Source organism: Choloepus didactylus, chromosome 17 (genome assembly GCF_015220235.1).
Source record: "Choloepus didactylus isolate mChoDid1 chromosome 17, mChoDid1.pri, whole genome shotgun sequence".
NCBI lineage: Eukaryota > Metazoa > Chordata > Mammalia > Pilosa > Megalonychidae > Choloepus > Choloepus didactylus.
In genome coordinates, this window is record NC_051323.1 from 54,001,574 (window position 1) to 54,145,752 (window position 144,179).

The 144,179-nt window shown below is 39.9% G+C and overlaps 1 protein-coding gene and 1 non-coding gene across 3 annotated transcripts; both read left to right on the forward strand.

Moving 5' to 3' along the window:
* The first annotated feature begins 12,455 nt into the window (after window positions 1-12,455).
* On the forward strand, window positions 12,456-70,359 carry ATL2 (atlastin GTPase 2). 2 transcript variants are annotated; one of them, XM_037806800.1, is made up of 14 exons: window positions 12,456-12,585; window positions 41,605-41,849; window positions 54,689-54,823; window positions 55,085-55,189; window positions 58,353-58,403; window positions 58,658-58,714; window positions 60,032-60,124; window positions 62,258-62,396; window positions 63,188-63,315; window positions 64,201-64,257; window positions 65,199-65,270; window positions 65,916-66,347; window positions 67,799-67,813; window positions 67,912-68,387. In XM_037806800.1, exons 1-14 carry the CDS (start codon window positions 12,468-12,470, stop codon window positions 68,017-68,019), a joined length of 1,755 nt encoding a protein of 584 aa, XP_037662728.1. In that variant the 5' UTR covers window positions 12,456-12,467; the 3' UTR covers window positions 68,020-68,387. The 2 variants fall into 2 exon arrangements, with proteins under 2 accessions (XP_037662728.1, XP_037662729.1); XM_037806801.1 differs by lacking the exons at window positions 67,799-67,813; window positions 67,912-68,387 and adding an exon at window positions 68,399-70,359.
* LOC119512991 lies at window positions 57,584-57,687 on the forward strand. Its single transcript, XR_005212501.1, has one exon. It is a non-coding gene; the product is annotated as a U6 spliceosomal RNA (small nuclear RNA).
* Window positions 70,360-144,179: the final 73,820 nt, after the last annotated feature.

Sequence of the window (144,179 nt, forward strand, 5' to 3'; positions counted from 1 at the left end):
GCTCTAGCCTCAGCAAGGCTGCTGGAGGGGCATGCCTGGTTGCCCCCCCGGCTATTGGCTGCTGACCCGTGGTGTGGATATGTGTGAAAGGGCAGGTGCAGGAGTGGTGATGTGGAAGTGACCCTGGCCTGGATATAGGGGTTCTAGTTCCTGTTCTGGAGTTACTGGCTGAATGACCTCTCAGGTTTCTTATCCATAACAGGAGGGAGTTGGCCATAGGGTATCAAAGGTTGCTTCCAACAGGAGCAGCTCTTGTGTTGTGAAACAGTGGTGATTTTGAAAGCTCCACGATTCCCCCACTGCAGAGATATAGAGCTCACTCAGAGACACTCCAGTTAACCCAGGGGAAGGCTGGGAGGCCCCTGCCAGCCCTTGTTCCCCTGCTGAGTCTCGTTGGTAGAAAGTTTATAGGAAAGTGCTTGGAAACTGCTGCTAATCGTAATTCCTTTCTTTAACCTTGAGATAAGTATGCTTTTGTTTGAGTCTCAAGTTATGTAACTCACTTTTATTAAAACTCTCCCTGACTGCTTTATATTCAGCTTTTTAGCTGCCCTGGTTTGCAGCTTTAATTGAATAGGTGGCCTTTTCTTTATGCTAATTTTTCATCTTTCTCTTTCAGAATTGACAGGGTAATCCCTTTGGCTTGTTTAGTAAACACTGATTCCAGCTCCACAGTGGAGCAGACTGACAAATGGCCTGTGACTGTCTGGGAAAGTTTTGCTTTTAGTCCAGGACTTCAGGAAGAGCTTTCACGGGAACAAGCCCCAGCTAACCCTGATCCTCCATACCTGCCTCTTCCCCAAACCCCTACCCCTCTCGAGAGCCAGACGATTTTGTTCTTTGTTGAGCAATTCCCGGGGCAAGACTCATTTACCATTTACTCCTTCTAAGAGAGGTCATCCCTGATGCCCTACCCAAAGTAGCCTCTCTCCCCAACCCAGTCCTTTTAAAATTGCTTGCATAACATTTACTACTATTTGAAAAATCATTTTGTTTGGTTGTTTCTGTTTGTAATAGCTGTCTTGCCCCACCTGGCACTGGAGTGTGAACTCCCCGAGGGCCGTGCTTGCTGCCCGCTCTGTTCACGGCCATCTAGCAGTGCCCACAGCCATGCCTTGGGTGGGCTTTACAGAGCATGAGGGGTTGGTAAGAGTCTGCCAGAAGGAGGAGGGGGGAAGGGCATTCGAGGCACAGGGAACAGCATGTGCAAAAGCATGGAGCCACTGAAGGTTTGTGGTTTGCAGGAATGGGGACGAACTTGTGGCTCTCTGCACAGGTGGGGGAAGGCAGTGGAGGTGGAGGAGGGAGAGGGAGGGAGAGGGCTTCCTGCCTGCTCCCGGGCAGGGTAAGAGAGGTCGTGAGTAGGGGTGACCGTAGGATCGTCAACCTTGGGAGGCATATTTACAAACCTCCAGGTCCTGACTTGCTGCAATTCCGATACCAGACACGTGCAATGGCATTTGGATACATTCAAGGGTGGGGGGCAGGTTTGGGGGGACTTCTTTAGAAAAAAAAAAACAGACTTTGACTACAAGTGTGCTGGGGTGCCTCCCAGGGCCTTGGAAGGTGCTGGTACAAGTGAGGGGCTCTGAAGCGTCACAATGAAGTCACTGCTGGAACCACTGCATGATATTTGTCCAAAATATTGCAAGTCAGAAGTAAGGCCTGGTTTTATGATCTCACGGCTCCTTCCCTGGGAGAAACTCTTTTGCTGCCAGTTCTTCCTCTGCTATAAACAGGTATACCAAACAGGTCTGGTTCCCTAGGGCACCCAGCTCTGCAGCATGATCCGCAATGCCCTTTGCGGTCTAGTTCCTGCCTCCTTTCTGACCTCTCTCACCTCTCACCCGGCTCCAGCCACCCCGGCTTTCTGTCCGGTCCTGGTTCCTGCCAAGCTCCCTCCACCTCAGCGCCTCCGCAGGTGCTGTTCCTTCTGCCTGGAATGCTCTCCCCCCAGAACTTGATTCTCACAGGCAGTCTGCAGCCCGAACGCCACCTCCTGTGAGGGTCCCAGAGAGGCTGTCCCAGATGGCCCCCTCGAAAGAAGCCTCCTAGTCACATGCCAGCACCCTGCTTTATTTCATTTTCTTCACAGCACTTTTCACTAACCCAAATCATCTTCTTTCTTGGTTGCTGTTTTATGATCTGTCTTCTCCCACTAGTTAAGCTGCTTGCGAGCAGGGACATCGTTTGTCTTGTTCAATGTGCTATCCCCAGCACCTGGAAGGGTTCAGAGACACACTCATTTTAAAAAGAATCCGGCCGGGTTTACGGAAAGCATTCTCTCGCAATTATAATACTGCGTATTTGTATAGCACTTTGTAGTTTTCAAAATACTTTTACATACGTGATCTCACTTCTCACTCAGAACAACCCAGTGTGGTAGGTAGGAGAGAAAACTGTTATGTCTCCATTTTAAAGATGAGTAAATTATTAGTCATTAGGGAAATGCAAATCAAAACCAGAATGAGATATCAATTCACTCTCACTAGAATGACTACTATTGAAAAAACAGAAAATAACAAGTGTTGGGGAGGATGTGGAGAAATAATAACACTCATTCATTATTGGTAGGGTACTGGTGCATCTGCTGTGGAAAACAGTTTGGGGTTCCTCAGAAAGTTAAGTATAGAATTACCATATGATTCGGCAATCCCGCTGCTACGTATATACCCAAAAGAATTGAAAGCAGGGACTCAAGCAGATATTTACGTATTGATATTCACAGCAGCATTATTCACAATTGCCAAAAAATGGAAGCTATCTGTGTCCATCAACCAATGAATGGAAAAACAAAATGTGGTATATCATACAATAGAATATTATTCAGCTATGAAAAGGAATGAAGTCCTGAAACATGCGACAACATGGATGAACCTTGGAGACATCATGTTGAGTAAAATATCCCAGGCACAAAAGGACAAATATTGTATGACTTCACTGTTTTGAAACAATCAGAATAAGCAATCTCATAGAATCAGAATCTAGAATGTAGGTTTCCTGGGTAAGGGGTGGGGGGGCATGGGTGTTTAGGGAATGAGAAGTTAAGGCTTAAAATGTACAGGGTTCCTATTTGGAATGATGGAAATGTTTTGGTAATGGAAGGTGGTAATGGTAGCACAACATTGTGAACACAAGTAACAGCACTGAAATATTACCTGAATATGACTAAAAGGGGAAATGTTAGACTGTATCTATGGTAACAGAATAAAAATTAAAAAAAAAAAATCCATGGAACCTACACTATACAGTGAACTGTAAGTTAATCCATGGATTTTAATTAATACAACAATTATAAAAATGTGCCATCATCAATTGTGACAAATAGTCCACTTCAATGCAAGTTGCTGTTGGTGGGGTGGTATACAGGAAGCCTGTATTTTATGCATGATGCATGATTGTTCTGTAAACCCCCAACTTCTCTAATAAATAAATAAATAAATTAATTATTAATTTTTAAGACCAGTCTCCACTGACTTTTCCAAATGTACACAAGCAAGTCCAGTTTATGGATTAGTTGCTCCCACTACTGAACTATTTTGGTGACTACAAGATATCTATGAACTCTGCATCTAGTCATTCATGTAGCTTGTCCCTTTGCATCTCGGTGAGTGTTTGTCATGATGCCCCAGTTCTGGAAGGTAAGTGGTGTATAGCTCCACTCCTGGACATTCAGAAGGTACATTTCCTGCTTCTTTATGGTCTCTAAAAATGGTTCTTATTATAGAGTTTTCAGTGCCTAGCCTCAAGGCCAGAGTGTTGTCAGGAGATATACAGACAGTCCTGGGTTCAAATCTCAGCTCCTTGATTTACAGAGTCCTGTGACCTTGAACAAACTATGTCACCTTCTTACATAATTTACGTCATTTTACAAGGAGCCCCATTTTCTTCCTTCAAAAACGGCTGATGATGAGCATGATGCCAATATTCTTTGCCTCATAGAGGTATTTTGTAGAGTAAATGAATTATGACTAGGCATTGTTAGTTATGTTTCTGTTCTTCTGCCCCTTCTTATACTCGAGAGAGCCGCTTCATTGGAGCGATAATAACGATGGCACTCATTTATTGTCACGTGCTGGCCTCTGGGCTAAATACTTTATATTATCTGTAATCATCATCACAAAAAATGCTTGGAAGAGACCTTTGCTTTACAGCAGAGGAAACTGAGGGCCAGAGAAGTAAATTAACTTTCTCAAGTCATAAAACCAAGTGGCAGAGCTGGTGTCTAAACTCCAACGCTAGTCTTCTTTTCACTAAGCCACCCTGATGCTCAGGAATGCCCATTTAAGCCATTGCCCCTGCAGATGAATGTGGTTGGAGGGGTCAGTATTTACCTCTTACAGTCCTGAGAGACAGCTGTCCCTTACTCTGGAGAAAAATGGACACACAATATTAAGCAGCAAGCCCAGGTGGAAATGCATCTACCCACAGTGTTCCACATGGAACAACTTCTGTTTTCAAGAGGCCCTAACTCAACATGAGACAAACACTGATGTGTTGGAGAGGTGTGCACCCATGTCCAGGCTCCTACACAAGTGTCAGTCCCAAGGAACCCTTGATGTTTAGACTTGACCTCCCTTAGCCCTTAGGGGGTATAACTCATTGATCCTGGCTAACCAGCTTTGGATATAAATGAAGACTTCCTGGCAAACCAGTAACTCTGAGTTCCTAGTTTTGTCCACATCTACTCCAGAAAGAACTCTTATTTCCCTCTCTCCCCTCAAAAAATTTCCTTTCTGATCCTAAAGGGAGCCTCACAAATGTGGGCTCAAAAATGTGGCAAATCAGTTTGCCATTTCTGGGGTTAATCAATGGCCACAACCCCTGGGATCAATGAAAGGAACCTGAGAGTCCATCATGAGAATGCCAGTGATTGGGTCAGGGGCTCCGTTTCCTAGTGCCCCCAACCCTGCTGGTCCCCAAGGCCCACCCCTAGCCATGTTCTGCTTTTTGTCAGCTGGCTCAGAAGCACTCTGCCTGTGCCCAGAACTTCACAGAGTCTCATGGCAACAGCTCATTCATCTTCTGTCAGTCACTCTTGCACAAGAAAGCACACATCTTTACAAGAAGGAGCACCAGTTTGCAAGCATGATGTAGCTTAAACTATACTTCTAGAAAAAAGAAAACATCGTCTACGGAGATGCTGTCTCCTCCCAACAGAGGCAACTATTTTCATTCTCAGAGAGCAATTTATCTCATTTTAGCCACAGCAATGCCCAGCACATTTTCTGTCATAGTGACTGCTTCCTATTTGTCTACCTGTTCCTGCCCCTAACCCTGCCCCTTGCATCTGTGATTTTCCCTAAATCAAGGAGCTGCTTCCACCAATGGGCATAAAAATCTCTACCTTTTACAGGACAGCCATTCCTTCTACCTTACACCATTTCCATGAAGGTTAAACAGATCTTAGGGACAGTTTCAGTCAGTTCTCATACTCTTGGTAACCTAAGCTTTCCTTTCCCATAGAAGACTTGTAAGAAAGAAATGTGTCCCTGAGATACGTCAGTGGAAGTCTTTCTTTAGGGATCACTGCCTTACTTCTTGGCAGCCAACTTTTTTTTTTTTTTTTTTTAAATAGGGGTTTGACTCATCTTGATTCAGGTAGAGGGTCTGTGTCTGGGAGCCAAGATGGGCAGAACACCAAAAAGGGAAAAGGATGGGAAAGGAAAAGAAAAGCAAACCACATGGAGTAGTAAATCAGACTGATAGATTTGGATTCCTTAAAACTGAAGGCAGAGTGAGGAAAACCATAAGGTGTCTCTTTACATATAAACTGTGTGAATCTTCCCAAAGAATACCTACAGTAAACAGCAGAGGCTGAAATGACTTCTTAGATGAACTTTATAGGTTTTAGTAAGGATTTAGGCACTTTTTTTTTTTTTACTATATTAACTTTAAGTTAGCAAATGGACTATGCTGTCCTGTTTGTAAGCTCTCTTATCTTAAAGTGTCTCTGAATGTTTTTGCAGTGATAAAATAACAGTGTATATATCTTTGTGCAATAATTTTTAAGAACTTTTTTTTCTTCATATGATGTTCTTCAGGCCAATAATAAAATAGAAAATATCCTGACAACGTGAGCTCTCCAAGTTCCATGTCACACAGAGATAAGGGGAATGTTACTTAAGTTGATAAACAGTCTGCCAGAAAAAGGGGGTAGGGTGGATGTTCTTGGAATTGAGGTGTGGCTTGGGTCCCAGAGCTAGAACCTTAGTTACCTCAAGAAAATTACCATGAACATGGAAAGGGTTGTTCTTTGAGGTTTATGTGACAGAGCTGGCATGAATTTCTTACTCTGTTTAAATATATTTGGATTGAGTATGTGGCTTTTCTGTAGACCAGCTAAATGCTTCCTCTCTTTTCAGGGAAATTGAGCAATTTCCATAGCTCCTGGGAGGAGAGCTCTGGGATGGTAGAGTATGTTTGAAATCAGAATTGTCTGGGAAATTTGGACTGTACTGAGAGTTTTCCTTCTCTTCAAGAGACACAGAATAGGCTGTGAAGAATATCCCAAAGAAATTAGCTGTATTCTATACATAAGGTACAAACTATATATCAGAAATGGACTCTGAGAGACTCTAGGTCATTAGTCACCCTGTTTAAAAATTTTCTGGAGAGATATCTGAACTGGTATTGCTAATTGTGCCAATGTCTCCCAAGATTTTTTCCAGGCAGGAAGTCATTTATTTTATCACAGAAATCTGTTAAAAGTCTAAATGAACCACTTGCAAAGTAATTTTTTAAAATTATGTAAGCAGTTGAGTAGCACAACAGAAAATTTGGAATATAGAGAATAAATACACACCCCACATATCATCCTGTCACCTTCCTTTAACAAATCTCCTTCCAATTTTTTTCCATGTCAATATATGTTTTTACATGGTTATAAGTGACTTCTTTTCTCCTATTTGACATTGTTAGCATTTACTTCTAATGCTAAAATGTTAATAATAGTCATTTGTAATAATACATGGAATATAAATTTTGATTAATCTTTGATCCAAAGAGATATTTTACCTTTTAAAAGAAAAGAAACATTTTTTAAGTTGTTAAAATAAAAAAAAACTTTTTTGCAAATAATTTCAAATTTTTGGATGTTTCAAGACTAAAAACAATACATGTAACATCTGTATATGCTTTATCCAGATTCAATTATTGCTATTTTGCCCAATTTGCTTTATTTTTGGCTTTCTTTTTCCCTTCTCTTTCTCTCTACACACATAATATATTTTTCTGAAGTATTACAGAGTAATTTGCATATATTATAGACTTTACCCCCAAATACTCGTGTGTATTTTGTAAAAGAAGAATATTCTCTTAAACATAGTGCAATTATCACTTCAGAAAAGTTAACATTGATACATTTTTCTCTAACCTAACATCCATATTCCAGTTTTGTCAATGGACTCAATAGTGCCCTTTACAGCATTTTCTGTCACTAGTACAGCATTCAATCTAGGATCAGGTATTGCAGTTGTTATATCCTTTAATTTCCTTTAATCTAGAACATTTCCACAGCCTTCCTTTGTCTTTTAGGATATTGAAGTTTTTGAAGAATACAGTCCCTAAAAAACAAAACAAAACGAATAAGGATGTTTCTCATGTTAGGTTTGTCTGTGGTTCCCCCATGATTAGACTCAGGTAAGACATTCCAGACCAGAGTTCTATATACGTGATGCTGTGACCCCCTCAAGGCATCACATCTGCCGGCCTACGATATCCATCTGCCTCCTCGTTGGTGATCTAGTCAAGGTGTTACCTACTTTCTACATTATATAGTTTGTATTTTTCCCCTTGCAATTAATAAGCAAACATGGGAAGAAACTTTAAGACATACTGCATTCTGCTTTTCATCATTTCCACCCCCTAGATTTAGCATCCATTGATGACTGTGGTCTGAACCAGCCTTTACTACGATGGTTGAAAATTGGTGACTTTTCACCTCCAGCACTGCCTCTGCGTTAACCAATGGACTTTCAGCATTCCACTGTAAAAAGGGGTCCTCCCTTAGCTCCTATTTATATATTGATTTATTTATCCATTTATTAGCAGTATGGACTCATAGATTCCTATTTTTCTGACAAACTGTAACTCGTTATTGCACTGAATTATTTTGATGCTCTAATTGTCCCAAATTTGGCCAGTGGGAGACCCTAAAAGCTGACTTCTGTGACTTTTTGACATGCCCCCATCATATTTTTGAGTATTTGCTTAATTTCTGCAACACAAAAAAATATGTTCAAGGTCCCTTGTACCCAACCTGCCCCAACCCTGGAATCAGCCGTTTCTTCCGGGGCACCTGCTTTGTGGAAGATGATATTAAAAGACCATGACTGGGCACCAGGTATGCACTTTGCTACTCAGGTGTCTTTGTTTATAGGTCCTTTCTTTGGACAGAGCTAGGAAATATATGCATGTATATGTACATATACCTACACATATATACACCTATACACATACATATGTATTCACACTTATACTTGTGTACACACATACAATTTAGAAATCATGTCTCCATAGCAATACCTCCAATATAATTTATCCTATAGGACTCATCTTGCCTTTCCCCTTTCCTTATTTGTATTATGTCCCTTTTTCCCCATTGAGAACCTTGGCTCTCAACAATATCAACACATTTACTTATATGCTCAATCCTATAATACATCTATAATAGCTTCAGAATTGCTTTGCCCATGGCACTACAAAAAACAAGCCTATTAAAATGAGTTTAGGATTTGTTTCCTGGTCTCCCTTCACCCTGACCAAGACTGAGAAATACAGTCCAGTACTAAGTAAATTACTTGCATTAGTTGGCTCGCGCTCTCTTTTTTTCCCCTCTTTGTTGTGGTTATGTTATTCATTTTAAATACTGTTAGGTTCATTTATTTTAGTTTGTTTTCAGTTTTAGATCCCCGTTCCTCATCCTTGTTTATTCAATTATTTTTTTTTGACCATGTAGAAAGTGTTTCAAAAAGGTACACTAAGAGAAGTGTCACCTGGTCCTGCATTCCTTCTGTCCTATTCCTCCTAACCCCTTGGAGGGAACCAGCTTCATTGCTTATACTTTCTGGATTTTTTTTTTTTTTTTTTTTGATAGATATTCTTATTTCCTCTTTTCACACAAAAGGTCACCTACAACATATGCTCTTTTGCATTTTGCTTTTTTCACTTTTAAGAATATCTCCTCAAAATTACTCCATATTGGTTAATAGAGATCGTCCTCATTTTTTTTTACACCTGCAAAGTGCTCCATCATGAGTATTTACCACAATTTATTTAACCAATGACTTATGCTTGGATATTTAAATAGTTTCCAATATTTTGCAACTGCAAATAAGGCTGCAATGAATAATCATATGTATTGCTGGAGTTGTATCATTAGGGCAAATACCCAAATACAGGATTGGTGGATCCCCTAGTAAATGCAAATGAAGTCTGTTGAATACTGCCAAATTCCCCTCCACAGGAATATTACTTTGCATTTCACCAGCAATGTATGAGAGTGTCTGTTTACCCCACACCCTTGCAGACAGAATGTAAAAGGAAATTTTCGAATTTTTGCTAACCTGATGAATGGGAAAAAGTGTCTCGGTGTTTTAATTTGCATTCCTTTTTTATTATAGGTGAAACTGAACATTTAAAAAATATGCTTAAGGGCCATTTTGTAATTATTTTTGTGAATTGACTGTGTATGCCTTTGATCTTTTTTTTTTCCTGTAAGATTTAAAAGCCTTAAAAATTGTTTATCAGGCAGAAATGGCTTTTAATACAACTTACATAATAGGAGGCTGTAATCCTGAGTACCTGTTGTGGATTGGCTATGGATTCTGCCCTCTGGGAACTCACAGTCTGTAAGCTGAACACTGTCTCAGTGGGTGTGAGCACTCTGGAGCCAGACTGCCTGGGTTCAGATGCCAGTCCTGCTACTTAGGCAAGTCAGTTTACCTCTCAGTGCCTCAGTTTCTCCATCTGTAAGATGAGAGTAGTAATAGCATGTACTTCTCAGGATTGGTGTGAGGATTAAATGAGTCAATGTATGTAAAGTCTTTTGAACAGTTCCTGGAACAGTAAATATTTCCATAAATGCTAGCTATTTCATAGTCAAGAAAATGCTCTCAATACATGATTTGATTTGATCCCAGAGGAATCCTGTTATATACCAATCACCAAAAATGAGGACCTGGAAGTTTGAAAACATTATTATAACCCATTCATTCATGTATGCATTCTTCCATTCCTTGCACAGATATTTATTGAGGCCTTGCTCTGTACCAGACACTGGTCTAAGCACTGGAAATATAACTTGAACAAGATAGATCTTTGAACTCCTGAAGCTCACTCTCTAGTGGTGGAGGGGTGGTTAGGGTAAGGGTGTGAAGAAGGAAGCCCATTTTGTTTGTCTTGTTCATCACTTGTCTCTTCAGCACCTGCAATGAGTCAGGACTCGTTTGTTAAATGAAACAATGAAGGAATGAATGACTAAGTGGTGAAAAACCAGGCTGGATAAGTAGCAGGGTGGCAATCAGGAAAGGCCTTGTCAACAATTCTGAAGAGTTTGGACTTCATCCTGAGCAGAGAAATCACATGATCAGATTTGCATCTAAGAAAACTCTGGCTGGTGGCTGCATGGAGAACCTGCAGGAGAAGGGTACACAGCAGAGAGGTTGTACCAATGTCTAGTGGGAGGTGATGAGGGCCTGAATCAAGGAGGAGGCTGAGGGGAGGGTGAGAGGTGTGCTGGAGAGAGATTTAGAAGTTAGAATTGACTTCATATGGTGACTCACTGGGTGTGGAGGGGAGAGGTGGGAGAAGTCCAGTGTAACACTAAAGTTTTTAACTTGGGGTCAGAAATTCACTGTGATAAGAAATTGGAGAGGGATTGCTGCCTGGGGAAAATGGTAGAAGGTCTTTTAAACATACTGATTTGAGGTGAGACCATGTTTGCATTTGGCTTCTCTCTACTCCCTGGACTCAGGAGCTGTGGCCCTGTCCAGGGCACTGTACAAGTAGCCTCTGAGATGAATTGTGTCTCACAGTGGAAAGAACACCAGCTCTGCAAACCACCTTAACTCCCTGGGGTTCTCTTTCCAGGAAAATGATGGGGTGCACTTAGTGCTAAATTAACTGCTAATTCTAACTGGAAGTTTTTTTGGATTGTTAAATCTTTGAGGGCAAAAATACTCATCTTTGCATCTTCTCTTATTCCCAAGATGATACCCTGCATAAAGCAGACTGTGGACAGTAATAAAAGGATGTAGCATAGGGAGATTATGGAAGGAAATCCATCATCACGCAAAGAACGGGATATGCTGCCTCAGGGGCACTGAACCAGGATGCCGGAGTTATAATCCAGGAGAAGGAGCTCCAAATTCCTTTTCCAAAAACATAGAAAACAAATGAACAAACGCCCCCCAAACAGCCCAACAAAAAACCCCTCTAGAATGGCATCCAGCAGTTACTAGGACTTTGAAGCTCTGTCACAGATTGCACCCAAACTTCAACGTCATCAATGCTTTCATAGAGATTAGGCAGAATGAAAGGCTGTGAAATTTAGACTTGAGCAAGCCAGCGATATGGACACCTGGACAACTCTCTTTATGGGAAAAGGGATAAAAGGAATAGCTAATGCCACTGGTGATATGTTAAAGATCTACGAGAATGGTATCCATGTTTCACAGAACCCTCCACCGGCTGAAATTTCTTTAATAAGGTGACCTGAACTTTGTGCAAGATGGCACTGGATTCCCACAAGGAGGCTCACCACGGTTAAGAAAGGACCTTCTACAATTCACTCTCTGATTAGAGTGCTCTTCTGGCTTGCTTCTGCAGAGAGGGGCGAGAGCAGGAAGGCAAGGGCATGCATAGTCAATAAGAGAGGGGGAAGGTCTCTTAATTAGGTGGGGGGAGGGCTGATGCAAACAAACTATAGGATGGTCGCGGGAGGGGAAGCAACGTTAGGGACTTGTGTGAGGAAAGAAAAGATCAAGAGGAAAAGCAGGGCACAAGCGACAACGGGGAGGGCCGTGGAGGAGGAGAGGGGGATAAAAAGGAGAGAAGGCAAGGGGTGTGAAAGCAACCTCATGTGCAGGGTAAGGATTGTGGGGAAGAGAACTGGGTTACTGTATTGGAAGGAGGTAGTTCTCTGGAGATCCCTTCTGCGTTTACACAGACCAGACCAGTGCTAAGAGGGGGTTATTCCGGGCTCAGGGAGTTGGGAGTGTGAGACGGTGACGGTGGGGACGCCCCCAAATCCTTCCAGGAGCAAAAGGCCAAGAAAACCGAGTGGCAGGCAGGCAGGGCGGAGGTGGAGAGAGGGCACCGGTGGGCGGGGCGGGGGCGGGGCGGAGGAGGGGTGCAGGCTCCGGGAGGCGCTAGGACCCGCCCGCCGCCCGGCCGGCTCCCGGGAGGTTGATAAAGCGGCGGCGGCGTTTGACGTCAGTGGGGAGTTAATTTTAAATCGGTACAAGATGGCGGAGGGGGACGAGGCAGCGCGGAGGCAGGAGCTGCAGCCAGGGCTGCGGCGCCGTCGGCGGACCAGCGACCCAAGCACCCGGGTTAACCACGTCTCGTCCACGACCTCCTTAGGTAGGGGCCGACGGGGCAGAGGCGGCAGGGCCCGGGCGGGGAGAGGGTGCGGGCCGCAGGGGCTCAGCGGACACTGGCCGCAGGCGGCGGGGTCGTCGTCCTCGGCTCGCTCAGTCCTCCTCCCGCCGCCGCGGCTGGCCGCTGGGCCTAGCCACCGGCGTGCCTGTGCTCCCGCCTCGCGCAGCCTAAGAGGCGGGCCGTGGATCCCGCAGCAGCCGGGTGAACTGGCGGCCCGCGGTCTGCGCCCGGCCCCCTGCCCGCCTGCCAGCCGCGTGGCCGCCGCCGTGTCCACCCCGACCTGAGGGGGCGGCCTTGAGCCCCGGCCGCAGGCTCGGGACGCGGGGAGGTCGGCCGCGGGGCCGCTCAGTCCCGGCGAGTCCCAGGCGCCGCGGGGCGGTCGGTCACCCGGCAGGTACTGGTTGTCCTGTTCCCAGCGCGGAGAGGAAGGAAGGAGTGGCCGGAGCGCGCGGGGAGAGCAGACATTTCGCTGCCAGGTGGGAAAGCTCGCCCAACACCCTTCCAGGAGGGAACCGCAGCCTGCAGGCCAGGGCTGTGCTTGGGTGCGCGCGTCCTGGGGCACCTAGGCCCGCGAACCCATTCACGCGGGTTGCGCGTGGCTAGAGTTGCAAGTCCAGATTTAGTTGTCAAACTGAGGGTATGAGCCGTTTAACTAGTCTCTAAGGCCTCAGCAGACTGAAAGTGTCTGTGGTGTGGAGTCACCTGATCCTCGGCTCCTTGGCTTTGCTGAGCGTGAGCTCCTACTGTACGTTTACAGGGAGCGCCCCTGCCCCCTCCAAGACGCATTTGCCTGGGTAGCAGAGTGTTGTGTGTCCCTGTCCCTCACAGTCATAACACCCCTATTTTTAGGAGTTTAGCATTTGATCTTTCACTGTGGTGTGAAATTGAACGCATGAAATCCTGATTGAGAATTTTGATAGTACTTAAAGGCATAAAGTTTTTCAAAGGTTTATAAATAGTAAAAGCTTACGATTAGGTAAGTATGGCCACGACGTAGATAAGTTTTTACTAAACACAATAAATATGATCTTGTGTTTTCAGATCTGTTTCTGTAATCTGTCAGAGGTTTTATGAAATGCAGTTTAAAACATTTTTTTTGATAAAGCCCTAACCATGAGGACTCACTTTAATGGAAAACTTTATGTGACATATACTTCGTCATTGGTAGCTCTTGAGCATGTTGAACATATATCGGAAGTGAAGACCAATGTAGAGTTTTGTAAAGGGAAAAAGAAAAGGAAATGAAGCTTATTCTATTATTGCCTGCCAAGCAAAGAACTTGACAGAACTGTTTACAATTTTAGCAGTCCATAGAAAAAAATACTGCTGGAGAAGAGAAGCTTTTGCCTTAATCAGACCTTTGCTGGTTGGAATGCAAAAGTAATTATTTGCTGCCCTTAGTTAGCTCTTTCGGACCCCAGGGAAGGGTATGTGTGTGCTTTTGATTTTGTTTTTAAAAATTTATTTACGGTAACCATTTTAGATGTGGTTCCAAAATGTTTTAGGAGAGGTGTAATGTGATTCTTTCAAGGTTATGAACATGATTTTTGTGCTGTGATTGACTGAGAGGAGAAGAAACTCGTGCGATTGTTTTTAAGTAGAGCCCTCCATTTATTATCTGTTTGCTACTTGTAGGTTTTTGTTGTTTTACTTTTTGTAGTTCAACTTTTGCTTGTTTGCCATTCCTGTCAAATGGCTGCCTACAACAGTCCGTCCCGTCTTCCCCCCACCCCCCTGCTAATTTGCTCTTGAGTCACCTATTACTGCATTAAAAACCAAATAAACTTGTTAGGATTTTGCTTAAGTAAGAGCATACAGGCTGTAAATGAGTTAAGCCAAAAATAACTCATCCTCGTTTATAGCCTGTGTAGAAACTCTGTCTCTCTGCTTTCTGGAGAAGTAAAGTTGAAGAGCAGAGTTGGGGTGCATCAGGTGCCACTCTAGTAGTGTAGTCTTTGCGGTCCTATGGGAAATGCTTACTCCTTTTAGGAATGTAGGATCCTTATAAAACATTCACATTTTAATGACTTTGTCGCTGATAGGAATCTGAAGATGTGCTTAAATCTATTTGATCAGATGTTTTTGAAATTCTTTATTTGGGGAAGAAGAGGTTGTCTTACATTAAAGAAATGTGTGTTATATAGAAAAATATTGAGTGAAACTAAGATTCTGGCCTCACTGAGTTGAGCACATGTAGGTGCATTTTGGAATTTGTTTTTAGTTTGTGATTGTATTGTAACTTTAGGGTGAAGTTTTTGAATATTCACAAGTGAAAGTATCATCTTGAAATTGTCAACTTTTTCCAAAAAATGCTTTTTCCTCCTGTCTGGTATAAGAAGTTTTAAACTTAGGTAGCTGCCAAGTAACTAGAAGACTGATTTCCAACTAGTCTGATGATGCTGGAGTTCAAAACATACTTTTAAAATCTTAGGACTTGGTAGCAAGATGCACTTAAAATTTTTTTTTTATGCCCAATTAGAAGACCTGTTTGACAGACACAATTGTAAGCAAAGCCATTTGACGGGATCTCAAAGTCAAGAGCCAGAAATGTAAGGGATCAGAGTAGAAGTTAAGCTTTTTTTGTAATGGTGATTTATTGTACAACTTTTCAGAAGTAGGGGTTTTTTCCTTCTAAGGGTAGGTGCAAGGAAACAGCTTTTTCTTTTTAATGTAATGGTATGATTCTGTAGCCATTTTGGGTTTTTAAAGCCCAGGTGTGTTATTTACATTCTAGAGAATTTGGGCATTATTTAACTTTAAGAAGACAGACGTGGATATAGAATAATTGAACTTGATCCCACAATGAATACATTACTCAAGCAGTTTCTTCCTATTCTTTATTCTTCCTCACCAAAAATATTCCAGTTTTTTTCCTCAAATATACAGTTGAGGGCTCTCTTCATAGCCTTAAAAATGGATAGCCAGGAGAAAGCATCAAACTGAAGATATGATAGCAATAATGACAATCCTTGGCACTTTAAAAAAGCATTTTAAACAGGTATTATTTCCATAGTGAAAACAATTATGACTTGACCACAGTCACAGAGCTACTCAGAGGCACTCTTAGTGTTCTCACCACTTAGAATCCTTACTTGTAATTGTAGATGACTGGGGAAAACTTTGTTGAATGAAATCTGAAATCATACCGAGGAAAAGAGAAGATGGGGTGGTTTAAAAGGTAAACATAGGGCAAGTCACTAAATGGAGTAGAAATTTTTTAAAGAGGGGAAGAGGTGGATATTAATTAGTGAAAGAATTAGAATAATTCTGTTTCTCAACTTGGTAAATTATATGGTGTTCACAAGTGCAAGTCAAAATAACTTTTACAAACGATCTTTCACGTTATTGGTAAACATATTTCTGTGTGTGTATACATTTATCACTAAAGTTGGATAATGTTTTGTAAAAAATGTGTGCCTTAAGTAGCCACCTTTACTTCCTAATCTAGGGTAAATAGCTGTTTTATAGGGAGTTGGTTTTATGAGCAGGTGATACATGCTAGAAACAACTTTAAATCATGCAGGATTAAATGCATCCTGTTTTCCTGAGGAGATAAGCACTTCTGATTGACTTTGGGTACTGGTCTTCTGGCCAATACAAGTATAATCGAGGGGATTCCTTTATTAACCTTCCAGCTTAATAAAAAGTATTCAAATAAGTTGTATTTCTTTGATTGGCACCAAAATAATCAGTTATTGACTAGTTGGATATTCTGGCCAGTAACTAATAACTAGGTGAAATATATAACTGATAAAAGATGCTTATCTAGGATATCACATTTGCATAATGCTGAGATTGTGGGGCAGTGTTTGTCTAATCATAGAGAGGCAAGAGAGTGCAGGGAAAAAAGAAAAAAGAATCAGAAGCTGAAAGATCAAGTCATTCTAAGCTCTCTGAACCTGAAGCCTCACATAAAGTAGTCATAATAATCTCATAGCAAGACTGTTGTGGGAAACAAATGAGATGATAAGGTACAAGTGTTTAGTAAATTGTAAAGCTGTTTGTTTGTAAGACCTTGTAACATATTTGTAAGAATATGCCGGTTTGACTACTTGTGCTATTATATGTGTGTATATTTGCCAACAGAAAGTTCCTTCTGATTTTTCCCCCTGTAATATGGACAGGGGTTAGTTTGGGAGAGGTGGTGGGCATGTTTTTAACTTTATCTGTAAAATGCTGATAATATGTTCATGATACGGTTATTGTATTAAATGTGACAAAAACGCTTAACCCAGCATCAAACATTCTATTGGTGGTGTGTTTATAATGTGTGGTTATTTAAGAAGAGACTTTGAACAAAAAATTATTTTTTAAGATAGGCAACTTGAAGGGTCTTTGTTCAGTTTTTAAAATATGATATAAATATGCATTCTTCTCAGCTATCTTCATTTCAGTAAACATGCATTTTAGAGACCCATTTAATCATGTGGCAAAACAGTCTTCTGGTATTGTTTATTTCTAATACAGGATTCAATATAAGTTAATTTCTTAGTTTAAGATCATGGCAGTTTCCAAGAATAGCGCAATGGCTTTTCAAGAGTAAATCTGCAAAATCTAACTTGGGTCTCTTATGCACAGGAATGTCTAAAAAATGATTGACTTGACATCACACTAACAGTAAATCCCCAAAAAACCTTTTTATTTATTTATTTTCTTGCAATCATTTATATAAATGATTAGAACTACATAGTTAACATAGTTCTGTAGATTTCCTATCCTTTGACCCCTAAGTGGATTTGGAATGGAGATTTGGATTCTAATACTAGCTCTGTAACATTTATCAATAACATTTATCCCTTCTTGGTCTTCTATTCCATATGTGCACATGTGGTTAATATCTGTCCTAGCAAACTTACAGGTCTTTTTCTTTGAATATTAAAGAGATAAATATCTATGAAGACGTTTTAGAAACTCTGAGCTTGGCACATTAAGTGAACTGTTCTTTTCATATCGAATGACATAACAAAAGTTGGATTAAGTTCTCTTTTATTGGAACAGTGTGTGTGTGTGTGTGTGTGTGTGTGTGTGTGTGACCCCCCCCCCCTTCCCTAGTCTCACAGATCCTTTATTTGCAAGTGTTTATTTTGAGGTCGAAAGTGTGAGGTAGAACACTTTATTGTCTTGATTTTAAATTTTAAAATTGTGGGCAGCTAAACATTTTCTTAAACAAATTCTTTATTGTTTGTGTTTCTTCCTTTGCATGTTCACTGTGGAGTCCCTCACCAGCTGTTGGTGGAAACAGGGTCCGTGCCATAAATTTGAGAACAAATTCAGCACAATTGTTGGGACTGTTTCCCCCAGTCAGTTGCATTTATTTAATCATAATTTGGGGGATTTTCATTGTCTAGAACTTTTAAATCTAAATAATAGAATCCATTAATTTTTTCACTAATTTATGCCTGAATCTTAAAAAAATCACTTTCTAAGCATCATCGAATTGTGAAAAGAAGTTCAGAATAAACTTAGCCAACTTTTTTTTTTTTTTCTTTTTGAGAAGTTGTAGGCTTACAGAAAAATCTTGCAGAAAGTACGGTGTTCCCATATAGCCTCTTCACACAAACAATTTTTCCTATAAATGCTTTTCATTAGTGTGGTACCTTTGTTACAGTGATGGCACAATATTATTATAATTGTATTATTAACTAGAGTCCATAGTTTACATTAGGTTTCACTGGGTTGTACGGTTTGATGGTTTTTTTAAAAAAAATTGTATTCTGGAAACATAACCTATAATTTCCCATTTTAACCTCTTTCATATACGTTTTCTTTCATAAGTACATTTTTTAAACTGAATAATATTCCATTGTATGTATATACCACATTTTATCTATCCATTCATCTGTTGATGGACACTTGGTCTGCTTTCACCTTTTGGCAATTGGAAATAATGCTGCTATGAATATCGGTGTGGAAATATCTGTTTTAGTCTGTGCTTTCTTGTCTTTCAGGTATATACCTAGAAGGGGGATTACTGCATCCTATGGTGGTTTTATACTTAACTTTCTGAGAAACTGCCGAACTGTTTTCCACCGTGGCTGCAGGGGGAATGGTTTTTGAATGACAAGTTGGAGAGAAATTTTGACAGAAAAATCACTCTTGTTCTTTGATTTTTTTTGAAGACAGTTACTAAAGCTTCAGAAATTGTTTTCTTTCCATAAAGATTTTAATTTTTAAATAGATATGACAATATGAACTGACTTTGTAGCATTTTTGTTTACAGTTGAGATGTTTTTTATTGCAGGGAAACGGTAGTGCACTTAAATGTTTCTCAAAAAAAAATAACTAAATTCTGAAATAAGCTGAAGTTCTTGGGAAGGTTGAGCAAGGTAGCTGAGGCCAAATGTCTTGTTGCAACTGGATATTAAATAGAAGTTTACTGCCTTTAAGTAACAGCTAAACTTGTGATTAGGCTGGGCTTTTTTTTTTTTCCCCCTCAGTTTTACTGAGATACATTCACACATATAGGCTGGGCTTTTTTTTTTTTTCCCCCTCAGTTTTACTGAGATACATTCACACATCACACAAACCATCCAACGTATACAATCACTGGCTCACTGTATCATCATATAGTTGTGCATACATCCCCATGATCAATTTTAGAATGTTTTCATTATCCCAGAACAGAAATAAGAATAAAAAACAAAACGCAAATCCTCTCTACCGCTTATCCTCCACTATTGTTGACCCATAATATTGGTGAGTAAATATGTTACTGTTGATAAAAGAATATTAAAATATTACTGTTAACAGTAGTCCATAGTTTACAATAGCTATATTTTTCCCATATACCCCCCCTTTTTTTTTTTTACGTTTCTAGTAGTACATGCAAGAATGTATTTATATTTGTGTTGTTACTCGGTGACATACATGACTTTAAACAGCCACTTTCAGTCAAATTTACCTACAATATGGCACTATTACTTATAATCCCAATAACAAGCTACCATCTGTCTTTCTCTAGATACCCTATATTCTATTCTACATTTTAAGACTGAGTTTACATGTTCTAATTAGTTCATATTAGTGAAATCATTCAGTATCTGTCCTGTGTCATCCATGTTGTCACATGCTTCAGGACTTCATTCCTTCTTACTGCTGCATGATATTCCATTGTATGTATATACCACATTTTGTTTATCCACTCATCTGTTGATGGACTCTTGGATTGTTTCCATCTTTTGGCAATTGTGAATAATGCTGCTATGAATACATGTGTTTGTGTCCCTGTTTTCAGATCTTCTGGGTATATACTGAGTAGTGGAATTGCTGGGTCATAGGGCAACTCAATATTTAGTTTTCTGAGGAACCACCAAACTGTGTTCCACAGTGGCTGTACCATTTTACTTTCCCACCAGCAGTGGATAGTGTTCCTATTTCTCCACATCCTCTCCCATATTTGTAGTTTGTTTAATAGCTGCCATTCTTATAGCCATTCTTATAGGCCATTCTTATAGGTGTGAGATGATATCTTATTGTGGTTTTAATGTGCATTTCCCTAATGGCTAATGAAGATGAACATATTTTCACGTGCTTTTTAGCCATTTGTATTTCCTCTACAGAAAAATGTCTATTCATATCTTTTGCCCATTTTATAATTGGGTTGTTTATCCTTTTATTGTTGAGTTGTAGGATTTCTTTATATATACTGGATATCAAGCCCTTATCAGGTATATGGTTACCAAACATTTTCTCGCATTGTGTTGGCTGCTGCTTCACCTTTTTGACAAAGTTTTTTGAAGCACAGAAGAGTACAGTCTTGAGGAGTTCCTGTTTATCTATTTTTTCTTTCGTTGCTTGTGCTTTGGGTGTAAGGTCTAAGAAGCTACTCCTATCACCAGATCTTGAAGATGTTTCCTTGTATTTTCTTCTAGGAGTTTTATGGTCATGGCTCCTATATTTAGGTCTTTGATCCACTTTGAGTTAATTTTTGTATAGGGTGTGAGGTAGGGGTCCTCTTTCATTCTTTTGGCTATGGATATCCAGTTCTCCTAGTGCCATTTATTGCAGAGACTGTTCTGTCCCAGTTCAGTGGATTTGGGGGCCTTGTCTAAAATCAGTAGATGGTAGATCTGGGGGTCTGTTTCCGAACTCTTGATTTTTGCTATTCAAGGCACCTTTCCTTTCCAAATAAATTTAATAACTAGCATTTCCAAGTCTGCAAAGTAGGTTGTTGGAATTTTGATTGATATTGCATTGAATCTGTGGATCTATTTTGGTAGAATTGACATCTTAACGATATTTAGCCTTCCTTTCCATGAACACTGAATGTCTTTCCTCCTATTTAGGTCTTCTTTGATTTCCTGTAGCAATGTTTTTTTTTTGTTTGTTTTGTTTTGTTGTTGTTTCTAGAAACTTCTATTTTGGTTTGTGTGTGTGTGTGTGTGAAAATTGGGTCACCATGTTAAGCATATCTCTTATTGTAGGTCTTGGTTAAAAACTTTTTAAACCACCGCGTTTGTTGGTATTCCTTGGTAGGCACAGACTGTAAAAAACGACTGCTCCTGCATGTCTTTGCTTTTTCAGGCTACCTGATTTGCTTAATTGGTGTGATGTCACCTCTGTTTGCTTCATCTTCAATGTAGTAAGGACACCTGAATTCAAAACTGTTCTAGAGGCAGGACTGGAGACCCATGGTCTCCCTGACCCTCTGTTAGGGTCAGTGGTGGCATAGAGGCTGAGGTTCTCCATGTGTAGCAGTGTTTTATAGTTTTCTCTGTACAGGTCCTTTACATCCTTGGTTAAGTTTATTCCTATATGCTTGATTTTTTTAGTTGCTATTGTGAATGGAATTTTTTTCTTAATTGCCTCCTTGGTTAGGTCATTACTAGTGTATAGAAACACTACTGATTGAAACACTACTGATTTTTGCACATTAATATTGTATCCCACCACTTTTAAGCAGGGCTTTTGATCATAGCTCTTAATGTAATATGTGTAATATGATAGTTCATACTTTGTCCTAAATATGTATTTTTTTTTAAATTTCAAAAGCAGAAAGTCTGGGTAGACACTTTGGAAAATACGGTTAAAATAAATGAAGAAGAAAAGAATCATACCAACTGGTGGTAACCACTGCTAACATTTTAGTATATATCCTTGTTTAAATGCATAATTTACTTTTTCCTAAATTGGAATCTTATTGTAATGTTTTAAATCTTCTTTTTCATTTAATATTATAGGCATTTTCCCATGTGATTTAGTAATATCTATAAATTAATTTTTTTAATGGCCGTGTAGTATTTAATCCCCTTTTTTGAATATTGGTTTTTTCTTGTGAATAATGCTGGATAAACATCTTTGTAGATAAATTTTGATGTTTGGGATAAGTTTTAAATGTAGATTGTTGGGTCATATGATATGTACATTTTTAAGACTGAAAACATATTAGAAAATCATTCAAGAAAGGTTGTAACTGTTCTGTCCCTGTTAGGGTAGGTCTGTGCCTGTTTTCAAATATCCTTGTTCACAGTGGGTGGGTGTTGTCAGTTAAAAATGTATTTCAGTTGTAGGTAAAAATGGGCACCTCACAGTTTGCATTTCTTTGATTACAGTCATGTAGAAATTTTAATATGGTAATTAAAAATGTGAGTTCTTTTTATGAATCGCTTTTTTGTGTTCTTTGACCATTTATCAGTTAGTGTTTCTTTTATTGTGTAAAAGCACCTTTGCATGCAGGAAACACTTTCATATTTCCTTTTTAATTTTGTGTCTTTTTTGGGGGAGAATAGTGAATATGTGTTTTTAAAACAGAATGGTTTCATATAAATGTTTTTCTTAAATAAATTAGCAACTTTTCACTTAACTTAGTGATAGTCTCTTCTGGGTCCTTAGGTGAGCTTTTGGAGTATTTTTTTTTTATGTGCATGCACTCTATTTTTATCTCGTATCAAGTGAACATACTATCAGCATGACTTATCATTGAAGATGTTGAGTTTGATCACTTGGCTGGGGTAGTTTTTGGCAGGTGGAGTACAATTTTTTACTGTTTACTTTTTTTGTGTGTGAGAAATCGAGTGCTTATTCTTGTCTTTTTATTGCCAGAGTAGGGAAGGGTGGACATTTGCTTTAGTGCACAATAGTATGGTAGAAGAAAAGCAAGTTTAGGAGTTCAGCAGACCTGGGTTCAAATCTTCACCACCACGAGGCTTCAGTTTCCTTAACTTAAAAAAAAAAGCTCCTTAAAAGTTTAAGATTGAAGATAATGTCTTAAAAGCACTTGGCATATATTAAGTATACAAAGAAAATTACTGTCCCTTCTCTCGAAGGTAAGGGACTGGGACTAGTTTTCTTTTGAGAGTAGAGATAAGAGCAGGCAGACAATACTCAGACAAAGGAACTTACTCCTTTTTTCCTTTGATGTTATCAATTGACATGTTAAGCACCTACCTTATAAAAGGGCTTTTTATTTGCTTGTAATGATTACCTATATAGAAAAGGGTGCAACAGATCCCTATCTAAGCTTTCATGTAGATGCGAGATCGGAGAGACGTTATGCATATTTGTGAGTAAAGTTTATCATTAAGTTTATAAGTTCAGAAGTAGAAATTACTGTGAACTGTTTTGTTGAGGAAGACTTCGTTGAGGAAGGTGGGCTTTGTCAGATCTTAACAAATGGGTGGGTCTTAGCTGAGTATAAGGATATACCACTTGTTTGAAGATAAAAAATAGGCAATGTGTTGGTAAGTTTTACAAAATAATTTGAGTTGTCCCTGCCTTTAGGAATTTCAGTCTTAAAGGGATGTTTAAAAGTATTTAAAAGTAATTAAAGGCAACTGAAAGATCAAATGGTTTTAGAGTATGTCTTTTAAGCAATATGGACTCTTTTTTTGTAGCCAAGTAGAGCAAGGAGTTGAGTTAAAAACTGGATAATTCCTGGAAAAACTGTATGAATAACCTGAAGTGTGACTTCTTAAAAACTGTGATGTGCTCCCCCCACCCCCTATTTTTAAGCATTTGTATGTGTTCACGGCAGGGAATTCTGACGTATACTTGAAAATCGCTAAACCAAAGAAGGGACAAAAGGTATAGTGAGAAGCTTTGGCTTTCTTATTCCCCTTTCCCCCGCAAATTAGTCACATTTTATCTAGTTGGGAGGATGCTTATTTGTCTCTGCTTTTGGCACCATTCTCTTCTTTTTACAGCTGCTCTCCTAGTAGAAATTTTTCCTGTATTGAGTCTGACATTTGAGTGTATAGTTTTTCTTCGTTTCGTTCTTTTTTTTTTTTTAAACTGCTGCCATAAAGAGTCATCTGAGGTAGGGAGATGTGGCAAAATGGAACTTAACATCTTATTTCGAGAGTCTTGGCAGACACCTTTTTGAGATTTGACGTGAAAACTCTTTTCTAAATTTTAGCTTGGGTCTTTGAGTATATTTTATTTTTTTGCTTATGACTCCTTTGAGATCAGTTAACTGGTTATCACAAATTTCATAGCTAGTCTATGGGTTTAATAGCTTTTAACTTCGCACAGAGTTAATTTTTGGGCCAAAAGGGGAATGATTAAACTACTTGCCTGAGTCAAGGAAACCTACTCTGGTTTTGATGGCTTCCTGATTCCGGTGTTAAAAAATCTTGGAGCCACTGTACCAAAAATACTTTTTGCAAAGGAAATGTAGTACATTGTCTCTTTATTAAAACTTATGAGAAGGAAAGAGAAATGACCCTTACAAAAAATAATGAGCAATTTGTGTTATATGTTCCCTACTCCAAAGAAGGGTAGGTTTCAGACTAGCTCACTGATGCATCCCTTTCTAATTTTACTGTCACCTCCTGACTTTGGGCCTTTCACCTTATACCCCTAGGCCTTAGATCTGGTTTCTCTGTTTTTAGACTCTCATTATGGTTCTTACTTTCACTTTGAGTTTATCTTTATAACACAGCTTTGATCCTATCACTCCTTTGCTTAAAAATTATCAGTGGCTCTTCACAGGGTTAATTAATGCCCAGCTATCCTTAGCTAAACATTTAAGGTCAGCCTCAATTGGACCTTCAGGGTCCAGAGAGGTACAGCCTTCTTCATAATGTCTTCATTATAACCCTAGCTTAAATAATCCAGTATAGCCTTTCTTTTGTATTACTCAAATAGCATTTGCTTTACTATCCTTTCATACTTGTTTGTGTAAGAACCTTGGCAGGAAAAACCGTTACTAATGAATTGTATCTCTCTAGTATCTAGCATAGTGCCTTGCTCTTTAATTATCAGCTAAGAGTAGTAAATAGGTTGGGAGCTTTCCTCATTATTCGTGACACATTGTGTAAGTGTACTGAGCATTGTTGGACTCAATACATATGAAACGAATAGCGCATTGATTTATATACATAAATACACATTTTGCCAAGGATGGACAAACATAATTGTATTGCATCTTGTATTTTAAGAAAATGCAGTTTAAAATTTGTCCTTCTAAAAAGTTTATGAAGAAAAAAATTTTTTCCCCAAATGTGATTTGGCATGATCTCATTTACTGACTGTATAAATGATTAAGTTTTGGCAAGGAATTTTTGGAAAAACCAAATGGAAAAATAACTGTATGCAAGATTTTTTATAAACATAGTGTACAAATTGTATTTTTGGTAACTTTTTTCCAGCTTTCTAGAAATCTTTAATTCAGCTCTGCGTTTGTACATCAGACATATTCATTTGGTAATAAAGATGTAGTTTGCTCAGTTGGAAGAGCATGGCTTTTGGAATCACAAAGACCTGGGTGTGCTTACTAACAAATGTGTGTCTTTGCAAATTGTCTAATCTACACTTTGGTGTCCTCCTTTATAAAAATAAGGATACTCATAGCTATCTCACAAAGTCATTTGTGGATTAAAGAGATAATGTATGGCTATTAGCAGATAGTAAGCACTCTAAATAAATGTTTCCTTATTAGAGAAGGCCTCCCTTACATTCCTTTATGAAATGCCAGCTCCTGCTTCTATTTCCTTTAACTGCACTTAACACCTGCTGATGTCAAATATTTTTCTATCTTCCCACCTTTAGAATGTAAACTAGTAAGGAAAGCATTATTTTTTTGTTTGTTCATTTTGTTTACCACTGAATCTGTAGTTCCTACAACCCTATTGAAGGTATCCAGTGTATATTTATTGAAGGAATAAAGGTTTAAGCACCCCCACTTCTAGGAGTGTCTTCTTGAAAGGTAGTGGTTCTTAGAGTGTCGTCCTTTTAGCCCCTTGGTGGCTAAAAAAACAAAGACTCTTAAGCCCCCCTACATTCTCCACTGATCATTTTTACTCAAAAGAGTAAAAGAGCTGAAACCTGGAATTTATTTTAAAGGAAAAGCATATTTTGAAAATATAGACTGATATGAGCCTCCTTAACTTTATGGTTATGCCATAAAGGAAACAAGCATTGGTCTTTAAAAGAAATATGGTATAACATTGAAAGTACTTTGGTATAGTGGAAACTCATGGGCTTAATATAAAGGTGTAAATAGAAATTTTGATGCATTCACTACTTTTTAGCTGTAGGAACTTTAGAATTTTTTTTTTTTTTAACTTCTTTGATCATCCATTTCCTCTCTGTGAAGTAGGAATAATAGGTAAGTCACAGGATTATTGGGAGGATTACTATCAGAGTGCCTGGTATAAAGTCATAGAACCAGTCCATAAATATTCGTTCCCTGTGGAACTAAATTCTGAAACAACTTAAATTGTTTCATTAAAAGCAATTGCAACATATTTCTAACTTACAGAAATGATAGAGAAAAATATAGTAGATGTCCCTGTGCCCATTGCGTAGATTTAATACACAATATTTACTATATTTGTTTTAAATCCCTTTTTTAGAGCAATATGGGGGTTCTCCCAATGTCTTTCTCTTTTTTTCTTCCCTGTCTCCTCAGATATTCATTGTCCTGAAGTTGGTGTATTTATTTCCTGGTTTTTAAATAGTTTTAGAACATATGTGTATATTCATAAGCAATATATAGTGTGCTGTGTTTTAAAAATGTTAATAAGTGAAAAAATGCTAATAAGTGGATCAAACAGTTATTTTTTTGTGGCTTGAATTTTTTTCATTTGACTTTGGATTTGAGATTTATCCATGTATAAACGATTAAATCTTTTTCTTAATTTTAATTCTCTTTGAATATTTCATGATTTATTCATCCATTGTTATTTAGGTTGTTCCGGTTTTTTGTTCTTTTGCTTTTTGCAATTACAAGCCGTACTTCTTGTCTCTGTCTCCCTGTGCATATGTGCGAGAATTCTTCCAGCATGTAACAACTTACCTAAAAACTATTAATTTTTAAAAGTTGTAGTATTGTGTACTCTAATTTTAAAAAAAAATCTGGACCACAGAAATTTTTTGTACATCCCTCCATCCCCCCCCCCCAAAAAAAAAAAAGTTCATAAGAGCGGGTGCAACAAACACCCTTTTTTCTGTTTTGACTTGGGGTTAGATTTTCTGCAAGACTCCCCTTTAGAAGAAAATGGAGAAAGAACCTTAGGTGAGGACTCTTAAGTTGCAAAGCCTAAATAGAATTTGTTTCTGAATTTCTATCTTGTTGCTTAGGGTCCCCTGAGCCGTTATTTATTATAGCATTTCTTAACTAGCCAACAAAGTTGATTTCATAAACTGCAACCTTATTTAAAATATCTAATTGACATTAGCTTCATTATTATTATATTTTCTTATCTCCAAGTACGCTTGCATTCAAGTGTATGCTTTAATAACTGATATATATATATATATAGGTATGTTCTGTTCCAGTCTTTCTATGCCTCTTTTTTTATTTTTTAATACAGTTTTATTGAGCTGTATTCACATACCCTACACTCATCCACAGTGTACAATTATTCACAGTCATCATATAGTTGTACATTCATTACCAGAGTCAATTTTTGAAGATTTTCCTTATTCCAAAAGAAATAAAAATAAAAGTAAAAAAGAACCCCTAAAGCATTCCATCCCTCCCATCCCATGCTGCTTTTCATTTAGTTTTTGTTCCCATTTTTTTGCTCTTCTGTTCATATACTGGCTAAAGGGAGCGTGAGCCAACAAGTTTTCACAATCACAGTCACACCATGTAAGCTATGTAGTTATGCAGTCAACTTCAAGAATCAAGGCTACTGGGTTGCAGTTCAACAGTTTCAGGTATTTCCTTCTAGTTATTCCAATACATGAAAAACTAAAAAGGGATATCTGTATAGCACACAAGAATGCCCTCCAGAGTGACCTTTCGACTCCGTTTGAAATCTCTCAGCCACTGAAACTTTATTTTGTTTCATTTCATTTTCCCCTTTTGGTCAAGAAGATTTTCTCAGTCCCACGATGCCAGGTCCAGGCTCATCCATGGGAATTATGTCCAAGTTGCTAGGGAGATTTCCACCCCTGGGAGTCATGTCCCATGTAGGGGGAAGGACAGTGAGTTCATCTGCTGTGTGGACTTGGGGGGGGGGGGGCACATCTGAGCAACAAAGAGGTTCTCTAGGGGAGACTCTTAGGCACAATTATATGTAGGCTTAGACTCTTCTTTGCAGTAACAGGCTTCATAAGGGCAAGCCCCAAGATTGAGGGCTCACCCTACTAAATTGTTAGTCATCAGTTTGTGAGAATATCAGTAATAACACAGGTGGGGATGTCCAACATGTCTGCATTTTTCCCCAGTTCCTCTGGGGGCCCCTGCAAATATATTTTTATTCTCTGCTGAAATTACTTTGGGATGTATTGGGATTTCACACTAACCTGTACAAACCTACCAGATCTCACTTCCTATTCAAAGAAGAACTGGTTAATAGTTGATGATAAGCTTTGGGAAAAATACTTTGAGTGTATACATTTATAATCTATTTTACCTTTTCATCTTTTTAGATAAACGTGTACAATTATTTTTATGCCTCAGTGTTCTATAAGTGAGAACAGCAAAAATTCTGTGACATCAGTGCTGGTTACTATGGAAACAGGGTAGACTTCAACTAGAAAATATGTGAATCTTTAGGGGAAACAACTGTTTATCTCCTGATTTTATGGTCATGAAGGAAGAAGACCCTGCACATCATACCCTTTAAAAGCATTTCTTACAGATTACTGTGGCTGGAAATCAAAGATCCTAGAACTTCATATCTAGCTTGTGTAATTTACCCCTTCATTTTGCGCTGGAAGAAGGCATGCCAGCCCAACACAATATGCTAATATGTGGCAGAGCTATAAACTTCTGGAAAACCGGGAGCATTCTCCAATTCCGGAAGAGTATTTGAGCGACTTCCTGCTTCTCTCTCAGTACCCAGGAAGGCAGCTCTGGTTTCGGAGGAACTTGGACTTGCCTGGAGCTGTCAGGACCTGCCCCCTGCACAGTTTCTGACTGCCACTTTCTCGCCTCTCATGGTTGCTGGGAAAACACTGACTATGGCAGGACCCTCATCTTGATCCAGGAGGTACTCAGCCTCAGGAATGACCAAGTCAGGAAGGCAGACGAGCACGTTTACAGCCTTCTATACAGGGAATAGTTGAGAAATTACAGTGTTCCTTGCTTCTGCCACACTTATTTTCTTCTGTCCTGAGAATCAGATTTTGGAGATCCAGAGGTTGCCAACCTTGGCTACCTAAGAATCACCTGGACCCCAACCCAGAGTTGTTGACATCAGAATGGAAGGGGGAGGATGGGCATCAAAAAATACCATCACTATCCCTCACCCTAGGTGATTCTACAGCCAGAGGTTACAAACAATCACTGCAATTCTAACCCAACTTTCTCTGTTTTACAGCTGAAGTTTCTAAGAGTTAAGCAGCTCAACCAGGGTTACCCAACTTAAAGTCCAAGCCTGGAATTTATGTATAAGACTGCTTGCTCCTCAGTAATGACAGAGGCTTTTCCCCATTAATGACTGAATCAGTCACCTTTTCTTCTCCTCTCACTTTTCGTTGTTCAATGAAATACTCCTAACAACCTGAAATCCATGTTGCTGTTGCCTATAAGAAATTTAGAAAGAACAAATGCTCTATACTTACTGTGGAATTTTCAGTTTTGCTGCTTAAGTAAATGCTTATGCTCAGTTAAAAATGAGAATCATTCCTCACCCTGATTTATCCCTCATTTATCACTTACGTTTCCAAAGGGATTCACATCTGTCACCATCATAACTGCTCTACAATGACCTGTTTTTGTGAATGAAACAAGCAAGCCCTAGAAAAGTTCAGTGATATATTCAGGGCAAATGGATGGCAGAGGCAAAATGATCATCTAGGCATCCTACTTCCAGCCTGCTGAAACTGTATTTACTCTCACCTTCTTTCCCCTCTTGGCTGTTTAAGGTGCCCTTTGCTTCTTGGTTTTTCCTCTCTGGATGTGACACCCTGAAAAATGAACTCATCCTACTCAGTCAAGGAAGTTGTTGCTGGCTTTCCTCTGTGTTTCTGAAAATAGGTTTGTCTTGAATACTTTGAGGTCTTTGGTGCTTGAAAATTGAAGAAACAACTAATTCATTGGGAATGAGAGAGACCAAGAGCCCAGACATTGTCATGGTGGCCAGATGAAGTTGAAAGAAAGTTGGGCAGGGAGGCAGAGGCAAAGGTCCACTGTATGACCTTGAACAAGTTATTGTACCTCTCTCTCCGCTGGAAAGCCAGAAAGTTGGACATGATCTCTGAGGACTCTCCCAGCTCTGATGTTCCATTAACCAATGAGGCTTTGCAATCTGGGAGCTTCCTACCTTCAGTCAGATGTGAGGGACTTTTCTCCTTTATTTTTACACTTTTCAGCAGTAAGTGGAAGATTCTTCTCTCTCCCTTAGTCACCTTCTCTTGAGACATTTTCCCAGTGGCCTAAGGAGTAGCTCATAATGTTTTAAAGGGGAGGTCTGGAGAGAAGCAGCCACAGAAAGACATTTACTTATTCCCTACCCAGTGCCTGGTAATTTTTAACAAAGGACAATGACTTTATGTCCCTTCTCTAGGAGTCTATCTCTTCTTGAGGAATAGCTTAGGAATCTTGCATCACTAGGATTTGTTTGTCCATTCACCCCTTCTTCCATTTTATAAATATTTACTAAACATCTACTATGTTAAAAATCCAGTACAAGAGCAAAAGTTTAAGATGGACTATTGTAAGGTGGAAGGGGTTGCCAAGATATGGTCATCATGCCCAGGAGCAACCCTTGTAGGTTAAAAGAGACTAAAGAGGCATTTTGGTTAAATGTGATGTGAAAACCTTGACTGGAAAGGGTGGTGGGGGTGGGGATGTCCCATAAAAGACAATTTGGTTAAAAAAAAAAAAAGACAATTTGAGACAATTGGGAGTATTTGAATGTAGACTGTGTAGTGGGATTTTTGATAACTTTTTAGATGTGATAACAGAATTATAGCATATAGGAGGTTGTCCTCATTAGGAGAGGCATGCTGAAGGAATGAGTGTCATGAAGTCTGCGACTTCCCTTCAAATGGTTGGGGAAAACAAAACACAAACAAATGTGCCAGCATGTTAGCAAAATTGTTCAATCAAGATGGGATGTATGGATGTTCACTGACTTTTTTTTTTTAATTTTGAAATAAATTCAAAGTTATAGGAACAGTTGCAAAAACAATACTAACCCCATACACAGAATTCCATCATACCCTGACCCCCCTCCCCCAATAGCTCAATCCACCAACTTTAACATGCTGTCACATGGCTATTTCTTTCCCTCCCTATCATCCATCATCTATTGCTCTGTCTTCTGAACATATGAGAGTTAGCTGCACACATCCTTGAACATACACTGTAATTCACGTATACACTTCCCATGAACAAGAACATTCTTTTATGCAATCCCATTAAGCGCAGCTAAGAAGTACAAGAGATTCAACAATGATACAAAGCTTACATTCTATATTTCCTTTTCCTTATGTCTCAACTGTTTCCCTTTGAGCCACCTGTCCTCCATCCTCCAATCCCATCCAAGTTCATCCTTGGCATTCAATTGTTATCTATTTAGATTGTCTTTTTTTTTTTTTTTTTTTTTTTCAGTTGTAGAAACATATATACAGCCTAAATCTTCCCATTCCACCCCCTCCCTAGCCTTCCATTAGTGGGATTAATCACATTTAGAATGCTGTAATGCTCTTTCCCACCATCCATTACTAGAAATTTCCCTTCACCTCAAACAGCAACCCTGCACTCATTTCTTAACTCCCCATTGCCCCTTCCCCCATTTCTCTTAACCCATACTCTACTTTTCATCTCTATGGTTATATTCTCTGATAATTTATTTGTGTTTACTGTGGGGCTTAAAATTAACCTCTTAAATCCATAACAATATTGTTTTTCTTTGATACCACCTTCACTTCAATAGGACACATAAACTATGTTCCTATACTCCTCCATTCCCCCACCTTTATATAGTTGTCTAAAATTATGTATTTTACATTGAGTTCAAAACCACTGATTTGTCATTAGAGTTTGTGTATTTTATATCATGTAGGAAGTAAATAGTGGAGTTACAGTTCAAAAATTATTGACTACTATTTGTATTCCATTGTGGTTGGAGAATGTGCTTTGAGTATATTAAAATTTTTTTTTTTTTTTAATTTCTTGAGGCTTGTTTTATGTCCCAGCTTACGGTCCCTTCTGGAGAAAGATCCATGATCGCTAGAGAAAAATGAGTGTCCTGGTGATTTGGGATGTAAGGTACTATATATGTCTGTTAAAATTCTCTGTATCTCTTTCTCCTTTCTTTGTTTCTCTGTCGGTAGGGCTCCCTTTAGTATCTGAAGTAGGGCAGGTCTTTTACTGGCAAAGTCTCTCAGCATTTGTTTGTCTGTGAAAAATTTAAGCTCTCCCTCAAATTTGAAGGAGAGTTTTGCTGGATAAAGTATTCTTGGTTGGAAATTTTTCTCTCTCAGGATTATTTGCCACTGCCTTCTCACCTCCATGGTGGCCGCTGAGTAGTCACAACTTAGTCTTATGTTGTTTCCTTTGTCTGTGGTGAATTGCTTTTCTCTTGCTGCTTTCAGAACTTGCTCATTCTCTTCAGTATTTGAGAGTCTGATCAGAATATGTCTCGGAGTGGGTTTATTTGAATTTATTCTATTTGGAGTTCGCTGGGCATTTATGCTTTGTGTATTTACATTGTGTAGAAGGTTGGGGAAGTTTTCCCCGACAATTTTTTTGAATACTCTTTCTAGACCTTTACCCTTCTCTTCCCCTTCTGGGGTACCAGTGAGTCTTAAGTTTGGACATTTTATTTTATCTATTGTATCCCTGAGATTCATTTCGATTTTTTCTATTTTTTTCTCCATTCTTTCTTTTGTTCTTTCATTTTCTGTTCTGTGGACTTCTAGGACATTGAGACGTTGTTCAGCTTCCTCTAGTCTTGTATTGTGAATATCCAGAGTCTTTTTAAATTGGCTAACAGTTTCTTTTATTTCCATGAGATCTATTTTTTTTATTTACTTTTGCAATGTCTTCTTTATGCTCCTCTAGGGTCTTCTTTATGTAGCTTATATCCTGGGCCATGGTCTTCTTGATGTCCTTTAAATCCTTTGCCATGTTTTCGTTCCTCGATTGTAGTTCTTTGATTAATTGTGCCAGGTACTGTGTGTCTTCTGATATCTTGATTTGTGTGATTGGAGTTGGATTCTCCATATTGTCTGGTTTTATCATATGCATTAAGATTTTCTGTTGTTTTTGGCCTCTTGGCATTTGCTTTGCTTGACAGGGTTCTTTCAAGTTGTTAAAAAAAAATACCAATCTAATTTTTCAGAAACACAGTTTGGTGACGTACACTTTCTCTAACTAACCAGCAGATGTCATCTGTGAGTCACCTATACCCCTCAAGTCAGTTCTCCACCTTGTCCCCACGGTATGTGGGGAAATGATTCTTGTGGGGTTCAGCTGGAGAACTCAGTTTGGGTGTGTTGCTGGAGCCGTCCGCCCTGAATGTCGGGCATGTGTACGGATGGCCAGGGAGGAAGGGCAGCTTTAATATTCTAATCCCCTAGGTTCCCAGAGATTCAAGGCCACCGGGCATGTGTACGGATGGCCAGGGAGGAAGGGCAGCTTTAATATTCAAATCCCCCAGGTTCCCGGAGATTCAAGGCTGCCGCAAGAGTCTAAGCCTTCATTTCACTTCAGCCCCAGACCCTCTCTCTTACTGTCCCACAAACCACCGGACTTGGCGTAGTGTCCCTGGGTTGTCTGAGCGGGTCCCCCTGCCCAGCCGCGATCCTCCAGGACCTCTGCCGAGGGAATGCCGTGCTATATCACCAGTGCACGCCGTCCCTCAAGGGAAGCCCTGGGCTGCCGGGCCGTGCGGGGGCGCTTTCAGACTGATGCAAAGATGGCCAAACGGGGCGTCTCAACCCCCTCCTCCTCACACAGTTCCTCCTTGCCAGCTCCGGGACAACTGGTGGGGCTCTGGGCTGTAGGCACGGCCCCGGGCAGGAGTTTATCCAGCCCTCCGGGGAGCCAGCTGCTAGCCGCGGGGTTTCTTTCTGCTTCCAGCTCTCCCCTCCGTTTCCCCGGCCCCGAGGGTATCTGCAGCGGGTTATCTTCCAGGCCAGACACCGAGAGGCCGGCCCAGCCCCCTCTTCCTGTGTTTTACTGCGTGGTTCCCACTGTCACAACTGCAGCCGCTCCTGGGTTTTTCCCTTTTTTTTTTTTTCAAAGATCCCGTCAGTCTCCAAACGCCAAACCCTGGCTTCCCCAGACTGCCGCGCGGCTGTGGGTCTTCCAGCCAGCTTACTCACTCGTTTCAGAATGCAGACTCCCAGTTTCACCAAGTATACGGACCCTGTGGAACTAGCAGACCTCGTCCAGCTGGCGCATTGCTGTAACCAGTATTCTGGGTCACTTTCTGGTTTTTATCTAGTGTTTTTCACGGAGGTGTTTTTTTGCTCTGTCTCACCTAGCTGCCATCTTAGTTTCTCTGTTCATTGACTATTAAGTCAAGTTTTCTGTAGCTGAAAATTTTTCAAAATAAAAATGAAAGACAAAAAAGAAGAAGAAAAGCATTTCTTACAGACTGGATGAGTTAGGATGGTCTTCTGTTGGCTGAAGAGGCAGGGCAAATGAGGGGAAAGAGATTGATAACTTAATAGATTAATAGGTCTTTTTGTTTACAGGTTCTTTTCTGGAGTTTTTAAAATGCACATTTTGCAATTTGCATTGTTGTTCCAGTTTTGTTTGAGAGAAATTTAACTTGATAACGTCATGTTATAGGAGCAAATTGTTGAATTAAAATTTTTTCTTGTAGTATCTGATTCTGATAGCTGCTTTTCTCCTTCACAGAAATGTTTTTTTTGAAGTCCACCTTTGTGTCTGTCAGTATTCTTTTCCCTGGCTGCATCAGTCTTGGGGAGCAAGAGGCAGCACTGGTATAAAAGTGCACCCAGGTGACTGATGATCAGTCACTCCAGACCAATGGTTTTCAATTCCCTTTGTATATCATGTTAACGTTTTAAAGCATTTCTACATCTATTCTTTTTAAATAAAGATTGTCTTATGTACTCTGACTCTTTTGCACTTTATACAGAATCCTCAAAAGTTAATTGAAGTCCCCCTTTCTAGGGAGTGAAGGCTACATGGACTCTATTATGGAGGACTTCACACCTTGCTATTTAAATAGTTTCTGGGTAATAGTCTTAAGTCACTCCATTCCTAAAAGTGCATTAGTACTAATTGGGATTTTGTTCTAGGAAATCTATTATATTCCATAAAATCCATATTTGATCTAAAGATAAAAGAAAATTGGGCATATTTTATAGACATTTATTAACATAAACCAGATACATAAATTTATTTAATAATGATTTGTTTAATATCAGTACAGCATTTTAAGAAATTTTTCTCTGTGATAGATTGGCTGAATTAATTGGTTGAGACTCCTTAGAATAAAAGCAAAATAAAGCTTGGAAATTAAGGATACCCTTTCCCTGGTAGATTTTGCTTTTGCAAGCATAGGAAGTTTACATTATTCCAAAGACTTCATAATTATTTCCAAAATTATCATCTGATTCATATTTTCCTTGTTGTTTCTCTAAGACTTTGATAGTAAATGCTGGAGGAGAAGCATTTTTTTTTTCAACAATTCCTTCTTCCACTTTGAAAGTGCTTTGTTATTGAGCTCATTTGAGATTCTAACACTGTAGTCTAGTTTGCTTGGGAACCAGGTATTATTGCCCTTTGTTTTTTGGCACCATAGCTTTGTGAATGCATTCACATTCCTAAAAAATTAGTTTTATTGATGGTGAACTCAAACAGCAATTCTTTCTTAACTTTAGTTAACTTTACTGACAGTGGCACAAAAAACTTCCCACTGGATTCCAATGCCAGTCCTCTTCCTAAACCTCACAAACTATTGTTTGAGCTAAAAACCTATTCCATCGATATCGCACCTATACAGTTTTTAAGCATTTTGAAGACTAGACACAGTGCCTCTAAGAAAATTGTCACTTTGGTTCAGTTTCCTGGATTTCTTACGTTTGCTGATATATTTCTTCTATCAAGTTTTTCCACATCATAATCAACCTGTCACATTTAGTAAAAATTACTGGTAATTGCACAGACCTGGAGGTCACTTATGTTTCCTCCTCCTTCGTAACTATGCTTTGTTGAATATGATAGTTTGAACCTGGAAGATAACTCATTCTATTTTATTCCTGGTTTCTGTGGGCTTAAAATGCCATACTTTTTTTCCCGATAATTTTTTTCACTTTTCTTATATGTCATTTGGTGAATTGCTTTTTTTTTGATACCATAATTAAAGCAAAAGTTTCAAAATTTGAAGGAAATTTGCATAAAGTCAAGAGCAGAATGCATATTTGTGCTAATAAGCACAATTCCAGATTGTGGTTGTCACCCTCAGCTAATTAGCCAGTAATCCTTAGTTAAAAGTTGGTCATAGTTTTTGGAGAGTCATATATTTGAATTTTGGTCATTATTGTGGGTATCTTAATTATGATAAGTCATAAAAGTAGAGGTGGGGGCTGTTGAAAGTATAGCAATTTCGATTTGAGTCTTTGCCTATTTGTGCTTATAAAGAGGCAAATTTGTTCTCTCTAGTTTGTTTATAACTAGTTCAATTTTTCAACACCATTCAGTTGAGAACCACATTGTTTCTTTGGAAAAAACACAATTTGCTTAATAACGTTAAAATTGAAAGCTATAGTTTTGACTGGGTTTTGTAGGAAGTGAATCATAGATATTAAGTAATTATATAGCAAATTATAAGCTTTTTTGGTTAGTTTTCAGTATTAAATTATGTATTATATACAGGGTACCCCTGTGTACTCTAAAATATGCAGCCAGCACATAACTCTCTGATCTCGGAATCAAGTGGGACTGATGATGAATGGTTGACATGGACCTTTCTTCCTTGGTAGAACTGAATTACTCCTTCTCTCATTTCTACCCATTGAATTCATTTTGTCATATGGCCACTGTGTGTTTCTGTATCATCATCTGTAAACTACGTTTAGGATAGTACCAGACAAACATGATATGGTGTAGAAAACACACACACATAACACATATGCAAATATTTGTAGCATATTGTGACCAAATGGGTTTCCCAGATTAAAAGATTAAAACAAACAAAGAAGCTTTTGATGGAAAATATGTGGGTAGATAGTATATGTCTATGGGTTGGGTCTAATTTGGTTACGGTTTGATTGTGCCTGGTTACATTAGCTGTTCAGATGAGAATATTTTTATCCTTTATAGCAGTGATAACCAGGAGAAGCCATTAAAAGCCACTGGTTATTTTATTTTCCATCAGGCAATTTTTACGGTTTTTATTTGTTCAGTATTTTTTTTTTTTATATACTGGGGTACGTATAAGCAACTTGAATAGGTTACTAACAGTAGCTTAATTATCAGTAGAACAATGCGTATACATTTTCCATTTTATACTCGATTTGAAAAAAAAAGCTTTTTGATTGTGTAAGATTTATATCTATTGTAAACATTGCTTAATTTTTTTGCTCTTGATTTTAAAAAGTTTTGTTGAAAACACTATTGAATATTGCAATCTGTATAGTCTATTGGATGGCTTCTGTTCTAACCAGGTCTCCTATGTTACCGATGTGTGTCATCTCCTTCTCCCTGAAGGAACAGTGATCATCTGTAGCACAGTCTTTCAGCTTTGACCTCGAAAGGCCCATTTAGGGGCTGTAGTAGGGAGAAATGACTTGGAGCAGTGAATTAGGAAAATGTGTCGAAGGGCTGAAATCTACTTGTGTCAGTGATTTTTTTTTTTTTTTGCACTGAAAATGGAAATAAAGTCACTATTCTCTTGTTTTCCATACACAGGATATAATTTCAGTTTAAAATCCTAGGATATTTAAATGCTATATTTAAAGATTTCCAGTTGTATGTGGTTAATCACTGAATATTAATGTTTACAAATACTCTAATGAAATTTACATGTAATTCTCCTTTATTTTAGTGCCTCATCAGTTTTCGGTGATTGAAGTACTTTATCTAGTTGTTGTAGTTTGCTAATGCTGCCGGAATGCAAAACACCAGAAATGGATTGGCTTTTATGAGGGGGTTTATTTGGTTACAAAGTTACAGTCTTAAGGCCATAAAGTGTCCATGGTAACACATCAGCAATCAGGTACCTTCACTGGAGGATGGCCAATGATGTCTGGAAAACCTCTGTTAGCTGGGAAGGCACGTGGCTGGTGTCTGCTCCAAAGTTCTGGCTTCAAAATGGCTTTCTCCCAGGATGTTCCTTTCTAGACTGCAGTTCTTCAAAAATGTCACTCTTAGTTGCACTTAGGGTATTTGTCCTCTCTTAGCTTCTCCGGAGCAAGAGTCTGCTTTCAATGGCCGTCTTCAAACTGTCTCTCATCTGCAGCTCCTATGCTTTCTTCAAAGTGTCCCTCTTGGCTGTAGCTCCTTTTCAAAATGTCACTCTCAGCTGCAGTGAATTCCTTCTGTTTGTCAGCTCATTTACATGGCTCCAGTGATTTAATTTAGACCCACCCTGAATGGGTGGAGTAACAACTCCATGGAAATTCTCCAATCAGAGTCATCACCCAGAGTGGGGTGGGGCACATCTCCACGGAAACACTCAAAGGATTCCAATCTAATCAGCACCAAAACATCTGCCCCACAAGACTGCATCAAAGAATATGGCTTTTTCTGGCAGACATAATACATTCAAACTGGCACACTAGTGCAAATTTGAATAAGAGAAATTATTATGGGGTTTAAATGTAGGTGGCTCATGTGATTGTTGTGCTCCAGTGTTGTCTTTGAAACACATTTATCATACTTTGCTTTAAAAATCTGTAGACTAGAGATGGTAACAAATAGGTAGACACATGTTGCCTGTTTACCTGAGGTGACTGTCTTTATCCATGCCTACGAACAGAAACCTGGCCAGATGATAGCTATAGCCAATTAATCTAGGTGAAATTTCCAGTTAATGGTTTCCTGCCCAGGAGGGCTTTTTTTTTTTTATCCTTCAGGAAACCAACTAATGCTTTTCTACAATTCCTTTACAAAAAGGACAAGACTATTTATTGGTTTTTACAAAAGCACCAGTCTCGAAATTTAGTCATTTTGATATTCAGGCATGTATTAATGTTTTTATTACTTGGTAGAACTTCATGATTTTTGTAGTAACTTTGTGATAAATGTCCTTGAGTTGCTAATGTTTCCTCAAATTGTTTCCCTTTCTTCTAATTATGTCTTTATCAAATTTGCTTGTAAAGTAGGTAAGGGCAGGTAAAAGGCTCCTGAGTAAAATGTTTAAATTTCACTCATTCAACAAAATTTTATTAAGTACCTGCTTAAGCAACAGGATGATTGGGATCCTTATTTTTGTGGAGGACATGTCTTTGGTGGCAGAGATTTAAGGTTCATATGTAAACAAATGAAAAAAGTTATTTCAGATATGAATAAGAGCTATAAAAAAAAACCTGTTTTGGTAGAGTTATGGGGAAGGGATGTGTAATTTTGAATGAGTGGTTGGGGAAGGCCACACCGAGGAGATAACATTTGAGCTGAGTCCTGAGTTGTGGATGATGGAGAAGTAAGCCATGTAAATACCTAGGGGCAGAGCATTCTGGACAGAGGGAACAACAGAGGACAAAGATTCTAGGGTGGGAATTAAGTTTGGCTTGTGCAAGGAACAGCAAGAAGGCCAGAATGCCTGGAGCTTTGGGAATAAAAGGAGAGTGTTTGAGTGAAACCAGAGGGGAGGCAGAGGCCAGGTCATGTAGGACCATGATAAGGATATCATGGAGACCATGATAAGGAACTTAGGGGGTTTGTGTGTGTGTGTGTGTGTGTGTGTGTGTGTGTGTGTGTGTGGTTATTTGTTTTTCTGGTTGGAGTGTGAAATCAATTGAGGGTTTTAACTAGAGGAATGACAAGCTAGGAGGGGAGATATATAATAAATAATTACATAAATATTTAAATGATGAGTGCGCTAAGATGAGGGGAGAGTAGGAGAAATAAACTTGGACAGGAGCCTCAGGAAAGCCTCCTGAGGAAATGACATTTAAGCTCAGACTTGAGGAATAAGTATGAATTAATTAGGGCAACAACATGGGAAAGAGTATTCCAGGCAAAGCATTAGCATGAATGAAGTCTGAGTCTAGAAAGGGCTTACTAGCATAAACAGCCGAAGGAAGGCAAACTTATTATCTTTAGTGTATGGAAGAGGGGGTAGCACCAAACGAGGCAGGAGAAGTTGGCAATGCACGCAGGATCTTATAAGTTACGTGTAAGGTTTTTAATCATTAATCGTCTGTAACAGTGATTTTAAAGAGAGTAGCTCGATCAGATTTGCATGTAATGGTGTATTATTTAGTGGCTACTCTGTGAAGATTGGATTGACGAGGCACGAGTTCTAATGAAGGAAGACCAGTTAGGAGACTAGTGCCACAGTCTAGATGTGAGAGAATAGTGGTGATGGGAACAGGGATGGTATCAAGGGAGACTCTGAAATGAAGACAAATTTAAGGTTATAGAGTAGATATAGGAGATAAGGAAAAAGAGGTAACAAGGATAGCCCCCAGCTTCCGCCTGAGAGAATGGGTGGAGGTGAGGTCAGTAAATACTTGCCCTGGTCAATTGGAATTCTCACTCTAGAGTTTTGGCATTTCAAAATATAAATAAAAGCTTCTGCTGTGGAATTATTTTTAAATTACCATGATCCTAATAGCAAACACCTGTAGTGCTTACTATGTGTCATGCATAGTTCAACTCATTTATGAAATAAAAGGCATCCAAATTGGAAAGGAAGAAGTAAAACTGTCACTATTTGCAGATGACATGATCCTATATTTAGAAAAGTCTGAGAAAATGACAACAAAGCTACTTGAGCTAATAAATGAGTTTAGCAAAGTGGCAGGATACAAGATCAACATGCAAAATTCTTATATACTAGTAGTGAACTATCCAAGGAAGTAACCAAGAAAAAAATTCCATTTACAGTAGCAACTAAAAGAATCAAATATCTAGCAGTAAACTTAACCAATCGTGTAAAAGACTTGTATACAGAAAACTATAAAACATTGCTAAAAGAAATCAAAGAAGACCTGAATAAATGGAAAGGCATTCCATGTTCATGAATAGGAAGGCCAAATGTCATTAAGATGACAGTTCTACCCAAATTGATCTACAGATTCAGTGCAATACCAATCAAAATTCTGACAAACTATTTTGCAGACATGGGAGAGCTAATTGTCAATTTTATTTGGAAGGGTAAGGGACCTTGAATAGCTAAAAACATCTTGAAAAAGAAGAGTGAAGTGGGAGGTATCACGTTTAGCTTTTAGGACTTAATTGAGATAATGGGAATAATAAGTATTGCTCCTTATCTGTGTATGTGGTGTAGGAAATCTTACTGGCATCGTTGTTTCTTTTACTGAGGTGAGGAGTGAGAAATTGAATATGTACTTAAACATCATTTTTTGTTAACTATTTTCCAATGATCTGTAACAGGTGAATTTATTCTTTGAGATTTTGCTTTGGTTGTAGTCTTTCAGGAAAAGTTTGCAATGCAGGAATTAAAGTAACCTTTTTCTCTCTTTTTTTTTTTTTTTTTTTTTTTTTAATTTTAGGTGAGAATTATGAAGATGATGAGCTAGTAAACTCTAATGAGGTTATGAAGAAACCATGTCCAGTACAGATTGTTCTTGCTCATGAAGATGACCATAACTTTGAGCTTGATGAAGAAGCTTTGGAGCAGATATTACTACAGGAGCACATACGAGATCTTAATATAGTAGTGGTATCCGTGGCAGGAGCTTTTCGTAAAGGGAAATCATTTCTACTGGACTTCATGCTTAGATATATGTATAACAAGGTGAAGTGTCTTTTATAAATTGAACCCAGTTAAAAACAAGAAACTGCCAACCAACCTTATTTAAAAAAAAATTGGCCAAAAAAAAAAAAAAAAAAACCCAAAACCAGTAGGGACTTTAATTTTACAGAAATACAGTTCTTTCTAAAACTTCTCAGTTAAAACAGAAATGTAAATTTGTTGTGGTTCTTGATTTTCATTTATCTCCATAATTCCTTTATGCATGTAATACATATTGATGCATCTAATTGAGCATTTGTATTCCAGGCACTGTAGCTCTAGCCCGGAGTATTTTGAGTATACCTTGAAAGTTCTCTGAAGTACTGTTCATTTTCTCTCTTTTTGTTATTTCTTCACACCTACCCTTTCTTGGTCTTCTTTATAATGATGAAGTAGACTGATGGAGACCTTTGTAAAAGCACACATATTGTACTCCAATAAGTCACCTTCAGTGGTTTACTATTACTCTTTGAGATAGAGTCCCATTCCTTAGAGTGGCTCTGAGCCTGTCTCTTGTCTTTGTATTTTAGCTATACTATAATTCTTTCAGTTCCCTGAGTGTGCCAAATTATTTCTCAAAGCAGGGCTTGCTGTACCCCTGGCCATCTCTCATGACACAGGCACTGTGTTTCACTGATGCAGCTTTAGTTGCTTATTTGTCCTGGCTAGTATAAGCTCTGCTGGGACTGGGCCTTATCTTGATTGCCATCTCTTCAGCACCTAGTGCAATAATTGGATCTTAGTAGGCCCTTACTGTCTATTTTGACTCATGACTCTCCATCTGTCTGCATATTTTCACATTTTGATAGTATTAGACAATGAATTGTCATTTTCCTCCTCCTTCCTGCAGTTGGCATTCTCCTCTGAAATGTTGAATGTTGGGCTGAGGGAGTGGAAGTTTTGCTAGGGACAAAGAAGAGGAAATTGGGAATTTTGGAGTGGAGCACTTAAGGCAGGGGGAACAGCTTTAGAGGGGGCTTTTGACATTCAGAAACCACATGAAGACATTGGAAATAACACTTTGGCAGATTATGTAGTTGTCTAAACACCTGTCAGGGTGCTCACCTTTATGAGTTGTGTTTGAGTCTGGAACTGAGGATGCATCTGTCTTGAGATAAGAAATACAGCAAACATTCTCATTTGGCTTTCCAGGAAACTTTTTGCCAAATTTTTCATAATCAAGTACGCCTGAGTATCAAGAATGTAGTTCATCTTAAAGAACAGTTTTTTATGTGTTCGGGAAATTGAGAAAGATATAGTATTTTGAAGGTTTTCAGTTTAGATATAATTATGTCTCAGAGTTTTACAACTGAAAATAGAGAAATGTATAAAATAGTGGCAGCTTCTTAAAAATAGTCTGCACATTAAAAGATGATAAGAATTCCTGTGTTTTGAAGTCCTGTAGCAACTTAAGTTAGCTTGTTTATATTGTATCTATATGTGTCTGAGCTGTTCACTGCAAATGTGTTTGATTCCAAATAGATCACAGACAGGAGAATGTTAGAAGGAGAAGGAAGATTAGATCACTTGTCTAGGATGACAGATAAGTTTTACCTCAGGTGCCATTTCTGATTCCATCTGTCATCAGTTAGTAGTGGCTCTTCATTGGAAGAGTAGCAGCCCACATGTGTCACAGCGTCTGCAGTCTCTGAACTAATAGAACTCTCTTGGGAGAGATACTGAAGCCACTGAAAGATTATGATGGCCTAAGGTTACACAGTTAGTGGCTTCTAGCTTTGAAATGATACCTTTATTAATTTTCATTCATAAGTTTTCCATGTAGAGTTCTTGATATGTCATCTTATTCTGTTAATCAAAAATTGCATTAAATGGTATCTAATTTTTGGGTTAGCATACCTTTCTACTTATAGTGGTTTAATGGTGGGTCATGCTTTTCCTAGGAGATGAAAGTAAGTAGGGAGAAATAACAGTGGGATGTTTTCGATTTATTTCATTAATCCGTAAGGCCTGCAAAGGTGGGATGCTAGTTGAAAGGAGTAGGAGAGAAACAGTATCTTATTTTGACTTTATGTGTCTTTTGTGTTGACTAAAGTCACTCTATTGAAGTATACAGTTCACTCAGGGTAAACTTGTTCACACTTTACTTTATGAATTAAAAATAGATGAGTATTTTTAATTTTAGTAGTTAGTAAAGGAATAATAACTTAGGGCTGAATGTGAGCTCTTTTTCTGTTGGATGAAAACAAAAACTTCAGTAACTTAAAACTAAGAATATTTTAAGGTTCCTACCAAACATTTCCAACTTACAGGAGAAATCTTGATTTTCATGTCTCATTTTCTTTGAAATATGGTTTGTTTTTTGAGCTGATACTTATATTAAGAAAATAGGTTGCTTTTATCTGAGGTGTGGGAAGAAAGATTAGTCCTTTGTAGTAAACTTGAGGTGAACTAAAGATTTTTCTAGAATAAAATTCCCAGCCAGAATTAAGCAGTTTTTATAGTAAGTATTTTTACATGAAATAAGGACCTTAAGAGTGGCACTAGGATTGCTAATTTATTGAATTCATAAAACAGGGAACATTTTATGCTTAGAAGGATATCATTTATGACATTAATCCAGAATGTCATTATGTATAAAGTGTACTGCAGACTTTCAAGTATTGTTGTTTCACCTTTCTCTTCCAAGGCGTCTGAGATGTAAGACCCTTGGAAATTGTGTGAATCCGTGAAGAAAAAACACTTGGTTTGTTTCATGTTCTTTTCAAGAAAGAAGTACATTTGGAGTAAGAACAGTATTTTGTGTTTCTTCTTAGAGTCATTTTATTATTTATTTCTTATGGTATAGCTTACATACAATAAAATGCATAAACCTTAGTGTAGCCAGTGAATTTTTATATATGTACACCTTTTTTACCACTACCACTCAGATCAAGAAATAGAACATTTCCATCACTCCAGAGGGGCTCCCTCATTCCCTCTTCGAGGCATTACTATCTCCACTCTCAGTGGCCACCACTGTTCCCATTTATATCACCAATCACCATAGATTAGTTTTGCCTGCTTTTGAATTGCATATAAATGTAGTATTTTCTCCTGTGTCTGGCTGGCTTCTTTCACTCAGAATTAAGTGAGAGATTTATCTACATTATTGGATGTATCAGGATTTCATTACTTTTTATTGCTTAGTGATATTTCATTGAATAAATATATCATAGTTTCTTTACCTGTACTTATATGGATATGAGTTTTCCAGGTTTCATCTCATTAATACAGCTGATATGAACATTCTTGCACAAATCTTGGTGACATAAGCACTTATTTTGGTTGAGTTTATAACCAGGAGTAGAATTGTTAGGTATACAGGATCAATACTAAATATTTAATTTTAGTAAGGACTGCCAAAATTTTTTCCAAGTGTTTTTATCAGTTTGCACCTCCAACAGCAGTGTAAGAGACTTACATTGCTCTATATCTTGTAAACACTTAAAATTGTCAGTCTTTTTAATTTTAATCTTTCTGCTAGTTGTGCATTTGTTAATTTCGAATCATTATACTCAATTCAGATTCATTTGCTCATAAAACTGTTTGCCAGATTTAATGTAAACTTTAGCTAATTCATTTAATTATTACTTTAACTGAATTTGCTTTTGAATATTTCATTTATTACAAGTGAGACATGTAATTATTATGTAGCAAGTTGCTGAAAATTTAAATTTTGTATTGTTATTATTTTTGCACGTGCTAGAAACAGGCAAAATTCGACCAGGATTTTAAGAGTCAATAAAGAAAATCAAAGTTGGTGGGTTTTCCCATCCCTCCCCTGAACATAAGCTTAAGGAAATTGGATACAGGAATTATGTGAATTATGTAGACTACTTTCTTTCCATTAGCATGTTGGATTTTTTTCCCCTGATATTTTAGTTTCTGGATTGAGACTAACTTTCCCTTCTTCCATATGCAGGTTTAAATTTAGTGTAATTTCGATCACATATTGGCAAAGCTGGAGGAATCAGAAACAGATTAGATGAAGGAGGCTACAATATATTCAAAGTCCTTGTTGCAGTGTTTTAGGAAAGATCTTCTGGGTACACATTCACCTTTTATTCCTGAATCTATTGCCTGAAAATGTTATTTCTAGCCTTTGAAATATTTCTCCCGCTTTAAGTCCAAATGTATGCACTGCCTGTTTTGTAATATCATCAAAAGTTATGGTATCTGTGGTCTTCCTCTATAAAGCCTTAAGTAATAGAATGAAGGTCCATCCTGATTCAGTTGGGCCAGACCTTAACTGCAGAAACCTCATCAAAAGGTCCTATTTACAGTGAGTTCACACCTGTAGGAATGGATTAAGAACATGATTTTATGGGATGCATAGCTCCAAGCCACCACACCATCCTAGGGTGTGCAAAGTGGTATCGTATTCTGCTTTTTTGATTTGATTTTCCTGGTAGCTATGTTGAGCATCTTTTAATGTGCTTATTGGCCATTAATATTTCTTTAGAGATTTATTAGGATAGATTAGATTGTTTGCTCCTTTTTAAATTGGGCTATTTGTCTTTTTATTATTGAGTAGTAAGAGTTCTTTGTATATTCGAGATGCAAGTCCTTTATTAGATATATAATATTACAAATATTTTCTTCCATTCCACGGATTTTTGTCTTTTCACTGTTTTGATAGTAATCTTTTTTTATTTTTATTTTACAATTGAGTATTTATTATACAGCTATAAAAAGAAACAAACTATCAAGCTATGAAAACTCAAAAAGGAACCTTAAATGTATATTGCTAAGTGAAAGAAGCCAATCTTAAAATTAACAAACTGCAGATCCAATTATGTAACATTATAAAGAGGAAAACTATAAATGGAATAAAAGTATAAGTGGTTGTCAGGGACTCATGGTTAAGAGGGATAGGTGAATGGAGGGCACACTGGAAATTTTTACTTCAGTGAAACTATTCTATATGATATCATTATGGTGGATACAAGGTATTTAGCATTTAAGAAAAAAAACATAGAGAGGCAGGGCAAGATGGCAGCATAGGGAGGTGTGGAATTTAGTTAGTCCCCTAGAGCAAGACAGTGATCTTTTGAAGCACAGAAGTTTTTAATTTGGTTTTAAAGTTTTAACTTTTCTTGAGTTGCTTATGCTTTTAATGTCATATCTAAGAATCCAGTGCCATATCCAAGATCATGATTTATCCCTGTTTTCTTGTAGGATTTTTAGTTTTAGCCCTTAATGTTTAGGTCTTTGATCCATTTTGAGTTTATTTTTGTATATGGTTTGAGTCAAGGGTCCCAGCACCATTGGTTGAGAAGGCTTCTTTCCCCAGACTGACCAGGGTACCCTTGTCAAAAATCAGTTGACCATAGACACATGGATGTATTTCTGGACTCTCAGTTTTATTCCTTGAGTCCAAATGTCTATCCTTATCACACTTCCATATTTTAACTTACTACAAAGCAACAGTAATCAAGACAGTGTGGTACTGCTTTGTAGTAAGTTAAAATATGGAAGTGTGAGTCCTATTTTGATGTTCTTTCTCAAGAATTGTTTTGGCTGTTGTGGGTCCCTTGAGTTTCCATATGAATTGTAGAATAGTTTGTCTGCGATTCTAATAGGTACTGCAGTGAATCTGTAGATCACTTTGGGGAGTATTACCATCTTAACAGTATTGTCTTCTGATCCATGAGCATGGGATGTGTTTTCTACTTATTTAGATCTTTAATTTCTTTCAAAAATGTTTTGTAGTTTTCAGAGTAGAGGTTTTGAACTTAATTTGTTAAATTTATTCCTAAGTAGTTTATTTTTTTCTATGCTTATTTCATTTTTGGATTATTCATTGCGAGAGTGTAGAAATACAATTGATTTTTGTATATTGATCTTGTATCCTGCAACTCTGCTGAACTTGTTTATTCTAATAATTGCTTTGTAGGTTCCTTAGGTTTTCTGTAATCATGTCATCTGCAAATAGGGATAGTTTTAATTCTCCCTTCCAATCTTGATGCCTTTTATTTCTTTATGTTGCCCAATTGTCCTTGCCAGAACCTCTAGTACAATTTTGAATAGAAGTGGCAAGGGGACATTTTTGTCTTAGTATCCTTCAGGAGAAAGCATGTCGTTTTTACTATTAAGTGTGCTGTTAGCTGTAGGTTTTTGGTAGGTGCTCTTTATGAGGTTAAGGAAGTTCATCTCTGCCCTAGTTTGCTGGGATTTTTTTTTTTTTTTTTTAAATCATGATTGGGTTTAGAGGTTATCAAAGGCTCTTTCTGCATCCACTGATAGGACTGTACAATTTTTCTTCAACCTCTTTGACATGATGGATTACATTAATTGATTTTCAACTGTCAAACCAGCTTTGCGTATCTGGAATAAATCCCACTTGGTCATGGTGTGTAATTATTTTTATATATTGCTGGATTTGATTTGCTCATATTTTGTTGAGGATTTTTGCATCTATGTTCATGAGAGATACTGGTCTGTAGTTTTCCTTTCTTGTAACATCTTTATCTGGTTTTGATATTAATGTAATGCTGGCCTCATAGAATGAATTATGAAGTGTTCCCTGTGTTGCTGTTTTCTGGAAGCTTGTAGAAAATTGGTATTATTTTTTCCTTGCTGTTTTCTGGAAGCTTGTAGAAAATTGGTATTATTTTTTCCTTAAATTGTTTGGTAGAATTCACTAGTGAAATCATCTGAGCTTGGTGGGGTCTTTTCTGGAAGGTTTTTAATTATTGATTCAGTTTCTTTAATAGATATTGGCCCATTCATGTTATATGTTTTTCCTTGTGTGAGTTTTGATAGCTTGTGTCTTTCAAGGAATTTCAACTAAGCTATCAAATTTATTGGTATACAGTTCATAGTATTCCTTTATTGTCTTTTTAATGTCCACAGAATTAATTACTACTACTCTTTGATTTCTGATATTAATTTATGTCTTCTCTTTTTTCTCAATTTTTGATTGCTAATTTAATTCCATTGTGGTCTCAGGCACAGAATGGTGTCTAGCTTGGTGAATGTTCTGTGTGAGCTTCTGAGGAATATTCTGCTGTTGTTGGATAGCGTATTTTATAAATATCAATTAGATCTAGTTTATTGATGGTGCTATTCAGTTCAACTATATTCATATGGATTTTTTTTTCTTTTCTTTTCTTTTCTTTTCCTTTTTTTTTTTTTTTGCCTGCTGTATCTGTCAACTCAGCAGGAAAAAAGAAAAAAAAATCAATAGAGGACTGTTGAAGTTTCCAACTATAATGTGGATTTATTTATTTATTCTTGCAGTTCTGTCAGTTTTTGCATCTCCTGTTTTGAAACTGTTGTTAGGTACACACACATTTTGGATTGCTATGTTTTCTGGGAGAATTGACTCCTTTTCTGCAATTCCCCTGATAGTTTTCCTTATTGTGAAATCTGCTTTGTCTGAAGTTACTATAGCTACTATTGCTTCTTTTCATTAGTGTTAACATAGTATGTCCTTTTCCATCCCTCTACTTTTAACTTATCTGTATCTTTATATGTAAGTGAACTTCTTATAGACAGTATATAGTTCTTGGATTTTTTTTACCCACTGTGATAGTTTGTGTATTAATTGGTATATTTAGACTGTTCACGTTTAAAGTGATTATAGTTGGGTTACTACATGTTTGTAACTGTTTTGTTTCTTGCACTTGTTCTGTGTTTCTTTTTTTATTTCCCCCTCTTTCTCTGCCTTCGCTGGTATAATTGAGCATTTTGTATGATTCCATTTTCTCTACTTACTTAGCATGTCCATTACACTTCTTTTAAAAAAAAATGGTGGTTGTTCTGGAGTTTGCAGTACACATTACAGCTGATCTAATTCCACTTTCAAATAACACTATATTGCTTCATGGGTATGTAGGTACCTTTATACCCAATTCCTCCCTCCTGTCCCTTATTACATTGTTGTCATTCATTTCACTTACCTATGTGCTATAATCACCCAATATACTGTTGCTCATTTACTTTGAAACAACAGTTATCTATTAGATCAATTAAGAATAAGAATGAAAGATTTTATTTTATCTTCATCTATTCCTTTGCTAATGTTCTTCCTTTTTTTTATGTAGATCTGAGTTTCTGATCCATATCGTTTTCCTTTTCTATTAAGGGCTTTTCTTAATGTTTCTTGCAAGAGAGATCTAATGGTGGGAAATTCCTTCAGTTTTTTTGTCTGAGAAACATTTTTTCTCCTTCATTTTTGAAGCCTAAGTTCACTGGATATTGAATTCTAGATTGGTAGCTTTTTCTTTCAGCGCTTTCAATACTTCACTTTCTTGCTTGTGTGGTTTCTGAGAAGAAGTCTTCTACTTATCCCTCTATATCTAGTTCGTGTTTTTTAAAACTCTGGCTTCTTTCAAGATTTTCTCTTTGCCTTTGGTTTTCTGCAGTTTGAATATGATATGCCTAGGTGGAGATTTTTTATTTACCCTGCTTTGTGTTCTTGAGCTTCCTGAACCTGTGTCTGTTTTTGATTTTGGAAAATTCTCAGCCATTATTACTTGAAGTGTTTCTGCTCCTATCTCTCTCTTCTTTTGATATTCCCTTTACATGTATGTTGCACTTTTTGCAGTTGTTCTATGGTTTTTAGGTATTCTGTTCTATTTTTTGCCCCCATCCTTTTTTCCCCCTTGCATTTCAGTTTGGACAGTTTCTGTTGATGTATCTTCAAGTTCACTGATTGTTTGGCCTCGTTCAGTCTTCTGTTCAGCTCATCACAAGCTTTCTTTATTTCTGTTACAGTGTTTTTGATTTCTAACATCTCCTTTGTATTCTTATAGTTTTCCATCTTTGTGCTTACATTTACTCAACTGTTCTTACTTGTTTGCTCTTCCATTATAGTCTTTAATATAGTCATCATAGATTTTAAAATTCTCTAACTGATTGTTCTAATCTGTTGTCATATCTGGATCTGGTTCTGATGCTTGCTTTGTCTCTTGACTGTGCTTTTTTTTTTAGCATGCCTTATAATTTTGTTTTTGAAAGGCAGACATGAAATTTGAGTAATAGGAATTTAGGTAATTAGTCTTTTAGTGTGTGGTTTTATGTTAATCTACCTAGGAACTGGGCTATACTTGATGTTTTCTTTAGTGATAGATGACAGAGGCTTCATTGTCTTCTAATTTCCTTAATTTTCAAACCCCCCAGCCCCACCCTGTTGTCTTTGGGCTTCCCTAAGAACTCCTTCTTCAATAGAATCTGTCTTCGAGTTGTAATCCACTGTTACTGTACTGGAGTATTGTTGATATGGTAGTAACATGCAAGGAAGGAGAAGCATTCTATAATTTTGTGATTAAATCTCAGGTTTTAGTAGGCCTGAGTCCATGTGCTGTGACCTTCAGAAGTGTTTCTTAGCTTTTTTTCTACTCCCCATAAATGAGACAGGAAGTCTAGAGGCAGTTGTAGTTGGCTAATTGCCTTTCCCCAGGGTCTGCAGAGGGTCTGGTAAAGTAATTTGTCCTGGAGGACTGGTCTTTGTAATGGGGACTGGTCTGGGTGTATTTCAAAATGGTTATTTTTCGCTATCCACTGTGGGACTCATGAGGGAATTTTGCTCAGATTTTCAGCTTGAGGACCTGTTCGAACTTTTGGAGGTAAAACCCATGCAAGTGTGGGAGCCCATTAAGACTAGGTTCTCGGGAGATTTAAACTCTGAAGCTAGTCCACACTTTGTCTCCCCCATTTCATCAAAATTACCATTAAGTTTTACTTGCTTTTTTGGCTTCTGCTCCTGGTAAGCTGATCTTGGGTGTAATTCTCTGAATTTGCCTGTCTCTGCAGATTTTGGGGTGTCAGTTTTGCCCTGTGACCTATTCTCTGATAGTTATAAAAAAATCGTGATTGCTTAAAAATTGGTTTGTTCAACTTTTTTCTTGTTTCAAGGATGAGAGTCATGACTCTAAGCTCTTTATATGTTGGTGCTGAAACTGGAAATCTAACTGAAGACTGTAAAGTCAGATCTCCATGTCAAACCTCAATAACTGGAGCAGTCTTCCCTTTGTATTCTGGTATCCCTAAAGGACACCATTTAAACAGAACCTTTTTTTTTTTTTTTAATTAAATTTCTTCTGCAGCATGTACTTAGAGTTGTCCTTGGTGTGAGTTTGGGTGTGAGTTTGTGACTTTTGTTACTCTTATTGTCATCTACCTGTCCAACTCCAGGAGGGAGGAGTTTGACATGGGGGTGGGCATGGAAGTGGGTAGGATGTTAAACAGTTTTTTAACTATTTTAGAGTCAAACTTTTTAAATTTGTTTCAGTTCTTGCACAGTATTCTCACATATTCAAATGGCAATACTAAATTATAAATGGTGGTCAGAATGTGTACTACTTATTCTGTCTGCCATTTTGGGTCTTGAGTGTTAATGGCCTGTCTCATGAGTAGGTACTAATTTTATTGAGGTTGGAGTGTACAGATGAATAATTTTCACCTGTAGGTGCTTTTGTGGAGAATGTCTGGCAACTGGGGAGGAGCTTCCCTTTTAATGTACTGCTTTGTGGGTTTCAATTGCGTCCTGTGGATCTGTGTTTCTCCTAGCTGTGAAGAGTTGTTATGACTTCTGGATGGGCCTTTATGCCCAAGGCTGACTGCTATTGAAGAAGCAGCCTGCCTGCCAACAGGGAGATGGCATGCTCTGATGCCGGTGGGCCTTGCTGGGCCACTGACTCTTTAAAGTTTGCCTAGCAGTTGTTTCACTTTGTTGCTAGGGAATGTTACCATTCATTTGGTGTAGTATGAATTTTTTCCTTAATATTCAGAGTAGGTAGGGATTCTTAATTGTTGATAATTATATTACATAGGTAATTCATTTTTGGCCACTGCTTATGTTTATTCCGTATAGTATTTTACTACACTTACATTTCTGGTGATTTCAGATTCCATTTGCAATTGAGATTTATTTTTTAATATCTGTATTTCTCTTTTCCTTTTAACTTTATATCAGTAGAGGAATAAGATCACTTTTGAAATTCTGAGGTTTGAAGCTTTTTGGTCTCCACAGTAGTAAGTGGTGCTAGATTAATATTTTTTCAACTTCTTATGTTTGCTTTTAGTAACTTATGACACCTAAATGGGAGAACACCTTTTGCTGTTACCAGTGAGCTGCCTCTGGAGCCTATTAGAATGCTTCTTTGTGAGAATGTTTGCTCTTGTTCAATGCTGTATTCCTGGGACCTAGAACAGTGGCTGGCACATGTTAGGGGTTCGATCAACATTTGTCAAATGAATGCTTGAGTATATTTTATGAGACCATCAGACTGTGTTCAGTATGTTGGAAAAATGACAGACTTCTTAATTTTAAAAAATCAGATTATCTAGGTTCTATGATTTACCTTTCTTTTATCCTTTTATTGATCAATCAATTTAGTGTTTTTCTTTAACATTTCCATTACAGGTAAACTAAGAAGAGATGATATATAGAGACCCCAATTCTTTTTTTAAAGTTTCTTTTGGAGGGAGGATTAACAAACATGTTAGCCTATGATTTCAGTCATCTATGCTTTTTAAAGTTTGTATTTACTGTCTTATTTGTGTAACGTATTGCTTCTAAGAATAATAAAAATGACATTTCTTTGTATCATATCTCTTACCTATGCTCAAAAGGGAATACACTGAAGCTTATAATTAAGTTTTTTAATTTACTCATTCATTGAACAAATATTTTGAGTCCTTAACTGCAAGCTAGGCACTATTCTACATGCTGGGTATATTTATGAGAATAAAGCAGACAAAACTCGTATTTTTATGGAACTTACATTCTCATGAAAGAGAAAAAGAAACGGAAAAAATAAATAAGATGTGGAGTAAAAACAAATTTCTCCAATAGGATAGATTGCCTTAAGTTATTTGGGTAGGCTAGACCTTTTAAAAATAAGCAATTCATTAAATACTAGATTTCTTTGACCTTATTGGAGAATGAGATGTCACATGTGAACGCCTAGAACAGGCAGAGCACTTTGGTAGCAGTGGTTTGGGGTACAAAGATGATTGCGTTTCAGCTCTTGCTCTCAAGATACTCAAACACAAGTACTGCAGTGCAGAGCCATTTAAAAATAACTACTTGCAGTATCAGTAATATCCTTTAAGGGTTCAGAAAATTTGGAGTTTCTTGATTACTGGCTCAGACTAGGCAATGGACATGTAGAACAAAGGTATAGATATGTTAAACAGTATATTGTATTGGGGGATATTTTAAAGCAAATTCCAGGCAGAGTTTCACCATAAACACTTGAGTACAAATAGATAAGGACTCTGTTGCTAGTAACACATCCACAATGCCCTTATCACAGCCAATCATCTTTACCTAGATTTAACACCATCTAAAATAATACCTAGTCTGGATTCAGATTTCCTTGTCGGTTTTAAAAGTCTTTTTTACAGTTGGATTGTTTGAATTAGGTTCCAAAAAAGTCTTGTGATTATTTTTAGAGTTTATATTTTTTAAACAGAAAAATTAAGGCCGCATGAAGATATTTTCAGCTATTCTAAGAGAGCAATGCTGTTTTTGTTTTGTTTTAACGGCCAGTCTATGTGGAACTTAAGTTTTGCTTCTCTGTACAAAGGAGATGTCACAATAGCTGGTATCAACATTTCATGATTTTTAACGTTATAGGGAATCTTTCCATAAAGGGGAGAAAATATGTGTGATCCTACTTACCTGCTTAAGTATCTCTATAAGGCAAAGACCCCTAGATGGGATTTGGGGCTGCTTTTGTTACTACTTTGTATAATGTTACATAGTACATTTTATCTTGCTGGACTTTAGCTTCCTCATCTGTAAAATAAGCAGTGGGTGATTTCTTAAGTTCCTTTTAGTTCATAATTTTGCGTGTGTTTTATTTTACATTTATGCTTGACTTTAACAGGATTCCCAGAGTTGGATTGGTGGAAACAATGAACCATTGACTGGCTTTACATGGCGAGGTGGTTGCGAGAGAGAAACAACTGGCATACAAGTTTGGAGTGAAGTTTTTGTAATTGACAGACCTAACGGAACAAAAGTAAAATTCTGTTCTTTTTTACTGTTCTTTTCTTCCTTTATTCTTTCTTCAGCTATTTTCTGGTTTCAAAAAGCAAAACAACACAGACCTATTAATGTCTGATAATATATGGGATTTTTGTCAAAATATGTGAAATATTTAATTTAGGGTACTTTTCTTGACTCAGTTACTGATAATGACATTGATCATTTTTTATTTTTTTTAATAGTAGTCATTTTTGGTGAATATTTTACTTATTGTTTCAAACTTCTAAATTCCTAGGTGGCTGTGCTGCTAATGGATACCCAGGGTGCCTTTGATAGCCAGTCAACTATCAAAGACTGTGCAACTGTGTTTGCTCTGAGCACTATGACCAGCTCTGTCCAGGTGAGACCTGAAGTTATATGCTACGTTCGGTTCAGATAATCCCAATACCTTTGCCTCTCCCCCAGATGCCTTTTGATTGTGGAAAAAACAATTAAAATCAGAGAGCACTATTTACATTTCCCTTTGGTCATTTACATTTCTGTGCTTGCTGTTCTGGTTTAGGATATGAAACTTAATACTTTGAATAGTTACCAAGGAAACAATAAACCAATAGGTGCAAGCTCTTTGCTTTTTCATCACAGAAGCTATCCTTTTTTTTTCCCTCCTAAAGGAGAAGCTGATATTCCATGTTACCCTCAATTGAATCAGTTGCATAGTTGCCAGCTATAGTAAGGGGGCGCAGAATTGTTTTGCTTTTTGATTAAACCGAGCAAACAAAAGAAGCCAAGTAATTACTCTTGAAATTGTTTTCTACTTGATATCTATGACAGCTAGTGCTTGATTATCTATCTGGTCTAATGGAAGTAGAGGCACAGGAATTAATTCATATTAAAAAACTTAAGTGAGGCTTTTATAATAAACTAAGGGTTTACAGCACATCCTTCATTTAGAAAGTGGGGAAATCACTTCTGTTTTTTGATTATTCTATACCATGTAGTGTTTGGTGTTCTATTAAGTTCTAGTCTCTTCAAGCTAGACCATCTCTCTTCTGTAGGATTTAGACCAAAGTAAACCAACCATGTCTATTTGTATTTCTTTAGTTTCTCTTTTCTGAGATTGTCTGTGGGTAATACTTCTCTGGTTGAAAAAATGAATTATTGAAATATGGTGGTTAGGCCCAGCTGGTAGTGGTGTAAAAAGAAGTATATTTGCAAATATTAAAAAAAAAAAAGTATATGCTATCTTCCTAAGATAAGAAATTTTCCCTGTTGTCTGTATATCATAGATGATACCTTTACAGTGTTTGGGATTTTTATAATGCTTTCCAGTAATCTCTGGGATATGTGATCAATCTTTTATAAACTACCATTTCCAAACCTCCTTTCTCAACCTGAAGTATCTAGCGGTCGATATGGAAAAAAGATTTGAGTATTAATATGAGCTAAAAGAGGACTCCTTTATAGCTTGGGTTCTGTTTATTACAGGGTTGGGGATATCTGTCTGCTCTTACTATTTCTTTCTTTCTTTAAGCCCCAGAACTCTAGTCACTATCCACTAAGTGATAAGTGATGCCATTAGAATCTCTCAAAAGCTTTGGTCTACCTTTCTCTGATCTTGCAAGAGGGCATGACTGCCATTCTCTTGAGGCAAGCAGAAGCCACATCTTTGTGTTTACGTTATCAAATCATAGCCCTTCAGGTTAGCTGTCTATAGGGTTGTTAGGTGTGCATTAAATTATAATGAAAGAATTTTCTGTCTTAAAACTTGTGTTTTTTTGTTGATTCATTCTTGTTTGTTTATTCACCATTTTGATATTAGGAGATAGCCTGGCTTTGGACAATCACCTAAAGCCACTCAGTCACTTTCTTTTCTGTAAAGTAAGAATCTTGCTTATTTCACATGTGGTTGTTGTGTGCAGTCAGAAATGAGATTCTAAATGAGAATGCACAGGAAAGTGCTGTGCAAGCTATAAATAACCAAGATAAAAGATATTATTGCTCTCTTCCTGACCTTTGAGGCTTTGTTTTCTCTCCTTACTTATGATATCTGGCTGATAGATCAGTGACGTATTGATCTTCTTGTCCTTTATTCACTCAACAAATATTAACTAAGCACTTAATTAAATTCAAAGCAATATGCTAAGTACTAATGATCTAAATGAACACATCCTCTTATCTCTTTGCTCTTTGTAACCTGGCCCTGACAATGAAAAGATCTGGACCCCTTTTCTAGAAGCTTAGACCCACATAGGTAACAAAGAAGAGACTGTCATGCTGTTAGGTTTTAAGTTTAAATCTAGACTTTTAATCACTTGGTTCATTAATTACTTTCTAAATATTCAGTGTGGAATTAGTCAGTAGCTGAGAATAATTTTTGGTTTGCTGGTTTATATTGGTGTTTTATATATTCTTGACCTCCAAGTGGTACAGCTAGATTATCACTTATTTGCTGTTAGAACAAATTGTTCTATCTTTGGCATATCCCTGTTTCCTTAGACATAAGTTATTTCCTAGCAGAGGTGACATGTGGATGCCCACGCTTTTCTCCTGTGGCAACCTAGGTCACCTTCTAAAGATCTGACTCAGAAGGACTGGATCTGGTGAATCTTTTCTCCAGTTTCCCTTCCCTGAGGATCCTTAAACCTTCCATTATCAGCTCTGGTCTATGTGCCTTGGAAAGCCTCCCAAAAAAGGGCAAGAGTGCCACCTACTGTTACTCTTTCAGCTACCACAGGCAGACCTAAAATTTTCTGGTAAGTTATTTAGGCTAATGAGTTTACTTAAAGTTGATGTTGTGCTCATGGCAGCACATTTACTAAAATTGGAATGATACAGAGAAGATTAGCATGGCCCCTGCGTAAGGATGACACACAAATTCGTGAAGCAGTCCATATTTTTCTAATTATTGGGGTTTAACATTTTTCATGTATTTTTGTCCATTTGTATTTATTTTGTGGTCTGCTTGTTAAAACCCTTTCCCGTTTTTTATGATGTTTTATGTTTTTTTTTCTTAATAATTTTAAGGCTTAAAATAAATCAAGGATATTAAAAAAAAAGTTGATGTTCCCATTGGATAATAGCCATTATATTCTGCGAGATGATTATCTTTGTACCTCTGAATTTATCTCTGTAGACCTAAATTGCCCCTCATATTCACTGACTTAGAAAGATGATTGTGGAAAAAACTTTCACTTTTTTTTTTTTTGAAAGATCATGTCATAATATTAAAGAAGCTTTGGAAAGGGGAAAAGGAAATTTGCTACATAATATATTTGTTTTTTATGTCTGCCACTTTCTAGGCCTTATGTCCATATATTCACAATTTTTAAGTTGTTTACCACCACTTCTCCCCCCTTAATGCTTTATCCTGAGTATTGTTAGGAAAAGAGAAAATCCCTTTTTATGTGCCACTGGTTAAGGTAGTGGCTAAATGATTTATTTAGGCTGAGGTATAAAATAGCCTTCATTTCTACAAGTGAAATAATATAATTTATATAATTATATACAAGCTGGGAATTCAAAAAGAAACAGTAAGAAAAACAAAATAAATTTTGTTTTAACAGGTATATAATTTGTCTCAGAATATTCAAGAAGATGATCTTCAACACTTGCAAGTATGTATGTCTCGAATATACGTAAATTATTGAAAATTTAATTCCAAGTTTTTTGTGAATTCACACCTAGAACCCTGTAATAGTGTAACACAGTAGAAAGTTATATGGTTTTAAACTGATTTATGACTTCTTAACTAGAAAATAATTTGATTTATACACAGGCTCTGATATCTGATAGTTTGATATAGAACAGTTTTACAAATGTCGTCTTTCAATCTCTTTGGGACATTTGTTTAAGTAACTTGATTTAACAGTTATTTACAGAGTATGGCAGGCTTGCAATGGAAGAGATCTACCAGAAACCGTTTCAGGTAAATAAGTATTTTATCATTTTTTTTACCCTACCTATGAAATATAATCAAGCTACCTTAGCTTGTAACTTTGAAGACTGTCTGATATTACAACAAAATCCCATTTCCAGCCACAAATTTAGTGGAGCTGAAAGTAAGCTACAGTAATGTCATCACTAATTTACTTACCAGTAGTAGGCTAACAATATAAGAAATAGAACAAATGAATCTAGGTTGATTCTTAATGTTTTTACTTGGCTTTCTTAAGAGGGTAATTTTTCCCTTAATTAGGTGCTATTTAATTCCAAGACTTAAGACAGTGGGGAATTTAAGACAATTGTATCAGATTTCTTTTAGACATGCTGAACTATTATGAAATGTATGAGTTTCTTTTTTGTAGTTAGTGAGTCCTGTTATTTATTTTGGTTTCATATGGAAAATTCCCAGCATTTATCATCTCTCACTCCATCCCTCCCCATCCCCATGTAGTTTTTTTGGATGAGTTAACACCAATACTGTTTTGTCTCAGTGTCTGAAGTCCTTCCTGTGGCATTGCTGGTGATTTTTAGGGTTAATGGGTTTACATTGTTTGTCTCACTTTTGTCTGGCTGGTCTGGCTCAAACAATCAATTTTATGAAATTCTTGGTCAGGTTAGGGCTTCATTTTTGTGGATAAAGATAAAATATACTTCATTTGACGTATATCAGAGTTTCTCAGCTGGTGATAATTTTGGTCATCCCCAGGGGACATTAGGCACGTCTGGAGATTTGATTGTCACAACTTGGGGGAGAGGTTGCTACTGGCTTCTGGTGCATGGAGGTCAGGAATGCTGTGAGGCCTACAATGCACAGGGTAGCCACACACAACCAAGAATTATCTGGCCTCAGATGTCAGTAGTGCTGAGGTCGAGAAACCTGATCCTGTGCATTAAAACATTCTGTGAAAATGGCCTCATTAATGCTAAATCTATAATTAGCTTAGAATCAGCCATCTAGAATTGATTGGTCTTCTGATTATTCAATTTTAACCATTGAAATTATAGTGTATATACACTGATATGCCTCTTTCTCATTTAAAAAAAAAATCCTCTGCTGTTGTCTGTGGTGTCTCCTTATGCAGAGTGGAGTTCTCAGATGGGGGCTGATGCTTGGGATAGGCTGGAATGTTGCTGGTGTAGGTGGGCCCTTGATGTGGAAGACTCTGAGCAGTACTAACCATTTATTTGGTCTATTGTAAGTTTGGATAAGGATTGTTTAGGGGAGTAAGAGTGGCTTTAATCATTAAAATAGTGATTTTTCATTTATGTAAGACATGATTTTTACCTTTTTTGTGTGTAGACATTAATGTTTTTGATTCGAGATTGGAGTTATCCTTATGAACATTCATATGGTTTGGAAGGTGGAAAACAATTCCTTGAAAAGAGATTGCAGGTAAGTCCACACTTCCTAGAGAAGAGCATAGGCACTGAGCAGGTGCAGGGATGGGCTCCCGGGACTGCTGCTGAGACCGTCCGTCTCCAGGTATCGCTGAAGTAAGTTAGGAATCCCAAGTTACTACAGGTGACTCGATACGTGATTGGTGAAAAGTAAATTGGTTCCACTTCTGCCAAAAAAGGACAGTGCCCTCGAATCAAAATTAAGGTATAAGTATTTCTCTCCAGTGCAAATTAATTGCCCCCTCAATAAATAAATATGAATAAATATTCAAAGGAAAAAGTTTGAAGGAGACTAATTTTTGTGTGTGTGTGTGTGAATATGGCAAATATTCAAAATGCAAGCTGTTACAGTAGACTAGTTTTTTAACTTACCAGGATTGTTGACATATGTCCTTCTTGCCTAACTGAGCTCCTGAATATTTGGGACAGATTGGAAAATGTGTAGGCAGTGAGCATAGGTGATATGAAACCTTCTCCCAAGGGGATGCTGTCTCTCCTGGAATGATAGCATATAGAGTAGAAAGGGACCTTCATCATCACCTAGTCCAGCCTTCTTCTCTTCTTCATAAAGAAATGGGAGCCCAGAAAAGTGACTTGCCTGTGATCACTAAACTAAGTACTAATGACTGGGCCTGGGACCCAGATAGCCAGACTCCTGACCCATGCAGTATGCCACATCAAGGCATTCCTGAAAAATAACCTCACTTACGTGATCCTTCATCCATGGAGATACTCAAGAAACCCGCAGCTTAGATATTTATAGATTGCCATCTATTCATATACACAAACATACTTTATTCATAAGAGGGTTCTCTCTTTTGATTAATAAGATATTTTGTTTGCCTATGGTATGACATGTTACATGAATTGTCATACCATAGGCATGAGTTTAAAGACTTGGGTTACAATATAATTTTCTTATTCCTAAAAAACCAATTCCTTGTTTCTTGGATTATTTGAAAGGCATTTCTAATTTCCAGACCCTACTCTCAGAAGTAATTTCATCCATCAGGGTTTTCTCTGGTGGGTTCTGAATAAATTAACACAAATAATGTAGCCAAGTTTACATTCTAAATTGTGTACTTCAGAGACAAGGGTTTTTAACTTCTTATTGAAGTGATACATGTATACAGAAAAGTGCTTAAATCATAGGTATACAGCTTGATGGATTTGTACAAACTGCACATACCCATATAAGCAGCTCCGAGAAGAACCCACTTCCATATTCTAACTTCCCCCATCTCCTTTCCATGGTTCTGGCTTATGACAGGCTTTATTCATTGTAGTACTTTGTATGAATGGAATCACATTTTGTATGTAAATTCTTTTGCCCATTATTGTGTTTCTGAGATTAATACATATTGTGACATGTATTATCTATTTCTGTACTAGGAATAGATAATAGTTTTTCCATTCTGCTGTTGAGGGAGATTGGGGTAGTTTCCAGGTTTTTAAAAATTATGAGTGATGCTTCTGTGAACATTTAGATACATATCTTTTTAGAATGATTTTTGAGAAGATAGAGTTTTTGGGAGAGAATGTGTGTTATATAGGGTTAAGTGAGTGATTATTCACAATGTTTATAAGTTTAGGAAAACACATAGGAATTGTTCTTCCCCAAATTATAAAACTAGTGTAAATCATAAGTAATCATGTGGAGGGTGCCCTGAAATCCTCACAAATTTCTCAGCTTCTTTGGACTGTGCTGGAGCTTTTCAACTTAGCTGTAATTTTTTCCTCAGGAGCTAACCCTTTTATTTGTATGCGAGTTAGGATTTTGTTTTGTTTTCTCTTCACAGTTGTAAGTACTTGAAATGCATACATTTTATGCATTTACTAATTTGTATATCAAACCACAAAAACTTATTTAGATATTATATATTATGGTTAATTATTACTTGTATTATTTGGTATTCCATGTAGCTTAGTTAGGAAAAACATCTTTTCTTGTTTAAGAAAAGGTAGGGTCTTCATTATGGTTGGGAGTAATTTATACTGTTAAGAAAACACCCATCTGGAGTACCTGCTGAGTTAAGCATGCACTTACGAGAGAGATAGCGTGTGTGTTTTTTCTTTCTTTACGTTTTTCTTCTGTTCATATCCTCACCCCATCCTCTTCTGTCCTCAGGTGAAACAAAATCAACATGAAGAGCTACAGAATGTAAGGAAGCACATTCACAATTGTTTCTCAAATCTTGGTTGCTTCCTTTTGCCACATCCTGGTCTTAAAGTTGCAACTAATCCTAGTTTTGATGGGAGATTGAAAGGTGGGAATTCCCATTCTTGCTAAAATCAGAACTTATTTTTTAGAGGCTGAAACTTTTTTTTCCTAATATATGGTTACTTACATTTTCTGTCTTATCCTGGAAGGCATTTCGAAGCATTGTTAATGATGTGTTTGTAATGCTTTGTGTTGTCTTTCTAGCTTTCCACTGATTTTTGTTTGCAGCTGCCTAGCTTTTTGTGTTAACCTGTTTTATAATGTGCCCTGTTGCTCCCCACTGCTAACCTGAAAATTATTTCAAAGGCTGAGAAAGGTTTTTTCAATTTATGTCTGATTGCAGTCTACTAAAAGGCTTTACCGTTTAATGTATTGATGCAGTGAGATTTATGTCTTTCTGTTTCAAGGGGGATATTATAATTTTTTTATGTAGGATTATTTTGAAATGTGACTGCAAAAGGCTTGAGGATTTGTAAAACTTTTACAGTATAACTGGAAAAAAAATCTAGTATTAGAATTCATTTGCAATCTCATGAATTGTTTGCCTGTTTCGAAAAGGATATTTTAATTAGTACTTACTGTGGAATTCATTTTGGTAATTCAAAATTTGTTTTATGAATTATTGGAATTTGGAGGGAGGTTGTCTAGTAGATTATGGAGCAGGCTTTTATTTTTTCCTTGGAGATATGGTATTTTTGTTTTTTAATTTAAATGAACTACTTAAGTAACAGATACTGTTTACTCTTATTTCATGAAATAGAATTTTATGAACTCTTATCAATGGGGGATTCTTTCTTTATTTTTGACTAATATGTTGACTGATTTCATGTCCATTAGATATTGATGAAGACTTTAAACGAGAGCTTCGAAATCTGGTTCCATTGCTGCTTGCCCCTGAAAATTTGGTAGAAAAAGAAATAAGTGGCTCTAAAGTTACTTGTAGAGATCTTGTAGAATACTTTAAGGTAGGCAAATTCTTAAAAGGCTTTGTCTAAATTAGAATTGTAGCTAACTTATGACTGTCCCATCTGAATGTACAAGAAATTTCTTATCTGTATTATAAAGCAAAAATAATAAAATTTACAAGTTTTTTGCTTTGAATCAGGTGCATCAGTATTTAAGGATCTTTAAAAGATTGCAGCATACTATTCTATCTTCTAGACGGTGATTTTATTTGTTTGCATATTTCTACTTTTTCTCCAGTCCTGATGTAGAGAAGAGGAGCCATTCATCATGTTGTAGTATCACTCTAGCATTTGTGAATGATAATAGGAATTGGGGGCAGAATTCTGCATCCTGAGTACTCACAGAAGCTTCTCTCAGAGTTCTGAGGACTTGATAAGGGCAGTGAAAGTATCATTATTGGTTATAGAATTGTAGTAAGTTAAACATAGAGTTACCATATGACCTGGCAATTCCACTTCTGGTATGTACTGCAAAGATTTGAAAATAGGGACTCAAACAGATATTTATGTACCAATGCTCATAGTGGACTATTCACAATTGCCAAAAGATAGGAAGCAACCCAAGTGTCCATCAGCAGATGAATGGATAAACAAAATGTGTTAAATACCTCAATGGAATGTTATTCAGCCATAAAAAGGAATGAAGTTCTGATAAGTGAGACAACACTGATAAACCTTGAAGAAATCATGTTGAGTGAGATAAGCAAGATGCAAAAGGACAGATAGCATATGCTCTCACTGATTTGAAACAATTAGAATAAGTGAACTCAGTCAGAATCTAGAATTTCATTTTAATGTTGTAAATTCTATATTTAGTGGTTTTCTTTGGTCACGTAGGGTCCACTTGCATAACCCACCTATATAATGAAACTTCTGTCTTTTTAGGCTTACATTAAAATTTATCAAGGAGAGGAACTTCCACATCCAAAGTCCATGCTTCAGGTAGGTGTGTGTGTGTGTGTGTGTGTGTGTGTGTGTGTGTGTGTTTTATATGTACTTATTTATGGTGGAGAAAGAATCTTTGCTTTTTGAGATAAGTGGTTGGAAATGGAGGGGGATGGAATTTTTCTTTCTAGAGACATTTAAAGTAATACATGTTATGGGTTCTGGAGTTTTTATATGATTTTTTTAACTGCAGATTGCAGACTCTGCTTATGTATAGGCCATTAGAAAAAGAGTCCTTGGTACCTTCTCTTCAGTTGCTCCAAGTATACGAAAATTTCTGTTGCATAACGTGTCTTAATGTGGGCATCTCTGAACTAAGCTTCTTCCATTCCTGGAATCTTTGATAATGAATGTTGTTTATTTTATTTTCTCATGGTATTAATGATTTAGAATGGTTACTGTTGTTGTTTTTAATGGTATTCTTTTGGGACAATATATTGATACTTTAAAAAATGTGCTAGTTTGTACAACTTTCCAGTTTTATAGTGAATTGAACAAGTTTTTTTTTTTTTTGTTTTTCCCCTAATAAAACTCTCTCATAAGAAGTTTGGGGGTTTTGGGAAATGCCTGTTGTGTAATATTGATTATGAGGGAGAGAATTGTAGAGTAATTCTTGATTCTTTGTACCTGGAAACACAACACATTTTTGGGCTGTATCTATTTAATTCTTTATTTCCTGAGCAAATGTGATATTTTTTACAAACCCATTTTAACATGAACCTAATCAAAACAAAATTAGGTGGGCAGTCTCATTAGAAGTAATTGTGTCATTTATACTGGTGTTCCCTTCTGTAGAAAAGGAAAACTGGGAGTTGATAATATTTTTTCTTTAGTCCATTTTCAGACTTGTTAATTGTACATAATTTATTGTGTTAATCAGAATTTATAGACTCACCAGGTATTTTTTGCATTGGTGCATTTTATTTTATTTTATTTAGGCAACAGCTGAAGCTAATAATCTTGCTGCAGTTGCAGGAGCAAGAGATACCTATTGCAAAAGTATGGAACAGGTTTGTGACTTAAATTTAAATTTGACACTAGAGTGGGATAGAAGATTTTTATATTTCAAGTAACTGAGCTAATTTGTGCTCCTTATGTATTGTCATGTTACATCATGCCCTAATAACCCAGTATTGTCTTTGCTGGAACTAAAAACTTTATTACAAAGATAATTCACATGGGTCAAGTGCAGAGTACTGGTGGCAAGTTATTATATAAACTGTACTGAAATATTTTCTGACATGGTTTAGAGAACTGTTAATAGTAGCCTCTGATGTAAGTAACATTAGCTTAAGGCCAATAGCATGTTCTGTGTTATGCTTTCTAATGCCTTAAACATTCAGATAACCTTTTTAGTGTGTTTTTACCCACTGTATTGCCAGCAGTCTTGTACCATTATGGTGTATTCATTGGTCACATGAAGTAAGTACAGAGGGCAGTATAAATATTTTATCTTCAGTTTTTCTGGTTATCAGTCATTTTTAGAAAGTTGTATTTTACCTGATTCAGTTAAACATCTAAGAAATAAAGAGGTTAAAGCTTAAACTGGACCATTGTAGGTTTGACTTTGAGACTAAACACTATGAGCTGGGGCTTCTTTCAAGTGTAATTATTTCTAGTGTGTAATCTGTCCTACTGTAATTCTGTCTCTCCAGGTATGTGGTGGGGACAAGCCTTACATTGCACCTTCGGATCTGGAGCGAAAACACCTGGATCTCAAGGAAGTGGCGATTAAACAGTTTCGTTCTGTAAAAAAAATGGGTGGAGATGAGTTCTGCCGTCGTTATCAGGACCAGCTTGAGGCTGAAATTGAAGAAACCTATGCAAATTTTATAAAGCACAATGATGGCAAAAATATCTTCTATGCTGCTCGTACTCCTGCCACACTGTTTGCAGTCATGTTTGCTATGTATATAATCTCAGGACTGACTGGCTTCATTGGGCTAAACTCTATAGCCGTACTGTGTAACCTTGTCATGGGGTTAGCACTGACATCTCTTTGTACTTGGGCATATGTTAAATACTCTGGGGAATTCAGAGAAATTGGAACAATGATTGATCAGATTGCTGAAACACTGTGGGAACAGGTTGGTATCTATCTTGGTTTTTCAATGACTAATTTCATTATCCTTGTGATTTCCACCCCTCCCTCAGTATTTGCATACCTACTTTTCCTTAATATGAGGAATATCTTAAGAATGTTTTCTGTTTTGTTTGGATGTATAATCTGATAATCTGAATGTAAAGTATGAATTGAAGGGGTTTTTTTCTTTAAAGTCATAACTGTAATGTACTTTGGTTAGCCTGATCTATAATATATTCTGGATAGATTCCTAGTCACAGGCCTGATTATACTAGACAGTGGGCAGGACCAGGATCTCTAAAAAATGTTTTTCTTAGAGGAAAAAAATATAATCAGGAAAATATTTATGAAGACAAGGAAAATAAATTTTGGAAGTATAATGCTTTAGGAAAGCAAAAGAAGTTTCTTACTAATATCGGCAAGAAGCAACACGCACTTACATTCCAGGAAAAATATTGAATGGTAAAAAGATGTGTTGCATTCCATGAAGACTGTGGTGATATACTGCCAAGAAGCCTCCTATAGGGATTTCTTAAACCCAAGAGAAACTTTGTTACCTCTGTACTGTGGAAATTGCTAATGAAGAAGCACAACTCCAGAGGCGAAGAATCAACTTCAATCCTAGTCTTTTACCTCAGAGCAGAATTCAAAGTCAGGCTGTGAATTATTCCCCAACAAGTATCTACTGAGGAAAGCCATTCTGCCATTGTGTGCTGGAATTACCCATGTGCAGAAATTTTCCGTTTAAGGATGTTGTCATTAAAATGGTTGTTGTAAAATATTTGAGCATCATATCAAGAGCCAGAATAAAAGGTGTACTTATTACTATTGATAGTATAATAGGCATTTTCAGATAACATTTCTGGCTGATGAAGTTCCATGTTTGTTTTGCCTTTAAATTCAAAGACTGAAGAAGCAAATCATCTTTGGAAGAAAGTTGATTGGATGTTGACTGTGTGTAATAATGTGACCCACTCTATTAATTTGGGTTTTATATTTACTCTTTAGAGAAATGCTCTGTATACTCGGATCTGATTTGGAAGTTCACTTGTGTGGGCTTGTGTTTGGATATTTGTTAAATTTAAATTTTGACCTCTTAAAAAATGTCACTTCATGTATCTCTGGTATCTTCAAATAGAAGATGGATTAAAAATAGTAACAACCTCACTATTCTTAAAAATATTACCTAAAACTTTTGGACCATCAATAATTTTCTACAACATGAATTTCACTAATTATACAATGTGTTCTTCTAAAAAATATTCATCTCCTCTACAGCATTGACCCTAGGGTTTTACAAGTGCCATTATTTTAAAAACCAGTTAAATGGAAGAATCTGAAGTGTGTAACACTATTTTAATATGGTTGAGGTAGGGTGATGACTAGTCAGAGATCTGTGCTGTTTCAACAAAACTTATCTAAATTTCTTTGCATTTTTCTTTTCTTTTGCTTCAGAGGAGTCCCAGGAAGGTGAGAGACCTACGAAGTTTCAAATTCTTGTAGTCTTAAACTCTTTAACTTCAAGGCACTCTTAAGTCATTCTCCTAACGAATCACTCCATGTTTTAGGTGTTTTCCAAACTGTTTGAAGTTACTAGACGTCGAATGGTTCATCGTGCTCTTTCATCAGCACAGCGACAGAGACTGTCATCCAACAATAACAAGAAGAAAAATTAGACAGTATTTTTAGCTTTTTTCTCTATCTGAAGTGTTCACACTTATACATGTAGGACAATAAGCAGGACCGTCTGGGCCGGTCTGCATAAATGCTGTATACATACCAGATTTGATGCTGCATATAGGGTATGGAATTGCACATCCATCTCATAGGAATTGTAAATGGTTTGAATAGGAGGAAAGTGATTTTTGTTGCATTATATGATGTCTAACTGTGTTATTGTAGCCTCATAACTTTTTGTAGAGAAGCATCTTTTTATTTCCCACATTCCTGGTTATTTTCTTCATTGCTTTGAATTGAATTTTTATATCTATTTTTATATGTAACTCTTTTTTTACCTCATGTTTTTGTTTGTTTTGCACATTTCTCATTCCACAGGTATTGAAGCCCCTGGGTGATAATTTGATGGAGGAAAACATAAGGCAGTCTGTAACAAACTCTATCAAAGCAGGCCTGACTGACCAGGTGTCTCATCATGCCAGATTAAAGACAGACTGACAGTTCATCTCCTCCTGGACTCCACTCTCCCTTTTTTTCATGCTTGCTGTACAAATGAGAACTCAAATAAAAATAAACCAAAGTTTACAATCAACTGTAGAAGTAGTTTAGTATAACTGGCTTCACAGATGGCTGCCACAGAGTGTGAAAATTGTTTGTTGGTTTTAAGCATTCTTTTCATTGGCTCCTAAGCTGTGGAGATTGGCTGAGGAGCATTATTAGTTTATCATGCACATTTGTGCCATGTTTAATTCTTTTTTTCTTCTTTTTACTTAATCTAATGTTAGTGAAATTTGTCCTATGTAAAAGGATATTCCAGGGAAATATTTTAAGAAATCTATTTAGAGTTTCTAAGAGTGTCCCACTGAAATTTTAATTTTTAGAGAAGTTATGAATCACTGTACCAAGAATCAGATTGGAATGACAATGAAGCCTTTATTGAGCCACTACATTAAAAGTATATATTGCTTTATTGCCTTCAATATCAGTATTACATAAATGCATGTATCAGAAACTTCACAGAAATTACATGACAACTAAGAAAGTGATTCTGGGGTGTACATTTGTCTTGCCTTTTAAAATTTATAAACCTGCCCTAAAAAGAGATGCATATCTGGGAAACTGAACTGTCTTTTTTTGCAGTTTAGCCTTCATGTACATAAAATATGCCATTAATTTTATTGGGGGATGAATTCCATCCTAACAATGTTGCCTACAGCTATGAGTTACGAGTGTCTGTACAGTGTGTAGCTTTTATTTTCTAAAATCACAGATAGGGCATGTATATGAATTATAAATATATAAATACGATTTTGTATGAAAAGTTTTGTAGTTTATGGCAAAATCTGGTTCAGTGGTAGGCTAATAAGTACAGTCCCTGTGAAGGAATGTTTGTGGCTCATGTCAGTGTGTGAATGCATAGACAATTTGAAGTTTTTGATAAATTTGTGATATTTATCTTCCTTGAGCACTGCAGTCTCACCCACCCCCTCCCTCACTCCCCATCCCTCTGCCAAGGGAGTTCATTGGGAATGTTTGTTGTGAAACTTTGTCCTCTGTTGCATTTTAAAGTTATTTCCTGTAATTTATTTTCAGTACATAATTAAAATTTGTTGTATATATAAAGTGAAACTTGTGATTCTTTTTTAAGGATTCTTCAAGTGTGTATTCTACTACATAAACCATATTTGTTTACACTGAAAAGAGCATGAGCAGGAAAACACCCAAGTGAGAGCTCTAAGGTACTGTGCCTCAAAGCTAAGCTTGTGAAAAGATATTTTTCTGTGTCTGTCTTTGTTAGGAAAAACTTGTGAATAGCCTAGGTGTATCTGGGGATTTGTTAATTTCGTTTCTCTCTCTCTCTCTCAATTCGGTATAGTAAGGCTAACATTTTTGCAGTATTTTTGTAGCTTTCTTTATGAACATCCAGTTTGGTTTTTAAGTGAAGAAACTTCAGATGTTGAGTTGCATGCATGAAAGCTCTAAATTTACTTTGGTTGATAGCTCTTTTTCCCTTCTTCAAATCCTGTTTTTATATGGATTGTATTGTTTCATCTGTATTAAATTGCTACCAAACTCATCTGTTTTTAAACATAAAGAATCCACCTGAAAATTGTCTCTTTTTATTTTTCCTGCCACCTTGTTTTATGAATGTTATGGACTGTTTATGAATGAAAAAATAAAAAGTTTAAGTATAATAGTACTTTTGAAATTAAAGCTTATATAGCTTAACTTAAAGAAAAAAAAAAAAAGTTGTAAAATCTAGAACATTGGATTTCTTAGTATTTCTTGTTGGAGTGTTTTCCCCAAAGAAGATAATAATTCTCTAAAGGATGCCAGGAGCACTTTGGATTTCAGCTGGGAAAACCCTGAAGATTGTTAAGCAAGAAGCAATAAAAGGGATTAAAGACAAATTCGGAACTGTTGACTCAAGTAACTTTGGTGTTAGTGTATTTTCTTGTGGTCCAATTTTTAGTAATCTATATTACAAGTTAGGTTTTTTAAAGAGATGAAGATTTCTTTCAATGACAAATGATTTCTCTTCCTGATTAAGACACAAAGCCCAAGACAATTTACATTTGTGGAAGGGGCCATCCACCGTGACCCTGTTAATAGGGTCATGTATTTCTCGTGAAGTATTGCTAATCATTTTTGCTTCACCAGTAATATTCTGTTCACTTTCCAAGGGTTATATTTTTGGAGAACTCTGAACTGGACTTGCTTTAGTTATTCTAGTTCCAGAATTAAGCTGCGAGCAGGCTAGGGACTCTACCCATGCTTTAGGCCTGAGTGCTTGTGGTCTTAGTTAAATTGTTTTGTTATTATGGGTTAAAAAAAAAATAGTTTTGGTCTTATTGTGGTTAAGAACCTATTATATCATAGAATTTCAGAAAACACTGATGTATCTGTTAGTGGTTTGCTATATAAATATTCAAAATGCCTTTTCAGAAAGTCCTTTTAAGCAATTGCTTAGTCTTTTAACTGGACGTAATAGGTTTTTTAATTAGCTGCTTCTCTGGTAGTATGGATTAGTCTGTTGCCCATAAACTTAACTTTTAGGCTTCAGCAGTTTCTTTCATGGCCTGAATTCCCACACTCAATCAATTCCCAGCGTTAATCTAAGTATTTTCCTGTTTTGTTTCACAGTTGTGGGGTGATGATGAAAATCAGCATGGAGAGCTGGGAGCCATGCTTTAGCAGCATCTTCTCACTTGGCCAGGGTATACTAATCAAATGTCTTATCTTACTGGGATTTGCTCTAGATCCTCTGTCATAGAAAAATCTTAACTTTGGGAAATCCTATAGTTTGTTGGTTCCTGGGCAAACAAAGTCAAATTCATGTCTTCCCAAACAAGACAGAGAAATGCTACCTTCTCTAACTAAATCTTATATTAAATCCTAGGAATTTCTCCTCTTCTTCAGATTTGCAGTTTGGTGGAGTTGAGGCTAAGAAATTGAGCTACTTTTACATACTTCAGTGTAATACATTTCCTGTGATCTTTTAGGTTTGTGGCTCCCACAAAATGAAGGGGGGTGGTGTGCAAAGACAGCAGTTGACTAAAAATATGTATTAAAGGGCTTAGGGGAAATAGTGACACATCCCAAAGTAATTTGGACAGAGAATAAAAATATACGTGCAGGCCCCCCCCTCCGAGGCGCTGGAGGAAAATGTGGACATGTTGGACTTCCTTACCTGGATTGCTGCTGATGTCCTCACACTGAGGACTGACGGTTTGGTATGCTGAACCCTCTAACTTGGGGTTGCCCTTACGAAGCTTGTTACTGCAAAGGAAGGCTAAACCTGCTTATAATTGTGCTTAAGAGTCTCCCACTGAGTACCTCTTTGTTGCTCAGACGTGGCCCTCTCTCTGTCTAACTGAGCCACCTCAGCAGGAGAACTCACTGCCCTCCCCCCTACGTGGGACCCAACTCCCAGGGGTGTAAATCTCCCTGGCAATGCAGGATATGACTCCCGAGGATGAATCTGGACCCGACATGGTGGGATTGAGAACATCATCTTGACCAAAAAGGAGATGGAAAATGAAACAAAGTTTCAGTGGCGGAGAGTTTCCAAATGGAGTCAAGAGATCACTCTGGTGGGCACTCTTACGCACTATATAGATAAACCTTTTTAGTTTTAATGTACTGGAATAGCTAGAAGTAAATACCTGAAACTATCAAACTGCAACCCAGTAGCCTTGACTCTTGAAGATGTTTGTACAGCAATGTAGCTTACAAGGGGTGACAGTGTGATTGTGAAAGACTTGTGGATCACACTCCCTTTATCCGGTGTATGGATGGATGAGTGGAAAAATGGGGACAAAAACTAAATGAAAAATAGGGTGGAATGGGGGGGATGATTTGGGTGTTCTTTTTTACTTTTAGTTTTTATTCTTATTTTTAGTCTTTCTGGTATAAGGAAAATGTTCAAAAAATATATTGGGGTGATGAATGCACAGCTGTGTGATGGTACTGTGAACAGCTGATTGTGCACCATGGATGATTGTATGATATGTGAATATATCAGTAAAATTGAATTTAAAAAAAAAAAAGCTTAGGGGAGGGGATCACAACACTTCTACATATATTAGCATTTTTTTTTCTTCTCAAAACATTTCCACCAGATAGGCGGGAAACTATCAAAACTGTCTCAGGTAACTCAGACTTGTAAACTAGGACTCGACTTTCTACTTTCAGAGTTTTGAGTCAGTACAATGTTTTAGACACAGGCATAGTAATCCCTATCTCAAGGTACAAGCCTTGTCTTGGCTGCATACTGAAAAGCACTGAAAGGTAGAGGAAACAAGATTTTGTTAAAGTGAAATAAGTAACAATCACCTGTAATATTACCACTTAAAAAATGAATCATTTTGAAGCAAGAAGTGAAAAATTTCCCTGTCCTTTTGATTGTGCATCTCAGATATAACCTCTAGTTTTGTGTGTGTACTATTGAAGTCTTTCTTGTGCTTATTGATAAGTCTATACATACATAAAAAATACTCTTGTCTTTTATTTTGGACACAAATAGGGTTATCCAGTACATGATTTTCTTTTCATGTTATATGCTCTGGATATTTTCCTTGGTCATTAAGTAATTCTTTAATGTTCACATGGTTGCCTTCATTCTTCTGAGGGTGGATGGGGTTTTGAGGAGAGAACACTAGACGTTAGATCACTACTAAGAGTTTTCTTACTATTCAAGACAATAGTCTCCCACCACAGGATTGGTGAGTGTCAGTAAAATGTGAAGATCATTTCGGAAGCAGTTAGTACTAACAGGAACAGAAAATTATGCTCTCAATTGAAGGCTCCATCTGCTTGGCTCTATTTGGCCAACAGTCTGATAATTGTAGTTCCTGAAGCTTGTCTCTCTCTCTTTTTTTTTTTCTTTTGTAATTTGGGTTGTTATTTAAGAAATGGCTTTTAGTATTACAGAGAAGTTATGTAGTAATTAGTAAATGACATAGTCATTGTGGCCACTAACAAAACAAGAAAGAGGTCACCTAAAATGGTATAGTTTAGGTTTCCCAGACACAAAACACCAAGACTGCCTGAAAACTTACATAACTCTAGCACTTAAAGAATACTTTAATTTCAATTCTAGGAAAAGGAGATGAACCTTGGAGTTAAAATTGAGCTTTGATCCCAGTTCCACTACTTCCAGCTTCATGAACTCAGGCAAGCAGTTATCTAACTGTTGAACCTCATGTTCTTCCTCTATAAAATGGGGTTAATATCCACCTCACAGGGTAGTTAGAAGGATTAGATGAGAATGTATATCAAACGTAAAATAATGATAGACATTATTTTAAATCCCTTTTATGGGAGTGATGATACTTTAAAAAAAAAAAAAAGCATCTGTGCTGTCTTCCAAATCATACCTACTTTTAACGTCATGCCTTCTGCTTCATGAAGATAATAAACTGGTGAATTTTGGAGGGTAGTGGTCATTGCTATTTTTTTAATTCAATTTTATTGAGATATATTCACATACCATGCAATCATCCATGGTGTACAATAATTGTTTACAGTACTATTACATAGTTGTGCATTCATCACCACAATTTTTGTTCATTATGACAAACACACAAGAATAAGTTATAGTAAAAAAGAACACCCAAAACATCCCATATCACCCATCCCTCCCTGTTATTCATTTACTTTTTGCCCTCATTTTTCTGTTCATCTGTCCATTCACTGAATAAAGGGAGTGGGAGCCACGTTTTCACAATCACATTGTCACACAGTATAAGCTATATAGTTATATAATCATATTCAAAAATGAAGGCTACTGGGTTGCAGTTCAACAGTTTCAGGTATTCTAGCTATTTCAATACACTAAAAACTAAGAAGGGTGTGCCGGTTTGAATGTATTATGTCCCCCAGAAAAAAGCCATATTCTTTGGTGCAATCTTGTGGGGCAGGCATAATAGTGGGGATTAAGTTGGAATGTTTGAATTAGGTTGTTTGCATGGAGATGCGCCCCACCCAACTGTGGATGATAACTGATGGGATATTTCTGTGGAGGTGTGGCCCCACCCATTCGGGGTGGGCCTTGATCAGTGGAGCCATATAAATGAGCTGGCTCAAGGAGAGGAAAGGGAGTGCAGCTGTGAGTGACGTTTTGAAGAAGAGCAAGCTTGCTAGAGAGGAATGTCCTGGGAGAAAGCCATTTTGAAACCAGAACTTTGGAGCAGACGCCAGCCATGTGCCTTCCCAGCTAACAGGTTTTCCGGACACCATTTGCCATCCTCCAGTGAAGGTACCTGATTACTGATGTGTTACCTTGGACACTTTATGGCCTTAAGACTGTAACTGTATAGCCAAATAAACCCCCTTTTTATAAAAGCCAGTCCATCTCTGGTGTTTTGCATTCTGCAGCATTAGCAAACTAAGACAAAGGGATATCTGTAAAAGCATAAGTATAACCTTCAGGATGACCTCTTGACCCTATTTGAGATCTCTCAGCCACTGAAACTTTGTTTCATTTCTCTTCCCCCTTTTGGTCCAAGAAGGCTTTCTCAATCCTACAATGCCAGGGCCAAGCTCATCCCTCTGAGTCATGTCCCATGTTGCCAGGGAGATTTACACCACTGGGGTCAAGTCCCACATAGCGGGGAGGGCAATGAGTTTACCTGCAGTGTTGGTTTAGAGGGCACATCTGAACAACAAAAGAAGTTCTTTGGGGGTGACTTAGGCACAATTTTAAGTAGGCTTAGCCTCTCCTTTGCAGTAACAGACTTCATAAGGGCAAGCCCCAAGATCGAGGACTTGGCCTTCTAAATTGGTAGCCACTAAAACTTGTGAGAATATCATTAATTCCCCAGGCAGGGAAATTTAATATTTCCACATTTTCCCCTAGTCCCTCAAGGAGGCTTTGCAAACACATTTTTATTTTCTGCCCAGATTATTCTGGGATGTATTGGGGCTTCACACTAACCTGTACCAACCAACCAGATATCATTCCCTTTTCAACATTCTATGTAATCATGTTGTATGTATAAATTGACCATACAAGTTAAATTACTTAGTGTGTTAAAAAATACATAGATTTTGCACCTAATAAACATCTCTTCCTTTGGTCTCACATAGAAGTTGAAGTTCTTAAAAAACACCATCAATATCATCCTTTACCCTTTAGTTTGATTAACTTTAGTCCTAAGGAAGTCCATTTCGTTCATATCTCTAATTGAAGTGTGATCTCTTTTTTCAGCCTCTTTAACATTTGTTGCATAGGGTAATGCTGACATTCATAGATGCAGGGTTCTGGCTCTGAGTCTCAGGTGTCACAGAGATACCCAAAGTTCCAGGGACCAACCAGGTTATACACAAAGAGCTCAGCATCTCAGAATTTAGAAACAGCCATTACAACTCAGGAGTAGATGTAACTGCTGTAAGAGCTTACAGTCTAAGAACCTTTAAAATAAGCCTTCCCCTGATAACTTATGCTCTCAGACTCAATTCTCAGAGTTTGCACATTATAGTTAGTCCATATTAGTGAGGCATTATAATGTTTTTTTTTTTCCATTTCTGATTTATTTCACTCAATATACTGTCCTCAGTGTCCATTCACCTCACAGCTTCACTCCTTCTTTTAGCAGCTGAATATTCCATTGTATGTATACACCACAGTTTGCCATTCCGTTTGTCAGTTGATGTACTCTTAGGCCACCTCCACCTACTGCAAATTGTGAATACTGACACCATAAACCCCACTGTGCAAATGTCCATTCATGTCCCTCTTTTCAGTTCTTCCAAGTGTATACCCAGTAACTGAGTTGCAGGACCATATGGCACCCCCATGCTTAGCTTCCTGTGGAACCACCATGCTGCCCTCCAGACGGGCTACACCATTCTACTTCCCCACAAATGGTGATTAGGTACATCCCTCTTTCCACATTTTCTCCAGCACTTATATACCTCTGTTTATTTTTTACACAGTTTTATTCACACATCATACATTCCCTCCTACATAAACAATCAATGGTTCCCTGTATAATCACATAGTTATAGATTCACCACACTGTCTATATAAGGACATTTTCATTTCTTCCACAAAGAAAGAGGAAGAGGGGAAAAAAGTAAAAAGAAAAAGAAGGAAAACAATGACAGCTAAAAAGCAACAAAAGAAAAAAAAATACAATTAAAAAGTCAGATGCCACCACCAATGCCAAGAGTCCCATACCCCTCCCTCATATCTCCCTCTTGTAGACATTTAGCTTTGGTATATTGCCTTTGTTACAATTAATGGAAGCATATTACAGTGTTACTGTTAATAATAGACTCTAGTTTGCACTGATTGTATTTTTCCCCCAGTACCACCCCATTTTTAACACCTTGCAAAGTTGACATTCATTTGTTCTTCCTCATGTAAAAACATATATGCACATTTAATCACAATCATTGACTACTCTAGGTTTCACTAAGTTATACAGTCCCAGTCTTTGTCTACTATCTTTCCTTCTGGTGTCCTGCATACCTTTAACCTTTCTCTTTCAACTGTACACATGGTCATGTTTGTTCAGTGTACTTACATTATTACCATCAACCAATATTGTGCTACAGACCTCTCTCCTGTCTTTTCCTATCTGCCTGTAGTGCTCTCTTCAGTATTTCCTGTAGAGTAGGTATCTTGTTCACAAACTCTCAGTGACTGTTTGAGAATATTTTAAACTCTCCCTCATTTTTGAAGGACAGTTTTGCCAGATATAGAATCCTTGGTTGGCAGTTTTTATCTTTCAGTATCTTAAACATATCATACCCACTGCCTTCTTGCCTCCATGGTTTCTACTGAGAAATCTGCACATAGTCTAATTGAGCTTCCCCTGTATGTGATGGATTGCTTTTCTCTTGCTGCTTTCAGAATTCTCTTTGACTTTTACTTCTGATAATCTCATTAAGTGTCTTGGAGTTGGTCTACTCAGATCTATTCTTTTTGGGGTATGCTGCACTTCTTGGATCTGTAATTTTATGTCTTTCATAAGAGATGGGAAATTTTCAGAGATTATTTCCTCAATTATTGTTTCTGCCCCTTTTCCCTTCTCTTCTTTTTCTGGGACACCCATGACTTGTACATTCATGCACTTCATGTGGTCATTCAGTTCCCTGAGATGCTGCTCATATTTTTCCATCCTTTTCCCTATCTGTTCTTTTGTGTCTTTTGATTTCAGATGTCCTCTCCTCCAGTTTGTGAATCTTTTCTTCTGCCTCTTCAAATCTGTATGTCTCCATTGTGTTTTTCTTCTGTTGTATTGTGCCTTTCATTCCCATACATTCTGCCAATTGTTTTTCAAACTTTTGAGTTCTTCCTTATGTTTGCCCAGTATCTTCTTTATAGCCTTCATCTCTTTTGCCATATCTTCCTTCAACTTGTTGATTTGATTTTTGAATTGATTTAGGAAATTTGTTTGATTAATAATTAGTTGTTTCAATTCCTGTATCTCAGTTGAAGTGTAAGTTTGTTCCTTTTACTGGTCCATATCATCGTTTTTCCTAATGTGACTTCTAATGTTTTGTTGTCTAGGCATCTGTTTTCCTTGATTACCCCAATCTGATTTTCCCAGACCGAATGGGCCCAGGTCTCAGGGGGAGGCTGTATTCAGTATAGGTTTTCCTGAGGATGAGACCCAGCAGACTTTCCTGTGAGGCCTCTGGACTCTGTGCTTTTCCTATCCTGCCCAGTAGGTGGTACTTGTCAGCCTGTAGCTCCCCACTGGTGTAAAGAGGTGTGGTCCTTTTAATTCTCAGGGGACCCGGTCCTAGCCAGAGGCCAAGGGTTTCAGAAGCCAAGCTTAAGTTGTTTCTGTACCCCACCCCCACTCCTACCCCCAGGCCCTGGTGTCTGAATTCTCTGAGGGAGGGCAGCCACTTGAGCTGGGCCTCACCTGCCTTTTCTTAGGGAAGATACACCCTTTAGGGAGTTATCTTCTACATTTGAATTCCTCCTTTGTCTCTCTGGCTCTCTTAATTCCACCCTTGCCAGGGTGAACCTGACAATTGAAAATGCCAGAGGCTTTCTCTAATGAGCTACTTAGGCTGAGACAAAAAAAAAAAGGAAAAAGAGAGAAAGCCCCTTTTCAGAGCCAGTCCCCAGTCCCCACCCCCCAGTTTCACCAGTTGACTGGTGTTGGTACCCGATTCTCTGTGCCTCTTTTCTTGGGACACAGCCTTTTCCCACTATTCTGAGCTCAGCTGTCTCCAAAAGCCTCTGTTCCAGGAGGAACCTCAGGTTCTTTTCCTGCTTGCTCCAGGTTTATCTGTGCTTGTAGCTTGTATCCAGGAGTCCAAATTTGTTAATTAAAACTGCAGTTGGAGCTTGGTTGAGTTACTTTCCCTCGCTCCAGGTAACCTGCTTCTTTTTCCCACAGGGAATGTCTCAGCTTAGCTGCTGTGCCATGGGGGAGGGGTGCCAGCTCCACAGTTTGGGGAGCTTTACTTACAGTTCTGTGCTGCAATCTCAGCCATTCCACCCATTCCAGGCTGATGTATGATGCGTGTTCAGTCATGGATGTCCCCCAACAGTTGTTTGAGACTATTTACTAGTTGTTCCTGGCTGTTTACTAGTTGCTCTAGAGGACTAACTAAATTCCATACCTCTCTATGCTGCCATCTTGCCCCGCCTCTCTCTGTCATTGCTGTTTTGGGTATGAAGGAAAACACTCAGTAAATTCTGTTCCTCAATTGGATTAAGCTCCTTGGAAAGAAAAAAAAAATACTTTATTCATTTTTTATTTTTTCACATTATCTTATATTTTTGTGCATTGTAAATGCTCAGAATATTTTTTAAAATGGGCTTAACAAGTCAACTTCATCCCACATTCCATAATTACAAATATACTTTCTGTTGTATATGAGCTAGGTGGTTTATTTAGCAACTGGACTCCCTAAATATCAGTGGTTGCGTTTCCCCCCTTTGGCCTCAAGATTCTGAGAAACATAATCATTAGGTAAAGAACTTCTGGTGAAGTAACTTTGCGGGACGCCAATGATATATGCTACCCTTACTGATTTGGATTATCTTTGGAGCTTTAGTATACTGATTTGGCAGCCTCTTATGTATCTGCCCATAAGCCCTCTCAGGAAATGAATATACAGGCCAGTCAAATGAGGAAATAAGTTATTAAATTCATCATGTATCCCTAAGAGAAATGAATGTTCACATTACATAGAACGGAGAGGAGAGAGCAGTTCTTCCTGGGAGGACTGATGGTTTTATGGGAGAAAAACCCCCCTACAAACACATTTAGATCCAAACCAAATGCTGCCAGTGCCCATACAAAAACCCTGGTGTAGGTATTTTTATTTCCATTTGTATGTAGGAATCATTTGAGGTTCAGAGAGGTTGCCAGCATTTACCAAGGGAAGTGGGGCCTTGGTCTTGGAAGCCAGGTCTATTGCTTTAGAATCCAGATAGGCATATACTGTCTACCATACCACTCCAGTGGGAAGGATAATTAGTCCTCAGTAGGCAGAGAAGAGGAAGGAAGAGGGTTGAGGGGACAGCTTTAGGCAGTAGCACAGCTTGTGGAAGCAGGAGCTGTCCAGTATGGCTTCGGTGTAGGGTGTATGAAGAGCAGTGGTGGATGTAGCAGTGAGAGACGGAATTATAAAGACAAATAGGCCAGATTGGAAAGACCTTATGTGCCATGCAGAGGTATTTGAGATTTCATTTGTAGATATTAAGGATACATTGATGACTCTTAGAAAAAGAAAAATGAATGAAGAGAACAGTTAAGGAGAGATTTTAATAGTCTAGGATAGTTTTGCAAAGTGTCTTTTTAAATCTAATTAGAATCACTGGGAGTGCTTGTTTTTAATGCACATTACTGGGCCCTACTCACATTGTGTAATGGATTTAAATCTGTATTTCTAAGAGGCTTCTCAGACAATTCTGATGCATATTGAAGCTTAAGATCAGTATTAGAGAAGTGTTCTCTAATGGATAGTAAGATTATGGGTGTCTCCTGCTGTTTTCATACTTTTCTTAGCTTTCTGTAGAGTGCTTTCTGTACTTTCCTTAGCTTTCTGTAGAGTGCTGAAATTATGTTGCTGTATTGTGGTGTTTGCCTGTGTTGTGCGAAGGGGGGGCCTGCGTTTGAAAAGGTAGATGTTGATGATAGATTAAAAGTCTACTCTTTTTCCATTTAAGGTCATTATTGGCTCTTTCAGATGGCAGACCCATTCTTAAGCTTAGAGAATTCATTCAACACTTGCTTCATGAACTTTGGACTAGGTTTCTCCCTTAAAATACTTGCCTTGAGGAAGAGACTAGTTTTAAGCATAGCTGATCATGGCAATCTTATTTCATTTCACTAGGAAAGTATTTAGGAAGTATATGAGACTTTTCATAGTGTTCCTTGTTATTTCATCAACCTTTATTACGGAAAAGAACCTCAGGGATGAATTGTATTATGGCTGTGTATATCAGGTGAGATTATACCTCCTGTCAACAGTATAATTTTCAAAAATAATAAACATGACTGTCTTGTAAATATAGAAAGAACATGTATCAAATATGTTCAGCTCCTTGATGAGGAAACTAATAAGATAGCAAAGCCAGTTCAAAGCAGAATTAGAGGAACAGGAGTTATGTAGTATACTGGGAAAAAAGCATTTGAAACATGTATGCTAAGTAACCTGAGCCCTTAATAGTAAATAGCAATGTCAAACATATCTAGATCAGTAGGTCTTTTGGTCGTAGGACCCCTTTACACTTAAAAATTGAGGGCTCTAAAGTATCCATTTTTACCTTATGAGGAATTAAAACAAAAATTTAAAAATATAAATTAATTTAAAATAAACCCATTATATGTTAAAATTTTTAATGAAAACTTCAAAAACAAATATTTTGAGAAAAGAATGGCATTTTTTACAATGAATAGGCTTATCAGAAGACAGCTGGACACTTAATAGGCTTATCAGCTTCTGCATTCATATGTTGCAATATGTCACTTTAGTTGAAGTATTTGAAGACAATTTGGCCTCACACAGATATGTAGTTGAAAACAAAGGTAACATCTCACAGAATCCCTAAGAATGTCTTCAGAACCCTCAGAAGTCCTGGGATCACACTTTGAGAACTGCTGCCCCAGATTAAAAAATACCCTTGGGTGGGCAGGTTAAACAATGTCCCACTGTGACTTTGAAAGGATATGTTATACTTTATTTTGCTTTATTTCCGAGTTTTCGATAATTTTTCTTAAAACTCCAAAGCCCTTTGTCATGTTCTTACTGGAAACACTGGGTGAGAGAGACCACATTCTACTTGTAAACAGTGGGAATTGGGACTGTAAACTTTTTTTTTTTCAGTAAAGACACACCCTCAACAAATAAAAAGCTATTTTCTCAGAATGTAAATTGTGTGAAAAAAATTTCAAAAAGTATAAAAAATCACCCTTAATACCTCGAATTTTTCAGAGATAAAGATAACTTTTTTGTATTTCCTTCCAGTCTGTATTTGTGTCACTGTGTCACAATACTATCTCCTTGTCACTCTTCCTTAGGTGATTACATGTAGTCCTATCCCATAAACACCATATTTACATTGATGACTATCAAATGTAGAGCTCCCACCCAGACTTCTGTATCTACCTACTTGATATCGCATTTGGGTGTCCATTTCAAACTTAACATGGCTGTTCCAGTTTGCTAAGGCTGCCAAAATGCAAAATACCAGAAATGGATTGGCTTTTACAATGGGTGTACTTTAGTTCACAAATTTACAGTTCTAAGGCCATGAAAATGTCCAAATTAAGGCATCAAGAGGTGGATTCTTTCTCTGAGGAGAAGGCCGATGGTGCCAGAACACCTCTTTCAGCTGGGAAGGCACGTGGCTGGCGTCTGCTGGTCCTTTGCTCCTGGGTTGCATTGCTTTCAGCTTCTGATTTCAGTGGCCTTCTCCTTAAACATTCATGGGTTCTCATGTAGCTTCTCTGGGGCAAATTCTGGCTTCATCTCTTAGCTTAGCATCTCCAAAAGTCTTTCTCTCTGCATCTCCAAGTTTCTGAGTCTGTGTCGGCTCTTAGCTCTCGAAGACTCCAGTAAATTAATCAAGACCCACCCTGAATGGGTGTGGTCACATCTCCATGGAAATAATCTAATCAAAAGTTCCACCCTCACTGGCAGTTTGATGTGCTGAGCCCTTGATCATGGGACTTGCCCTTATGAAGCTCATTACTGCAAAGGAGAGTCTAAACTTGCATATAATTATGCCTAAGAGTCTCCCCCTGAGTACCTCTTTGTTGCTCAGATGTGGCCCTCTCTCTTTCTAACTGAGCCATCTCGACAGGTGAACTCGCTGCCCTCCCCCCTGCATGGGACCCAACTCCCAGGGTTGTAAATCTCCCTGGCAATGCAGAATATGACTCCCAGTGATGAATGTGGACCTGGCATCGTGGGACTGAGAGTATCTTCTTGACCAGGAGGGGGATGCAAAATGAGATGAAATAGTTTCAGTGGCTGAGAGATTTCAGATGGAGTCGAGAGGTCACTCTGGTGGACATTCTTATGCACTATATAGATAACACGTCTTAGGTTTTAGTGTATTGGAATGGCTGGAGGTGGATACCTGGGACTGCCGAGCTCCAATCCAGTGGTCTGGACTCCTGAAGACAATTGTATGATAGTGTGGATTGCAGGGGGTGACAGTGTGATTGTGGAGACCTTGTGGATCGCACCCCCTTTGTCTAGTGTGTGAATGGGTGGAAGGATGGGGATAAAGACTAGGGGACAAGTGGGGTGGGATGGGGGGATGATTTGGGTGTTCTTTTTTCACTTTTGTTTTTTATTCTTGTTCTGGTTCTTTCTGGTGTAGGGAGAATGTTTGGGGATAGACTGTGGTGATGAATGCATAACTATGTTATCATACTGTGGACGGTGGATTATATACCATGGATGATTGTATGGTGTGTGAATGTATTTCAATAAAACTGAATTTAATTAAAAAAAAAAAAGTTCCACCCTCAATTATGTGAGTCACATCTCCATGGAAACAACCTAATCAAAAGGTCCCACTCTCAGTAGGTCTGCCCCCACAAGGTTGTATTAAAAAACATAGTCTTGCCTGAGGTACATAACAGTTTCAAACCGGCACAATGGCCCAAACAGAATTACCCCAATTCACTACACTCAACCTTTTTCTGTCTCAGTCAAAACTCTGGGAGTTATCCTTGATTCTTCCTTCTCTCACACCCCACCTTCAATCCATCACTGGCCCTTTGGTTCTATTAGAACATATCCTGAATCCACCTCTTCACTGGCTCCACTGCTGCAGTGCCAGTCAAGCACTGTCATCTCATCAGAATTAGAAAAGTCTTGTAACTGGCCTGCTTTCTCTCCCGCAGTCTATCCTCAAAGTGGCCAGAATGTTCTAAAGAGTAAATCACATCATGTTTTTGTTGCTTAACATTCTCCATTGTTTTTCCCTTGGTACCTTACCACAGCCAAAAAGCAAGCCCTTACCTATCTCTTTTGATCTCATCTTTTTCTTCTTTCAACCACTATGCTCCAGCCACACTGACCATTCCCTTAAACACACTAAGCTTGTCTCAGGGATTCTGTGCTCACTTTATTCTGCTGGGAACATTCTTTCACCAAATCTTCTCTCATTCAGATCTCAACTCAAATGTTACCTGCTCAGAGAGACTTCCCTTAGCCCCCCTAAAGCAGCCCCCACCCTTACCCCAGTCACTATCACATTACCTTATTTCAGCATCGTCTTCTCATTACTGGGTATTAGCTTACTCATTTGTTTACATATCATTGTATGCCTTCCTGTGTTACTTTGTTGGCTTCCAAAGGGCAGGGATCCTCTTTGTTCACTGTCATATTTCTAGCTTTTAGAACAGTGCCTGGTGCAGTCAGGGTACAGATAGTATTATTAACTACTTGACTTTTCAAAACTGTAACACTTTTCTTAAACATAGTTTTAAGCTGTTTGATAGAGCTATTGGATGAAATGATTGCCTGTCTCTGCCACAGCAAATAGTCATGTAAACATTCTCTTGTCACAAACTTAAGGGGCCTTAGGTAACTGAATAAGTTAAATTCATGCTGGAAAGAACCATCTCACATCAACTGTGCTAACTAGATGTATTTGGCAGACACCTTCCAGTGCTTAAAAAGACACTGTCCATATGTTAAGTGAAACCCTCCCAAATCTTAAAAGGATAATGTAGGTAGAGTAGCAGCGAATGGGTGGAGCCAAGCCTTCAGGGAGGAGAAGGTAACGAAGGAGACAGAACTTGGGCAAGTTTCACATAGGTTTGCCTTCAGTGGTTTCTCATGGAAGTTGATTCTCAGGTGTCTGTTGTGTAGTGTTGAGTCAGGATCTCATCTCTGGGCTGTTTATGGTATCAGGTATTTGTACCAGTGGACTGCATTTTTCCTGATTCAGGAGGTGTGGTCTCAGATATAGGATATCAAATAGGACTTAATGAAAGAAGTCCATTAAGGGATGTTTAGAACTTACAGAAAATTCAAACAAAATGGAGAGAATGGTATAGTGAACTACCATGTACTCCTCACCCCATTCAAATAATTATCAGCACAAAGGCAATCTGGTTCCATTTATACACTCCCACTCCCCCCTCAGATTAGATTATTTTGAAGCAAATCCCAGAAATTATATTATTTCAGTCATAAATACTTCACATCAGGACTCTCATTTTTTAGCTAAATTAATACTAACATTATCAAATATCCAGTCAGCATTCAGATTTATCCAATTGTCTCAAAAATATCTTCATATAACCATCATCCCTGACCACCCACTGCACGAAATTGAACTTCATGTTCATGGGCATTGCTTCTGTTGTGTGGCACAAGCTGTAGACATCACTGATTTTCTCAAAAATTAAAGGTGATCTATTTACTTTACCTCCCAATTTTTTAAAGAATTGCACATCTAAAATGAATCACTCTGGGTTTTATTGATGAGGGCATGTTTTAGTATGAACAAATGAAAGATCCCAATACCTTCCTCACACTTTCCCTAATTTCCGCCCCCAGAACAGAACTGCATTTTGGAATTCATAGCTTTTTATTTCTTGAGATAGTTGCAATTATAGATCAAGGGACTTGAGGAAAAATTATACGGTTGGCTCAGTAATTTCCGTTTTGAATCTCACTTCCTGTTCAGGCAGAATTTTGCAAGGTGAATACAGAAAGTGAACTTGAAAGGGCCAAGGAGGAGGGCTGCTGTAGTAGTGGTAATGATAGTAGCAGTTGTAGAAGCAACATTCATTCATTCACTCTTTCATCTGATCATTCAATTTATTCATCCCACAAATATTTGAGTACCATGTGTCAGGCCTAGTTGTAGGCATCAGGGAAACGTTAATGAACAACAGACAAAAATGCCGACCTTTGGGTTTGATGGGCTGAGCCTCTACCACAGGACTTGCCCTTGGCAAGACTGTTGCTGCAAAGGAGAGGCTAGGCCTACCTGTAATTGTGCCTAAGTGTCTCCTCCTGGTGCCTCCTTGTTGCTCAGATGTGGCCCTCTCTCTAGCTAAGCCAACTTGGCAGGTGAAATCACTGCCCTCCCCTTTACGTGGGATCTGACACCCAGGGGAGTAAATCTCCCTGGCAACCTGGAATATGACACCCAGGGAGGAATCTAGACCTGGCATCGTGGGACGGAGAACATCTTCTTGACCAAAAAGGGGATGTGAAAGGAAATGAAATAAGCTTCAGTGGCAGTGAGATTCCAAAAGGAGCCAAGAAGTCAATCTGGTGGGCACTCTTACGCACAATATAGACAACCCTTTTTAGGTTCTAATGAATTAGAATAGCTAGCAGTAAATACCTGAAGCTATCAAACTACAACCCAGAACCCGTGAATCTTGATGATGATTGTATAAAAATGTAGCTTATGAGGGGTGACAATGTGATTGGGAAAGCCATGTGGATCACACTCCCCTTTGTCCAGTGTATGGATGGAGGAGTAGAAAAATGGGAGGAAAAAAAACAAAAAACACCCAGTATTCTTTTTTACTTTAATTATTCTTTTTCACTTTAATTTTTATTCTTATTATTTTTGTGTGTCATAATGAAAATTTCAAAAATTAATTTTGGTGATGAATGCACAACTGTATAATGGTACTGTGAACAACTGAATGTATACTTTGTATGACTGCCTGGTATGTGAATATATCTCAATAAAAATGAATTTAAAGAAAAATGCCAACCTTTGTAGGGAAGTCATACAATAATACATAGAAATGTAAAAGTAATTTATATGGCATATTAGAATGTAGTTAAGTGCCATAGAAAAAAAATAGAACAGGATGAGGAGTGCTAGGGATGGAGGGTTAGCATTTTAAATGGGATGGTGAGGGTAAGCTTCATTGAAAAAGTGACATTTGAGCCAAGACTTGAAGGAGATGAGGGAATGGGCATACAGATATTTTGGGGAAGAGTATTTCGGGGGAAAGGAACAGATAGTATTGAGGCCTGAATGAGTGTGAGTACTTACAAGGAGGCAAGTATAACTGGGATGGAATGAGCCAGGGGTAGAGTAGTAGGAGCTGAGGACAGTGAAGTGGTAGGGGGCCAGGTCATGTGGGTCTTGTGGGCTGTGGAAAGGAATTTTTTACTAGCAGAAAAACGGAACCACTAGAGCATTTGAGCAGAAAAGTGATAAGAGGTGACTTCCATTTAACTGCGTCACTGGGACTATTATGAGAATCAGTTTGAAAGGGGGGTGGGGGTAGAAAAAGATCAATTAGGAAGTGATTGAAATAACCCAGGGGAGAGATGATGGTGACCCTGGTTCACATGGTAAGAAGGAGATTTTGGATATCTTTTGTTGAATTCATTATGGGAACATTTCTTAGGTATGAGGCATTTTGCCTCCGTTATTTCTAATCTTCACAACAGTGCTTGAAAGTTTTCAAAGATGAGCAAACTGAAGCTCAAAGAGGCAAGGCAAATTGCCCATAGGCACATAGCTACTAAATTTTTTATTCAATAATCAGATTTCTTAGTCTGCGCTAGCTAATTTAAGAAGAGATTTACAAAGGACTATTAGAAACTTGTAGAATTTTTGGAGAGGTTAAAGAAACAGGCTCTAGGCTGAGCTTCTAGGAACAACTCCCACAACCACACCTCAAAACTGGCCATGGGAGGGAGCTGCAGCCACCACGTAGCCTCTGCTGTGGAATCGGCAAGCAGCTCCCATCACCACCGACTTCAGAACCAGGCTGCCTTCCCTGCCGACAAACCTCATGTGTTCACCTTGAGGTGCCATCCCATTGGATATGGTCAGTCCTCCATCCATGTGTTTACTTGTTCGCTTCCCCGGTCTGAAATGCCTTCTTTTTTTCTGCTTATCCAATTCATACCCATGTTTTCCAAGGCTCAACTTCTCTATGTCATAGAAGACAGGCCAATTTCAATGTCTCCTTTATGGGGGATCCTACAGCATTTTTCCATATCACATCCATTGGCATTTAATTATATTCCCTTTAGATCTGTTCTACATATGTATATTGTGTTGAATCCACAGTGAAGCCTAAGCTTCTCTAGGACAGGTATTAAGGCATATCAAATGTTGAAACCTTAGCCCTAACATGACTCATTTTTCTATCCAATAAATCGACCTCTGACTAAAGTTGGTGACTATCTTCCCATCCTTGCCCTCACTAGTCCTTGAGAGACCCAAGAATAATCATTGGAGGGCTGGTGGGAGCAGGGGTTGCCTAGAGAAAGAGATGAAAGATGACACGGAGAACTCTCTATGATCTCGCAGCAAGTTCTGTCATTTTAGAGACAATCTATTTCTTACCATGTAGTTTTTAGATCCTCTAAGCTCTCACAAGGTTATTTCTTGGCAGTAATTTAGAAAAATGCTTCTCCATAGTCTGAATACTCCAATTTTATTATTTTATTTACCATAGTAGGATTATTAGCAGACACCATGTTTTGTTTTGCTGACAACATATCTGATGGGCATCAATTTCTTTTCAAACATTTATGAACAAAGCAGTGCAAAACATTTGTGTTTTCCCCCCCTGTGGGCTTGTACACCCTCTTGGCATTACACATACTCACGAGTATGTGAGCACACCTTTCTTACCTGTATGTTTATTCATTCAGCACATATTTGAGTGCCTTGGTCAGTTCCAGGTGCTGTGCTACGTGCTGGGGACACAGCGGTGAGCCACATGCACTGTCTCTTTTGCCGTGGTTTTACATTCTAGCTATGGATGCTAGAACATGCCAAATTTAGCTCTTTCTCCTGCTGAACTAGAATATCCTGTTATTTACCTGGAGTACAGCAGGGGGCAGATTAAGTCCATCTTTTAAATCATTTGCTGCAATCTGGTATTTCCAGTGTAGCAGATTACAATTGTTCTGAGTTCAGCTTTGTTCAGCCTTTGAAGGAAACTCACTGCTAATTTGATGTCGGGTACCCCTGATATCAAATCTGGGCAAAAGATACCCTGCAGGTACATTTTGTTTTTCAGAGTAAATACTTGTCTGGAATAGTTGCTGGGAGAACATGCTAAATAAAGGAATTCTCATCTGAATTCTTTTAAAAATAATGTTTGTTAACATTTGTTTGTAATATTTTCTGCAAATCTGAATTTTCATTTAGGTGTTTGCTTAAATTGAACTGCAGTTGCATATTTATTGTTTATGAGAGGATATTACCTATCACTCTCATTGGCAAATCTTGTCCCTATTCCAACAATAGTATCGCCCGTTACATTCTTAGCCTTTGAGAATGAATAAGAGGAAAATTTCAGAAATAGAGAACAAAGCAAGTGCAATGTATGTATGTGTGTGTGTGTGTATGTGTATGTCTTGCATATTTTTATGGTCACAAAAATGGTGTCAGCATGATATTTGAAGAGGCAGGAGAGAGGAGAGGACCAGGGATTGGGCATCTTGCATTTTGGGCAGAGACCTCAAGAGAATATTTCTAGTTTTGGACTTTTAAAATGCTATTTTATATTTGCTGCATGCTTTAAAGTTATCAACATTCCTTTGAGGTATTAAGGTAGATTTTGTAATTTCCCTTGAAAAGGAAAAATCTGAGCCAGAAAGAGGAGAAGTCACTGTTGACAGACTCCAGCTCACCAGTACTGTGTGGGGCCTTCCACTCACCTATGGTTTCCTCTAGTCATCCTTTTTTAGCAGTCTCCTCCTGACATGAGAAAATTGCACCAGCTTTCTCTGGCTGTGGCTCCCTACACAGCCAGCAGCTGAGCTGATGCGGAGGGAGAGGGAGATAAATTTCTAGTGAATCTGAGGGCCAAGCACATATTATTTTGTTGCATTATTTATCTTCTATATTAGATAGTTCTGTGGGAAAGGGTCACATTTATCCTGGTCACCATTGACTTTCCAGTGCCCATGTCATTTTTTTGTATACCAATGCTTTAGAGCATAAATAACAGTCCTCCCATTGATCTTATTAAAAAAAAAAAAGACTAAAGAGATCATAAACATGGATAATCCCAGCCATGATTTATTTGGTAATCATGAATGTGTGTGTGTTTTCAATCATATGTCTCTGGTCTACCTACGAATATGCATATGGTGAAATGTGGAGGTAGTGAGTAGGAATAGCTAAGGAAATCTTTGAAATGCCTTCAAACTTGACTCTCCAATATTATGGATTCTTTGAATTAGAAGAGTTCAGCCTCCCCCCACAGACATGTATACACGCACTCACATCCAATTCAGGAATTCTACAATATCTCTAAATAGAAATAGAGTGTGTTGGAACACTCCGTATCAGCAAATCTATGCCATTATTAGACAGCTCTTGTTTCTTTTTTTTCCTTTTTTTTTTTTGGAGGTGGGGCGTTAAAATGTAGAAAAAGACAAAATAACAATGACATCTATATGCCCCCTGCCGATGAATTAACAAGTACTAATACTAATGTTCTGTCCTTTTTGCATAAGCTATACATTAGCTATAAATCATTTTTCATGGGTCTCTCACATTTTTGCACAGCTGTGAGTGAAATAGTGACTGCTTCTTGTTCTGGAGTATCTTTTCAAGGATATTTATATAACGAAAACCTTGGAAAATAGAGGATCTCCCAAGAGAGCAAAGGGCAGGTTTGCTTACCACCTTAGAAGACTGAGATAGTGTCTCCTTTTGAAGCAGGCCTGCTTGGTGCCAGTTATATAACCATCAGGTTCCTAAGCTCAGGTTTCCTCTCCTGAAATGCAGCCTACTGTGTGTGCAGGTTTCATCTGGCCCTCTTCACATAACCCTGTGGGAACTGGGGCTTGCAGAGTCAATGCAAAAATACTGATCTCTGACTACTGTTATTACTGTCACAAACTGCCTTTTTTTCTCAGATCTGGGAGTCTTGTGCTGGTATCCACAAAACTGTGGCAAGCCAACTTGTTAACTTTCAAATAGAGTAAAATCTCAGACCCTTCACAGTTCTTGACATACATTTTTTTACATAAAAAAGAGAGGGTGTTACTGACAGAGTTGAAGCCATTTGTTTCTCTTCCCAGTTCCCTTCGTTTGTCCCCAGGGGGAGACATTATCTGGAATTTGATATATTCCAGTTCATGTTTTATATTTTATTACTTATATATTAACACCTTTGATTTTAATTGTAAATTTAAAATATTGCATAAATTCTATTACACAGATACTTTGCTTTTTTCATTCAATATTATTTTTGTGAGATTTGTAAATGTAGAGTATAATTTATCAATTTAAACCACTTTGTACTACTCTGTTATGTGACTATACTATAGTATTTCGAACTATTTCTGTTGATGGACATTTAAATTGCATTCAGTTTTCACTATTTCCAAACAGTATTGCAGTGAACATCCTTGTACATATCTCCTGGTGCCCATGTGTCAGAGATTTTCTAGGAGACAGATTTAAAAAGAGGAATGATTGAGTTGTAGGGCAGACAGTTCTAAATACATCTCATCTTGCCTGATCTAAGAAGTTAAGTTGTGTCAGGCCTGGTTAGTCATTAGATGGGGGAAAGTTTTCTCTACACTTTTTAGAAAGCTCTTGCTCATTTTACAGAAACCTTTCTTTCTGTGAACTTCTGCCATTTGGAGTAATTTAAACAAGCCTATTCATGAAAATTCTCCAGATATTTGGATAAAATACTCTTATCTCCTATTGGTCTTCTCCTTTCCAAACTAAAAAGTTTGGAAATCAGTCCTCAACTGACATGATTTCTAGATCCTAGTCATGGTCTTCTGTAGTTGATTTGTAGTTAAAACATTTTGTCCAGAATAAAGCACATCATACTTCAGGTGACATTGGATACTTCAATTTTCAGTTTCCCTGATCTGGACATTCTGCAGTCCAGGATCATGGTAGTATTTTTAGCAGCTTCATCATCCCATTATGATAAGCTTGTGGCTACATGAGTTGCTGCCAAGTTTTTGAGCTGAAATTTAATCTTGTTTCCCAACATTCCAGCTTGCCGAGATAATATATGATTCTCTATTGTTATTATCTACTCCATGCTCTATCCTCAGTTTTGAGTCATTTGAAATTTTTATCTAAGTAAGGATTCTAAAATTACAGAAATTTGGAGGGACTCTCCTTTTTTGAGATCTGGAGAATGGGGCTGAAGGGTGCTAAGTGGCTCACCCCAGATCACACGTTGAGTTGGCTGTGTACTTGAGATTTATAAACAGGGCATTTCCCACCGTATGTGCTTTCTCCACCATCACAAGGTAAATATGAAAAGGACAGGGCCAGAGTCAGAACCTGGGACATTACCCCAGAGACTCACTACCAAGTTGGCAAAAAGTTCTAGATTATAATTTTTTAGGTGAGGAAAGAAGTGCTGTTCTGGTTGATCATGATGGCAGTGTAAGACACTTCAGGGTGCTGTTTCCCCACAGAATCTGTGAACAAACTAGCAAAAATTGGCAGAGCCATCCTCCTCAAAACTGGAAAACAGTTAAAGGGAGGCAGTAACTGGGCAATGCCAAATCGAGAAAACACAACTTCATAAATGGTGGGTGAAGCTCGTGGTGCTCTTGCTGGCCCTTCCCCCCCTCCCTCCCAGGCATGGTGGGAGCCAGTGCACTCCCACTGTTCCAGAGAGAGCAGGGGAACCCCTGTGCACATACCGGGGTGTCTTTATGTCAGTGTCTGAAAAACCGAGAACCAGAAAATGAGTCTCCACTTGCCCTCCCAGAACTTGCCCTGCAGGCGCGGAAGCAGCTTGCAGACAGCTAAAGCCCTGTAAGAAACAATTAAGTCAAAGTGGCCTGGGGCAAAGGATTACCTACATTAAGTCCTACAATAGAAAACTTCGTGGTTTTCTGCAAAGCTGTGTTTGATTTTTCCTGAGTAATTGAATTTCCTGAGTAATTGAACTGTTTGGATTATGATTCAGATTTGAAGATTACAGATGCTTTAAAATAATTGGAACCAATACTATTCTATAAAAGTTATAGAATATTTTGGTTACATTTTTATTTAATCCTGATATTTAAATTCAATTAGAGAGGCTTCTTAATTTAATAATATGCTTATGATGAGCCTAGTATGCTTATGAGTGACAATGAGTATTTTCACTAGTGATTATATTGAAAAGAATGTATATGCATAATCATTTCATAAGACTACATTTAATCAATTTATTAGGATGAACCAAGCCACTATTACTATGTGTGCATCATGTTAAAATAATCATTTGAAATAGGAAAGAAAATTCAACTTTTGTCTAGAGGGCACTGAATGTTTTAAATACTTGCCTTTTTTTTCTTTCACTAAATTGATACTGTGTTTTTGCTTATAGCCAGAATCTAGCAAAATGAATTAATACAGTTTCTAATGTATACGTAAGTGATTTTTTTTTGCTCAGTGACAAAATAAAGCCAATTGAATTTCTGTATATTCAAAATATAAGGATTTAGATTTTCTTTTATTGACAGTAATTTTTTTTCATTATTTATTGATGTGAAAAAGTATTGGCATTTTAAAGTACATTGTACATTGTGCTTTCCTTAAAGGTTTGTTTAAAAATTCTGTTTAAAGTTTGCTAGAAAATTAGAAATAAGGCTTAAATAAGGACTACGGATTAAAAGCAATTAAAGAATTATAAGAGAGTATTATGTGTATCTTTCTAGCAATAAATTTGAATTCCTGGAAATGAAAGATCCTAGCAAGATACAATTTAGCAATTTGACCCAAGAAGTCATAGAAACCCAAATAGTCTAATAGCCACAGAAGAAATTGGAAAAGTAAACATCTATCCTTTTAAAACATAGACTAAATGGGTTTGCATTTTAGTTTAATCTAACCCTTAAAGACCAGATAATTCCTATTATTTAAACTATCCCAGGACATAGAAAAGGTGGAAAAGCTTCCAATTCATTTTATGAAGCTAGCATAGTATATTATTACCAAAGTTAATACAGATAAAACAAAAAAAACTATAGACAATTTCACCTCCAAATATATAAGCCAACATTTTAAACAAACACTTAGCAAATAAAACCCACAGGATTATAAAAAGAATGCATGGAAATTAAGTTATTTCAGTTGTGTAAGGATGGTTTAAAATTAGGAAATTTATCAACTAAATTTACTACATTAATAAAAGAGAAAACATAGTATTGTTATAACAATTGATGATTATAGACATTTGACAAAACTTAGCAGCAATTATTAATAAAAAGTCCATGTAAAATAGGAATAGAATGAAATTTTTTCAACATGATAATGACTATAAGAAACTGAAATATTGAAACCATTTTATAATCAGGAGCAAGACAGGAGTGCCTACAGATACCATTATTTAGTATTGTTTTGGAAGTTTTAGATATTGCAATAATACAATAAAATAAAATACTGGAAAAAATTATTTTTTGCAGAAAATATAAAAATATATTCAAAATTTAGTGTGTCTAATAACTTATTAAAGTGAGGAGGAAATTTGAATGAGGCTGATATGATAAACATAAAGTCAATAGTTTTTCTGTAAATGAGAAATCCAGTTAGAAATAAGATTAAAGATAAATCTCATTCTTGATAGAAACAAAAACTACAGGAATATTTAGGAATGAATCCAGTGAGATGTAAAATGTACAAATGTGAAAAAAAACTGAAATTGTGTTAAGGAACAATAGAATAGATTGAATAAATGGAGAGACATAATGATATTTCAACAACATAAGTTTTAATTTATAATGTTAGTTCTTATTGATAATTCATATTATGTACAAATTTAGTAAAATTTTAATTGGAGTCAAAATGATTATTTCAAGTGGGTGGAGGGAGGTAGAGAAAAAGATGTCAAAGTTTACATAGAAGAATAAGTGTCTGAGAAGAGTTAAGAATGGTGACCTGCTTTACTAGAAAATAAAATTTAAAATAGAGCTACCAGATTCAAACAGGGAATTGGTGGCAATAATAAAAGATTCTAGGGGTAAACTCATTGAATATGGAAAGGTAATGGATATTAAAGATGGCATTTTCAATTCTGCAGGGACAGAATACTTTAAAAATAAATTGTCCAGGCATACATGAGCATCCATTAGGAAGACAATAAAGCTAGACCTCTAATTCACACCTTACGCAAAAATAAGCTCCGGATGGATTAAAGGTACATAAATCTAAAAATAAGTCTCAGAAAATAGGATAATATTAAAGCTTTGGTTTGGGGGAGCAAGGTAGGAAAGGTAGAAGACTTTTTAAAACATGTGTTTTTACTATAAAAAGCTTCCTTGCTCCCGCCCCCACTCGGGGGTGGCTCCGGCCCCTCCTTTCCATGCCCCCTCTGGTGTCCCACCCTGCCCCTCCCAGTAGTGACAATTCCTATCTCTTCAGTCTCCGCAGGTTCAGTGAATCGAATGAATGTGAACCTCTTCATCTGTGAAAATCTTTATTTTTTTCATTTTGTTCTGCTTGGTTTCCACCCCCCCCCCCCGCCCCCGTTGGCTTTTTTTTTTCCTTTTTGGTTTGGCGAGAGAGCCCCAGCTCCGGAGTCCGGGGCCCCAGGGGTCCTGCTCTTTGCTCTCGCGCTCTCGCTCATTCCGTGTGTCCCACTTACTTTTCCTTTCAAAATTGGGATCCCTCATGTTGAGCCAGCCGTAGACTATAGCAAGAACTAAATCTCTGCAGAAAAGAGAGAAAGAGAGAGGGAGGGAGGGAAGGAGGGAGGGAGGACGAACACAGAAAAGCAAAACATATATATATATATATCCCGCCAGCCTTCCTGAAACTGCCTCTTCCAGGGTATTGCTATTCACTTTCTCCCTATCACCCTTGGCCCTCTTCTGGTTTTTAAAATAAACTTTCCAAAGGAAAAAAAGAAGTCACCCTTGCTAACTCTCTTTTTTTTTGGTTAGAGTTGGCACATTCCTTGGACCAGGTGTTTATGGCAGAAGCCCCCAGCCCGGCCCCCAGCGGCCGAGCCCCCCGCCCCCTCCGCCTTTCTTCTCTCTTGGTCCTCACCCCACCAGCTCAGCTCCCCGCAGCCTCCCCTGTCGCTCTACCCCCAGCACTGGTCTGTCGTGTTTCATCTGTTCAGAGGAGATTGAAACTCAACACGAAATGAAAACAAAACAAATCGTATGGCAGTTTTTACTTTTTATCGCCGTTTTTAACTTCACAAATAAATGATAAATAACCTCCCCGTGTCTGCGGGTGCCATCTATCTCTCTCGGTCTATAGTTTTGAAGGAGATGTTTGTTCTTTATAGATGTTGTAAACCTGATAATGGTGATTGAGAATTACAAATTTTGTGGGTTTTTTCTCTCCTTTTTTTTCTTTTTTTTTTTTTAAGAAAAAAAAATGAGAAAATGGTTTTCTGCTGGTGCATTGTACTTTATTATTTTTTGTTGTTAAATAAAGTGCTTTTTGTTTAAAAAAACAAGTCTGTGGAGGTTAAAGATATTATAAATAAAGGAAAAAATTGTTTCTTTGGCAAATCCCTACAAAACCGATCAAGAAAAGGAAAACAAATTACCAATCTTGGGGGCAGAAAGATGGTACATCGCTGCAAATACTAAGAGAGACAATAATGGAATGTTACAAAGAACTTTATGTCAATAAATTTGTCTGCTTAGAGGAAATGGACAAATTCTTTGAAAGACACAACTTACCAAAGTGGCACAAGAAGAAATAAAAAATATGAACAGACATATTCTTGAACAGAAATTGAATTTATAATTAAAAACTTCCCCACAAAGAAAATTTCAGGCCTAGATGGCTTCACTGTTGAGTCCCATCAAACATTTAAGAAATGAATAATTCTAACATTATTCACATTCTTTAGAAAATAAAGAGGAGGGAACTCTTTCTAACTCATTTGATGAGGCCAGCATAATGCTGATACTAAAACTTGACAAAGACATTAGAAGAAAACAATCAAAACCCTACAAACCAATATCCATCATAAACATGGACACAAAAAATACTCAACATAATATTAGCAAATCAAATCCAGCAGCATACAAAATGATAATACATCATGATCAAGTAATGCTCATCCCAGGCACATAAAGTTAATTAAACACTTGAAAATCAATGTAATTCACCATGTTAACAGAATAAAGGAGCAAACCTATATGATCAATAGATACAGAAAAAACATTTGACAAAAGTCAACATTAATTCATAATAAACACTCCCCAAAAGTTAGGAATAAAAACTAGGAACAGAAATTCCACAATCTGATAAAGAGCATCTACAAAATACAGCTAACATGATTCTTAGTGGGGAAATATTGAACACTTTACCCTGAAGATGGGGAACAAGGCAAAGTTGTCTGCTCTCATCACTTCTAGTCAAGATTGTACTAAAAGTTTTAGCCAATGGAATAAAATAAGAAAAAGAAAAAGCATAAAGATAGGAAAGAAAAACTGCCTTTATTCACAAATCATGGCTGTATATTAGAAAATAAAAAATAGTCTGCAAAAAACTAGATCAAATCAGAGAATGTAACAATGTTATAGAATACAATGTCAGAATTTTAAAAATTGATTGTAATTACATGTGATAGTAATAAACTATTGAAAAATGAAATTTAAAGAACGATTCCATCAATAAACAAGTCTTAGGAATAAATACTTAATGAAAGATGTGCAAGACCTCTATAATAAAAACCTTAAAACATAGCTATATATATTTATGTGTGTGTTTGTATATGTGTATGGGAATGGAAAAAGTCGGATATATGTATAATCAGGCTATTAACATTGGTTAACTCAGGGATTGTGCTTTGACATGGGTATGGGATAGAATATTAACTTTGTCTTTATCCATCTTTATTTTATGTCACTTTTCCTTCCCTATCTGAGTCACCCCTGTAATGGAAGAAGTGTGAATCTAGTGTGAATTTGTCTGCAATTGCAAAGTAAAGTGGAAAATAGAATGAGCAATTTCAGGGAGAAGTGTTGCTTCTACTTAACATTTTCTGGGAAGTTGCCTCTGCTTTCCATGTTTCTCTCCATCGTGGTCCCAAGATCCTCCTATAAAACAAGAAAGTCTGCGGTGGGGACTCCAAAGTCAGCAAAGCATTTTCCTTCACTGACTGTTCGAGTCCTAAGGTCCTGGAAAGGCCCATCACAGAGAGGCAGTGTTGTGTGATGGAAAGATCAGCAATTGATATGGACAAACATGGATCAGAATCTCTGTTTGGCTACATATTAGCTGTAGGACTTTGGGCAAGCTACTTCATTTCTTTATGCTTCAGTTTCCTCTTCAGTTAAATGAGGATAATAATAACTTGGAGTTCCTACAAGAAATAAAATAGCATTGCCTTGTAAAGGGGCATAGTTCAGTAGATCAATCAGGGTTCTCCAGAGAAACAGCAGATTTATTTAAGGAATTGGTTCCCATGATTGTGGGCACTGGCAAGACTGAATTCTATATGGCTGGTAACAGGCTGGAAATTCCAGGAGGAGTGATGTTGAAGTCTTTAGTTCGTTTGCAGAGAAGGCCAGGAAGTAGTAGAGGGTGTAGCCGGGGCAGAATTCCTTCTGATTCTGGAAACCCTCGGTTCTGGCTTCGAAAACCTCCAACTGATTGGGTGCGGCCCGCTCACATTGTTGAAGTTTATCTCCTTTCTTAAAGTCAATGATTGTCCAAGCTAGTCTCATCTATGAAATATCTCCACAGTAAAAACTAGATCAGCATTTCAGCAAACAACTGGATATCATAGCCTAGCCAACTTGACACATAAAATTAACCAGCATGCTCAGTGCCTGATAGTCAATAAATGCTCATTTCCTTCTGTCATTGTCAATTTCTAAAGATTTGAAAAAGAATCAAATTTTTGATGTTTGTGAAGACTATCATTATAGCAATATCTATACTCTCTGTGATTAGAAATAAAACCAATATTGAGATGCCCATTACAATTATTTTGGTTCAAGCTTCTTCCGGAAACCTGAGAGATTTTGACAGTGGAAAGCCAAATTGATGGTTCTGCATCTAACAAAAGAAAAAAAATCAATAAACATTAGCTCCTCTGAGGAAGGCAAATGACAGGAACAACAAATTCCACAGTGTTTAATAATATTACAACAAAACACTACCCAGAGTTACTTACAGTTCCTGGAAGAAGATTCTTTTCTCACCACAGTACCATGGGCCATGTCCATAAGGTCAGCTATGCCTCCTTGTCCTGGTTTTGTCATTTTGCTCATATGACTTATTTGCAATGTGGTCTTTTGTGGACTTTGCCATCTCCTGGTTTGGTGGATTTCCCAGCCCTCCAGAGCCAGCCAATCCCCACAGAGGGTCCTGGGAGGCATCCTAGTCTGGCCACTAACTGTTGGCCCTCAGCTCTGGCAATAACAAGGCAGGCTGAAACTTTATTTATTTGACATTTATTCCTTGTTTGTAGCTCAGTCTCTCCTAACTCATCCAAGAGAAGTGTCTTTGAATCTCTCAGAGAGTGACAACTACCACCATAAAATTTGGGGTTCAGGGTCTGCCCTGAGCCACAGACCTACTCTGTGTCTACTCTGTGCCTCAGCCCATAGCAGTGTTTTTTTTCCTTTTCCCTGTAGGTAAGTTTGTACCTGTTAATAAGAGATGGTGTCTTGTATTGCCTAGTGTCTTAATGAAAGGTTATTTGGGTGGAGAGAACAGGTATCCCACCACCACCCCATTTGCAGCTTAAGCAAAGAGGTATTTAGTATACAATGTCAAGGGGAAATCCCTCAGACATCCAAGGACCCAAAGTACAGCAAGGGCTGGAAGCGGAATTGGATGGCTGGGAACTGGAATTTCCCTCTCTGCTCTCAGGGCCAGATGATGTCTCCCATCTCTACTTCTCTGTCTCCTCTCTCTCTGGTGACTTCCTTTGCTTGTAATGGCAGCTGCCCCAGCACTGACTCTACATTTCAGTTCAATCATCCATCTTCCTCCCATGATCTATTATCTCTTGAAAGTTAAATTATTGAAAGAGTCTGATTGGTGGCTTGTCAGCCAATAGGTTGACAGATTTGAGTCAGGTGTTAACCTCTGGTCCAATCAGCTTTGGCCATAGGCAGGATCTGATAATAGGCTCTGGCTGTGGGCCAGAACAGGTTTTTTGAGAAGGTGGCAGGTCCCTTCAGATCAACCAGGCCCAGGAAGTAGCCAGGTACCATCCCTAGGCTCTCAGGTTTTGCTAAAGCCTGATAGTCTACAAAGCACTTATACATACACTACTTTATGTGCTTGCTTGCTTGATTTATTTGTTCATTAAACGAACATTTCTTGAGTCTGCACTACACTGCCTACTGGAATGGGTAGCACTGTACTAGGCACCATGTTCAAATTTGAGTATGCATCCTCAAGGAAATTCTATTGCAGGTAGGGGTACAGGAGAAACAAACAAGCAGAAGATGTGTTTTAAGTGCAGTGATGGAGAAAGTTGGGCTGCTGTGGACATACAGAGGATATACGTTGGGTTTGGGACTAGAGGAGACAGGTCAGGAAGCTTACACTATGACTTGGTTGTCTTTACATATCACAGAAAACAGGAGGTTGGCAAGGCAGGTCAAAATGTCACCCGATTTGATAGCTGAGCCAACTCAGGCTCAGAGGGGTTAGGTGATTTACCTAATATTGCACAGCCCTGGAACCAGGCCTGGAGTCCAGGTCCTCTCCCTCCTGGTCCAGTGCCCACTCCTTCCACTGGGGATGTGCCCCCCACCCAGTTAGCTCTTGTGATGCATTGGGTGGGACTCATCACACTAGTGGGGTGCCTAGAGACTTGGCTTGGTTACCACTTCATTACCTGATGTGAGTCATATTCTAAGCAGATCTTAAAACCTTGGAGGCTAGGGCAACCGGGTGGAATGGGAGAGGGAGGAGGACCAGGAGAAGTTGGGAATCTGTCCTCACTTCATCTGAGGAGAGGGAAGTTGGGACTCATAATCCTAGCTCATGTGACAGAAGATGTCTGATTCACAGTGGGGGAGAGGAGAGTAAGGGAGAAAGTGGTCAGCCTCTCACAGGCCCGTATGTTACAGAGGATACAAAAGACACGGAAGTCCCTGTCCCTGCTCACATGTCCTCTTATGAGGTGGAATTTCCTACCCAGAGGAGGCCTAGCAACTCAGACCTGTCCGGATTCACCTAAGTAGGTGACAGGGCTAGCCCTGGGGAAGTGACATGAATTAGGTCTGGAAGGCTCTTGGGAGGAAGTCATGGCGGGAGTTGGTTTCAGCCATCCCTTCCCGTTATCCATTTACTTCCCTTATAATTGGCTTTCCCTCTTGACCCACACCCCTCCTTTCTATTACCAACTAAGAGGTGAAGACTGTGTCAGGTGGACAATAGTCATACAGAATCACTTGCAGTTTTTAGAGTGTGCATTCATGCCATTTCCTGTCATTAGGACAAACCCATTTTCACTGAGATTCGACTTTGAATTTCTTGCTCTTACCTAATTTTTCTTGAAGAACAGGACCATCTGGGTCCATTAATATTATATTAGAAATATGACAGAAATAGAGAAAATGCCTCTTTTCCATAAGAAAAGCACTGTGGACATGATGCTCAGTGGCAGCTGATGCTGGACCACAGGGTTGGGGGGGGGGCGGTCAGTGGGACCACAGGGCCCCAAGAAGATGTGCCCCAAAGAGGGGCCAACTGTGTCTCAGCACCTACCCCTGTCTGGGGAGGACTGGAGTCACTAGCTCCTCCTGCTTTTTAAGAGGAGCCAGAAATCTGAATTGGAAAAATTCAGATTTTAAAGTGTGGGAAAAAATTGTTAAAAATACCTTATGGAGCACACAAAACACTTTTTCGGCTTGAAGGTAGTTTGTGACTTTGGAACGACCTATTCTTTAAAAAATCCCTTCCAGGCACTTCACCTCTGTGTCACTCTTCCTCAAAGCCCAGAACCTTGGTCTAATCATGAGAAAACCCCAGACAAACCCAAATTGACCAGTACTCCTCAAATATCAAGGAGATGATAAACAAGGAAAGTTTGAAAAACTGTCTCAAACTGGAGGAGATTAAGGAGACATGATGACTAAATGCAGTGTGGGATTCTGGATTGAATCCTGGGACCAAAAACAAAAAAAAAAGTACATTAGTGGAAATATTGGTGAAATCCAAATGATGTCTATTAGTTAGTTAATAGTATGGTAAGTATGTTAATTTCTTAGTTTTGACAAGGATGCCATGGTTATGTAAGATGTTAACATCGGTGGAAACTGAGTGAAGGGTTGTGATGGTTAAGTTCGTGTGTCAACTTGGCGAGATTATGGTGTCCAGTTTTTTGGTCAAGCAAGCACTGGCCTGTTTATTGAGAGGGTATTTCATGGATTTGAATCATTAGTCAGTTGATTTCCTCTATGGCTGATTATATCTATAGCCAACTAAGGAGGTTGCCTTCAGCAGTGAGAGAAGTCTCATCCAATCAATTGAAGGCCTTAAAGGGTGATCTGATGATTTCAGCAGTCAGAAAGGAGAATATCTCTACTTCAGCTGGCCAGCTTCTCCTAGGGAATTCATCAGAACCTTCATCAGACTTTCCAACTTGTGGCTTGCCCTGTGGAATTCAAACTTGCCAATCCTCACAGTCACATGAGCCAAATCCTAGAATAAATCTGACTAAAACAAGGGTATATGGGAACTCTTTACTATCTTTGCAAGTTTTCTGTAAATCCAAAATGAAAGTTATTTTTTTTAAAAGTCCTCTCCATGGCTGAGATAACCTTTGATTATTATGGTTCTGAAAATGAAGCCAGGTTTCAAATGTCAAAATGAATCCTGTACCATTGGTAACTTTCTTTTAACCAGTGAAGTAACCTTAGCACAGTATTGAGCTCTACTGTAATTTCCTTCCAGATCAAGTGGTCCCCACTCTGGCTGCCCTGTGGTGGTTGGAGTCAGAGTTTGAAATTCAGGGGCGGATTTTAAGTGCACTCTGCACCTGAAACCTGGCAAGGCTATGGTGGTTTGACCTGTTAACTGTGCTAGCTGCTGGGTCATTTTCTATATGGCCTCTGGCTTTGCATGGCAAGCCTTGAGGATCCAGGGAAAACCCCCTCCTTTCTAAGGAAGTATTCCCAGCATCAGGAAAACTGGAGAGGCAGAAAGTTCTGCAGAAACTATCAGAGGAAAGAAAGGGGCCGGCATGGGAGCAAGAAACCTTTACATGTATTTTCATCTGTCTGGAGGAGTTAAGTTTCCCCAAACTTGTGCTTTCTCCGACTCCAGAGGAATCATATCACTTTGCAGTATTCCCAAACAATTATTCCTCTTTGTAAAGCTGAGCCTCTCCTTCAGGACCCAATCAAGTGACCACAAATTAAAGATAACTTGGACTCATTCCACTAATAGCATGGAAAGCCATTAGCTGGAGTTGTTTGGAAAGGGAAGTGGCTCGGATATCTCTGTTCTCACAAGAAAGGCTTCTATAACATCAGTTTATGGTTACCAAATGGCTTAGTGGCTGAGGAGTCACATTTCTTATAATAAGGGGTTATTTATTGCACCACTGAACCAAGACACTTTTCTTTGGTCATTTACACAAGATAAGATGAAGAGACATTTCAAGTTGAATTAAATTTAAAGAGAAAAGCAACAAACATGCTCCTGGGCTAATGCTTGGTTTTAGCTATGGTGATAAAAAAAAATCGCTCCATTTCCTGAAGTCTTCCTGATGGCAGGACTGGTTTGTAGAGGGGTGGGTGGATGGAGATGGCTCCTGTGCAGGTGTTCTGAATTCGGCAATCTCTCCTTGCCCCAGTCTCCAATGCCTGAAGTTAGACTCGCTGGGATCATCTCTTCTGGTTAAGGACCTGTTTTCAAGAGGGCTCTGTCAAACTGCTGAGAAATTCTACCATTCACCAGTATGAATCTGACAGGAGTCCCTCCTTCTTTAGGGCACAACTTCTCTCCTAGTTCTGTTCCTTCTGGTTCTGAAAGACTGCCAATCCCAGAACTCCATGCTCTTGGCCATCCCTAGGTGTTCATCCTCTGGCTGCAATGATTGGTTCAGGGATGGGCACATGACAGAGTCTGGACCAATCAGAGGCCTTTCTTGGGTTCATTCTAAGACAAGCTGATGGTGAAGCCATATTAATTCAGGGAGATTAGGAGGATGAGAATCTAGGGCGGCCACAGACTATATTTTCAGTCACTCCAGAAAACCCATCTCTACTGGGAAGAAAAAACCAAGCAGAGGTGAGGAGAGAGGAGAGACAGGGAGCTATGCCTCATGGCATCAAGGCTCATTTCTAGGCACTGATACCCAGATGTGTGCGGATGCTCCAGGATTTTCCCACTAAAGCCCCGTTTTCATTAAGCTCATTTGAATTGGACTTGTATCACTTGCAAGGAAGAATATTCTGATTAATGTGCTCAATGTGCCTGTCTTCTCTGTCTTTCCATAAACACCATTCCGGGATGGGGAAGAGGGGGCCTGCCCTCTGGCCTGTCTTTGCTGGGTTGCTGGGTTTGCCGCACACCATGTTTGGGCTGAGAGATGTCAGGGGCCTCTGCTTGTCGGGAATGGAAGGGAACTAAGAAAGGAGAGAATGAAATGAAAACACATTGGCTCAGAAGAAACGAATCCAGAGAGCGGAAGAGTGGGCTGTTCTTGCTGGGTCTTTATTGATTTTCCTCAGTAGGCTTTCAAGTAAGGTTCTTTTGAAGAAAGGCCTTTGCAGCCAAAAAAAAAAAAGTTACATTCACTGGATTACAAGATCCTTAACTGCCTCTCCAGTTCCAACACTCATTATTCTGTCATTCCACTCCCTTGGGACCTTGCCTTGGTCTGGACCACATTAGAAGCCTGAGAGCTTGCTGCCTTCAGGGAGGGGACAGGCTCAGGCCAGGAGTGTGGAGGAGGGCAGGCAGGTGGTCATGGGGGATGGAAATGGGACTTGAAGCTCATGCCAAGGAAACTCTGAGTGACCTCAGTAACTTCTCCCCCACTTCTGCAGGCCCCTGCTGAGATAAGGCTGGGAATCATTCAGCCCTTTTGGAGTTTCCACCTCAGCTGGCCACCTGGTCCTGCCTCACGTTCTCTGATGCTCCGTCTCAGTCAGCAGTGTCTGTGTGGGCGCGCAGGGTGGTCTGTGATCCTGGAGCCCTGGGACAAACCCTGTGGGAAGGTGGCTGGGTGCCAAGCACAGGTGCTATGAGGGCAGGGAAGTCCAGAGATTCTGTTCTCAGTGTGGCAAGATGTCAGGTCAGAGGGGGAGGCAAGAAGGATAGAGGAAGGGCACGTGGGGTAGGGAGTAATAAAGGGGCTCTAAAGGCTCTTGGAGTCTGTCTTTCAACGATAAATACTCCCAGGATTTGTTCAAGGTGGAACCACAGACCCTGGTGCCCTACAGCTGGGGAGAGTAGCCCACGTGACTTTTTAGATCTTACAAATGTGACAACTGCCCTTAAAGCCTTCGCAGTGAGGGAGGAGGGATTCCCACAACACAACTGGGAGACATTCACCAGTTACAACCACGTAAGAAGCTTTTGTGCAAGTCCAGGACATCGGAGTGGGTGGAAAGAAGGAATTGTACCAAAGCAAAGGATCTTTTGGGAGGGCTGTGTGTGAGGCGGTGGGATCCCTGCAGGGCCCTTGGAGCCAGAGGTGGAGGCTGAGGCGGCCCCCACAGCACTGAAGCCAGAAGGTGGGGTATTTTGTAGAACCTGCGGCTGGTGGGGGCCTGGAAGAAAGCTCCGGAGAAAGCCTGACCAGCTTGAGCGCTGGGGGAGGGTGTGGGGATCCCTGGGTGCTCCCCCATTAGGCAACCACAGTCCCAACCTGCTTCACCTCTCCAAAGTTAGCTATAGCTTTGCCCAAAGCATTTTGATATGAAAGGAAATACTTTTCAGGCAATGTGAAGGAGTCCCAGAAAACGTTTCACCTCAAAGGGTTTTAACGTAGGTGGAGGGAAGGCAGAGTGGAGTACAAATCATCGAAAGGAATGAAATTGTACAATGTTCCTTTTAAAGTTTCAAAGGTTGCTTTGCTGGGTTTGGGGAATCCTTGGGTAGTAGGGATGCACAGAATTATCTCACAGTAATTTGAGGATTTGACACGTGGTTGATGGCTGAAGACAGAGGGACCATTTGGAAGGAATACAGGTAACCTCTAGGAGTTGAGAAAAGTCCTTGGTTGATGGTCAGCAAGGAATCGGGAACCTCAGTTCCACAACTGCAAGGAACTGGATTCAGCCAACAAGAATGAGTTTGGAAGTGGATCTCCCCGCTCCACCCCAAGTGCCTGTAGATTAGAACTAAGCTTGGCTGATACTTTGATCTCAGCCTTGTAATACCCTGAGCAGAGAACCCAGTTATACCAGGATGGATTTCTGACCTACAGACTGTGAGCTGACAAATGAGTGTTGCGTTAGGCTTCTGATTTGTTACACAACAGTAGGAAACTAATGCGGCATCTAATAGAAGCTCAATAAATATTTGTTTCTTCCCAGCCTCCTTGGTGAACTGTATATAAAATCTACCAAAAAAACCATGGCATTTGCTTCATCTTAGCTGTAGTAGAAATCAAACATTAACTAATACATGAACATGGTACGAATTTTAAATGGAACAAACAAGTATACAGCAAGAAGTCGTCTAGTGGCCTGGGGTCCTAGCTGGAGACAACCACTGTCACCAGCTTCTGGTGTACCCTTTCAGAGAGAATCTATGAATTTGCATGCATATGTCTATAGTCTCCCTCCATCCCTACCCCCCATTTTATACAAATTTACTATATTATACATACTTTTTTCATCTCTCTTTTTTATTATTAGAGAAGTTGTAGATTTATAGAAAAATCTTGTGGAAAATATGGGGTTCTCTTACCTTCCCCCCATTATTAATACCTTGCATTTGTTACAGTTGATGGAAGAATATTATTATAATTGGACTATTAACTGTAGTCCATGGTTTACATTAGGGTCCTCAATTTATCCTTTTGTGTCTGGTTTATCTCATTCAATATGTCTTCAAGGGTCATCCATGTTGTTGCATAGATCAGAACTTCATTCTTTATCTGAATAGTATCCCATTGTATGGATACATCACATTTCATTTATCCATTCATCTGTTGATGGACACTTGGGTTGCTTCCATCTTTTGGCAATCGTGAATAATGCTGCTATCAACATCGGTGTACAAATGTCTGTTTGTGTTCCTGCTTGCAGATCTTCTGGGTATATCTCTAGTAGCAGGATTGCCGGGTTGTAATGCAAACTGTCCAAACCGACCTCCACAGCAGCTGTACCATTTTACGTTCCTACCAGCAGGGAATAAGTGTTCCAATTTCTCCACATCCTGTCCAAACACATGTAGTTTCTTGTTTGTTTAATAGTGGCCATTCTATAGGTGTAAAATATCATCTCATTGTGGTTTTGATTTGCATTTCCCTAATAGCTAGTGAAACTGAGCATGTTTCCATATGCTTTTTAGCCATCTGTATTTCCTCTTCAGAAAAATGTCTATTCATGTCTTCTGCCCATTTTTTAATTGGGTTGTTTGTCTTTTTATTGTTGAGTTGTAGGATTTCTTTATATATTCTGGATAGCAAAACCTTAACAGGTAAGTGGTTTCTAAATACTTTTTCCATTAAGTCGGTTGCCTTTTCACCCTTTTGACGAAGTCCTTTGAAGCAGTGAAGTATTTGATTTTGAGGAGGTACCATCTATTTATTTTTCTTTTGTTGCTTGTACTTGTGAAGTCTAAGAAACTACCACCTGTTGCTAGATCTTGGAGATGTTTCCCTATATTTTCTTCTAGGAGTTTTATGGTATTGGTTCCTATTTTACCCACATTTCCCTTTATTTTTTCTACATTCCAGCTGCACCAAATATGTTACCCAAATATGTGCTTTTTTTTCCCTGGTTTTGGGCTTTGTTCTCACACCTCCCTTTGTCTGGGACACCCTTTTCCTCCTCCTCTTGTCAAACTGTTCCTCATCCTTCAATTCACAGGCAACATGCCACCTCCTCCACGCAGTCTGCCCAGCTCATCAGTCCTCCCTCTCTCCCTCTGGCTCTTTGCTCTTACTGGACTAATGCATAATCCACAGGATGCCTCCCATTACATTTACTTGTGAATATGTCTTATTTTTCATAAAAGTTTGAAAGCATTTTGGAGCAAGGCTCAAGACTTCGGTATTTTGAGTTTGAGCCCCAGCTCTGCCACCCCGAAGCTATGTGACCTTGGCCAAATTACTAAAGTGTGCTAGGCATTGGTTCTTTTTCTTTGGCAAAAAATGGGTGAATAATATTACCTGCCTGAGGCTTAAATATGATACTTCATATAAAGGTCTTAGCACCGTGCCCAGCATGTCATAAGTGCTCCATATATATGAACTAGTATTATGGTTTTTATGTTGTTGTCATATTTACATGTCATATCATGTCCACTGGTAGGCATCAAAAAATAATTGTTTTTCTGAAATATGTTAGTTATGGTGCATTTATGATTAGTCTTAGCAAAAAATAATAATACCTAACATTTGCGCAGCTCTTGGCAAAGTTCTCTACCATCTGTTCAGGTGTTTGTGCCTTACCACAATCTGATGAGGTGGGCATCATAGTTCCCATTTTCAGATGGCATGAGGTGTGGGCAGGTGGAACAACTTACCCAAGGTCATGTGGAGGGGGGTGCTCAGTGAGGTCCCCAAGGTCATGTGGGGCTTCTCAGTGAGGTCCAACTGGAGCACAGCTCTTTGGAATCCCTGCCCCGTGCTCTTTCCACTTTACACCCTGATGTCTACTTTTGGAAAATAAAATGTGGCAAAGTTTACATTATTTTTGTGAGATGTAAAGGAATTTTTCTGCAACTCAGAGGGAGTCAGCCATTTCATATTGTTTAAGAGAGGGATGACAGAAGGAGCCAAGCATGGATGGAGCAGGGCCAGGGCACTGGGGAACTGCAAAATCGGAGCCTCCGCTCCTGAGAAACCCGCCCTCTCTCCGCTCACCAGTTACCAAAGGCGGTAGACGGCCTCCAGGTCTACCAAAGTGCAGCCTCCTCTTCCACCTAACAGGCATCCAGCAAATATCTGGATTCTATTTCCTGTGAAATCAGGTCTTAAAGGTGAATCATCAGGATCTGTGACTTGAAAAACCAGGTACAGGAGTTGGAGCCCAGAAATGCTGGGAATGAAAAACACAATTTAGCAAACACACACACACACACACACACACACACACACACACACACACACACACACGCCAAGCCTATAAAATCAGGCCTTACTCACCCAGGTAAAACAGGCAGCGAGCCCGAGTCTCCCGTTGGCCCAGTGAGAGAGTGTAAATTGGAGAGGCTCACGGGTGTGCGGACGGAGTGAGCCCAGCAAGGCTGATTGCTGTCCGTGAAGCTGCTGCTCCACTGGCACCCAGTGAGCCTCTGCTGGGAAGAAAGCATGTCCTGTCCTCTGCCCCCACCCCGGCTCCCTGGGATCGGCGGGGCAGCGGGACCCAGGTGGACCAGCCGAGGTGACCGCCCCCCTCCCTCCTCCGTCCTTCCCACAGGGTTGGGAACCAGGCTAAGGCTCCACTGCCCTGGGCAGTGCCCTCTCTACAGAAGCCCCGTGCAAACCAGAAATTACAAATAAGCAGCCGGGTCTCCGCACAACCTGCGGGAAGTTACTGCGTCTTCACAGGAGAGAAGTGGTTTGTTTACAGTAAACGATGGTGGCCGTCTCGGCTTAGGCCATCAGGAGAGCGCCCAGCTATCAGGCTTCTCTGCAGAAGCAGCCAGTTTGATCTTGTCTCATTCCTCAGATTGTTGGCCTGGGGGACGCTTAATAGGACAGACCTAGGAATATAGCTACTGAGACACGTGTAGGACTTGAAGAAGAAAAGGAGAAACTTCACTGAGGGATATGAAAGAAGATAAGAGTAAAGGGGGAGATAGACCATGTTTTGGAGATGGGTCTCCCCAGCTGTGCTCTGTGCGCTGTAGCTGAGCATGCGGGAGCTGGGGGCGGTGGCCTGCCAATTCCTCACAAATGAGGACCCTGGCTCAGCCTCACCGTGATTCTGAAAGTCTGGAAAAACCAGGGGAGAAAGAGTAATTATACCTGAGGGGCCTTTAACAACACAGAATTAGGTTCAGGGAAGTGGCTGGTCTTCCCGCCACTGTGTGCGATGGAAACCACTTGCCTTGCCAGGAGCTTACGAACGCCAGACTGTTACGTGGATGCAATGGAAGAGAAAGTGCTTCCACTGCTCAGGCTGCAGCCAAACCACAGATCCTGGCAACTCTTTGCCTCAGAGACAACAAAGACACATTCTCAGGGTTTGGCTCCTTTCCCCTGAATTCTACACCTTAAGCTAGCGAAGTCAGTCACGCGAGGCTGGCCTGCTGCGGCCAGCTGGAAAGCACCACCGACGGCTACTGGGGATCTCTGCCCTCCCTTCCCACTGATACTTCCCCACACGTGCCCACACTCGAGTTCTGGGAATGCCTGTTACCGACATGGCTGATATTTCTTTCTTGATTCCGGAAACCGTGATTTGGTTTGAAGTCACTGAAACAGGAGAGAGAAGCGCTTTTTTACCACTCTGGAGACAACTTGTGCCCTGTCCAATGAGAACTCCATAATATTCAGTCAGTTGAGGGCTGGCAAATTGCCAGGCCCTGTGCCAGATATTGGACAAGAAAAGATAAAGAAGACTGGGCTTTTTATTACCCACGAAGAGCAGGGTGTGGCCTGGGACTTGGCCCCTGGAAAAGAAGTGTCAGGAGACCGGGTTTGGCTCTGGGCTCTGCTGAGTGGTAGTGGAACAGTCACCTATCAGCTCTGAGTCTCAGTTTCTCATCTATAAAGTTAGCAGTGGGCCTAGACGACCACACTGCTCCTCCACCTCTAGCACTCCCTGCTCAGTGAGTCTGTGAGTTCAGGCAGCCTCATGAGCAACTGGGAGAATCTCCTTTCTGCGTTCTCAAAAGTGTGGCCACTTGATTTCCCCTTTTATTATTGTTCGGTGATAGTTGACATATGCAAGGGAATGCGAGCATCATACAGGTGAGTGATGAAACATAATAACAAGAGGGACACCTGTGAACCTTACTTAAAGTAGGAGAATGTGGCTTTAGCTGGTGGACTCCTTTCCTATATTGTCCCCTGCACCTACCTAGAGGTCACCAGCCTTCTGGATTTCATTTTTATAAAGTTAATGGAATAAAATAAAAAATAATTTAACACATGTATATAGCATCAAATAATATATTATTTAATTTTAATTTTATAAAAGTGTTATTATACTATATGCAGTCTTCTACTTCTGGCTTTTTACACTCAATATTATATCTCTAAGATTCATCCATGTAGCTCATTCATTTCACTGCTGTATAACATTTTACTGAATATATGAAAAAATAATTATTTCTTCGTTCTCTGGTCACTTTGAACACAGGCGTTATTTCCGGTTATTATTACAATGTTGCCATGAATCTTCTTGTACATAAATCTCATGCAAGAGTCTCTCTAGGGTTTATACTTAGGGATAGTGTGATATAAATCTTGGTGCATGTGTGTAAGAGTTTCTCAATTTTAGAATTGTTAGGTTATAAATGTTCAACTTATTTTTTTCAAGTGGTTGTACAATTTACACTCCTATCAACGGTATATAGAAATTTCAGTTGACTCACAACCTCACCAGTACTTTCTTAAGTTTTGCCAATCCAGTGGGTGGAAAGTAGTATCTCATTGCTGTCATAATCAGTGTCTGGTTACTAATGAGACTCTGGGTCCTTTCATGTCTCTATGAGCCATTTATGTTTCCTGCTCTGTGAAATGCCTATTCACATCTTTTGCCCAGTTTTCTACTGAATTGTTTGGTTTTGTATTTACTGATTTATTTATTGGACTATAAAGAATATATCCTCCTTATGAATGTCTTATTTGTTATATATGTTGCAGATATCTTCTGGTCTGTGACTTTACCGATCGCTTTATTCATGGGATCTATTGTTGAAAAGAAGTTCTTAATTTTAACGTAACTGGATTTCTTTCTTTTTTATTTTGTAGATAGCAATTTTGGGTTTTGTCTAAGCAACATTCACCACCCTGAGGTCTAAAGATAGTCTCCTACGTTATTTTCAAAAGGTTTAAAGTTTTGTCTTTGCCATCTAAGTCTTAAATCCACCAGGGATTGATTTTTCTGCATGGTGTGGAGCAGGATCTAATTATGCTGGTTTCCATGTAGATTACCAACTGAGCCAGCACTATGGACGAGTGGTTCATTGTTTCGTTAGTCATCGGTGACGCCTGTCAGTCATGTATCAAGTGTCCCTCACCGCCCCCCTCCCCCCGTTGCCCTTTCTCTTTCTCTCTGTTTCTGGATACTTAAGTCTCTTCCATTGGGCAATTTGTTCATCTCTGTGCCAGTAGAACACTGAATTAGTAATGACAGCTTTGTTATAGTGAAATTCCTCTTTGGGTGTGTCTTGTTTATTCTTACGTTTTGTTCTTCCGTATAAGTTTGAGAATTAGTTGCTCAGGTTCCTCCGCAAACCTATTTGGCTTTTTATTGGCATTGCATTCAATCTTTAAATCAGTTTGGAGAGAAGTCACATATACCAGATATTTCTGAAAGATTATATTATGCTCCTTGAGCAACTGATGGTCTAGTGGGGACAATAGGCACAGATGGTATTATTAAAATACCATGTGGTAAGCATTACACAAATATGGAATGCCAAGGAAGAAGTCTGCAAAAGGGTAATAGTGACATATGAAGATTCTCAATGAACAAAGATTCTGCATTCTGGCTTCTGCGGATGTAAAAAGCCAGCCTATTCCATTTTGCCAGATGCCTCCAGACCGGAGGGAATCGCCAGGGTTACCCTCTTCAAAGCCCAAGGGCTTGGACCAAGACTGCTGTGATGACTTCACATCTGGATCACTTTGCCCTGGGCTTATAAATCCAAGCAAGTGCTTCCCAGTGTGCTCCATTTGCTCTTTTCTCTGTATCCAGATCTAGACATCAACACATGGCATCTCTTCCAGTCCGACATTCACTCTGAGTATTTTGGTTACCTTACTAGGCCTGTCGTGTCTTTTCCAAATAGACCTGATTAGGGTCTCTTCACAGCTCTTTCATGAAGCCAATTTGTATCAGTTAAGCAAGTTCAGCTTTCAATTGCATTGCCTCCAGGGTTTGATTCAACTCTGGGTCAAATATTTCTTGGCCATCGTCCCACCATCAATTAGTAAACACCACTGAGTACCTGCTGTGGGGCTGGACACTTTTAAGGGATGTGGAGACAAGGGGTTTGGAGGCCGGTGGACCTGGGTTAGAGTCTTGGCTCTGCTTTATTAGCTTATGACACTGGGCCAACAATTTACCCTTCTGACTAAGAGGGTCTTCATATATAAACTGAGGATGACAATTCTGGGTTACATAGATTATACAAAAAGAGTCTCACACATAATCATCTTTCAATCAAAGGAAAAACTAAATAAAGGTTAGTTTCAAAAACTAGAACAGAAGAAAACGACTTGCCTCTGAGGAATGTTTTCTTTGAGGAGCATATGGAGTAGTGGGATCAAAGATACACACAGAGGACAAGTGCCAAGAGAATCATGCAGCTAAAAGAGCGCAGAGACTCACCTTCACACTCCACTTTGATCCAGAAAGAACTTAAGAGTTCAGGTAAAAACAGAGAAGTTAGAGCAAGGAACACATTAGAAGGAGGTGAGAAAGAAAAAGCAAAATCCAAGGTGAGGTCATAAAGCAGGGCTGAGAAGGAAGTAAGGCAGAAAAGCATACTAGAGAGTCCACACATTTGCTTCATGGGGGCCACAAATTTAATTCTAAGCTTTCCAGCAGCCACTGCCCACAGTCACAACGATAACTATAGACAACTACAGGCAGTGCCAAATTAGGGAGAACAAGCAGCATGGAGAGGGGTCAGGAAGGGAAGGCTCCTTGATAACCGTGAGGTTTGAACCAGGATTTCAAGGACGTGAGCGTGACATATACCAGACAGAAGGAGCCCAAGCAAAATATGTGGGAGGAGAGTTAAGAGGTTGCCCTGGGGTAAAAGGATGTGGGGCAGGCAACCAGGTCTTCCATACCGGAATTTAGACTTCACACCAAGGAGAAGATAACCTGATGGGAATGGCATTTGGAGGAAATTATCCCGGTACCACATAGCTGTGAATAATAATTCACAACTCTCATTTAGAAAAGTGCCTTCAAGCATGTCTTTCCTGATGTGATCCACATCTGGCTCTGCTGTCAGCAATACAGAATATTTAGACAATCTGTGCAACGTAACCCTAATAACCTTTGCTTTAAACATAGTGAAGCAAACCACAAACTTAGGAGTGGCACGTTTCCCTTCAAAGTAATTCAGTCAAGTTCCCTATGTGACTTATGAAATCCCTAATTGTAGCTGTAGAATGCACCTAAGTAGTCTGGACAATGGCACATATGAAAAACAGGAATGTTGAAATTAATCATAGAAATAAGAGTAAACTTAGTGACTTTCATTTTCAGTTTGCTTTCCTTGGATGTATAGTTTCGAGAGTTTAAAATACCTCCGGACTTAAAAGCATTCTGCATAAAATTCAGTACAATCTGCATTTTTAAAAAGTTATATTTTGGTAGCATGTTGATGTCATGGTGTTCTGGTTTGAATTTATTATGTTCCCCACAAAAGCCATAGTCTTTAATGTAATCTTGTGGGGGCAGACTTATTAGTCTTTTGATTAGGTGGAATCTTTTGATTGTTTTCGTGGAGCTGTGACTCACCCAGCTGTGCGTGAGACCTTGATTAAATTATTTCCATGGAGGTGGGGACCCTGCCCATTCAGGGTGGGTCTTGATTGGTTCACTGGAGTACTTAAGAGAGCTCAGGGACCAATACCGGCCCAGATGCTTGGAGATGCAGACAGAAAGACATTTGGAGATGCTAAGCTAAGAGATGAAGCCCAGCGTTTGCCCTGGAAAAGCTAGGAGAGGACCCCTAGACGTTCAGAGAGAAATGCCCTGGGAGAACAAGCAAGGATGCACAGAGGCTGAGAGAAGCTAAGAGAGACAGAAGCCCAGAGACACTTTGGAGACAGCCATTTTGAAACCAGAACCCATGAGCAAAGGACCAGCAGATGCCACCTCTGTCCCAGCTGACAGAGCTGTTCCAGACACCATCAGCCTTTCTTCAGGGAAAGAGTGACACTCTGTAAATGTTCAATAAATATACATATTTTTTATATTAGGGAATTTGTAAGTATGCAGAAAAATCATGCAGAAAATACAGAGTTCCTGCATACTCCCCTTTATATATGCAGTTTTCTCTATTATTAACATTTTGCATTAATGTGATACCCTGTTATGGTTGATGGAGCAACATTATTATTATAATTGTACTATTAACTACAGTCCATAGTTTACAACAGGGTTCACTCTTTTTGTTGTACAGTCCTATGATTTTTTAAAAAAATTTTAACTAGTCACATACATACAATCTAAAATGTCCCCTTTTAACCAAATTCAAATATATAATTCAGTGGTGTTGATTACATTCACAATATTGTGTTGCCATCACCACCATCCATTACCAAAAGTTTTCCATCACCCCAAATGGAATCTATGTACCAACTAAGCAATAACTCCCCAGTCCCTAGTCACCCATATTCTGAGTTTTATTTCCTTCCTTCTACTGTCTTTCAGTTTAGTTTGCATTTCTTTTTCTAGTTCCTCCAGGTGTGATTTTACATCTCTGATTTGAGATCTTTCTTCTTTTTTTATTGTAAGCATTTAGAGCCATAAATGCCCCTCTCAGCACTGGCGTTACTGCATCCCAAGTTTTGGTGGGCTGTGTTTTCGTTTTTATTCACCTCAAGATATTTCCTAATTTCCTGTGTTGATTTCTTCTTTGACTCATTGGTTGTTTAAGAGTGTGTTGTTTAGTTTCCACATATTTGTGAGTTTTCCTGTTCTCCCCTGTTATTGACTTCTAGCTTCATTCCGTTGTGGTCAGAGAAGATGCATTGTATGATTTCAATATTTTTAAATTTATTGAGACTGTTTTGTGACCCAACATATGGTCTCTACTTGAGAACGACCCATATGCACTAGAGAAGAATGTGTACTCTGTTGTTGGGTGTAGTGTACTATAAATGTCTGTTAGGTCTAGTTGGTTTAGAGTATCATTCAAGTTTTCTATTTCCTTATTGATCTGCCTAGATGTTCTATCCATTATTTAAAGTGGTGTATTAAAGTCTCTTACTATTAATATTGAACCATCTATTCTCCTTTCCTGTGATGTAGGAAAACATGTTTAATGTTAAATGGCAGCACTGGGATATAGAACTATATATACAATATAATCCAAATATGTAAAAATAAATAAATATATTTATATAGGAAAAAGACTAAAGGAAGACTAAAAGACTAAGGAAATATGCTAAAATGTTATCTCAGTTAATGGATTATAGGTTTTCTTGTTTTGTTTTTCTTCTTTAAACTTTTCCTTCTTTTCTCTCTCTCTCTTTTTTTTAAAAAAAAAAGGAATAATGTCTCTGAGTTCTGGACTTGAATCTCAGCTTTGCACTTGCTAGCTGTGTGGCTTTAGGAAAACCACTTTATTTTTGTAATGTTCTCTTTTGTCATCTGTGGAAGAGGAATACAAATACCTACCTTCCAGTTTTATTTTAAAAAACCAATCAAACATGAATTTATGGAGTTGCTGCTGCTGTTGCAGATGCTGCCTGAATCTGCACAGAGATGGGCACTCATATGATGAGATTTGAGGAGTGTTCCCTGCGTAAAAAATATCTAACACAGATGCTCCCTGAAATTCCCATAAGTCTCTGCTGCTTTGAGCAAAACCACTAATGTTTCTTGTTAGAAAGCAAATGTTATCCTGAATGGTAAGGTAACAGCTTGCTCTGACTTTCATTTGCAACCATCTTGCAAGGGTCCCTTGCAGACTTTTATTTTGACTTTCCCCCCTCCTGATCGTTCTGCTGACTGCATCTCCCATACTTTCCCCACCACTGCCCTCACTCCTTGGCATAGGCATTTTATAAAATCCTGCCATTGGCTTTCTCTTCTGTAATCTTCTTTGGAACTCAGCTATCCCAGTGCTTCTCCCATCATGTCTGTGTGACTTCTGAATCTCAACAAGCATCCTCTCCTCTGAGCTCTAGATTGGCATTGACTTCCCTCATCCCAGCCGACCCAGGCACAGAGGTCCAAACTGGGGTTTATCGTCTTTCTCAGACACCCTCTCTTCCTAACTTTTTTTTTTTTTCTTTTTGCCATTTTTTTCTTCTGCTTCCCTCCCACTCCCCACTTGAGGCTGGGGAGTTCTTTTACTCTTCCCTGACTTCAACTCCTTCATCCAATTGGTCATTTATTTTATCTGGCTCCAGTAATTTCTGTTGAATTCATCTCTTAGAGATCTGGTGTGTCTCCTTTCTGTCTCCTTCCTGGATTATTACTATAGCTGTGTGATAGTCACTGTGATATTTCCCAAATATTTCTGGTTCTCCTCCTCAGGACACATGCTAAAATTGTGCTTTCTGGCTCTGTACAGTTGGATGAGGTGATGGGACCACTTCTGACCAGTGAGAGACGAGTAGAGGTGATGTGTGTCACTCCCAGGCCATTAATAGTTGGTGTGAGGCCATCCAGAGCTCTCTTCCATTATTTCAAAGCAACTAAATAGTATTTGAGATGCTAGTTGCTCCAGCAGCTTGGTTTCAGAAGAGAGGGTAGGGGGAGAAGAGACCCCAGCCAACCCACGATGGACAGTTAGCATAAGCAAGGAAAAAACCCTCAGGTTTTCAGTCAATAAGATGGGTTTGTTGGTTATTATAATAAAACGGAGCATGCCCTGATGGATATGAGCCTCTTTTTGGATTCTGTTACATCTGGTTTTATTTTCTCCTATTCTCATTACTGCCCATTGAAATACAGCACCAATTAGGACACTCCATTACTTAAAACCAAGTGAAGACCCACAACTTCTCTAATAAACAAAACAAAACAAAACAGTGAAGAGCAAAGTTCTTAGTGCAACATTCAAGGCCCTTATGATCCTGCCCCAAATTTCATTGCCAGGATTATTTCCTTCCTACCTATAGTTTAGTCTCTAGCCAAAAAGGATCATGTACAATTCCCCACTCAAATCCTCTGCTTTCCCTCCACGATAAATGCTTTTCTGTTTCTTATTAGCCAGTGGTGATTCTTCCCCTTCCTCAAGTGCCACCTCCTCCCTGAAGCCTTCCCTGATTGTCTCTAGCTGCACCCATCCACCCTGAGTGCCTGACACGCAAAAGATGCCTCGACATCAGAGTTTTTCACATGCTGGCCTTTCCCCTGGCACTTATCTAGAGAACACAGACCATAACTTAGTTCCTTTTTTCTTCTCTACTTTGCATAGAGGAGGTGCTCAATACAGACTTGTTGAATAAATAAACCAAGGAGCAAATAATTCTTCACTTTGCCTTCTGTGTCCTCAAATATAAGCATCAGCAGGGTCCTTTTTAGTTAATTAACAGTTGTGCTGCACAAAGCAGGTGTTGGCAAAGAATAGATGCTCACACAAAGCAGATGTGTTGCCAATACATGGGTGTCTTCTGGAGATCTTCATTTCTGACAGAAAAACGAGCCTTCATCTACTTCCTGGGTCTTTCACTGGAAGAAGCCACCACTACAAGTGAATCCCATAAGGAAGACCCCGGGGCTATGGCAGCGGATGACAATCCCATCCCGGGAGGAGCAGGTGGCAGGCAAGTCCCTGGAGCTAGTGGGATTGTTCTTTCCTGGTCCTGGGCGGGGTCAGCAAACAGACCGTCATCAGCCCCGACAGAGAGTGCAGCCTCTCAGGAAGGGCGGGTGGGGTTTTGTAGGGTCAGCCAGAGGCACAACCAAGGCTCCCGTCTTCAGTCTCCTGCCAACCCTGACCCGTCCTCTGGCCGGTCCGCCCCCCAGCTCCTACCCTTTCGGGTGTCGGGTCACCAACCCCGACCCCTCTTCTCACCCTACCCGAACTCTCCTCCCTGGGAAAGGCCCTTAGAGGGCGTTCGCCCCATCTCCTCAACATTCAAAATTGATTAAACTAATGGAACTGATTTTAATAAAGTATTGATCATTTTAATAAAGGGATAAGGGAAAAAGTGTGTCCTCCCTCCAGCCAGCTGGGAATATGCCTCCTGGCTCCCCATCCGCCCACCAAGGAGCTGAGGTGCCCGGGTGGGGCCCAAGCATTCCTGGGAGGTGGATCTTAAGGAAGGCACAGGGGAGCACCATGGGGTGATGCAAAGAGCACAGACCTGGCTACGAACCCCAGCCGCGGCCTGTGTGACTGTAGGAAGTTAAGGTTAATTAATTAATTAATTTACCACTTGAGCCACTGGTTCCTCATCCTTAAAATAGGGCAATATCTACCACACCCAGTTTTCTATTAGGATTATATGAACTAACATATGTCAAGTCCTGGCACGAGGTAAGCAGTAAATAGTTTCTGCGGGATACTGATTACGTGCTTCAACTTGGCGGGCCTGGGCTGGGGGACCTGATCAGCCCCTGGGGAGGGTGGTGGGCACGGGCGACAGCGCCCTCCACAGCCCCCCGGGCCTGGGAAAGTGAGGCCGGAGGCAGGCCCCTTTTCCTCACCCAAAATACCACTGTTAGGGGAGGCTTGCCGGAGGGAACCGCCTTTTCCCCACCCCCTTATCTTGCCCGGACACTCCCCGTTGCCAGTGCAACTCCCATCACCACCAGTGCGCATACATTGTTGCCAGACACCGTTACCGGAGCAACTCTCGCCCCTTTTCAATCAACCTCCGCGCCCTCTCAGAACCAATCCAAGCCTTTAACCCCTACAGCTACCCCACCCTCTAAACGCCCGATATAAGCTTGTACTCTCCCCTAATAAACTCTCCTTCTCTTGGCTTCTTCACCCTAAAAGAACCGTGTCCCGCCTGTTCCTTTCTCGCCGCCCTCCTTTGCACGCCTACGCCGGGGACTGGGCCCAGTCCCCCGCCTCGCCCTCGCCTCCGGGAAAGAGCCCCCGCTGCCGGCACCCTCCAAGCAATCCTGAGAGCCTAGGATTCGGTAACCGGCCGCCACCTCCCCCCCCCAGACGAGTCAACTGCGACTGCAACTGGCGCCCAATGTGGGGCCCCTGGAATTCAAAGTCCTCTCCACGCAGCGGTCCAGTAAAACCACCCGCTCGCCCGGACGCCTCTCCAGCTCCCCTTCTCCTCGCCTGCAAAGTAAGGGCCGCCTCTCCCTCGCCGCCCCGCGGAGCCGCCTCTCCCTCGCCGCTCCACGTCTGGAGCCGCCTCTCCCACGCCGCTCTGCGCCCGGGCCGCTCTTCCTTTCCCGCATTAACCTAGCTTTTACCCCCGACTACCTTTCGTCTTCTCTTCCTATGTCCCCCCCATTCCTCCTAACACTCTTCCTCCAGTAGCTTTCCCTCTTCCCCTCCATTACTTTGCTGTGGTCCTCTGTGTCTTTGTTTCTTTGTTTAGTGCAGTGTGCCTCTTTGCGACCGCCCCCCCCCAAACTGCTCTTGCTACTAGAGGGTCCTGCCTTCTATTCTCACCGTCTCCCTCGGCCTCGCGGCCACGGTTTACCTCATTTTCTTTACTCAATAATCAACCCCCTTTTTTTTTTCTTTTCTTTTCTCACTCCGCTATGGGTAATCGTCTATCTGCACGCCAAGCACCCCAAGTTCGTGCTCTGGCTGGTCTCCTAGACACACATCGCTGTAAGGTGTCTGTCCGGCAGCTGCAAGTATACTGGGACCTCCTGCTGCCCTTTAACCCATGGCTCACCACTTGCCATCTTTGGGACCCTGTTACTTATGATCGCCTTATTGATCGGGTCACCAACGCCATGGAACATGAGAGCAAGCGCTTCCCTCCCGGCTTGCTCCCCACCTTAATAACCGTCTGCTCCTGCCTTCAAGGCTCCCTCCCCCCTGATCGAGGCCCCATTAAATCCAAGGAGGCCCTATCAACCCAGTCAACAGATTCAGACAGCGATACTAATGTAGACCACGATTCGGACACAGAGTCCTTAGTCGAGCAGATTAACAACGCGCTCGAAGTGACTCCCAAAAAACAAAATAACACTGAGCCTCGCCAAGATGGCGAACTTCCTCCTCCTCCTTCTTCTTCCATCGAGGGGAGGAAGTGCTCCGGCGATGACGTCAGCCCTAAGCTGGGCCGGAAACCGCAAGCGCTTTACCCCGCCCTTTCACAGGGCGGAGCTAGTCCACCATCTTATGCCTTAGCCACTCCCTCCGCGCCGCCGTCTTGCGACGCTTGGGGCCTCCCGCTTCCACCTCCCCCTTCGGCGAGCTCCCCCTCGGAGCCGCTACCGGCAGCTGCCGCCGCCCCTCCCACCCTGCCGACTAACAACCCCTGGCTGCCTTCTACACCTCAAGGCAACCCTTGGGGCAACGCTCCCCCTACCCCCACTCCCGCGCCAAGCCCTCTGCAAGCGCGTCCTCCTTTCTCTCGTGCTTTTCGCTGCTTTCCTCTTAACCTTACCCCCACACCACAGAAACCGTATAACTGGTATCCCATTGACTCTGATACTATCAAGCAGCTTCGCAGGGGCGTCAAGGAAAACGGGTTAGGTAGCCCATACGCTTCCCAATTACTGCAGGATATCGCCATGGACTTTTGCCTCCCCCAAGACTGGGCCTCGCTTGCCCGTACCATCCTTAACCCCAGCCAGTTCCTTGATTGGCGTGCCCACTTCCAGGCAGAAGCAGCTAAGCAAAGCGAGCAAGACGCAGCCACTGAAGTCTATCATCACCCCGAAGCTTACTTGGGCACGGGAGCGTTTATAAATGCATCTGCCTATATTAATGCACCTGCCACCTTTTGGCCTATCCTTTGGGGAATCGCCTTACGAGCGTTTGCCAACTGCTCTGCCTGTCGGCCTAATAAATTCACCAAGCTCTTCCAGGAGCCGAGTAAGCCGTTCGCCACCTTTGTCTCCAGAGTCGAAGAAACCTGCGCTCGAAAGGTAAGTGATCCCCAGGCCCAATATTACATGTGCCCATCCTCAAATCCTGGAAAATCGTACTGTAATTCCCCCAACGAGTACTACTGTGCATACTGGGGGTGTGAAACATTAGCCACTAATTGGAAGCCTCCTGTTCCTAATCATTACCTTACCTTAAAGTGGGCCCCTACAGGGTGCAAACTCCCTACAGTTAACTGGCTCGGCCAAGAAAGCGAGGAATCCTGCACACATCTTAATCTTACAGTGCAGCTCCCCACTAATCCCTCCTGGTTACTCGGTCAAACTTGGGGCTTCAGAATCTATGAGAAAGGAGCCGACCGAGGATCACTTATTCTCATAAAAAAGGAGGCTGTAAGCCAACCATGCCAAAATACTGCATTAAAAACACCCTCTGGCATAGGTCCCAACCAAGTCATTAACCCCCTTTTTCCACAGCTCTCCAGCTGCACCTCAGCTGCAAACAACGCATCGCCAACACCACCACCCCAACCTTTTCTGCCCCCCTCTCGTTACTCCTCTCCCCTCCTCGACCTTATCCAAGCGGCCTTCACCTCAGTAAATTCCTCCAACCCCAATCTTACCTCCTCCTGCTGGCTTTGCCTCTGCACCTCCTCCTCCCTGTATGAGCCAGTTGCCTCCAACCTCTCCTTTTCAGGAAACACAGAGGACAGCCCCTCAGAATGCAATTGGAATACCTCTGCCGTCCCCCTAACCTTTCATTCAGTCTCCTTTACAGGAAAGTGCATCCGCCCTCGCTCAAGTAACTCTCCCAACCTCACAGCTTGTGCCGACTACTCATCTCCCAGCAGCTCTGCAAAATTTCTTATTCCTCATAACTCCTCCCAATGGCTCTGCTCCTCTACAGGGCTTACCCCCTGCCTTAACGTGCAAACCCTCAATACAACTAATGAAACTTGCCTCCTAATTGTCCTCATCCCTAGGGTCCTATACCACAGCGAGGAAGACTTCTTCCTCCGCCTGGAAACAACTGCAGCTTCTGCCCCACTGCAAAAGCGAGAGCCCATCACCGTCCTCACGATTGCCTCCCTCCTAGGTCTTGCAGGCGCTGGCACCGGAATCGCTGCATTAGCCAGTCAAGGCTCCGCCCTAACTCACCTCCGGGCGGCTGTTGACGAGGACATTCGTCACCTACAAGACGCTATTTCCCATCTTAAAAATTCTGTCAATTCCCTCTCTGAGGTCGTGCTCCAAAACCGCCGAGGTCTCGACCTTCTCCTCCTCAAAGAAGGAGGCCTTTGCGCCGCCCTAGGAGAAGAGTGCTGTGTATATGCCAATTCCACAGGTCTCGCCGAGGACAGCCTAAAGAAAGTCCGAGAGGGACTGGAACAACGCAAAAGAGACCGTGAAGCCACCAGCTATTGGTCCCACATCTTTACCCCCCTCCTCCCATACCTCCTCCCTCTCCTCAGCCCCCTACTAATGATTATTCTAGCTCTCACCTTAGGACCCTGCATTATCCGCAGAATTGTCCAGCTTGTAAGGAAACAAACGGATGCTATTTTTTCCTCGTTCGTGCAAGTCCAGTACCAGCGACTCGCCACCTCTGACGCTCCCTACTCCGAGATGACAACCAACCCTCCGCGACCTCACCGTCACCGGTCAACCTGCCGACCGCGAGGCCCTTCTCGATCGCCTAAACATCGCACCAACCTCGAGCTCCAGCTTCTCTGAACCTCCAACTTTAAACCCCCCACCCTCGTCCATCCCACAAGCAGCAAGGCCCCTGTCGAGCGCCCGGGCGCCACACCAACGCCGAGCTCCAGCCTCGCTGAGCCACCGTCAACCCCTTTTTCCCCTCCCCGGCCTCCCCCTTCCCTCATCCCTTAGCGGGCCTCTCCGGTAAGCTTCTTCCTTTAATTAGAAAAGAAGGGGGAAATGCGGGATACTGATTACGTGCTTCAACTTGGCGGGCCTGGGCTGGGGGACCTGATCAGCCCCTGGGGAGGGTGGTGGGCACGGGCGACAGCGCCCTCCACAGCCCCCCGGGCCTGGGAAAGTGAGGCCGGAGGCAGGCCCCTTTTCCTCACCCAAAATACCACTGTTAGGGGAGGCTTGCCGGAGGGAACCGCCTTTTCCCCACCCCCTTATCTTGCCCGGACACTCCCCGTTGCCAGTGCAACTCCCATCACCACCAGTGCGCATACATTGTTGCCAGACACCGTTACCGGAGCAACTCTCGCCCCTTTTCAATCAACCTCCGCGCCCTCTCAGAACCAATCCAAGCCTTTAACCCCTACAGCTACCCCACCCTCTAAACGCCCGATATAAGCTTGTACTCTCCCCTAATAAACTCTCCTTCTCTTGGCTTCTTCACCCTAAAAGAACCGTGTCCCGCCTGTTCCTTTCTCGCCGCCCTCCTTTGCACGCCTACGCCGGGGACCGGGCCCAGTCCCCCGCCTCGCCCTCGCCTCCGGGAAAGAGCCCCCGCTGCCGGCACCCTCCAAGCAATCCTGAGAGCCTAGGATTCGGTAACCGGCCGCCACCTCCCCCCCTCAGACGAGTCAACTGCGACCGCAAGTTTCTTTTCTTTCCATGGAGGTATTGCAATGCCAAAGAGGCTGTAACTCAGATTCAGGGGTAGGCAGAAAAATGACAAATATTTATGGAGTTCTCACTAAATTCAGGAGCCTGGTGTCTGGTGTGGGGTACAGAAGAGTCCAGGATGGTAGGTATACAATAAGAGCAAGACCTGGGGGACAGGGAAGCTTCCTGGGTGGGTTCCCTATAAGCTAAGGCTAGAGGAGTTATTAAGGACTCTCCAGGAAAAGCACTGGGGACAGCCTTCCCCACAGAGTGGATAATGGGTGTGAAGACCTGGAAATGAGGAAGCCTTATGCATTCACAGACTGTTTGTCATGAAGATAAAAATAGCAGCATCGGCTGTAACCTATTATGTTTTAAGCACCCTGCTAAATGCTTGATACACATTGTTTCATCAATTTTCACAACTCTTTCAGCAGTTTTATTACTCACTGTGGTTTACAGATGAGGAAATGAGGAAACCAAAACCCAGAATGATAAAGGAAGCTTGATAAGATCATAGGAGCAGGCAGATGGTGGGGATGAGCCTTAGTGGAGACTCATCTGGTATCAGAGCTTGCTCCCAACACTCCACAGAGATGTCCTTAGCAATTGGCTGTGATTGGGAAAGAGCTTTCTGTAGGTGCTGCTGTGGCCATGGCCTGTAAAATCAACATTTAGGAGAACAGAACAAATCCATGTGGCCACTCTAACTCTGGCCTTTAGCCCACTTGGCCACCTTGCAGATGCCCTTGGGTCTGTACAGATCCATTCTTAGGATTCAATAAACAGCAAGTCGCAAGGACGTTCCCCATTAAGAGTGTGTTTGTAGGGTTGCCATATGATCCTGCAAGCCCATTATTAGGTCTATACTTGGAAGAACTGAAAGCAGGGACACAAATGGACATTTGCACACTGGTGTTTATGGAGGCACTATTCACAATTTGCAGTGGATGGAGGTGGCCTATACATTGATAGGTGAACAGAGGGAGCGAACTGTGGTGTATACGTACAATGGAATATTGAGTGACTGCAAGAAGGATTGAAATTGTGAGGTATGCCACTAGGTGAATGAACCTTGAGGACAGTATGCTAAGTGAAACAAACCGGAAATGAAAAGACAAATATAATGCCTCATTAATACGGACTAAATATATCGTGCAAATTCTGAGAATTGAATTAGAGAGTATAGGTTGTCAGGGGAAGGCTAATTGTAAAGGTCCCTAGATTGTAAGCTCTTTCAGCAGTCACATTTATTCCTGAGTTATTACGGTTATTTCTAAATTCTGAGATGCTGAGCTCTTTGTGTATAACCTGGTTGTTCCCTGGAACTTTGGTATCTGTGTGATGCCTGAGATTCATTCCTGAAGCTATGAAAGTCGACATTACCCTATGCAGCAACTGTTAAAAAAGCTGAAAAAGAGATCAGACTTCAATTAGAGATATGAATGAAGCTGATCTGGTTAGGACTAAGGCAAGTCAGACTAAAGGGTAAAGGATGGTATTTACTGTGTTTTAAAATTTCAACTTCCAATGTTGCCGGGGGGGATGCAGAAATTAAGATTTGAGACAACTTATCTCTTGGAGACTGGGAGCAGGGGACATAACGCCTGTCTGGCGAGTGTGTCTGTCCCTTATTTATTATGCTTTTAGGATAGAGAAATGCTTTAATGTGCACGTAGACATTTTCTCAAGGTGGTTTACATCATGTCTGTAAATTGGGTCTTATCTTATTCTCGAGGACAATAACAGAAAAACAGTTCCCCAGCTGCATTCTCACGTCCACGCATACTGTAACAAGGCGTGCCTTGATAGTGTTCTATCTTAGCAGGGGCCCAGTGTTCCAGGCCCCCACCTCAAGTATGCGGGAAGGAGAGGAGAAACTTCAGGCTCTGTTTTCCACATTCCAAGACCAAAAGGAAGAGATGTTCATTTGGTGGAAAATTTATATTTTCTGTAGCACATCATCTAATTTAACTTGAATGGCCAGTTTATTCAAACACCATAATTACATGGAAACTTGAATGGGGAGTTTGATCTTGTTGGTTTGTACAGGTTAGTGTGATGCTGCAATATATCCCAGAGGTATTTGGGCAGAAAATAAAAAGGCATTTGCAAAGCCCCCTTGAGGGACTGGGGAAAAATGTGGAAATAGTAAACTTCCCTACCTGGAGAATTCCTGATATTCTCGCAAGCATTGGGGACTACCAATTTAATAGGCAAGTCCTCGATCTTGGGGCTTACACTTGTAAAACTTACTCCTGCCAAGGAGAAGCTAAGCCTACTTATAATTATGACTAAGAGTCACCCCCAGAGACCCTCTTTCATTGCTCAGATGCGGCGTCTCTCTCTAAGCCAACTTGGCAGGTAAACTCACTGCCCTCCCTGCTACATGGGACATGACTCCTGGAGGTGTAAATCTCCCTGGCAAAATAGGACATGACTCCCAGAGATGAGCCTGGCCCTAGCATCGTGGGATTGAGAAAGCCTTCTTGAACGAAAAGAGGGAAGAGAAATGAAACAAAATAGAGTTTCAGTGGCTGAGAGATTTCGAATAGAGACGAGAGGTCATTCTGGAGGTTATTTTTATGCATTATATAGATATCCCTTTTTAGTTTCTAGAGTATTAGAATAGCTAGAAGAAAATACCTGAAACTATTGAATGGTAATCCAATAGCCTTGATTCTGGAAGATGATTGTATAACAATACAGCTTTTATGGTGTGACTGTGTAATCATGAAAACCTTGCAACTGACACTCCCTTTATCTAGTGTATGGACAGATGTGGAAGAAAATAAAGACAAAAAATAAATAAATAATAGGGGAGTGCGATAAGGGGTATGGGATATTTTGGGTGTTGTTTTTTATTTTTATTCTTGTTTTTGTTTTTATTTTTTTGGAATACTGAAAATGTTAAAAAATTGATTGGGACTAAGAATGCACAACGATATAATGATACTATGAATCACTGATTGTACACTTTGGATGACTGTCTGGTATGTGAATATGTCTCAACAAAATTGCATTAAAAAGAGTGTGTTTGGAGAGGACGCTGCACAGCTCCAGGGGGTGCCAGGGACGCAGACTACACAGGTGTAGGAAGCCCTTCAGAACTGCCTGGCGGCAGCTTTGTAAAGCACAAACAACCTGGTGTGCTGGGAGTTAGTGAGAAAACTGAGGCTGGGTCTTGGAGTGTATCTGTTTTTCAGATATTTGTGTGAAAAATATAGTTCTTGCAACAGATTTTAGTCCAAATCAGGGCATAGTATTGGAGTTAGGTAAATTGGGGGTGGGGTGGGGGGTGGCAATGGAAGAAGGCACAAACAGTTGTCATAATATAAGTAAAATATTTTCAGTTCTTCAAACGAGAGGTACACTTGACATAGATGTAGAAAATAATTTGATGTTTGCAGAGTTCTATTTACCCTGACACCTTTCATTTTTAAATTCCCTGTCTTTATGTTAAAAAAAAAAGACCCATTTATAAGCATATGATGAGATGCTCAATATCATTAGCCAGCAGGGAAATGCAAATCAAAACCACAATGAGATGCTACTTGGTGTCCACTAGGATGGCTAGAATAAAAAAGACAAATGATGACAAGTGTTGTAGAGGATATGGAGAAATTGGAACCCTCATAGGCTGCTGGTGGGAAAGTGAAATGGTGTAGCCATTTTGGGAAACAGTCTAGCAGTTCCTCAAAAGCTTAAACATAGAGTTACCATTCCCAGGTATATACCAAAGAGAAATAAGAGCATATGTTCACATGAAAACTTGTACACAAATGCTCATAGCAGCATTTTTGATAATAGCAAAGAAGTGGAAACAACTTAAATGTCCATCAACTGAAGAATGGATAGACAAAATGTGGTCTATAAAATGGCATTTTATTCAGCAAAATAATAATAATAATAATAATAATAATAATAATAATAATAATAATAATAATGAAGTACCAATACATGCTATCACATGGACAAAACTTGAAAACATCATGCTAAGTGAAAGAAGTGAGTCACATACATATTGTATGATTCCATTTATATGAATTGTCCAAAATAGGCAAATCAATAGAGATGGAAAGTAGATTGGTAGTTGTCTAAGCTGTGGGCAGTGGGTTGGGAGAAATGGGGAGTGGCTGCTAATGAGTACAAGGGGATTTTTTTGGGGTGATAAAAATGTTCCGAGATCGATTGTGGTGATGGTTGCACAACTCTGTAAATATACTAAAAACCATTACATTGTATACTTTACATGGGTTAATTGTATCATTATGTGAATTACGTCTCAGTAAAGTTGTTGCTTTTAAAATGGCCCATTTTGGGCAGGTACCCACACCAATCTTTGGCATGCCATGGGCTTCCCATCACACTTTCCTCTCTGTCCCACCCTGATCCTCCCCGCAGCCCCATGGGACAGGTGAAGGAGGGAGTCACGTTAAAGAGGTGAGGAAGCCAGGCACGGTGAGGCCATGGAGTGTCCCCAAGCTCACATAGCATTAGCAGATAGCGAATGAAGCCCCCAGGTTTTCTGGCAACTGGTTCCAAACACGTTCAACAGACCTGTGGTTTACAAGCCATGTTCTGCAGAGGCTCTTTAGGGGATACCTGTGGGTGGGGCAGTGGGGAGACAGAGAGTGGGGGGCTGGCATGGAGCATGGGGCTGCTGATCAGGCTGAGCTCTGGCCTCGTTGGCTTGAGTCAAAGCCGTACTGGGCTTAAATCGACATATTGAGCGTGTGCATGTGTGTGCTTTGACAACAGGGTTTCCCTGGCAAAATTCATTGCCCTTCTATCCATAGTTCTCAGATTGCAAAGATAATGGACAGAATATTTCCCCTGGCCCCACTACTGAAAACACTGATAAATCTTTAGAAAAATGCCCACATGTCAAACAAAAAAGTGATAAGTCAGACTGCCAAGATCTTGTTGCTTCGGTGTTGATTCTTTGCTGAGGAATGTATTCACAGGGTATCTGTTTACAACAGGAATTGCCCGTGAACAAGGGAGAAAAATTGCCGTTGGCCAAAATATATTCTGTTGCTAGAAAACAATAGAGCCTACGTGTTTATGAAATTATTGAAAACTCTGCCACTTAACACTAATATCGCACAAGGTAACCTTGTCCCCAGATATGCTCCCATCTTCATCCAAGGCTGTCTTTAGAAGGAAAAGTTGTTTCTCAACAAAATCTAGGTTTGTTCTCAATTTGTCTTAACAAGGAATGACATCAGTTTACCAGACAAAGGAGCTCCATTATTCCTTTCCTGTGTTTAATCTGTGTGGACAGAAAGCTGTAAATATCCTAAGTGATGGTTGCCGGCTGGCTTTGGAAGGGCCTGTTCGTTAAGGAACATGGTTCGCTGGTTCCATGCGTGTCTTCCTGGGGCCGACAGGCCACTTGCCCACCGCACCATGAGGTCTGAGGAACAAAAGCTGCCCCCTCCGGCCCCCCCAGGCCGCCTGTGCTGAAGGATGACGTGACCTTTGACCTCCGCTAACGAGGCCTGGAGGGACAGAGGCTTAAGTCAGGCTCTGGTAACGTTTAATGACAGATCTTGTTAGGGTTAAAAAAACAGCTCTGGCTTCCAGCTGGGACTTCATTTAGGGAAGTGCTCAGAGGGGACCGTCCCCTGGGCACCAGTGCACAGCCACACCAGGGGCCTGCAGGCGGTCATTCTCATCTGCCCGGGCCCACCCCAGCTCAGCCTGAGTCAGGAGGAAGTTTCCTTCCATTTTTCCCTCTTGCCATCGGCACGTCTCCCTCTTGCTGATGCTGCGGTGAAGTTTGGACCTCAGAGGCAGGGCGATGACCCTGGTTTCTCTTCTATTAAAAACAGTCATCCCAAAAGCCATGTGGCCTGCCCATGAATCTCTGGGTTTAGCACCTTAGTTCTCACTAATCAGGAGCCTCCGTGATAGTCTTGGAACCACTTAGACTGATTCCTCCCACTTCATTCTTTTTTTCCAAAATTCCTGATTCCTTTGCCTTTCCATATAAATATTAGATTAATCTTGTCTCTGTCAACAAAAAGTCTTGTTAGGCTTTTGATAGGAATTGGGTTAAACCTGTTTACCAATAGCTTTCTCATTGGATTTTCATGAGAATCAAATGGGCTAAAGCATGCGAGAGTTCACTCTAAAACTGCAGCGCTGTTCTCAAAGATTTTATTTAGAAGAGTTGTCCACATAGGCTATTTCTTGCATTTAATTGATTTTGAAACCATTCTTTAGGGTGAAATACAAATGAAAAATTGAACAAATGCTAGCAGAGAGAGCTGGTTGGTCATCAAAGATTCCTGCTTCCTTTCCACGGCATGGAATACTGTTGGGAAGTGGCTGACCAGCCAGAAATGATATTTCCCAGTATCTGCGTGTCCAGGTGGGGCTGTGGGACTGGTTCTGGTCAGTGGGGCGTGAGCTCTGAGCTAGGGTGAGTGGCACTTCTGGCCAAGGTGGGTGGGCACCCATTGTGCCTTCCCTGCACTTTCTTACTAGTAACCGTGTCCCTGGGGTTCCATGTTGAAGAAGATGAAATACCCAAAACGGAAGGAGCCTGGATCTCTGAGTCACCACTTGGAGGAGAGGAGAACTGCTTCACCAGGAACATCTACCCTGAACTGTATGTGAAGCGGAAATGGACTTTTAATATGCCAGGCTACTGAGATTTTGGAGTTTTTGTTACAGCAGGTAGTCTATTCACATAAATAACCTTCTCTTTTCTTTTTTTTTTTTTTAAGGATAGGATCTTCCATCAAAAGAAACAGTAAACGCTTGAGTTCTAATACCTCACAAGCGAGAAGAAATAGACTAAAGATAAAGTCTAAATGCTGGGCCTAGGGCTTGAAAGTGACCCAGTTTAGTGAGCCACACAACCTTTCTTGGGCTCTCTGTTCCAAAGAGTGAAAAACTATATTTATTTTCAATAGCTCTGGGCTTGGATTCTGGCTTGTCAAAATGCTTGCTCATTCTCATTTTCTTGTGCATTTACCTGTGACCTTTATTTTAGCTCTCCTCCTATATCTCTTCCACTCATATAATCATCTCCATCCTCAGCCCTCATCTGAGCCAGCCTCATGTCCCCATGTATACCCATTTGTTGGACATCTCCACCTGCTCATACACAAGTACCTCAAACTTAAATGCCCAATAGTAAACTTCTTATCTTACCCAAATGTGTCTTTTTCTTAATTTCCCTATTTCTACTCATTGTTGTGCTACGAACATTACTGCTACTATGACAACTAAATCATTAATAAGATAACCTTGATTTCAAATATTTCCATGGAAGAGAGGGACTAAAATATGTTGGTGATCATGTGGGTCTAGGTTTTAGCTCTGTGTAGTATACATAGATCTATTAAGTGAATAATTTTAATAGTGGTTAAATTTATACTTTTAAATAACTAGCTTTTACTTTTTTTGAAAATATGTACAGTAAACAGATCCATGGAATTTGTGGATTTAACATTTGTGACATTGATCCTTCACGTGTGATCTTGAGGACATACAACGTAGAGAAGTTTGTCATTTTTCTTTGTGAGGAATTTGAGCCTTGAGCTCTGTCAAGCTGTGAGTAAACCTAGCTGACTACTCAGAATTCAACTCTTTTAATCTTTATTAGGGTTTGCTATTCATTAGTGTGTATTCGATAACTCCTAAGAAGTGATGAAAAATCTCTGTTTTTCATGAAAAATGTCCTAGAAATGAAAACCAACTTCTAGTGCTGATGATGGAAGTGAAACAAAAGTAAAAATGTCTAAGAGAGTTGTGCCTATTAGCCAGAATATAGGAATTCAATATAAATAATAAGTGGAATATCTAAAATTTTGTGGTCACTCCAAATTAGGACGTGAAGCAGTCTACCATATACTCGATAGAGAAACAAAAGAAGTTGATTCATGAAACCTTCTCTTCAAGCACTGACATCAGAATTTATTTTATGTCATAAATATTAATAAATTAAATAAATAACATTAGTCTAATACATAGAACATATTTAAACTTTGGTCACACTTATACTTGCGGAGACACACTTAAACTTTTCTCTGGGGTTTTTCAAGTTTGTTTCCCCAAAGAGAAGGGTCTTTCCCTAAAATGGATTCTCAGATCAGTCAACTCAGGGTTTCTCTACATTATTACTCTTGTATTTCCTGTTCTGGCACATTGGTGAATGATTCTGGATCAATCCATGTATCTTAGTGTCTTAGTTTGCCATGACAAATACCATACAATGGGTTGGCTTAAACAATAAGAATTTATTGGCTCATGGTTTCAGAGGCTAGAGGTCCAAAATCAAGGTCATGCTTTCTTCCCAAAGTCTTCTGGTGCTGGCTTGCCACCGTACCTGGGGTTCCTTGGCTTGCCTCTCTGCTTCCTGTGACATGATGATTTCTCTCTCCTTGTGTCCGCTTTTTCAGTTTCCACTGACTTTCAGCTTCTGGCTCCTCCTTATAAGGAGTAAGGCCCACCCTCATTCAATCTTTCCATTCATTAACAGATAATACAACTTGAAAGTGTCCTATTTACAAATGAATGTGGATTAAGATTAAGAACATTTTTGTGTTGGGCACATAATTCAATCTACCACAGGGAGCCTCTGCAATTTTGTAGATGCTCCAGGCAAAATATATTGCTCTTGAGGTCAGAAAAGAGTTGAAAAACCCATGTCTGTCTACCAAGATCAACTTCTCTTGAATAATCTCTTAATTCATAACTTTGCTTTAGCCTTAAACAGGAACAATATAGAAGCATGTATTAGTTAGTACAAGAAAAAATTTTAGTTGAATGGAGTATATTTTTTTCACAAATTTTATTGTAATGTTCTATGTTTTGTCTCCCTTGTAGACTTCTGATTACCCACATCAACAATTATATATATATAGTTTAATTTTATCATGCATAAAATACAGGATTCTCATATACCACCCTATTATTAACACCTTGCATTGATGTGGAATATTTGTTACAATTAATGAAAACACGTTTTTATAATTGTACTTTTAACTTAGGGTTCACTGTTTGTTTTGTACAAGTCCATGGATTTTTTATTTATTTATTTATTTATTTTTTGTTTTGGAATTTTATGCCAGTATCATAAGTATACCTAAAGTTTCCCCAGTCTGGTTTACTTTTTTTTTTTTTTAATTCATTTTATTGAGATATATTCACATACCATGCAGTCATACAAAACAAATCATACATTTGATTGTTCACAGTACCATTACATAGTTGTGCATTTATCCCCAAAATCAATCCCTGACACCTTCATTACCACACACACAAAAACAACAATAATAATAATTAAAGTGGAAAAGGGCAATTAAAGTAAAAAAGAACACTGGGTGCCTTTGTTTGATTGTTTGTTTGTTTTTCTCCTTCCCCCATTTTTCTACTCATTCATCCATAAACTAGACAAAGGGGAGTGTAGTCCATATGGCTTTCCCAATCACATTGTCACCCCTCATAAGCTACATTTTTATACAACCGTCTTCAAGATTCATGGGTTCTGGGTTGTAGTTTGATATTTTCAGGTATCTATTGCCAGCTACCCCAATTCATTAGAACCTAAAAAGGGTTGTCTATATTGTGCGTAAGAGTGCCCACCAGAGTGACCTCTCGGCTCCTTTTGGAATCTCTCTGCCACTGAAGCTTATTTCATTTCCTTTCACTTCCCCCTTTTGGTCAAGTAGATGTTCTCCATCCCACGACCTGGTTTACTTTTAATATTTAAAAACGATGGCATGGTAGCCCCCACAATGGCCTTCAAATATTCTTACCTCCTGGTATTCACACCCAAGAATAGTCAATAGGGCTGAACTGTGCAACCACCAGGATAATGTGAAATGATGGTGCCTGGCTTCAAAGTCTAGATTGTAAAAGAAGCTGTGGCTTCTGCCTTTCTCTCAGAATATCGCTCTGGGGGAAGCTACGTCATGCGGACACCCAAGCATTTGCAAAATCCATGTAGCGAAGAACTGAGGCTTGTTGCCAACAACTAGCAAGAATTTTGCCTGGCACAGGAGTGAGCCATGCTGGAAGCAAATCTTCCAGCCCCAGTCAAGCCTTCACATGAGACCCCAGCTCTGGCCAACATCTAACTTCAACCTCATGATGTTGCCCACAGAAATTTTTTGAGATAATAAACCTTTGTTGTTTAAACCATTAAGTTTTAAGGTAATTTGTTAGGCAGCAATAGATAATAATACAACTTGTTATAAAAGCTTGAAAAAAATTTTCCTAAATTTCATTATAAAAACCTGCATATAACCTTTATACAATGACAAGCTCTTTTTATGAGGCCTTCTATTTTTATAAGACATGAGTGATTCTTACAATTTTAAGTGAGGTTGCAAATGGGAAGGTGTTATTTCTGCCTTACTGGAGAAGGAATTAAGATAAGCAATGTGAGATGTGCTCTCAGCCTTATCTCTAGTATGAGGGAGAAGCCAGACATCCACCATGAAGCTTTCTTTTCAGAGTCCCAGACACTAAATGAATGTCAACAAGAACTCCAAGCTTTCTTCTTTGTGCATCTCTGTCTCAGAAAACTCAGGACAAAGCAAACAAGAAATCCATTTCTCCATTGTTCCATGGATGTATTTTGATGTGGCAAAAATCCTTCCTTTGTGCTACACATCAGCATTGAATGACTGAGGTGCAGACTCTCATGAAACTTTCACTTAATTGCACAGGAGGCTGCCCAGAACTTCTCCCCTAGAGCAGTGGGTTTGTTTTGTGAAGTGTTCAAGACCTAAATCTGCCGTTGGCTCACCCCCAGCGCAGTCATGCGATTAGTCACGCAAGCCCTCACAAACCCCCTTTTGCCATAAAGGAATCGTAGCTGACGGCTCCACCAGCGCTCTTTCCCAAAACCGGGGCTCTAAAAACTCAATTCAATTGTGTGTGTCAGTTTGGACTTATTTTTCTTGCTTGTTCTGTCCAAAGCAAGGACCATGACAGAGAAGATGGAGACACCTTCACGGCCTGTCAGTCACATCTCACCAAAGCGTCTCAATGGGCTGTCAGACAAGAAAGGAGCCTCATGCAGCCACCTTAATCAGCACCCCCATCTGTGAGGTCATCGGGATATTTCAAACAATTTTCGGTTCTCATTAGTTGGGTGCATTCCTCAGGCAAGTCCTTATCTTTTGTAACTTTTGCTACCACATCCTGAGAAAGCCTCTCTGCAGAATGACACTTTCCTGGTGGGTCAGCCCGCGGTCATGAGCCGCCAGTCGCTGTGCCCTTCGCACTCACTACCAGTATATGTTGATATTAACCTTTTGCGTTGTGAGATGTCACTTTTACCCTTGGCTTCTGCCATGTAAGTCTCATTATTTCTAATAGGCTGCAGCAATTAAGATATTGGGGTTGTTGACCACAGCCATTCGGAGCGGGGATGGGGCGCTCCGGGAGAACAGTCGCTTTTTCTTTACATGAACAATGTGATGCATAGCTCAGCCCAAATCTGCAAACAGTGAGGCACTGGTGGACCTCCGGCCACGGATGGGAAACTCTTCACAGAGTCCTTTCACATGTCTTCCTCACACACTAGCTACTACTGGTCATTTTCAAGCCCCTTTTGTGCAGGATGACATGCTTGGCAGATAGTTCAGTGAATTGGATTTGGTCTAATAAGGAATTCATTAAACAGAATGATTTGGGGAAGAAATGGGTGTGTTCAAAGTGGCTTTTGTTTTGTTTCTTTCAAAGCTAGTTGGCTGGAAAAGGAAAAGTTCGACACTGGCCGCCAGCCATCTTGGGTAGCTCACGGGGCCCTCTCAGGAAACAGCGTTGAGCCCAGTGGATCCATGAAGACCACATAGATTTGTGTTTAAGAAATCATGACTCCTGACATACTCCACAGTGGTTGAAACCTAGTGGGCTCCCATGGCTGTCTGTAAGTTACGAAGATATTCCTTCAGGGTTAGAAGAATAATTTTGCAGAATCCTAACACCTGGGGACTGGGAGGATAAAGAGTAAAAGTTCACACCAGGACAAATATATAAGGGAATCACAAATAACCAAAAGCATAATAGAGGTCAACACTCACAATTGCTCTAGTTTTTTGACCTGAAATGTACCCTCTGTTAGAGGGAAAGTAAAAGAAAATGAAGTATGCTTTTTGCTTCAGACCAAATGGGTTTGATGATTAGGGGACAGCAACTCAGAGGAATGTCTTCAGCTTATTCTTGGCAACAGAGTTCGAACATTCTACAGCAGGACAAGATTTTTGCCAAACAAAGACAAGAAAAAGTCCCTATATTACTCTGACTGTTATGGAAATAACACTTGGGAAAACCCCTCTGGTGAATGTCTAATAAATCCACAATGTGCAGTGTTAGAGACCCTCGTGGGCTGCTGTTAAAATAACCACTCTTGATGATGTAGCAGGAAAATCTGTTCCTGAGAACTCCTTGATGGTTTTTCCTTTGCTCTGCAAGATGACACATTTAAAATGTAAATGTTCATATCAGTTGGGCTAGTCCACAGCTTACAAATATGGCAGCTGTAAGGTGGGAAATTCAAAATATACAACCAATAAATACGAAAAACTCAATTCTTTGTTGAATTGGTAAGAAGTCTCCAGAAGAAAGCCATAAGAAGTTTCATTCATTCAGCAAGCATTTAATGACTTGTACCATGAGTAGGCTGGGAGCTGTTGACAATACACCAGTGAACAAAGTGTGGTCCCGTTCCCAGAGGACTTCGGAGGCAAAAGATGTGCAGAGAGCACCAACGTTAGGCAGTGCCAAGAGAATGGTACAAAGAAGGGGCATTAGGAGTCCAGAAGAGAGGTAAGAGAGTGAGTTCTTCCCAGACCTGGGAGTGCCACCCTCCTGGCCACAGCTAGAACGTGAGCTTCGAGAAGATGAGCTCAGAGAGCAGTGCCTGGTGCAGAGGGCACTTGATATGTGCTGTTGATAAAGCATCGGCACCCTGGTAATGAAACCTATGACCTCTTATTTGTGTTCACCAGCGCCTTTTCCCTGCTACTCCCTCCCCTCTTCCCCCTCTCTGCGCCTGGGAAAATGGAGCCTGGTCCAGGGCAGGGCAGGGGTGGGGGCAGTCAGGGTGGGGCCAGGGAAGATGCTATTGGGCCACAGGGTAGATTTTAGCAGAGTGTAAAGGCATTTGCCTCTTTATGGCCTTGACTCTTTGGCTTTTCTCTCTTGGATCCTTTCCTCCCATTTGGGTTCCTGCTCCCCAGCCTCTGAGCTGTAGGGAGGGCCTGGTGTAGCCTTGCTGAGGAATGGCCAAGGAGGAGCAGGGTAGGGGCCAGGGCAGGGCGGCTCAGGCCTGCTCTCAGTCCCAGGGAGAAGAGCTCTTGTTCCTCTCATTCCTTGGGTTCACCCACCCTTATTTTTTCTAGTTGTCAAGGCCCAAGGCCCCAGATGGGAGTGTGGGCCTTGGGAAGGGGCCACCTTGGCTACTCTGCTGCTTTTAGTCTGAGACGCTTAGGTCTTCTGGGAAGAAGAAGTCCTCTGTGTTTACATGTCCAGCCCAGGCCAGCAGGGACAGGGCTTGGGCCCAAGGTCCAATTGGCAAATGAGGAGTTTGCATCTTTCTGGAGTCTCTTGTTTATATAATTTCCTCATGAGCCTGTGGAAGCAGTAGGTGGCTTGAGAAAGTGGGGGTTTGGGGTTCTCTGCTGACTTTACTTTTTGAAGATACAACCCAAATGTTTGTAATATATAACACAACCCACACAGGAATTACTGGCGCTGCCAGAAAAGTATGAAAAGGGATGCTGCTTCCTTGGTTTGCCCACTTTGAACACAAGAATCTTGATTATAATAGGTTTATCTGCTCCAGATTATCTATCTATCTATCTATCTATCTATCTATCTATCTATCTATCACAATACCTAAGGGGAACTTTAGAAAATAACAAAAATAATTGCAAATGACTGAACCTACCCAATAGAATGGGAACAATTGACAGATGAGGAAACTGAGGCTCCAAGAAATCACACAGCTTTCCCAGGGTAACACACCTAGTATTTGGTGGAAACTCATCAAATCCTGAATCTTTAAATCCAGCATTTGTTCTCTACGATGTTGCGAGTCCTGGAATCATTCTTAAGATTTTTTCCCTCTAGCATCCCTTATTAGGATCCCATAAGTGACCCTTATTAAGAAAACTCAAGAGCAGAGGACATGTGGGAAAGGGTGAATTATGGAGCGGGAGCTGGAAAGAATTCAGTAGCGTGACTGCTCTTCACACTGTTGTCAGCTACAATTCCACAAGCACTCCTACAGAGAACTTTCTTAATTAATGTGACAGAGAATTTAAAGTTATTTTCCCCTCAAGTACTGTGTCCATAAATGGTTAGAGTCTATGGGACCTTTTTCTTTGGCATGTTTATAGTTAGCTTGTGCCAATATACAATGCTGAAGTATTTCTTTCAGAAAATAAAATTAAGTTTGTTATGATAAACTACTGTTTAGAAGTAAACTTGGTGGTGAACGAGCATGTCCTGGCCAAGAGGGGACCATGTAGGGCAGTGATGGGGTTTCTGACCCTCTGACCCTGGGAGGAAGAACTAACTCTAAGGGAGGACTCACGCACCTTCAAGGAGGCCATCAATTTCTCCAGAGATGGCTCTGCATGGGGTTCCAAACCACAACTCACATTTGTTCCTAAGAGACTGAAAGACCCTTTTCAGTTTAATTTTAAATGACTTCTGGAAATTTAGAGGATTTCCCAGCCATACACCTGATCCATGGTTTCAACTTTCAATTATTTGATGCATGAAGAATTTCATGAAGGAATATTTTAGATGGAAGGTTCACATTCACTTGTGTTTGGACTGGATGATTGCACAGCAGAATTTGGTGATTAAGCATCTTTCAATTCACAGTTCAGTTTGACAGTGGGTACATTTCTTTTCTCTGTGTTTCAAGTTTTAAAGTTTCAAAGTGACAATAATAAACCTTGCATTGAAATGGCTGACTGTGGAATCCAAAAGATATGGGATCATGCAAAGGTGAGAGAGGAGGGAGGGTGTTTGGGGGTAAAGAAGGTAACTTCTAAGGAGCAGGGAGAGGAATTTAGCACACAAAGGGACCTGGGTCTGATTTTGCCCTGGAATCAGCACTTAACAGGTGAGTCTGAGTCGTAGGAACAGAGCTGCTGCTCACAGAACTGAAAGGTGTGTTTCTACAGCAAAATCTCTGTGACACTTCAGGAGGAGAGCACAGCCCTGCTCGGGATTTTTGCTTCAGCAGGTGACATAGGTGTGTGCATGTGCATGTATGTGTGTGTGTGTGTGTGTGTGTGTGTGTGTGTGAGGGTGGTGTACGGAAGGGGGGTGCTCCCAGTTCTGCAGAGTGAGTTCAGTGCCCGGTGGTTTAGGCTCAGTGTGGGTTCACACAGCCAACAGCAAGAAGCAACTCCAGGGGTGGGAATGATGGCAGTAGCAACTCCAAAGAAAGTCGGCGTGCTTCTTCTGATTGCCCTACCTGATTGTGTGGGACCTCCAAACATTTTCCCAGTTATTTCTAGGAGTCACAAAGAGGTATATCCTGAATCCTCTTAAATGAATTATCTCAGCAACCATGTGGACCTGCCATTTCCCTCTGCTTTTGGGAATGCCGTCCTTTGTCACATGAAGACTTCATTCTGGCGGGTGTGACTGGGAGGACTTGTTTAAGAACACGCCCAAGACATCCCTGGAGACTCCCAGGAAGACTTGGGGGCTTTAAGGTGGGATCCCGGCAGAGTAATGTGTTATCTGCTTACCTGTGTCTGCAACCTGACACTAATTCCATATACTACTCATGGCCCTGGAAAGATAGATCAGCAGATAGCAATTACAACAACCCAAAGCAAGCAAATAATTACAACTGGACATGGTTCCTATTCCCCAAGAGCACACAACCGAGCAGGAGATTCTCTCTCTCTCTCTCTCTGTCTCTCTCTCTCTCACACACCCCCCAAACCAAGAAACCAGAGGTGGCCATTCCCAGCGTAGTTAATCCACAGGCCAGCAGTACACCTGAGCACCCCGTCCTCTACCCTTCTGCTCTGCTGCCCGCAGCTTGCTGACTTTCCTCCAGAGACCTCTCAGCAGACTTCCTGTCACTGCTCATCGGCCAGGGATTCACCTCCTGCTCAAGCCTAAACTAATTATGGGCCAGAGGAGTGGAGTTGCTATACTGTGTGCACCAGGCTTCTCCAGAGAAACAGAACCAATAGGATAAACACACACACACACATATACATAGGTACATGTAATATATACATTAAAATATTTATGTGTGTGTATAGAATGAGATTTGTTTTAAGGAATTGGCTCATGTGATTGTGAGGGCTGGCAAGTCTGAAATTTGTAGATTAGACCAGCAGGTTGGAAACCCAGACAGGAGTTGAGGCTGTAGGCTTGAGGCAAAATTTCTTCCTCTCTGGGAAACCTCAGTTTTTGTTCTTGAGGCCTTCATCTGACCACGGTAATGTCCTTTAAAGTCAACCAACTGTAGATGTTAACCACATCTACAAAATACCTTCACCTTGATTAGTGTTAACCAACTATAGCCTGGCTAAGTTGACACATAAAACCAACCATCACACTGGGTTTTAGACGGGGTCAGGGGAGAGTCCACTTTCTCTCAGCACACGGGATGGTAAACACGCTGAACAACCTGAACAAGGCAGGAGTGGGCGTGGGGAGGCAGCCGAGCCTCTGCCACAAGTGGAAAAGTTCTGTGAGGAAGATAACATGGGGTGATATTATGACGGAGAGTGATTGCAGCTGAGCTTGCAGCTCTTAATTGAGGCCAGAAAAGCCTTTTGGAGGAAGAACCATTCTGAGCTGAGACCTGACAGCATGAGGAGGTAGCTATGCGAAGTTCTGGGCCAAACAAGCAAGAGTGAAGACCCTCAGATGGGAATAGGTTTGGTGTTCAGAAAGAATGACAGCTTCCTTACCCCCTGTGCTGGGAATTTCCTCACTAGGAAAGGTGGGAAAGCAATTCCCTTCCATTTAAACCTGAAGAGACAGAGGAGTGGGCAAGCTTGTAATTGAATCCACTCATTTTGCCGGGGCTTCTCACTAATGCCAAGGCTGTGCCGACGATTAACGAGAGCTCAGTGGAAAGTATTTGAAATAACCCAAAGGATTTCACAATTCTCTTGCTTTGGTAAAATTCGCTCTTCAGAGATTAGCAGTCCAGGAGCCTAGCTCACATTCAGTATTCAAACTCCTCTCGAATGGTTTGTTTTGGAATTCTCTGAAGGAGGCGATGTGCATTTGGAGCAGCACTGCAGGAAGGCAGTGGGATTTACTTAGTGGAAAGAGGCAATTGGGCTTCTCATCCCAATGTCAGCTATGTCTAGCTATATCTTTTGGGGAAGTCCCTTTTCCGCTCTAAGCCTCAGTTTACTCATCTCTAAAGGCAATTGGACCAACTTGCCTGGGCAGGAGGGATCCTCTTCCAACTCGAGCTTTCTGTGCTTCCTGCAAGGCCCCAGGAGTGGTCCTCTGGCCCTCTCAGGACCTGCCCAGGGTTAATACCTGCAACTCAAGGCCCCCCCAAGGCCTGGAGAGTAGAGTAGTTTGTAAAACCAATATTCACTAGGATACGTGTGAATAAACCCTCACATAAACTGTTGACCGGCTAATGTCAGGTCCGGTTTCAGAATGCAGACTTACAAAAGCTTTGCTCTCTGCAGCCTCTCTCCCTCCTGGAGAATCTGATATCTCCCATGGAACCCCAGATCCACCTTCCACAGGGTCCTCTGTGACAGGGCAGAAAACCAGGCTTTGTTGCCAAAGACTAAGGCTTGTTGAATGAGAAAATGGTTCACAGCTGTGTGTTCACCAAGTTGGACAGCTCAGCCTCCCCAGCTTTGCGTGTAGTTACTGTGGCCTTATATGCTGGAGAATTTGCACTGCAGCATGCTTCTTAAACGCACAGTGAATGCCTTACACGTAATTCTTGAAGGTATTTTTATTCCATTCTTAGTATACCTCTGAGCAGAGCTGAAAGCGTCTCTCTCCTGCTCTGTGCAGAAGTGATGAGCTCCTGAGTTGTTTCACTGTTCGTGAGGAGGTGACCAACTCTTCCCTATTTGCCTGTGCCTGTCCCCGTTTGAAAGCTGGACGTCTTGTGTCCTGGAAACCCCCTCAGTCTCGGGCAATCCAGGACTGTTGGCATCCCTGTCGTGGTGCACTGAGGCCTCCTGGAGCCAAAGAAAACTTGGAGTATAGAAGCAGACTGGAGACAAAGCATTATTCGTGATAGAAAGAAAAGCAGCTCAGGGAGGGACCAGCTGGGTGGAGCCATTGAGGAACCTGTGAGGCCTGCCGCTCCCCCCAGTCCACGGGGCGCAGGCAAGGATGTTACCCTGCGCTGCAGAGGGAGTGTCTGTCCTCACTGCTCGGCTGGAAGGCTACTTACCTTGAAAGATGTATTAGTCAGGGCTCTCCAGAGAACACAGAACCGACAGGAGATATATGTGTATATGAGTGTGTGTTTGTGTGTGTGTGTAGACATATGCATATATGTAAAAGTGTATGTGTAAGCATATGTATATATGTAAATATAAAGAGATTTATTATGGGAATTGGCTTGTGCTACCTTGGGGATTGGTAAATAAAGAGATTTATTATGGGAATTGGCTTGTGCTACCTTGGGGATTGGTAAATCCTAATTCCATAGGGCAGGCTACAAGTTGGAAACTCAATGAAAGTGGTGTTGAATTGCCCTTGGGAAGCCACAAGTTGGGAACTCTGACGAAGGTGATGATGAATTAATCCCCCAGGGGAAGCCGGCTGTCTGGAGCAGAGATAGAAATTCTTCTTTCTGACTGCTGAAATCCTCAGTTGTCCCTTTCAGACCTTCAACTGATTGGTCAAGGAGATTCCTCTCATTGCTGAAGTTGATGGTAGATGGAATCAGCCATAGAGACAATCACTGACTGATGATTTAAATCCACGAAATACCCTCCCAGTAACAATCAGGCCACTGCTCACTTGACTACACAGCGGGACACCATAACCTTGCCAAGTTGACACATGAAATTAATCATCACAGGAAACCTTCTAGGAAGAGTCATTCCATTTGTCTTGGGAGACATTGGCTTACTAAAGCAAGACACAAGGAAACTCAGCATGAACTGAAACCTTAAAAATATCAAACTGGCTCCATCTCAAGATGGGCCTGAGCAGCTATGGGCAAAGGACAGGCACTTCTGCTCACCGCCAACCTGCAGGTGAGAGGCTGGGATTGTAACTTCTAACCCCACTCTTGTTTCAAAGCTATCAGAATTTCTTGAAAGTTAGTTGATTACCCTGTTGGGGCAGAAAAGAAAAAAATTAGGATGGCCTGGGACATCTTGTTGCTGTGGCCTGAAAACAAGGAGCTTTTAAGAACTGCAGAAGCAGAGCTTGCAGGAGTTTCTGTTAGCCAAGCTGTGGAAATCTGAACGTAAATAATAAAAACAATTATAGTTAATTGGTACAATTTGAATCTGTGAATGACTGTGTGCTCATAATTATACTCAAAAGAGATACGTGTGTAAAAATGTAGTTATAAATGAAAGGTGAATATAATAGGATAGAATATTAGTATAAGTAGGTGTGGTGGTTTGGTACTGTCTGTATCCCAGAAAATCATGTTCTTAAAGCTAACCCATTCCTGTGGGTGTAAACCCATTGTAAGTAGGACCTTCAGTTAAGGTATGGCCCAGAATGGGTCTTAATCCTTTTATGGGGGTTC

Excerpts from the sequence above, each read along its gene's own strand:
- ATL2 (XM_037806800.1), top strand. The coding sequence starts at position 12,468 with ATGGCGGAGGGGGACGAGGCAGCGCGGAGGCAGGAGCTGCAGCCAGGG. Across the intron at positions 60,125-62,257 it reads TCCTTGAAAAGAGATTGCAG|GTGAAACAAAATCAACATGA; the intron begins GTAAGTCCACAC and ends TTCTGTCCTCAG. Across the intron at positions 62,397-63,187 it reads TTTTGATGGGAGATTGAAAG|ATATTGATGAAGACTTTAAA; the intron begins GTGGGAATTCCC and ends CATGTCCATTAG.